Source organism: Ranitomeya imitator, chromosome 5 (genome assembly GCF_032444005.1).
Source record: "Ranitomeya imitator isolate aRanImi1 chromosome 5, aRanImi1.pri, whole genome shotgun sequence".
Lineage (NCBI taxonomy): Eukaryota > Metazoa > Chordata > Amphibia > Anura > Dendrobatidae > Ranitomeya > Ranitomeya imitator.
Window position 1 is genome coordinate 704,372,714 of NC_091286.1, and position 143,376 is coordinate 704,516,089.

Genomic DNA, 143,376 nt, shown 5'->3' on the forward strand with positions numbered 1-143,376 from the left:
TTGCCCAACTGTATTTGTAGGGCACCAATCACGTTGTAGACTCCTTAAATGTTCTTCCAGTATGCAAAAATGGAATCCACACTTAAAAAAAAAAAAAAAAAAAAGCTTGCAATGGCATGTGTGATTGTATATGAAAATTGTGACCTGGTGTGACGTGAAACTGACGATATGTTTGCCAGGTTTGGGGGATTAGCTCAAGTGGTAGAGCGCTCGCTTAGCATGCGAGAGGTAGCGGGATCGATGCCCGCATTCTCCAATACTACTGCTGAATTCCTTTTTCGCTGGGTTGAATGAATCATTTTTACCACCTGCTCGTGGCACCCATGGCCAAACCTAGTGGGCTTTCAACAATCCTTCGATAGCTCAGCTGGTAGAGCGGAGGACTGTAGCTCTAAATTAGCAATCCTTAGGTCGCTGGTTCAATTCCGGCTCGAAGGAAGTTTTGTTTATCCTATCTCATCCAGAAGGTTTTTCTCCAGTTTATCTCGTGAATTCAAAACATCGTCAGCAAAATGGCTTTTACTTGAGGGAGATGCTTAGCACAAATGCAAAAACTTCTTCAACTGTAGCTTACTACTGAAGCAAAAGGGTGCAACGTCCCTGGGTGGACTCGAACCACCAACCTTTCGGTTAACAGCCGAACGCGCTAACCGATTGCGCCACAGAGACATGATTTTCAACAAAAACAAACAAACATTTGCAAAGCACCAAGAATAATTTAGTTGCCAACAGATAAGAAATGGCTGATAAATTACATGACATAGACCAGAAGGCAGGCAGTAATTAGACTTCAACTCTGAGCATCCTCCACCATAAGCAGAGTGGCGCAGCGGAAGCGTGCTGGGCCCATAACCCAGAGGTCGATGGATCGAAACCATCCTCTGCTAAACGGTTGTGTTTTATACTCTTCATCATTACATTTCATCTAAATGCCCCTGTCTACAGCAAACCCTTTTGGCTCAAAAAAATACTGGTTAAAACCCTGAATCCCAGTTCAACTCGTGCCGCTAAAGGACCAGAAGGCCTTTACGACGTCTCAAAATTTTCTATAAACAAACCATAAAAGGTCAATGGTTCTCCTTGGGATTGTGCTACATCACAACTTTTTTCACTCTCCCCCAGTTTGATTCTCCATGTACTTAGAAAGGATTTGCTAGAACGTTTACTGTTATTGCAGAAAATGTAAAAAAAAAATGCGCGCTTACGTAAGCGTTGGTGGTATAGTGGTGAGCATAGCTGCCTTCCAAGCAGTTGACCCGGGTTCGATTCCCGGCCAACGCATGGCTTGCTTTTTCACCATTGGTGTTGCGTTTATTCTCTTTTAATGTTTTGTGTTCAAGCTCATGCTCTACTCTTTTCTTACAGTTTAGCAACCACAAAAAGGAGAAAAAAACGAAGAGAAGCGTTCTTAGCTTTTTCAACACTTCATCTAAACCATTTGCTGCTCATCAGTTATTGTTTGAAACTTAGTAGGGTTAGTCCGCAATACAAAAGCAATGCCAAGGTAAACATTGGTATTGTGCTGGTTGGTGTAGCTTCTGTCAAAAGCAAACGCGTTTTGGCTCAAAAATTACTGGTCAAAACCCTGAATCCTGGATCAACTTGTGCCAAAGGACCAGAAGGCCTTCACGACCTCTCAGCAGTTTCTATAAACAAACAAAGCCATAAAAGGTCAATGGTTCTCTTTTGGGATTGTGCTACATCGCAACTTTTTTCTTCAAACTATGCAAGTTTTTTTCACTGTCCCCAATTTGATTCTCCATGTACATAGAAAGGGGTTGCTAGAAAGTTGCCCAACTGTATTTGTAGGGCACCAATCACGTTGTAGACTCCTTAAATGTTCTTCCAGTATGCAAAAATGGAATCCACACTTAAAAAAAAAAAAAAAAAAAAAAAAAAAAAGCTTGCAATGGCATGTGTGATTGTATATGAAAATTGTGACCTGGTGTGACGTGAAACTGACGATATGTTTGCCAGGTTTGGGGGATTAGCTCAAGTGGTAGAGCGCTCGCTTAGCATGCGAGAGGTAGCGGGATCGATGCCCGCATTCTCCAATACTACTGCTGAATTCCTTTTTCGCTGGGTTGAATGAATCATTTTTACCACCTGCTCGTGGCACCCATGGCCAAACCTAGTGGGCTTTCAACAATCCTTCGATAGCTCAGCTGGTAGAGCGGAGGACTGTAGCTCTAAATTAGCAATCCTTAGGTCGCTGGTTCAATTCCGGCTCGAAGGAAGTTTTGTTTATCCTATCTCATCCAGAAGGTTTTTCTCCAGTTTATCTCGTGAATTCAAAACATCGTCAGCAAAATGGCTTTTACTTGAGGGAGATGCTTAGCACAAATGCAAAAACTTCTTCAACTGTAGCTTACTACTGAAGCAAAAGGGTGCAACGTCCCTGGGTGGACTCGAACCACCAACCTTTCGGTTAACAGCCGAACGCGCTAACCGATTGCGCCACAGAGACATGATTTTCAACAAAAACAAACAAACATTTGCAAAGCACCAAGAATAATTTAGTTGCCAACAGATAAGAAATGGCTGATAAATTACATGACATAGACCAGAAGGCAGGCAGTAATTAGACTTCAACTCTGAGCATCCTCCACCATAAGCAGAGTGGCGCAGCGGAAGCGTGCTGGGCCCATAACCCAGAGGTCGATGGATCGAAACCATCCTCTGCTAAACGGTTGTGTTTTATACTCTTCATCATTACATTTCATCTAAATGCCCCTGTCTACAGCAAACCCTTTTGGCTCAAAAAAACACTGGTTAAAACCCTGAATCCCAGTTCAACTCGTGCCGCTAAAGGACCAGAAGGCCTTTACGACGTCTCAAAATTTTCTATAAACAAACCATAAAAGGTCAATGGTTCTCCTTGGGATTGTGCTACATCACAACTTTTTTCACTCTCCCCCAGTTTGATTCTCCATGTACTTAGAAAGGATTTGCTAGAACGTTTACTGTTATTGCAGAAAATGTAAAAAAAAAATGCGCGCTTACGTAAGCGTTGGTGGTATAGTGGTGAGCATAGCTGCCTTCCAAGCAGTTGACCCGGGTTCGATTCCCGGCCAACGCATGGCTTGCTTTTTCACCATTGGTGTTGCGTTTATTCTCTTTTAATGTTTTGTGTTCAAGCTCATGCTCTACTCTTTTCTTACAGTTTAGCAACCACAAAAAGGAGAAAAAAACGAAGAGAAGCGTTCTTAGCTTTTTCAACACTTCATCTAAACCATTTGCTGCTCATCAGTTATTGTTTGAAACTTAGTAGGGTTAGTCCGCAATACAAAAGCAATGCCAAGGTAAACATTGGTATTGTGCTGGTTGGTGTAGCTTCTGTCAAAAGCAAACGCGTTTTGGCTCAAAAATTACTGGTCAAAACCCTGAATCCTGGATCAACTTGTGCCAAAGGACCAGAAGGCCTTCACGACCTCTCAGCAGTTTCTATAAACAAACAAAGCCATAAAAGGTCAATGGTTCTCTTTTGGGATTGTGCTACATCGCAACTTTTTTCTTCAAACTATGCAAGTTTTTTTCACTGTCCCCAATTTGATTCTCCATGTACATAGAAAGGGGTTGCTAGAAAGTTGCCCAACTGTATTTGTAGGGCACCAATCACGTTGTAGACTCCTTAAATGTTCTTCCAGTATGCAAAAATGGAATCCACACTTAAAAAAAAAAAAAAAAAAAAGCTTGCAATGGCATGTGTGATTGTATATGAAAATTGTGACCTGGTGTGACGTGAAACTGACGATATGTTTGCCAGGTTTGGGGGATTAGCTCAAGTGGTAGAGCGCTCGCTTAGCATGCGAGAGGTAGCGGGATCGATGCCCGCATTCTCCAATACTACTGCTGAATTCCTTTTTCGCTGGGTTGAATGAATCATTTTTACCACCTGCTCGTGGCACCCATGGCCAAACCTAGTGGGCTTTCAACAATCCTTCGATAGCTCAGCTGGTAGAGCGGAGGACTGTAGCTCTAAATTAGCAATCCTTAGGTCGCTGGTTCAATTCCGGCTCGAAGGAAGTTTTGTTTATCCTATCTCATCCAGAAGGTTTTTCTCCAGTTTATCTCGTGAATTCAAAACATCGTCAGCAAAATGGCTTTTACTTGAGGGAGATGCTTAGCACAAATGCAAAAACTTCTTCAACTGTAGCTTACTACTGAAGCAAAAGGGTGCAACGTCCCTGGGTGGACTCGAACCACCAACCTTTCGGTTAACAGCCGAACGCGCTAACCGATTGCGCCACAGAGACATGATTTTCAACAAAAACAAACAAACATTTGCAAAGCACCAAGAATAATTTAGTTGCCAACAGATAAGAAATGGCTGATAAATTACATGACATAGACCAGAAGGCAGGCAGTAATTAGACTTCAACTCTGAGCATCCTCCACCATAAGCAGAGTGGCGCAGCGGAAGCGTGCTGGGCCCATAACCCAGAGGTCGATGGATCGAAACCATCCTCTGCTAAACGGTTGTGTTTTATACTCTTCATCATTACATTTCATCTAAATGCCCCTGTCTACAGCAAACCCTTTTGGCTCAAAAAAACACTGGTTAAAACCCTGAATCCCAGTTCAACTCGTGCCGCTAAAGGACCAGAAGGCCTTTACGACGTCTCAAAATTTTCTATAAACAAACCATAAAAGGTCAATGGTTCTCCTTGGGATTGTGCTACATCACAACTTTTTTCACTCTCCCCCAGTTTGATTCTCCATGTACTTAGAAAGGATTTGCTAGAACGTTTACTGTTATTGCAGAAAATGTAAAAAAAAAATGCGCGCTTACGTAAGCGTTGGTGGTATAGTGGTGAGCATAGCTGCCTTCCAAGCAGTTGACCCGGGTTCGATTCCCGGCCAACGCATGGCTTGCTTTTTCACCATTGGTGTTGCGTTTATTCTCTTTTAATGTTTTGTGTTCAAGCTCATGCTCTACTCTTTTCTTACAGTTTAGCAACCACAAAAAGGAGAAAAAAACGAAGAGAAGCGTTCTTAGCTTTTTCAACACTTCATCTAAACCATTTGCTGCTCATCAGTTATTGTTTGAAACTTAGTAGGGTTAGTCCGCAATACAAAAGCAATGCCAAGGTAAACATTGGTATTGTGCTGGTTGGTGTAGCTTCTGTCAAAAGCAAACGCGTTTTGGCTCAAAAATTACTGGTCAAAACCCTGAATCCTGGATCAACTTGTGCCAAAGGACCAGAAGGCCTTCACGACCTCTCAGCAGTTTCTATAAACAAACAAAGCCATAAAAGGTCAATGGTTCTCTTTTGGGATTGTGCTACATCGCAACTTTTTTCTTCAAACTATGCAAGTTTTTTTCACTGTCCCCAATTTGATTCTCCATGTACATAGAAAGGGGTTGCTAGAAAGTTGCCCAACTGTATTTGTAGGGCACCAATCACGTTGTAGACTCCTTAAATGTTCTTCCAGTATGCAAAAATGGAATCCACACTTAAAAAAAAAAAAAAAAAAAAAAAAAAAAGCTTGCAATGGCATGTGTGATTGTATATGAAAATTGTGACCTGGTGTGACGTGAAACTGACGATATGTTTGCCAGGTTTGGGGGATTAGCTCAAGTGGTAGAGCGCTCGCTTAGCATGCGAGAGGTAGCGGGATCGATGCCCGCGTTCTCCAATACTACTGCTGAATTCCTTTTTCGCTGGGTTGAATGAATCATTTTTACCACCTGCTCGTGGCACCCATGGCCAAACCTAGTGGGCTTTCAACAATCCTTCGATAGCTCAGCTGGTAGAGCGGAGGACTGTAGCTCTAAATTAGCAATCCTTAGGTCGCTGGTTCAATTCCGGCTCGAAGGAAGTTTTGTTTATCCTATCTCATCCAGAAGGTTTTTCTCCAGTTTATCTCGTGAATTCAAAACATCGTCAGCAAAATGGCTTTTACTTGAGGGAGATGCTTAGCACAAATGCAAAAACTTCTTCAACTGTAGCTTACTACTGAAGCAAAAGGGTGCAACGTCCCTGGGTGGACTCGAACCACCAACCTTTCGGTTAACAGCCGAACGCGCTAACCGATTGCGCCACAGAGACATGATTTTCAACAAAAACAAACAAACATTTGCAAAGCACCAAGAATAATTTAGTTGCCAACAGATAAGAAATGGCTGATAAATTACATGACATAGACCAGAAGGCAGGCAGTAATTAGACTTCAACTCTGAGCATCCTCCACCATAAGCAGAGTGGCGCAGCGGAAGCGTGCTGGGCCCATAACCCAGAGGTCGATGGATCGAAACCATCCTCTGCTAAACGGTTGTGTTTTATACTCTTCATCATTACATTTCATCTAAATGCCCCTGTCTACAGCAAACCCTTTTGGCTCAAAAAAACACTGGTTAAAACCCTGAATCCCAGTTCAACTCGTGCCGCTAAAGGACCAGAAGGCCTTTACGACGTCTCAAAATTTTCTATAAACAAACCATAAAAGGTCAATGGTTCTCCTTGGGATTGTGCTACATCACAACTTTTTTCACTCTCCCCCAGTTTGATTCTCCATGTACTTAGAAAGGATTTGCTAGAACGTTTACTGTTATTGCAGAAAATGTAAAAAAAAAATGCGCGCTTACGTAAGCGTTGGTGGTATAGTGGTGAGCATAGCTGCCTTCCAAGCAGTTGACCCGGGTTCGATTCCCGGCCAACGCATGGCTTGCTTTTTCACCATTGGTGTTGCGTTTATTCTCTTTTAATGTTTTGTGTTCAAGCTCATGCTCTACTCTTTTCTTACAGTTTAGCAACCACAAAAAGGAGAAAAAAACGAAGAGAAGCGTTCTTAGCTTTTTCAACACTTCATCTAAACCATTTGCTGCTCATCAGTTATTGTTTGAAACTTAGTAGGGTTAGTCCGCAATACAAAAGCAATGCCAAGGTAAACATTGGTATTGTGCTGGTTGGTGTAGCTTCTGTCAAAAGCAAACGCGTTTTGGCTCAAAAATTACTGGTCAAAACCCTGAATCCTGGATCAACTTGTGCCAAAGGACCAGAAGGCCTTCACGACCTCTCAGCAGTTTCTATAAACAAACAAAGCCATAAAAGGTCAATGGTTCTCTTTTGGGATTGTGCTACATCGCAACTTTTTTCTTCAAACTATGCAAGTTTTTTTCACTGTCCCCAATTTGATTCTCCATGTACATAGAAAGGGGTTGCTAGAAAGTTGCCCAACTGTATTTGTAGGGCACCAATCACGTTGTAGACTCCTTAAATGTTCTTCCAGTATGCAAAAATGGAATCCACACTTAAAAAAAAAAAAAAAAAAAAAAAAAAAAAGCTTGCAATGGCATGTGTGATTGTATATGAAAATTGTGACCTGGTGTGACGTGAAACTGACGATATGTTTGCCAGGTTTGGGGGATTAGCTCAAGTGGTAGAGCGCTCGCTTAGCATGCGAGAGGTAGCGGGATCGATGCCCGCATTCTCCAATACTACTGCTGAATTCCTTTTTCGCTGGGTTGAATGAATCATTTTTACCACCTGCTCGTGGCACCCATGGCCAAACCTAGTGGGCTTTCAACAATCCTTCGATAGCTCAGCTGGTAGAGCGGAGGACTGTAGCTCTAAATTAGCAATCCTTAGGTCGCTGGTTCAATTCCGGCTCGAAGGAAGTTTTGTTTATCCTATCTCATCCAGAAGGTTTTTCTCCAGTTTATCTCGTGAATTCAAAACATCGTCAGCAAAATGGCTTTTACTTGAGGGAGATGCTTAGCACAAATGCAAAAACTTCTTCAACTGTAGCTTACTACTGAAGCAAAAGGGTGCAACGTCCCGGGGTGGACTCGAACCACCAACCTTTCGGTTAACAGCCGAACGCGCTAACCGATTGGGCCACAGAGACATGATTTTCAACAAAAACAAACAAACATTTGCAAAGCACCAAGAATAATTTAGTTGCCAACAGATAAGAAATGGCTGATAAATTACATGACATAGACCAGAAGGCAGGCAGTAATTAGACTTCAACTCTGAGCATCCTCCACCATAAGCAGAGTGGCGCAGCGGAAGCGTGCTGGGCCCATAACCCAGAGGTCGATGGATCGAAACCATCCTCTGCTAAACGGTTGTGTTTTATACTCTTCATCATTACATTTCATCTAAATGCCCCTGTCTACAGCAAACCCTTTTGGCTCAAAAAAACACTGGTTAAAACCCTGAATCCCAGTTCAACTCGTGCCGCTAAAGGACCAGAAGGCCTTTACGACGTCTCAAAATTTTCTATAAACAAACCATAAAAGGTCAATGGTTCTCCTTGGGATTGTGCTACATCACAACTTTTTTCACTCTCCCCCAGTTTGATTCTCCATGTACTTAGAAAGGATTTGCTAGAACGTTTACTGTTATTGCAGAAAATGTAAAAAAAAAATGCGCGCTTACGTAAGCGTTGGTGGTATAGTGGTGAGCATAGCTGCCTTCCAAGCAGTTGACCCGGGTTCGATTCCCGGCCAACGCATGGCTTGCTTTTTCACCATTGGTGTTGCGTTTATTCTCTTTTAATGTTTTGTGTTCAAGCTCATGCTCTACTCTTTTCTTACAGTTTAGCAACCACAAAAAGGAGAAAAAAACGAAGAGAAGCGTTCTTAGCTTTTTCAACACTTCATCTAAACCATTTGCTGCTCATCAGTTATTGTTTGAAACTTAGTAGGGTTAGTCCGCAATACAAAAGCAATGCCAAGGTAAACATTGGTATTGTGCTGGTTGGTGTAGCTTCTGTCAAAAGCAAACGCGTTTTGGCTCAAAAATTACTGGTCAAAACCCTGAATCCTGGATCAACTTGTGCCAAAGGACCAGAAGGCCTTCACGACCTCTCAGCAGTTTCTATAAACAAACAAAGCCATAAAAGGTCAATGGTTCTCTTTTGGGATTGTGCTACATCGCAACTTTTTTCTTCAAACTATGCAAGTTTTTTTCACTGTCCCCAATTTGATTCTCCATGTACATAGAAAGGGGTTGCTAGAAAGTTGCCCAACTGTATTTGTAGGGCACCAATCACGTTGTAGACTCCTTAAATGTTCTTCCAGTATGCAAAAATGGAATCCACACTTAAAAAAAAAAAAAAAAAAAAAAAAAAAAGCTTGCAATGGCATGTGTGATTGTATATGAAAATTGTGACCTGGTGTGACGTGAAACTGACGATATGTTTGCCAGGTTTGGGGGATTAGCTCAAGTGGTAGAGCGCTCGCTTAGCATGCGAGAGGTAGCGGGATCGATGCCCGCATTCTCCAATACTACTGCTGAATTCCTTTTTCGCTGGGTTGAATGAATCATTTTTACCACCTGCTCGTGGCACCCATGGCCAAACCTAGTGGGCTTTCAACAATCCTTCGATAGCTCAGCTGGTAGAGCGGAGGACTGTAGCTCTAAATTAGCAATCCTTAGGTCGCTGGTTCAATTCCGGCTCGAAGGAAGTTTTGTTTATCCTATCTCATCCAGAAGGTTTTTCTCCAGTTTATCTCGTGAATTCAAAACATCGTCAGCAAAATGGCTTTTACTTGAGGGAGATGCTTAGCACAAATGCAAAAACTTCTTCAACTGTAGCTTACTACTGAAGCAAAAGGGTGCAACGTCCCTGGGTGGACTCGAACCACCAACCTTTCGGTTAACAGCCGAACGCGCTAACCGATTGCGCCACAGAGACATGATTTTCAACAAAAACAAACAAACATTTGCAAAGCACCAAGAATAATTTAGTTGCCAACAGATAAGAAATGGCTGATAAATTACATGACATAGACCAGAAGGCAGGCAGTAATTAGACTTCAACTCTGAGCATCCTCCACCATAAGCAGAGTGGCGCAGCGGAAGCGTGCTGGGCCCATAACCCAGAGGTCGATGGATCGAAACCATCCTCTGCTAAACGGTTGTGTTTTATACTCTTCATCATTACATTTCATCTAAATGCCCCTGTCTACAGCAAACCCTTTTGGCTCAAAAAAACACTGGTTAAAACCCTGAATCCCAGTTCAACTCGTGCCGCTAAAGGACCAGAAGGCCTTTACGACGTCTCAAAATTTTCTATAAACAAACCATAAAAGGTCAATGGTTCTCCTTGGGATTGTGCTACATCACAACTTTTTTCACTCTCCCCCAGTTTGATTCTCCATGTACTTAGAAAGGATTTGCTAGAACGTTTACTGTTATTGCAGAAAATGTAAAAAAAAAATGCGCGCTTACGTAAGCGTTGGTGGTATAGTGGTGAGCATAGCTGCCTTCCAAGCAGTTGACCCGGGTTCGATTCCCGGCCAACGCATGGCTTGCTTTTTCACCATTGGTGTTGCGTTTATTCTCTTTTAATGTTTTGTGTTCAAGCTCATGCTCTACTCTTTTCTTACAGTTTAGCAACCACAAAAAGGAGAAAAAAACGAAGAGAAGCGTTCTTAGCTTTTTCAACACTTCATCTAAACCATTTGCTGCTCATCAGTTATTGTTTGAAACTTAGTAGGGTTAGTCCGCAATACAAAAGCAATGCCAAGGTAAACATTGGTATTGTGCTGGTTGGTGTAGCTTCTGTCAAAAGCAAACGCGTTTTGGCTCAAAAATTACTGGTCAAAACCCTGAATCCTGGATCAACTTGTGCCAAAGGACCAGAAGGCCTTCACGACCTCTCAGCAGTTTCTATAAACAAACAAAGCCATAAAAGGTCAATGGTTCTCTTTTGGGATTGTGCTACATCGCAACTTTTTTCTTCAAACTATGCAAGTTTTTTTCACTGTCCCCAATTTGATTCTCCATGTACATAGAAAGGGGTTGCTAGAAAGTTGCCCAACTGTATTTGTAGGGCACCAATCACGTTGTAGACTCCTTAAATGTTCTTCCAGTATGCAAAAATGGAATCCACACTTAAAAAAAAAAAAAAAAAAAAAAAAAAAAGCTTGCAATGGCATGTGTGATTGTATATGAAAATTGTGACCTGGTGTGACGTGAAACTGACGATATGTTTGCCAGGTTTGGGGGATTAGCTCAAGTGGTAGAGCGCTCGCTTAGCATGCGAGAGGTAGCGGGATCGATGCCCGCATTCTCCAATACTACTGCTGAATTCCTTTTTCGCTGGGTTGAATGAATCATTTTTACCACCTGCTCGTGGCACCCATGGCCAAACCTAGTGGGCTTTCAACAATCCTTCGATAGCTCAGCTGGTAGAGCGGAGGACTGTAGCTCTAAATTAGCAATCCTTAGGTCGCTGGTTCAATTCCGGCTCGAAGGAAGTTTTGTTTATCCTATCTCATCCAGAAGGTTTTTCTCCAGTTTATCTCGTGAATTCAAAACATCGTCAGCAAAATGGCTTTTACTTGAGGGAGATGCTTAGCACAAATGCAAAAACTTCTTCAACTGTAGCTTACTACTGAAGCAAAAGGGTGCAACGTCCCTGGGTGGACTCGAACCACCAACCTTTCGGTTAACAGCCGAACGCGCTAACCGATTGCGCCACAGAGACATGATTTTCAACAAAAACAAACAAACATTTGCAAAGCACCAAGAATAATTTAGTTGCCAACAGATAAGAAATGGCTGATAAATTACATGACATAGACCAGAAGGCAGGCAGTAATTAGACTTCAACTCTGAGCATCCTCCACCATAAGCAGAGTGGCGCAGCGGAAGCGTGCTGGGCCCATAACCCAGAGGTCGATGGATCGAAACCATCCTCTGCTAAACGGTTGTGTTTTATACTCTTCATCATTACATTTCATCTAAATGCCCCTGTCTACAGCAAACCCTTTTGGCTCAAAAAAACACTGGTTAAAACCCTGAATCCCAGTTCAACTCGTGCCGCTAAAGGACCAGAAGGCCTTTACGACGTCTCAAAATTTTCTATAAACAAACCATAAAAGGTCAATGGTTCTCCTTGGGATTGTGCTACATCACAACTTTTTTCACTCTCCCCCAGTTTGATTCTCCATGTACTTAGAAAGGATTTGCTAGAACGTTTACTGTTATTGCAGAAAATGTAAAAAAAAAATGCGCGCTTACGTAAGCGTTGGTGGTATAGTGGTGAGCATAGCTGCCTTCCAAGCAGTTGACCCGGGTTCGATTCCCGGCCAACGCATGGCTTGCTTTTTCACCATTGGTGTTGCGTTTATTCTCTTTTAATGTTTTGTGTTCAAGCTCATGCTCTACTCTTTTCTTACAGTTTAGCAACCACAAAAAGGAGAAAAAAACGAAGAGAAGCGTTCTTAGCTTTTTCAACACTTCATCTAAACCATTTGCTGCTCATCAGTTATTGTTTGAAACTTAGTAGGGTTAGTCCGCAATACAAAAGCAATGCCAAGGTAAACATTGGTATTGTGCTGGTTGGTGTAGCTTCTGTCAAAAGCAAACGCGTTTTGGCTCAAAAATTACTGGTCAAAACCCTGAATCCTGGATCAACTTGTGCCAAAGGACCAGAAGGCCTTCACGACCTCTCAGCAGTTTCTATAAACAAACAAAGCCATAAAAGGTCAATGGTTCTCTTTTGGGATTGTGCTACATCGCAACTTTTTTCTTCAAACTATGCAAGTTTTTTTCACTGTCCCCAATTTGATTCTCCATGTACATAGAAAGGGGTTGCTAGAAAGTTGCCCAACTGTATTTGTAGGGCACCAATCACGTTGTAGACTCCTTAAATGTTCTTCCAGTATGCAAAAATGGAATCCACACTTAAAAAAAAAAAAAAAAAAAAAAAAAAAAAGCTTGCAATGGCATGTGTGATTGTATATGAAAATTGTGACCTGGTGTGACGTGAAACTGACGATATGTTTGCCAGGTTTGGGGGATTAGCTCAAGTGGTAGAGCGCTCGCTTAGCATGCGAGAGGTAGCGGGATCGATGCCCGCATTCTCCAATACTACTGCTGAATTCCTTTTTCGCTGGGTTGAATGAATCATTTTTACCACCTGCTCGTGGCACCCATGGCCAAACCTAGTGGGCTTTCAACAATCCTTCGATAGCTCAGCTGGTAGAGCGGAGGACTGTAGCTCTAAATTAGCAATCCTTAGGTCGCTGGTTCAATTCCGGCTCGAAGGAAGTTTTGTTTATCCTATCTCATCCAGAAGGTTTTTCTCCAGTTTATCTCGTGAATTCAAAACATCGTCAGCAAAATGGCTTTTACTTGAGGGAGATGCTTAGCACAAATGCAAAAACTTCTTCAACTGTAGCTTACTACTGAAGCAAAAGGGTGCAACGTCCCGGGGTGGACTCGAACCACCAACCTTTCGGTTAACAGCCGAACGCGCTAACCGATTGGGCCACAGAGACATGATTTTCAACAAAAACAAACAAACATTTGCAAAGCACCAAGAATAATTTAGTTGCCAACAGATAAGAAATGGCTGATAAATTACATGACATAGACCAGAAGGCAGGCAGTAATTAGACTTCAACTCTGAGCATCCTCCACCATAAGCAGAGTGGCGCAGCGGAAGCGTGCTGGGCCCATAACCCAGAGGTCGATGGATCGAAACCATCCTCTGCTAAACGGTTGTGTTTTATACTCTTCATCATTACATTTCATCTAAATGCCCCTGTCTACAGCAAACCCTTTTGGCTCAAAAAAACACTGGTTAAAACCCTGAATCCCAGTTCAACTCGTGCCGCTAAAGGACCAGAAGGCCTTTACGACGTCTCAAAATTTTCTATAAACAAACCATAAAAGGTCAATGGTTCTCCTTGGGATTGTGCTACATCACAACTTTTTTCACTCTCCCCCAGTTTGATTCTCCATGTACTTAGAAAGGATTTGCTAGAACGTTTACTGTTATTGCAGAAAATGTAAAAAAAAAATGCGCGCTTACGTAAGCGTTGGTGGTATAGTGGTGAGCATAGCTGCCTTCCAAGCAGTTGACCCGGGTTCGATTCCCGGCCAACGCATGGCTTGCTTTTTCACCATTGGTGTTGCGTTTATTCTCTTTTAATGTTTTGTGTTCAAGCTCATGCTCTACTCTTTTCTTACAGTTTAGCAACCACAAAAAGGAGAAAAAAACGAAGAGAAGCGTTCTTAGCTTTTTCAACACTTCATCTAAACCATTTGCTGCTCATCAGTTATTGTTTGAAACTTAGTAGGGTTAGTCCGCAATACAAAAGCAATGCCAAGGTAAACATTGGTATTGTGCTGGTTGGTGTAGCTTCTGTCAAAAGCAAACGCGTTTTGGCTCAAAAATTACTGGTCAAAACCCTGAATCCTGGATCAACTTGTGCCAAAGGACCAGAAGGCCTTCACGACCTCTCAGCAGTTTCTATAAACAAACAAAGCCATAAAAGGTCAATGGTTCTCTTTTGGGATTGTGCTACATCGCAACTTTTTTCTTCAAACTATGCAAGTTTTTTTCACTGTCCCCAATTTGATTCTCCATGTACATAGAAAGGGGTTGCTAGAAAGTTGCCCAACTGTATTTGTAGGGCACCAATCACGTTGTAGACTCCTTAAATGTTCTTCCAGTATGCAAAAATGGAATCCACACTTAAAAAAAAAAAAAAAAAAAAAAAAAAAAGCTTGCAATGGCATGTGTGATTGTATATGAAAATTGTGACCTGGTGTGACGTGAAACTGACGATATGTTTGCCAGGTTTGGGGGATTAGCTCAAGTGGTAGAGCGCTCGCTTAGCATGCGAGAGGTAGCGGGATCGATGCCCGCATTCTCCAATACTACTGCTGAATTCCTTTTTCGCTGGGTTGAATGAATCATTTTTACCACCTGCTCGTGGCACCCATGGCCAAACCTAGTGGGCTTTCAACAATCCTTCGATAGCTCAGCTGGTAGAGCGGAGGACTGTAGCTCTAAATTAGCAATCCTTAGGTCGCTGGTTCAATTCCGGCTCGAAGGAAGTTTTGTTTATCCTATCTCATCCAGAAGGTTTTTCTCCAGTTTATCTCGTGAATTCAAAACATCGTCAGCAAAATGGCTTTTACTTGAGGGAGATGCTTAGCACAAATGCAAAAACTTCTTCAACTGTAGCTTACTACTGAAGCAAAAGGGTGCAACGTCCCGGGGTGGACTCGAACCACCAACCTTTCGGTTAACAGCCGAACGCGCTAACCGATTGGGCCACAGAGACATGATTTTCAACAAAAACAAACAAACATTTGCAAAGCACCAAGAATAATTTAGTTGCCAACAGATAAGAAATGGCTGATAAATTACATGACATAGACCAGAAGGCAGGCAGTAATTAGACTTCAACTCTGAGCATCCTCCACCATAAGCAGAGTGGCGCAGCGGAAGCGTGCTGGGCCCATAACCCAGAGGTCGATGGATCGAAACCATCCTCTGCTAAACGGTTGTGTTTTATACTCTTCATCATTACATTTCATCTAAATGCCCCTGTCTACAGCAAACCCTTTTGGCTCAAAAAAACACTGGTTAAAACCCTGAATCCCAGTTCAACTCATGCCGCTAAAGGACCAGAAGGCCTTTACGACGTCTCAAAATTTTCTATAAACAAACCATAAAAGGTCAATGGTTCTCCTTGGGATTGTGCTACATCACAACTTTTTTCACTCTCCCCCAGTTTGATTCTCCATGTACTTAGAAAGGATTTGCTAGAACGTTTACTGTTATTGCAGAAAATGTAAAAAAAAAATGCGCGCTTACGTAAGCGTTGGTGGTATAGTGGTGAGCATAGCTGCCTTCCAAGCAGTTGACCCGGGTTCGATTCCCGGCCAACGCATGGCTTGCTTTTTCACCATTGGTGTTGCGTTTATTCTCTTTTAATGTTTTGTGTTCAAGCTCATGCTCTACTCTTTTCTTACAGTTTAGCAACCACAAAAAGGAGAAAAAAACGAAGAGAAGCGTTCTTAGCTTTTTCAACACTTCATCTAAACCATTTGCTGCTCATCAGTTATTGTTTGAAACTTAGTAGGGTTAGTCCGCAATACAAAAGCAATGCCAAGGTAAACATTGGTATTGTGCTGGTTGGTGTAGCTTCTGTCAAAAGCAAACGCGTTTTGGCTCAAAAATTACTGGTCAAAACCCTGAATCCTGGATCAACTTGTGCCAAAGGACCAGAAGGCCTTCACGACCTCTCAGCAGTTTCTATAAACAAACAAAGCCATAAAAGGTCAATGGTTCTCTTTTGGGATTGTGCTACATCGCAACTTTTTTCTTCAAACTATGCAAGTTTTTTTCACTGTCCCCAATTTGATTCTCCATGTACATAGAAAGGGGTTGCTAGAAAGTTGCCCAACTGTATTTGTAGGGCACCAATCACGTTGTAGACTCCTTAAATGTTCTTCCAGTATGCAAAAATGGAATCCACACTTAAAAAAAAAAAAAAAAAAAAAAAAAAAAGCTTGCAATGGCATGTGTGATTGTATATGAAAATTGTGACCTGGTGTGACGTGAAACTGACGATATGTTTGCCAGGTTTGGGGGATTAGCTCAAGTGGTAGAGCGCTCGCTTAGCATGCGAGAGGTAGCGGGATCGATGCCCGCATTCTCCAATACTACTGCTGAATTCCTTTTTCGCTGGGTTGAATGAATCATTTTTACCACCTGCTCGTGGCACCCATGGCCAAACCTAGTGGGCTTTCAACAATCCTTCGATAGCTCAGCTGGTAGAGCGGAGGACTGTAGCTCTAAATTAGCAATCCTTAGGTCGCTGGTTCAATTCCGGCTCGAAGGAAGTTTTGTTTATCCTATCTCATCCAGAAGGTTTTTCTCCAGTTTATCTCGTGAATTCAAAACATCGTCAGCAAAATGGCTTTTACTTGAGGGAGATGCTTAGCACAAATGCAAAAACTTCTTCAACTGTAGCTTACTACTGAAGCAAAAGGGTGCAACGTCCCTGGGTGGACTCGAACCACCAACCTATCGGTTAACAGCCGAACGCGCTAACCGATTGCGCCACAGAGACATGATTTTCAACAAAAACAAACAAACATTTGCAAAGCACCAAGAATAATTTAGTTGCCAACAGATAAGAAATGGCTGATAAATTACATGACATAGACCAGAAGGCAGGCAGTAATTAGACTTCAACTCTGAGCATCCTCCACCATAAGCAGAGTGGCGCAGCGGAAGCGTGCTGGGCCCATAACCCAGAGGTCGATGGATCGAAACCATCCTCTGCTAAACGGTTGTGTTTTATACTCTTCATCATTACATTTCATCTAAATGCCCCTGTCTACAGCAAACCCTTTTGGCTCAAAAAAACACTGGTTAAAACCCTGAATCCCAGTTCAACTCGTGCCGCTAAAGGACCAGAAGGCCTTTACGACGTCTCAAAATTTTCTATAAACAAACCATAAAAGGTCAATGGTTCTCCTTGGGATTGTGCTACATCACAACTTTTTTCACTCTCCCCCAGTTTGATTCTCCATGTACTTAGAAAGGATTTGCTAGAACGTTTACTGTTATTGCAGAAAATGTAAAAAAAAAATGCGCGCTTACGTAAGCGTTGGTGGTATAGTGGTGAGCATAGCTGCCTTCCAAGCAGTTGACCCGGGTTCGATTCCCGGCCAACGCATGGCTTGCTTTTTCACCATTGGTGTTGCGTTTATTCTCTTTTAATGTTTTGTGTTCAAGCTCATGCTCTACTCTTTTCTTACAGTTTAGCAACCACAAAAAGGAGAAAAAAACGAAGAGAAGCGTTCTTAGCTTTTTCAACACTTCATCTAAACCATTTGCTGCTCATCAGTTATTGTTTGAAACTTAGTAGGGTTAGTCCGCAATACAAAAGCAATGCCAAGGTAAACATTGGTATTGTGCTGGTTGGTGTAGCTTCTGTCAAAAGCAAACGCGTTTTGGCTCAAAAATTACTGGTCAAAACCCTGAATCCTGGATCAACTTGTGCCAAAGGACCAGAAGGCCTTCACGACCTCTCAGCAGTTTCTATAAACAAACAAAGCCATAAAAGGTCAATGGTTCTCTTTTGGGATTGTGCTACATCGCAACTTTTTTCTTCAAACTATGCAAGTTTTTTTCACTGTCCCCAATTTGATTCTCCATGTACATAGAAAGGGGTTGCTAGAAAGTTGCCCAACTGTATTTGTAGGGCACCAATCACGTTGTAGACTCCTTAAATGTTCTTCCAGTATGCAAAAATGGAATCCACACTTAAAAAAAAAAAAAAAAAAAAAAAAAAAAGCTTGCAATGGCATGTGTGATTGTATATGAAAATTGTGACCTGGTGTGACGTGAAACTGACGATATGTTTGCCAGGTTTGGGGGATTAGCTCAAGTGGTAGAGCGCTCGCTTAGCATGCGAGAGGTAGCGGGATCGATGCCCGCATTCTCCAATACTACTGCTGAATTCCTTTTTCGCTGGGTTGAATGAATCATTTTTACCACCTGCTCGTGGCACCCATGGCCAAACCTAGTGGGCTTTCAACAATCCTTCGATAGCTCAGCTGGTAGAGCGGAGGACTGTAGCTCTAAATTAGCAATCCTTAGGTCGCTGGTTCAATTCCGGCTCGAAGGAAGTTTTGTTTATCCTATCTCATCCAGAAGGTTTTTCTCCAGTTTATCTCGTGAATTCAAAACATCGTCAGCAAAATGGCTTTTACTTGAGGGAGATGCTTAGCACAAATGCAAAAACTTCTTCAACTGTAGCTTACTACTGAAGCAAAAGGGTGCAACGTCCCTGGGTGGACTCGAACCACCAACCTATCGGTTAACAGCCGAACGCGCTAACCGATTGCGCCACAGAGACATGATTTTCAACAAAAACAAACAAACATTTGCAAAGCACCAAGAATAATTTAGTTGCCAACAGATAAGAAATGGCTGATAAATTACATGACATAGACCAGAAGGCAGGCAGTAATTAGACTTCAACTCTGAGCATCCTCCACCATAAGCAGAGTGGCGCAGCGGAAGCGTGCTGGGCCCATAACCCAGAGGTCGATGGATCGAAACCATCCTCTGCTAAACGGTTGTGTTTTATACTCTTCATCATTACATTTCATCTAAATGCCCCTGTCTACAGCAAACCCTTTTGGCTCAAAAAAACACTGGTTAAAACCCTGAATCCCAGTTCAACTCGTGCCGCTAAAGGACCAGAAGGCCTTTACGACGTCTCAAAATTTTCTATAAACAAACCATAAAAGGTCAATGGTTCTCCTTGGGATTGTGCTACATCACAACTTTTTTCACTCTCCCCCAGTTTGATTCTCCATGTACTTAGAAAGGATTTGCTAGAACGTTTACTGTTATTGCAGAAAATGTAAAAAAAAAATGCGCGCTTACGTAAGCGTTGGTGGTATAGTGGTGAGCATAGCTGCCTTCCAAGCAGTTGACCCGGGTTCGATTCCCGGCCAACGCATGGCTTGCTTTTTCACCATTGGTGTTGCGTTTATTCTCTTTTAATGTTTTGTGTTCAAGCTCATGCTCTACTCTTTTCTTACAGTTTAGCAACCACAAAAAGGAGAAAAAAACGAAGAGAAGCGTTCTTAGCTTTTTCAACACTTCATCTAAACCATTTGCTGCTCATCAGTTATTGTTTGAAACTTAGTAGGGTTAGTCCGCAATACAAAAGCAATGCCAAGGTAAACATTGGTATTGTGCTGGTTGGTGTAGCTTCTGTCAAAAGCAAACGCGTTTTGGCTCAAAAATTACTGGTCAAAACCCTGAATCCTGGATCAACTTGTGCCAAAGGACCAGAAGGCCTTCACGACCTCTCAGCAGTTTCTATAAACAAACAAAGCCATAAAAGGTCAATGGTTCTCTTTTGGGATTGTGCTACATCGCAACTTTTTTCTTCAAACTATGCAAGTTTTTTTCACTGTCCCCAATTTGATTCTCCATGTACATAGAAAGGGGTTGCTAGAAAGTTGCCCAACTGTATTTGTAGGGCACCAATCACGTTGTAGACTCCTTAAATGTTCTTCCAGTATGCAAAAATGGAATCCACACTTAAAAAAAAAAAAAAAAAAAAAAAAAAAAAGCTTGCAATGGCATGTGTGATTGTATATGAAAATTGTGACCTGGTGTGACGTGAAACTGACGATATGTTTGCCAGGTTTGGGGGATTAGCTCAAGTGGTAGAGCGCTCGCTTAGCATGCGAGAGGTAGCGGGATCGATGCCCGCGTTCTCCAATACTACTGCTGAATTCCTTTTTCGCTGGGTTGAATGAATCATTTTTACCACCTGCTCGTGGCACCCATGGCCAAACCTAGTGGGCTTTCAACAATCCTTCGATAGCTCAGCTGGTAGAGCGGAGGACTGTAGCTCTAAATTAGCAATCCTTAGGTCGCTGGTTCAATTCCGGCTCGAAGGAAGTTTTGTTTATCCTATCTCATCCAGAAGGTTTTTCTCCAGTTTATCTCGTGAATTCAAAACATCGTCAGCAAAATGGCTTTTACTTGAGGGAGATGCTTAGCACAAATGCAAAAACTTCTTCAACTGTAGCTTACTACTGAAGCAAAAGGGTGCAACGTCCCTGGGTGGACTCGAACCACCAACCTTTCGGTTAACAGCCGAACGCGCTAACCGATTGGGCCACAGAGACATGATTTTCAACAAAAACAAACAAACATTTGCAAAGCACCAAGAATAATTTAGTTGCCAACAGATAAGAAATGGCTGATAAATTACATGACATAGACCAGAAGGCAGGCAGTAATTAGACTTCAACTCTGAGCATCCTCCACCATAAGCAGAGTGGCGCAGCGGAAGCGTGCTGGGCCCATAACCCAGAGGTCGATGGATCGAAACCATCCTCTGCTAAACGGTTGTGTTTTATACTCTTCATCATTACATTTCATCTAAATGCCCCTGTCTACAGCAAACCCTTTTGGCTCAAAAAAACACTGGTTAAAACCCTGAATCCCAGTTCAACTCGTGCCGCTAAAGGACCAGAAGGCCTTTACGACGTCTCAAAATTTTCTATAAACAAACCATAAAAGGTCAATGGTTCTCCTTGGGATTGTGCTACATCACAACTTTTTTCACTCTCCCCCAGTTTGATTCTCCATGTACTTAGAAAGGATTTGCTAGAACGTTTACTGTTATTGCAGAAAATGTAAAAAAAAAATGCGCGCTTACGTAAGCGTTGGTGGTATAGTGGTGAGCATAGCTGCCTTCCAAGCAGTTGACCCGGGTTCGATTCCCGGCCAACGCATGGCTTGCTTTTTCACCATTGGTGTTGCGTTTATTCTCTTTTAATGTTTTGTGTTCAAGCTCATGCTCTACTCTTTTCTTACAGTTTAGCAACCACAAAAAGGAGAAAAAAACGAAGAGAAGCGTTCTTAGCTTTTTCAACACTTCATCTAAACCATTTGCTGCTCATCAGTTATTGTTTGAAACTTAGTAGGGTTAGTCCGCAATACAAAAGCAATGCCAAGGTAAACATTGGTATTGTGCTGGTTGGTGTAGCTTCTGTCAAAAGCAAACGCGTTTTGGCTCAAAAATTACTGGTCAAAACCCTGAATCCTGGATCAACTTGTGCCAAAGGACCAGAAGGCCTTCACGACCTCTCAGCAGTTTCTATAAACAAACAAAGCCATAAAAGGTCAATGGTTCTCTTTTGGGATTGTGCTACATCGCAACTTTTTTCTTCAAACTATGCAAGTTTTTTTCACTGTCCCCAATTTGATTCTCCATGTACATAGAAAGGGGTTGCTAGAAAGTTGCCCAACTGTATTTGTAGGGCACCAATCACGTTGTAGACTCCTTAAATGTTCTTCCAGTATGCAAAAATGGAATCCACACTTAAAAAAAAAAAAAAAAAAAAAAAAAAAAGCTTGCAATGGCATGTGTGATTGTATATGAAAATTGTGACCTGGTGTGACGTGAAACTGACGATATGTTTGCCAGGTTTGGGGGATTAGCTCAAGTGGTAGAGCGCTCGCTTAGCATGCGAGAGGTAGCGGGATCGATGCCCGCGTTCTCCAATACTACTGCTGAATTCCTTTTTCGCTGGGTTGAATGAATCATTTTTACCACCTGCTCGTGGCACCCATGGCCAAACCTAGTGGGCTTTCAACAATCCTTCGATAGCTCAGCTGGTAGAGCGGAGGACTGTAGCTCTAAATTAGCAATCCTTAGGTCGCTGGTTCAATTCCGGCTCGAAGGAAGTTTTGTTTATCCTATCTCATCCAGAAGGTTTTTCTCCAGTTTATCTCGTGAATTCAAAACATCGTCAGCAAAATGGCTTTTACTTGAGGGAGATGCTTAGCACAAATGCAAAAACTTCTTCAACTGTAGCTTACTACTGAAGCAAAAGGGTGCAACGTCCCTGGGTGGACTCGAACCACCAACCTTTCGGTTAACAGCCGAACGCGCTAACCGATTGGGCCACAGAGACATGATTTTCAACAAAAACAAACAAACATTTGCAAAGCACCAAGAATAATTTAGTTGCCAACAGATAAGAAATGGCTGATAAATTACATGACATAGACCAGAAGGCAGGCAGTAATTAGACTTCAACTCTGAGCATCCTCCACCATAAGCAGAGTGGCGCAGCGGAAGCGTGCTGGGCCCATAACCCAGAGGTCGATGGATCGAAACCATCCTCTGCTAAACGGTTGTGTTTTATACTCTTCATCATTACATTTCATCTAAATGCCCCTGTCTACAGCAAACCCTTTTGGCTCAAAAAAACACTGGTTAAAACCCTGAATCCCAGTTCAACTCGTGCCGCTAAAGGACCAGAAGGCCTTTACGACGTCTCAAAATTTTCTATAAACAAACCATAAAAGGTCAATGGTTCTCCTTGGGATTGTGCTACATCACAACTTTTTTCACTCTCCCCCAGTTTGATTCTCCATGTACTTAGAAAGGATTTGCTAGAACGTTTACTGTTATTGCAGAAAATGTAAAAAAAAAATGCGCGCTTACGTAAGCGTTGGTGGTATAGTGGTGAGCATAGCTGCCTTCCAAGCAGTTGACCCGGGTTCGATTCCCGGCCAACGCATGGCTTGCTTTTTCACCATTGGTGTTGCGTTTATTCTCTTTTAATGTTTTGTGTTCAAGCTCATGCTCTACTCTTTTCTTACAGTTTAGCAACCACAAAAAGGAGAAAAAAACGAAGAGAAGCGTTCTTAGCTTTTTCAACACTTCATCTAAACCATTTGCTGCTCATCAGTTATTGTTTGAAACTTAGTAGGGTTAGTCCGCAATACAAAAGCAATGCCAAGGTAAACATTGGTATTGTGCTGGTTGGTGTAGCTTCTGTCAAAAGCAAACGCGTTTTGGCTCAAAAATTACTGGTCAAAACCCTGAATCCTGGATCAACTTGTGCCAAAGGACCAGAAGGCCTTCACGACCTCTCAGCAGTTTCTATAAACAAACAAAGCCATAAAAGGTCAATGGTTCTCTTTTGGGATTGTGCTACATCGCAACTTTTTTCTTCAAACTATGCAAGTTTTTTTCACTGTCCCCAATTTGATTCTCCATGTACATAGAAAGGGGTTGCTAGAAAGTTGCCCAACTGTATTTGTAGGGCACCAATCACGTTGTAGACTCCTTAAATGTTCTTCCAGTATGCAAAAATGGAATCCACACTTAAAAAAAAAAAAAAAAAAAAAAAAAAAAAGCTTGCAATGGCATGTGTGATTGTATATGAAAATTGTGACCTGGTGTGACGTGAAACTGACGATATGTTTGCCAGGTTTGGGGGATTAGCTCAAGTGGTAGAGCGCTCGCTTAGCATGCGAGAGGTAGCGGGATCGATGCCCGCATTCTCCAATACTACCGCTGAATTCCTTTTTCGCTGGGTTGAATGAATCATTTTTACCACCTGCTCGTGGCACCCATGGCCAAACCTAGTGGGCTTTCAACAATCCTTCGATAGCTCAGCTGGTAGAGCGGAGGACTGTAGCTCTAAATTAGCAATCCTTAGGTCGCTGGTTCAATTCCGGCTCGAAGGAAGTTTTGTTTATCCTATCTCATCCAGAAGGTTTTTCTCCAGTTTATCTCGTGAATTCAAAACATCGTCAGCAAAATGGCTTTTACTTGAGGGAGATGCTTAGCACAAATGCAAAAACTTCTTCAACTGTAGCTTACTACTGAAGCAAAAGGGTGCAACGTCCCTGGGTGGACTCGAACCACCAACCTTTCGGTTAACAGCCGAACGCGCTAACCGATTGCGCCACAGAGACATGATTTTCAACAAAAACAAACAAACATTTGCAAAGCACCAAGAATAATTTAGTTGCCAACAGATAAGAAATGGCTGATAAATTACATGACATAGACCAGAAGGCAGGCAGTAATTAGACTTCAACTCTGAGCATCCTCCACCATAAGCAGAGTGGCGCAGCGGAAGCGTGCTGGGCCCATAACCCAGAGGTCGATGGATCGAAACCATCCTCTGCTAAACGGTTGTGTTTTATACTCTTCATCATTACATTTCATCTAAATGCCCCTGTCTACAGCAAACCCTTTTGGCTCAAAAAAACACTGGTTAAAACCCTGAATCCCAGTTCAACTCGTGCCGCTAAAGGACCAGAAGGCCTTTACGACGTCTCAAAATTTTCTATAAACAAACCATAAAAGGTCAATGGTTCTCCTTGGGATTGTGCTACATCACAACTTTTTTCACTCTCCCCCAGTTTGATTCTCCATGTACTTAGAAAGGATTTGCTAGAACGTTTACTGTTATTGCAGAAAATGTAAAAAAAAAATGCGCGCTTACGTAAGCGTTGGTGGTATAGTGGTGAGCATAGCTGCCTTCCAAGCAGTTGACCCGGGTTCGATTCCCGGCCAACGCATGGCTTGCTTTTTCACCATTGGTGTTGCGTTTATTCTCTTTTAATGTTTTGTGTTCAAGCTCATGCTCTACTCTTTTCTTACAGTTTAGCAACCACAAAAAGGAGAAAAAACGAAGAGAAGCGTTCTTAGCTTTTTCAACACTTCATCTAAACCATTTGCTGCTCATCAGTTATTGTTTGAAACTTAGTAGGGTTAGTCCGCAATACAAAAGCAATGCCAAGGTAAACATTGGTATTGTGCTGGTTGGTGTAGCTTCTGTCAAAAGCAAACGCGTTTTGGCTCAAAAATTACTGGTCAAAACCCTGAATCCTGGATCAACTTGTGCCAAAGGACCAGAAGGCCTTCACGACCTCTCAGCAGTTTCTATAAACAAACAAAGCCATAAAAGGTCAATGGTTCTCTTTTGGGATTGTGCTACATCGCAACTTTTTTCTTCAAACTATGCAAGTTTTTTTCACTGTCCCCAATTTGATTCTCCATGTACATAGAAAGGGGTTGCTAGAAAGTTGCCCAACTGTATTTGTAGGGCACCAATCACGTTGTAGACTCCTTAAATGTTCTTCCAGTATGCAAAAATGGAATCCACACTTAAAAAAAAAAAAAAAAAAAAAAAAAAAAGCTTGCAATGGCATGTGTGATTGTATATGAAAATTGTGACCTGGTGTGACGTGAAACTGACGATATGTTTGCCAGGTTTGGGGGATTAGCTCAAGTGGTAGAGCGCTCGCTTAGCATGCGAGAGGTAGCGGGATCGATGCCCGCGTTCTCCAATACTACTGCTGAATTCCTTTTTCGCTGGGTTGAATGAATCATTTTTACCACCTGCTCGTGGCACCCATGGCCAAACCTAGTGGGCTTTCAACAATCCTTCGATAGCTCAGCTGGTAGAGCGGAGGACTGTAGCTCTAAATTAGCAATCCTTAGGTCGCTGGTTCAATTCCGGCTCGAAGGAAGTTTTGTTTATCCTATCTCATCCAGAAGGTTTTTCTCCAGTTTATCTCGTGAATTCAAAACATCGTCAGCAAAATGGCTTTTACTTGAGGGAGATGCTTAGCACAAATGCAAAAACTTCTTCAACTGTAGCTTACTACTGAAGCAAAAGGGTGCAACGTCCCTGGGTGGACTCGAACCACCAACCTTTCGGTTAACAGCCGAACGCGCTAACCGATTGGGCCACAGAGACATGATTTTCAACAAAAACAAACAAACATTTGCAAAGCACCAAGAATAATTTAGTTGCCAACAGATAAGAAATGGCTGATAAATTACATGACATAGACCAGAAGGCAGGCAGTAATTAGACTTCAACTCTGAGCATCCTCCACCATAAGCAGAGTGGCGCAGCGGAAGCGTGCTGGGCCCATAACCCAGAGGTCGATGGATCGAAACCATCCTCTGCTAAACGGTTGTGTTTTATACTCTTCATCATTACATTTCATCTAAATGCCCCTGTCTACAGCAAACCCTTTTGGCTCAAAAAAACACTGGTTAAAACCCTGAATCCCAGTTCAACTCGTGCCGCTAAAGGACCAGAAGGCCTTTACGACGTCTCAAAATTTTCTATAAACAAACCATAAAAGGTCAATGGTTCTCCTTGGGATTGTGCTACATCACAACTTTTTTCACTCTCCCCCAGTTTGATTCTCCATGTACTTAGAAAGGATTTGCTAGAACGTTTACTGTTATTGCAGAAAATGTAAAAAAAAAATGCGCGCTTACGTAAGCGTTGGTGGTATAGTGGTGAGCATAGCTGCCTTCCAAGCAGTTGACCCGGGTTCGATTCCCGGCCAACGCATGGCTTGCTTTTTCACCATTGGTGTTGCGTTTATTCTCTTTTAATGTTTTGTGTTCAAGCTCATGCTCTACTCTTTTCTTACAGTTTAGCAACCACAAAAAGGAGAAAAAAACGAAGAGAAGCGTTCTTAGCTTTTTCAACACTTCATCTAAACCATTTGCTGCTCATCAGTTATTGTTTGAAACTTAGTAGGGTTAGTCCGCAATACAAAAGCAATGCCAAGGTAAACATTGGTATTGTGCTGGTTGGTGTAGCTTCTGTCAAAAGCAAACGCGTTTTGGCTCAAAAATTACTGGTCAAAACCCTGAATCCTGGATCAACTTGTGCCAAAGGACCAGAAGGCCTTCACGACCTCTCAGCAGTTTCTATAAACAAACAAAGCCATAAAAGGTCAATGGTTCTCTTTTGGGATTGTGCTACATCGCAACTTTTTTCTTCAAACTATGCAAGTTTTTTTCACTGTCCCCAATTTGATTCTCCATGTACATAGAAAGGGGTTGCTAGAAAGTTGCCCAACTGTATTTGTAGGGCACCAATCACGTTGTAGACTCCTTAAATGTTCTTCCAGTATGCAAAAATGGAATCCACACTTAAAAAAAAAAAAAAAAAAAAAAAAAAAAAGCTTGCAATGGCATGTGTGATTGTATATGAAAATTGTGACCTGGTGTGACGTGAAACTGACGATATGTTTGCCAGGTTTGGGGGATTAGCTCAAGTGGTAGAGCGCTCGCTTAGCATGCGAGAGGTAGCGGGATCGATGCCCGCATTCTCCAATACTACCGCTGAATTCCTTTTTCGCTGGGTTGAATGAATCATTTTTACCACCTGCTCGTGGCACCCATGGCCAAACCTAGTGGGCTTTCAACAATCCTTCGATAGCTCAGCTGGTAGAGCGGAGGACTGTAGCTCTAAATTAGCAATCCTTAGGTCGCTGGTTCAATTCCGGCTCGAAGGAAGTTTTGTTTATCCTATCTCATCCAGAAGGTTTTTCTCCAGTTTATCTCGTGAATTCAAAACATCGTCAGCAAAATGGCTTTTACTTGAGGGAGATGCTTAGCACAAATGCAAAAACTTCTTCAACTGTAGCTTACTACTGAAGCAAAAGGGTGCAACGTCCCTGGGTGGACTCGAACCACCAACCTTTCGGTTAACAGCCGAACGCGCTAACCGATTGCGCCACAGAGACATGATTTTCAACAAAAACAAACAAACATTTGCAAAGCACCAAGAATAATTTAGTTGCCAACAGATAAGAAATGGCTGATAAATTACATGACATAGACCAGAAGGCAGGCAGTAATTAGACTTCAACTCTGAGCATCCTCCACCATAAGCAGAGTGGCGCAGCGGAAGCGTGCTGGGCCCATAACCCAGAGGTCGATGGATCGAAACCATCCTCTGCTAAACGGTTGTGTTTTATACTCTTCATCATTACATTTCATCTAAATGCCCCTGTCTACAGCAAACCCTTTTGGCTCAAAAAAACACTGGTTAAAACCCTGAATCCCAGTTCAACTCGTGCCGCTAAAGGACCAGAAGGCCTTTACGACGTCTCAAAATTTTCTATAAACAAACCATAAAAGGTCAATGGTTCTCCTTGGGATTGTGCTACATCACAACTTTTTTCACTCTCCCCCAGTTTGATTCTCCATGTACTTAGAAAGGATTTGCTAGAACGTTTACTGTTATTGCAGAAAATGTAAAAAAAAAATGCGCGCTTACGTAAGCGTTGGTGGTATAGTGGTGAGCATAGCTGCCTTCCAAGCAGTTGACCCGGGTTCGATTCCCGGCCAACGCATGGCTTGCTTTTTCACCATTGGTGTTGCGTTTATTCTCTTTTAATGTTTTGTGTTCAAGCTCATGCTCTACTCTTTTCTTACAGTTTAGCAACCACAAAAAGGAGAAAAAACGAAGAGAAGCGTTCTTAGCTTTTTCAACACTTCATCTAAACCATTTGCTGCTCATCAGTTATTGTTTGAAACTTAGTAGGGTTAGTCCGCAATACAAAAGCAATGCCAAGGTAAACATTGGTATTGTGCTGGTTGGTGTAGCTTCTGTCAAAAGCAAACGCGTTTTGGCTCAAAAATTACTGGTCAAAACCCTGAATCCTGGATCAACTTGTGCCAAAGGACCAGAAGGCCTTCACGACCTCTCAGCAGTTTCTATAAACAAACAAAGCCATAAAAGGTCAATGGTTCTCTTTTGGGATTGTGCTACATCGCAACTTTTTTCTTCAAACTATGCAAGTTTTTTTCACTGTCCCCAATTTGATTCTCCATGTACATAGAAAGGGGTTGCTAGAAAGTTGCCCAACTGTATTTGTAGGGCACCAATCACGTTGTAGACTCCTTAAATGTTCTTCCAGTATGCAAAAATGGAATCCACACTTAAAAAAAAAAAAAAAAAAAAAAAAAAAAGCTTGCAATGGCATGTGTGATTGTATATGAAAATTGTGACCTGGTGTGACGTGAAACTGACGATATGTTTGCCAGGTTTGGGGGATTAGCTCAAGTGGTAGAGCGCTCGCTTAGCATGCGAGAGGTAGCGGGATCGATGCCCGCGTTCTCCAATACTACTGCTGAATTCCTTTTTCGCTGGGTTGAATGAATCATTTTTACCACCTGCTCGTGGCACCCATGGCCAAACCTAGTGGGCTTTCAACAATCCTTCGATAGCTCAGCTGGTAGAGCGGAGGACTGTAGCTCTAAATTAGCAATCCTTAGGTCGCTGGTTCAATTCCGGCTCGAAGGAAGTTTTGTTTATCCTATCTCATCCAGAAGGTTTTTCTCCAGTTTATCTCGTGAATTCAAAACATCGTCAGCAAAATGGCTTTTACTTGAGGGAGATGCTTAGCACAAATGCAAAAACTTCTTCAACTGTAGCTTACTACTGAAGCAAAAGGGTGCAACGTCCCTGGGTGGACTCGAACCACCAACCTTTCGGTTAACAGCCGAACGCGCTAACCGATTGGGCCACAGAGACATGATTTTCAACAAAAACAAACAAACATTTGCAAAGCACCAAGAATAATTTAGTTGCCAACAGATAAGAAATGGCTGATAAATTACATGACATAGACCAGAAGGCAGGCAGTAATTAGACTTCAACTCTGAGCATCCTCCACCATAAGCAGAGTGGCGCAGCGGAAGCGTGCTGGGCCCATAACCCAGAGGTCGATGGATCGAAACCATCCTCTGCTAAACGGTTGTGTTTTATACTCTTCATCATTACATTTCATCTAAATGCCCCTGTCTACAGCAAACCCTTTTGGCTCAAAAAAACACTGGTTAAAACCCTGAATCCCAGTTCAACTCGTGCCGCTAAAGGACCAGAAGGCCTTTACGACGTCTCAAAATTTTCTATAAACAAACCATAAAAGGTCAATGGTTCTCCTTGGGATTGTGCTACATCACAACTTTTTTCACTCTCCCCCAGTTTGATTCTCCATGTACTTAGAAAGGATTTGCTAGAACGTTTACTGTTATTGCAGAAAATGTAAAAAAAAAATGCGCGCTTACGTAAGCGTTGGTGGTATAGTGGTGAGCATAGCTGCCTTCCAAGCAGTTGACCCGGGTTCGATTCCCGGCCAACGCATGGCTTGCTTTTTCACCATTGGTGTTGCGTTTATTCTCTTTTAATGTTTTGTGTTCAAGCTCATGCTCTACTCTTTTCTTACAGTTTAGCAACCACAAAAAGGAGAAAAAAACGAAGAGAAGCGTTCTTAGCTTTTTCAACACTTCATCTAAACCATTTGCTGCTCATCAGTTATTGTTTGAAACTTAGTAGGGTTAGTCCGCAATACAAAAGCAATGCCAAGGTAAACATTGGTATTGTGCTGGTTGGTGTAGCTTCTGTCAAAAGCAAACGCGTTTTGGCTCAAAAATTACTGGTCAAAACCCTGAATCCTGGATCAACTTGTGCCAAAGGACCAGAAGGCCTTCACGACCTCTCAGCAGTTTCTATAAACAAACAAAGCCATAAAAGGTCAATGGTTCTCTTTTGGGATTGTGCTACATCGCAACTTTTTTCTTCAAACTATGCAAGTTTTTTTCACTGTCCCCAATTTGATTCTCCATGTACATAGAAAGGGGTTGCTAGAAAGTTGCCCAACTGTATTTGTAGGGCACCAATCACGTTGTAGACTCCTTAAATGTTCTTCCAGTATGCAAAAATGGAATCCACACTTAAAAAAAAAAAAAAAAAAAAAAAAAAAAAGCTTGCAATGGCATGTGTGATTGTATATGAAAATTGTGACCTGGTGTGACGTGAAACTGACGATATGTTTGCCAGGTTTGGGGGATTAGCTCAAGTGGTAGAGCGCTCGCTTAGCATGCGAGAGGTAGCGGGATCGATGCCCGCATTCTCCAATACTACCGCTGAATTCCTTTTTCGCTGGGTTGAATGAATCATTTTTACCACCTGCTCGTGGCACCCATGGCCAAACCTAGTGGGCTTTCAACAATCCTTCGATAGCTCAGCTGGTAGAGCGGAGGACTGTAGCTCTAAATTAGCAATCCTTAGGTCGCTGGTTCAATTCCGGCTCGAAGGAAGTTTTGTTTATCCTATCTCATCCAGAAGGTTTTTCTCCAGTTTATCTCGTGAATTCAAAACATCGTCAGCAAAATGGCTTTTACTTGAGGGAGATGCTTAGCACAAATGCAAAAACTTCTTCAACTGTAGCTTACTACTGAAGCAAAAGGGTGCAACGTCCCTGGGTGGACTCGAACCACCAACCTTTCGGTTAACAGCCGAACGCGCTAACCGATTGCGCCACAGAGACATGATTTTCAACAAAAACAAACAAACAAACATTTGCAAAGCACCAAGAATAATTTAGTTGCCAACAGATAAGAAATGGCTGATAAATTACATGACATAGACCAGAAGGCAGGCAGTAATTAGACTTCAACTCTGAGCATCCTCCACCATAAGCAGAGTGGCGCAGCGGAAGCGTGCTGGGCCCATAACCCAGAGGTCGATGGATCGAAACCATCCTCTGCTAAACGGTTGTGTTTTATACTCTTCATCATTACATTTCATCTAAATGCCCCTGTCTACAGCAAACCCTTTTGGCTCAAAAAAACACTGGTTAAAACCCTGAATCCCAGTTCAACTCGTGCCGCTAAAGGACCAGAAGGCCTTTACGACGTCTCAAAATTTTCTATAAACAAACCATAAAAGGTCAATGGTTCTCCTTGGGATTGTGCTACATCACAACTTTTTTCACTCTCCCCCAGTTTGATTCTCCATGTACTTAGAAAGGATTTGCTAGAACGTTTACTGTTATTGCAGAAAATGTAAAAAAAAAATGCGCGCTTACGTAAGCGTTGGTGGTATAGTGGTGAGCATAGCTGCCTTCCAAGCAGTTGACCCGGGTTCGATTCCCGGCCAACGCATGGCTTGCTTTTTCACCATTGGTGTTGCGTTTATTCTCTTTTAATGTTTTGTGTTCAAGCTCATGCTCTACTCTTTTCTTACAGTTTAGCAACCACAAAAAGGAGAAAAAACGAAGAGAAGCGTTCTTAGCTTTTTCAACACTTCATCTAAACCATTTGCTGCTCATCAGTTATTGTTTGAAACTTAGTAGGGTTAGTCCGCAATACAAAAGCAATGCCAAGGTAAACATTGGTATTGTGCTGGTTGGTGTAGCTTCTGTCAAAAGCAAACGCGTTTTGGCTCAAAAATTACTGGTCAAAACCCTGAATCCTGGATCAACTTGTGCCAAAGGACCAGAAGGCCTTCACGACCTCTCAGCAGTTTCTATAAACAAACAAAGCCATAAAAGGTCAATGGTTCTCTTTTGGGATTGTGCTACATCGCAACTTTTTTCTTCAAACTATGCAAGTTTTTTTCACTGTCCCCAATTTGATTCTCCATGTACATAGAAAGGGGTTGCTAGAAAGTTGCCCAACTGTATTTGTAGGGCACCAATCACGTTGTAGACTCCTTAAATGTTCTTCCAGTATGCAAAAATGGAATCCACACTTAAAAAAAAAAAAAAAAAAAAAAAAAAAAGCTTGCAATGGCATGTGTGATTGTATATGAAAATTGTGACCTGGTGTGACGTGAAACTGACGATATGTTTGCCAGGTTTGGGGGATTAGCTCAAGTGGTAGAGCGCTCGCTTAGCATGCGAGAGGTAGCGGGATCGATGCCCGCGTTCTCCAATACTACTGCTGAATTCCTTTTTCGCTGGGTTGAATGAATCATTTTTACCACCTGCTCGTGGCACCCATGGCCAAACCTAGTGGGCTTTCAACAATCCTTCGATAGCTCAGCTGGTAGAGCGGAGGACTGTAGCTCTAAATTAGCAATCCTTAGGTCGCTGGTTCAATTCCGGCTCGAAGGAAGTTTTGTTTATCCTATCTCATCCAGAAGGTTTTTCTCCAGTTTATCTCGTGAATTCAAAACATCGTCAGCAAAATGGCTTTTACTTGAGGGAGATGCTTAGCACAAATGCAAAAACTTCTTCAACTGTAGCTTACTACTGAAGCAAAAGGGTGCAACGTCCCTGGGTGGACTCGAACCACCAACCTTTCGGTTAACAGCCGAACGCGCTAACCGATTGGGCCACAGAGACATGATTTTCAACAAAAACAAACAAACATTTGCAAAGCACCAAGAATAATTTAGTTGCCAACAGATAAGAAATGGCTGATAAATTACATGACATAGACCAGAAGGCAGGCAGTAATTAGACTTCAACTCTGAGCATCCTCCACCATAAGCAGAGTGGCGCAGCGGAAGCGTGCTGGGCCCATAACCCAGAGGTCGATGGATCGAAACCATCCTCTGCTAAACGGTTGTGTTTTATACTCTTCATCATTACATTTCATCTAAATGCCCCTGTCTACAGCAAACCCTTTTGGCTCAAAAAAACACTGGTTAAAACCCTGAATCCCAGTTCAACTCGTGCCGCTAAAGGACCAGAAGGCCTTTACGACGTCTCAAAATTTTCTATAAACAAACCATAAAAGGTCAATGGTTCTCCTTGGGATTGTGCTACATCACAACTTTTTTCACTCTCCCCCAGTTTGATTCTCCATGTACTTAGAAAGGATTTGCTAGAACGTTTACTGTTATTGCAGAAAATGTAAAAAAAAAATGCGCGCTTACGTAAGCGTTGGTGGTATAGTGGTGAGCATAGCTGCCTTCCAAGCAGTTGACCCGGGTTCGATTCCCGGCCAACGCATGGCTTGCTTTTTCACCATTGGTGTTGCGTTTATTCTCTTTTAATGTTTTGTGTTCAAGCTCATGCTCTACTCTTTTCTTACAGTTTAGCAACCACAAAAAGGAGAAAAAAACGAAGAGAAGCGTTCTTAGCTTTTTCAACACTTCATCTAAACCATTTGCTGCTCATCAGTTATTGTTTGAAACTTAGTAGGGTTAGTCCGCAATACAAAAGCAATGCCAAGGTAAACATTGGTATTGTGCTGGTTGGTGTAGCTTCTGTCAAAAGCAAACGCGTTTTGGCTCAAAAATTACTGGTCAAAACCCTGAATCCTGGATCAACTTGTGCCAAAGGACCAGAAGGCCTTCACGACCTCTCAGCAGTTTCTATAAACAAACAAAGCCATAAAAGGTCAATGGTTCTCTTTTGGGATTGTGCTACATCGCAACTTTTTTCTTCAAACTATGCAAGTTTTTTTCACTGTCCCCAATTTGATTCTCCATGTACATAGAAAGGGGTTGCTAGAAAGTTGCCCAACTGTATTTGTAGGGCACCAATCACGTTGTAGACTCCTTAAATGTTCTTCCAGTATGCAAAAATGGAATCCACACTTAAAAAAAAAAAAAAAAAAAAAAAAAAAAAGCTTGCAATGGCATGTGTGATTGTATATGAAAATTGTGACCTGGTGTGACGTGAAACTGACGATATGTTTGCCAGGTTTGGGGGATTAGCTCAAGTGGTAGAGCGCTCGCTTAGCATGCGAGAGGTAGCGGGATCGATGCCCGCATTCTCCAATACTACCGCTGAATTCCTTTTTCGCTGGGTTGAATGAATCATTTTTACCACCTGCTCGTGGCACCCATGGCCAAACCTAGTGGGCTTTCAACAATCCTTCGATAGCTCAGCTGGTAGAGCGGAGGACTGTAGCTCTAAATTAGCAATCCTTAGGTCGCTGGTTCAATTCCGGCTCGAAGGAAGTTTTGTTTATCCTATCTCATCCAGAAGGTTTTTCTCCAGTTTATCTCGTGAATTCAAAACATCGTCAGCAAAATGGCTTTTACTTGAGGGAGATGCTTAGCACAAATGCAAAAACTTCTTCAACTGTAGCTTACTACTGAAGCAAAAGGGTGCAACGTCCCTGGGTGGACTCGAACCACCAACCTTTCGGTTAACAGCCGAACGCGCTAACCGATTGCGCCACAGAGACATGATTTTCAACAAAAACAAACAAACATTTGCAAAGCACCAAGAATAATTTAGTTGCCAACAGATAAGAAATGGCTGATAAATTACATGACATAGACCAGAAGGCAGGCAGTAATTAGACTTCAACTCTGAGCATCCTCCACCATAAGCAGAGTGGCGCAGCGGAAGCGTGCTGGGCCCATAACCCAGAGGTCGATGGATCGAAACCATCCTCTGCTAAACGGTTGTGTTTTATACTCTTCATCATTACATTTCATCTAAATGCCCCTGTCTACAGCAAACCCTTTTGGCTCAAAAAAACACTGGTTAAAACCCTGAATCCCAGTTCAACTCGTGCCGCTAAAGGACCAGAAGGCCTTTACGACGTCTCAAAATTTTCTATAAACAAACCATAAAAGGTCAATGGTTCTCCTTGGGATTGTGCTACATCACAACTTTTTTCACTCTCCCCCAGTTTGATTCTCCATGTACTTAGAAAGGATTTGCTAGAACGTTTACTGTTATTGCAGAAAATGTAAAAAAAAAATGCGCGCTTACGTAAGCGTTGGTGGTATAGTGGTGAGCATAGCTGCCTTCCAAGCAGTTGACCCGGGTTCGATTCCCGGCCAACGCATGGCTTGCTTTTTCACCATTGGTGTTGCGTTTATTCTCTTTTAATGTTTTGTGTTCAAGCTCATGCTCTACTCTTTTCTTACAGTTTAGCAACCACAAAAAGGAGAAAAAACGAAGAGAAGCGTTCTTAGCTTTTTCAACACTTCATCTAAACCATTTGCTGCTCATCAGTTATTGTTTGAAACTTAGTAGGGTTAGTCCGCAATACAAAAGCAATGCCAAGGTAAACATTGGTATTGTGCTGGTTGGTGTAGCTTCTGTCAAAAGCAAACGCGTTTTGGCTCAAAAATTACTGGTCAAAACCCTGAATCCTGGATCAACTTGTGCCAAAGGACCAGAAGGCCTTCACGACCTCTCAGCAGTTTCTATAAACAAACAAAGCCATAAAAGGTCAATGGTTCTCTTTTGGGATTGTGCTACATCGCAACTTTTTTCTTCAAACTATGCAAGTTTTTTTCACTGTCCCCAATTTGATTCTCCATGTACATAGAAAGGGGTTGCTAGAAAGTTGCCCAACTGTATTTGTAGGGCACCAATCACGTTGTAGACTCCTTAAATGTTCTTCCAGTATGCAAAAATGGAATCCACACTTAAAAAAAAAAAAAAAAAAAAAAAAAAAAGCTTGCAATGGCATGTGTGATTGTATATGAAAATTGTGACCTGGTGTGACGTGAAACTGACGATATGTTTGCCAGGTTTGGGGGATTAGCTCAAGTGGTAGAGCGCTCGCTTAGCATGCGAGAGGTAGCGGGATCGATGCCCGCGTTCTCCAATACTACTGCTGAATTCCTTTTTCGCTGGGTTGAATGAATCATTTTTACCACCTGCTCGTGGCACCCATGGCCAAACCTAGTGGGCTTTCAACAATCCTTCGATAGCTCAGCTGGTAGAGCGGAGGACTGTAGCTCTAAATTAGCAATCCTTAGGTCGCTGGTTCAATTCCGGCTCGAAGGAAGTTTTGTTTATCCTATCTCATCCAGAAGGTTTTTCTCCAGTTTATCTCGTGAATTCAAAACATCGTCAGCAAAATGGCTTTTACTTGAGGGAGATGCTTAGCACAAATGCAAAAACTTCTTCAACTGTAGCTTACTACTGAAGCAAAAGGGTGCAACGTCCCTGGGTGGACTCGAACCACCAACCTTTCGGTTAACAGCCGAACGCGCTAACCGATTGGGCCACAGAGACATGATTTTCAACAAAAACAAACAAACATTTGCAAAGCACCAAGAATAATTTAGTTGCCAACAGATAAGAAATGGCTGATAAATTACATGACATAGACCAGAAGGCAGGCAGTAATTAGACTTCAACTCTGAGCATCCTCCACCATAAGCAGAGTGGCGCAGCGGAAGCGTGCTGGGCCCATAACCCAGAGGTCGATGGATCGAAACCATCCTCTGCTAAACGGTTGTGTTTTATACTCTTCATCATTACATTTCATCTAAATGCCCCTGTCTACAGCAAACCCTTTTGGCTCAAAAAAACACTGGTTAAAACCCTGAATCCCAGTTCAACTCGTGCCGCTAAAGGACCAGAAGGCCTTTACGACGTCTCAAAATTTTCTATAAACAAACCATAAAAGGTCAATGGTTCTCCTTGGGATTGTGCTACATCACAACTTTTTTCACTCTCCCCCAGTTTGATTCTCCATGTACTTAGAAAGGATTTGCTAGAACGTTTACTGTTATTGCAGAAAATGTAAAAAAAAAATGCGCGCTTACGTAAGCGTTGGTGGTATAGTGGTGAGCATAGCTGCCTTCCAAGCAGTTGACCCGGGTTCGATTCCCGGCCAACGCATGGCTTGCTTTTTCACCATTGGTGTTGCGTTTATTCTCTTTTAATGTTTTGTGTTCAAGCTCATGCTCTACTCTTTTCTTACAGTTTAGCAACCACAAAAAGGAGAAAAAAACGAAGAGAAGCGTTCTTAGCTTTTTCAACACTTCATCTAAACCATTTGCTGCTCATCAGTTATTGTTTGAAACTTAGTAGGGTTAGTCCGCAATACAAAAGCAATGCCAAGGTAAACATTGGTATTGTGCTGGTTGGTGTAGCTTCTGTCAAAAGCAAACGCGTTTTGGCTCAAAAATTACTGGTCAAAACCCTGAATCCTGGATCAACTTGTGCCAAAGGACCAGAAGGCCTTCACGACCTCTCAGCAGTTTCTATAAACAAACAAAGCCATAAAAGGTCAATGGTTCTCTTTTGGGATTGTGCTACATCGCAACTTTTTTCTTCAAACTATGCAAGTTTTTTTCACTGTCCCCAATTTGATTCTCCATGTACATAGAAAGGGGTTGCTAGAAAGTTGCCCAACTGTATTTGTAGGGCACCAATCACGTTGTAGACTCCTTAAATGTTCTTCCAGTATGCAAAAATGGAATCCACACTTAAAAAAAAAAAAAAAAAAAAAAAAAAAAAGCTTGCAATGGCATGTGTGATTGTATATGAAAATTGTGACCTGGTGTGACGTGAAACTGACGATATGTTTGCCAGGTTTGGGGGATTAGCTCAAGTGGTAGAGCGCTCGCTTAGCATGCGAGAGGTAGCGGGATCGATGCCCGCATTCTCCAATACTACCGCTGAATTCCTTTTTCGCTGGGTTGAATGAATCATTTTTACCACCTGCTCGTGGCACCCATGGCCAAACCTAGTGGGCTTTCAACAATCCTTCGATAGCTCAGCTGGTAGAGCGGAGGACTGTAGCTCTAAATTAGCAATCCTTAGGTCGCTGGTTCAATTCCGGCTCGAAGGAAGTTTTGTTTATCCTATCTCATCCAGAAGGTTTTTCTCCAGTTTATCTCGTGAATTCAAAACATCGTCAGCAAAATGGCTTTTACTTGAGGGAGATGCTTAGCACAAATGCAAAAACTTCTTCAACTGTAGCTTACTACTGAAGCAAAAGGGTGCAACGTCCCTGGGTGGACTCGAACCACCAACCTTTCGGTTAACAGCCGAACGCGCTAACCGATTGGGCCACAGAGACATGATTTTCAACAAAAACAAACAAACATTTGCAAAGCACCAAGAATAATTTAGTTGCCAACAGATAAGAAATGGCTGATAAATTACATGACATAGACCAGAAGGCAGGCAGTAATTAGACTTCAACTCTGAGCATCCTCCACCATAAGCAGAGTGGCGCAGCGGAAGCGTGCTGGGCCCATAACCCAGAGGTCGATGGATCGAAACCATCCTCTGCTAAACGGTTGTGTTTTATACTCTTCATCATTACATTTCATCTAAATGCCCCTGTCTACAGCAAACCCTTTTGGCTCAAAAAAACACTGGTTAAAACCCTGAATCCCAGTTCAACTCGTGCCGCTAAAGGACCAGAAGGCCTTTACGACGTCTCAAAATTTTCTATAAACAAACCATAAAAGGTCAATGGTTCTCCTTGGGATTGTGCTACATCACAACTTTTTTCACTCTCCCCCAGTTTGATTCTCCATGTACTTAGAAAGGATTTGCTAGAACGTTTACTGTTATTGCAGAAAATGTAAAAAAAAAATGCGCGCTTACGTAAGCGTTGGTGGTATAGTGGTGAGCATAGCTGCCTTCCAAGCAGTTGACCCGGGTTCGATTCCCGGCCAACGCATGGCTTGCTTTTTCACCATTGGTGTTGCGTTTATTCTCTTTTAATGTTTTGTGTTCAAGCTCATGCTCTACTCTTTTCTTACAGTTTAGCAACCACAAAAAGGAGAAAAAAACGAAGAGAAGCGTTCTTAGCTTTTTCAACACTTCATCTAAACCATTTGCTGCTCATCAGTTATTGTTTGAAACTTAGTAGGGTTAGTCCGCAATACAAAAGCAATGCCAAGGTAAACATTGGTATTGTGCTGGTTGGTGTAGCTTCTGTCAAAAGCAAACGCGTTTTGGCTCAAAAATTACTGGTCAAAACCCTGAATCCTGGATCAACTTGTGCCAAAGGACCAGAAGGCCTTCACGACCTCTCAGCAGTTTCTATAAACAAACAAAGCCATAAAAGGTCAATGGTTCTCTTTTGGGATTGTGCTACATCGCAACTTTTTTCTTCAAACTATGCAAGTTTTTTTCACTGTCCCCAATTTGATTCTCCATGTACATAGAAAGGGGTTGCTAGAAAGTTGCCCAACTGTATTTGTAGGGCACCAATCACGTTGTAGACTCCTTAAATGTTCTTCCAGTATGCAAAAATGGAATCCACACTTAAAAAAAAAAAAAAAAAAAAAAAAAAAAAGCTTGCAATGGCATGTGTGATTGTATATGAAAATTGTGACCTGGTGTGACGTGAAACTGACGATATGTTTGCCAGGTTTGGGGGATTAGCTCAAGTGGTAGAGCGCTCGCTTAGCATGCGAGAGGTAGCGGGATCGATGCCCGCATTCTCCAATACTACCGCTGAATTCCTTTTTCGCTGGGTTGAATGAATCATTTTTACCACCTGCTCGTGGCACCCATGGCCAAACCTAGTGGGCTTTCAACAATCCTTCGATAGCTCAGCTGGTAGAGCGGAGGACTGTAGCTCTAAATTAGCAATCCTTAGGTCGCTGGTTCAATTCCGGCTCGAAGGAAGTTTTGTTTATCCTATCTCATCCAGAAGGTTTTTCTCCAGTTTATCTCGTGAATTCAAAACATCGTCAGCAAAATGGCTTTTACTTGAGGGAGATGCTTAGCACAAATGCAAAAACTTCTTCAACTGTAGCTTACTACTGAAGCAAAAGGGTGCAACGTCCCTGGGTGGACTCGAACCACCAACCTTTCGGTTAACAGCCGAACGCGCTAACCGATTGCGCCACAGAGACATGATTTTCAACAAAAACAAACAAACATTTGCAAAGCACCAAGAATAATTTAGTTGCCAACAGATAAGAAATGGCTGATAAATTACATGACATAGACCAGAAGGCAGGCAGTAATTAGACTTCAACTCTGAGCATCCTCCACCATAAGCAGAGTGGCGCAGCGGAAGCGTGCTGGGCCCATAACCCAGAGGTCGATGGATCGAAACCATCCTCTGCTAAACGGTTGTGTTTTATACTCTTCATCATTACATTTCATCTAAATGCCCCTGTCTACAGCAAACCCTTTTGGCTCAAAAAAACACTGGTTAAAACCCTGAATCCCAGTTCAACTCGTGCCGCTAAAGGACCAGAAGGCCTTTACGACGTCTCAAAATTTTCTATAAACAAACCATAAAAGGTCAATGGTTCTCCTTGGGATTGTGCTACATCACAACTTTTTTCACTCTCCCCCAGTTTGATTCTCCATGTACTTAGAAAGGATTTGCTAGAACGTTTACTGTTATTGCAGAAAATGTAAAAAAAAAATGCGCGCTTACGTAAGCGTTGGTGGTATAGTGGTGAGCATAGCTGCCTTCCAAGCAGTTGACCCGGGTTCGATTCCCGGCCAACGCATGGCTTGCTTTTTCACCATTGGTGTTGCGTTTATTCTCTTTTAATGTTTTGTGTTCAAGCTCATGCTCTACTCTTTTCTTACAGTTTAGCAACCACAAAAAGGAGAAAAAACGAAGAGAAGCGTTCTTAGCTTTTTCAACACTTCATCTAAACCATTTGCTGCTCATCAGTTATTGTTTGAAACTTAGTAGGGTTAGTCCGCAATACAAAAGCAATGCCAAGGTAAACATTGGTATTGTGCTGGTTGGTGTAGCTTCTGTCAAAAGCAAACGCGTTTTGGCTCAAAAATTACTGGTCAAAACCCTGAATCCTGGATCAACTTGTGCCAAAGGACCAGAAGGCCTTCACGACCTCTCAGCAGTTTCTATAAACAAACAAAGCCATAAAAGGTCAATGGTTCTCTTTTGGGATTGTGCTACATCGCAACTTTTTTCTTCAAACTATGCAAGTTTTTTTCACTGTCCCCAATTTGATTCTCCATGTACATAGAAAGGGGTTGCTAGAAAGTTGCCCAACTGTATTTGTAGGGCACCAATCACGTTGTAGACTCCTTAAATGTTCTTCCAGTATGCAAAAATGGAATCCACACTTAAAAAAAAAAAAAAAAAAAAAAAAAAAAGCTTGCAATGGCATGTGTGATTGTATATGAAAATTGTGACCTGGTGTGACGTGAAACTGACGATATGTTTGCCAGGTTTGGGGGATTAGCTCAAGTGGTAGAGCGCTCGCTTAGCATGCGAGAGGTAGCGGGATCGATGCCCGCGTTCTCCAATACTACTGCTGAATTCCTTTTTCGCTGGGTTGAATGAATCATTTTTACCACCTGCTCGTGGCACCCATGGCCAAACCTAGTGGGCTTTCAACAATCCTTCGATAGCTCAGCTGGTAGAGCGGAGGACTGTAGCTCTAAATTAGCAATCCTTAGGTCGCTGGTTCAATTCCGGCTCGAAGGAAGTTTTGTTTATCCTATCTCATCCAGAAGGTTTTTCTCCAGTTTATCTCGTGAATTCAAAACATCGTCAGCAAAATGGCTTTTACTTGAGGGAGATGCTTAGCACAAATGCAAAAACTTCTTCAACTGTAGCTTACTACTGAAGCAAAAGGGTGCAACGTCCCTGGGTGGACTCGAACCACCAACCTTTCGGTTAACAGCCGAACGCGCTAACCGATTGGGCCACAGAGACATGATTTTCAACAAAAACAAACAAACATTTGCAAAGCACCAAGAATAATTTAGTTGCCAACAGATAAGAAATGGCTGATAAATTACATGACATAGACCAGAAGGCAGGCAGTAATTAGACTTCAACTCTGAGCATCCTCCACCATAAGCAGAGTGGCGCAGCGGAAGCGTGCTGGGCCCATAACCCAGAGGTCGATGGATCGAAACCATCCTCTGCTAAACGGTTGTGTTTTATACTCTTCATCATTACATTTCATCTAAATGCCCCTGTCTACAGCAAACCCTTTTGGCTCAAAAAAACACTGGTTAAAACCCTGAATCCCAGTTCAACTCGTGCCGCTAAAGGACCAGAAGGCCTTTACGACGTCTCAAAATTTTCTATAAACAAACCATAAAAGGTCAATGGTTCTCCTTGGGATTGTGCTACATCACAACTTTTTTCACTCTCCCCCAGTTTGATTCTCCATGTACTTAGAAAGGATTTGCTAGAACGTTTACTGTTATTGCAGAAAATGTAAAAAAAAAATGCGCGCTTACGTAAGCGTTGGTGGTATAGTGGTGAGCATAGCTGCCTTCCAAGCAGTTGACCCGGGTTCGATTCCCGGCCAACGCATGGCTTGCTTTTTCACCATTGGTGTTGCGTTTATTCTCTTTTAATGTTTTGTGTTCAAGCTCATGCTCTACTCTTTTCTTACAGTTTAGCAACCACAAAAAGGAGAAAAAACGAAGAGAAGCGTTCTTAGCTTTTTCAACACTTCATCTAAACCATTTGCTGCTCATCAGTTATTGTTTGAAACTTAGTAGGGTTAGTCCGCAATACAAAAGCAATGCCAAGGTAAACATTGGTATTGTGCTGGTTGGTGTAGCTTCTGTCAAAAGCAAACGCGTTTTGGCTCAAAAATTACTGGTCAAAACCCTGAATCCTGGATCAACTTGTGCCAAAGGACCAGAAGGCCTTCACGACCTCTCAGCAGTTTCTATAAACAAACAAAGCCATAAAAGGTCAATGGTTCTCTTTTGGGATTGTGCTACATCGCAACTTTTTTCTTCAAACTATGCAAGTTTTTTTCACTGTCCCCAATTTGATTCTCCATGTACATAGAAAGGGGTTGCTAGAAAGTTGCCCAACTGTATTTGTAGGGCACCAATCACGTTGTAGACTCCTTAAATGTTCTTCCAGTATGCAAAAATGGAATCCACACTTAAAAAAAAAAAAAAAAAAAAAAAAAAAAGCTTGCAATGGCATGTGTGATTGTATATGAAAATTGTGACCTGGTGTGACGTGAAACTGACGATATGTTTGCCAGGTTTGGGGGATTAGCTCAAGTGGTAGAGCGCTCGCTTAGCATGCGAGAGGTAGCGGGATCGATGCCCGCATTCTCCAATACTACCGCTGAATTCCTTTTTCGCTGGGTTGAATGAATCATTTTTACCACCTGCTCGTGGCACCCATGGCCAAACCTAGTGGGCTTTCAACAATCCTTCGATAGCTCAGCTGGTAGAGCGGAGGACTGTAGCTCTAAATTAGCAATCCTTAGGTCGCTGGTTCAATTCCGGCTCGAAGGAAGTTTTGTTTATCCTATCTCATCCAGAAGGTTTTTCTCCAGTTTATCTCGTGAATTCAAAACATCGTCAGCAAAATGGCTTTTACTTGAGGGAGATGCTTAGCACAAATGCAAAAACTTCTTCAACTGTAGCTTACTACTGAAGCAAAAGGGTGCAACGTCCCTGGGTGGACTCGAACCACCAACCTTTCGGTTAACAGCCGAACGCGCTAACCGATTGCGCCACAGAGACATGATTTTCAACAAAAACAAACAAACATTTGCAAAGCACCAAGAATAATTTAGTTGCCAACAGATAAGAAATGGCTGATAAATTACATGACATAGACCAGAAGGCAGGCAGTAATTAGACTTCAACTCTGAGCATCCTCCACCATAAGCAGAGTGGCGCAGCGGAAGCGTGCTGGGCCCATAACCCAGAGGTCGATGGATCGAAACCATCCTCTGCTAAACGGTTGTGTTTTATACTCTTCATCATTACATTTCATCTAAATGCCCCTGTCTACAGCAAACCCTTTTGGCTCAAAAAAACACTGGTTAAAACCCTGAATCCCAGTTCAACTCGTGCCGCTAAAGGACCAGAAGGCCTTTACGACGTCTCAAAATTTTCTATAAACAAACCATAAAAGGTCAATGGTTCTCCTTGGGATTGTGCTACATCACAACTTTTTTCACTCTCCCCCAGTTTGATTCTCCATGTACTTAGAAAGGATTTGCTAGAACGTTTACTGTTATTGCAGAAAATGTAAAAAAAAAATGCGCGCTTACGTAAGCGTTGGTGGTATAGTGGTGAGCATAGCTGCCTTCCAAGCAGTTGACCCGGGTTCGATTCCCGGCCAACGCATGGCTTGCTTTTTCACCATTGGTGTTGCGTTTATTCTCTTTTAATGTTTTGTGTTCAAGCTCATGCTCTACTCTTTTCTTACAGTTTAGCAACCACAAAAAGGAGAAAAAACGAAGAGAAGCGTTCTTAGCTTTTTCAACACTTCATCTAAACCATTTGCTGCTCATCAGTTATTGTTTGAAACTTAGTAGGGTTAGTCCGCAATACAAAAGCAATGCCAAGGTAAACATTGGTATTGTGCTGGTTGGTGTAGCTTCTGTCAAAAGCAAACGCGTTTTGGCTCAAAAATTACTGGTCAAAACCCTGAATCCTGGATCAACTTGTGCCAAAGGACCAGAAGGCCTTCACGACCTCTCAGCAGTTTCTATAAACAAACAAAGCCATAAAAGGTCAATGGTTCTCTTTTGGGATTGTGCTACATCGCAACTTTTTTCTTCAAACTATGCAAGTTTTTTTCACTGTCCCCAATTTGATTCTCCATGTACATAGAAAGGGGTTGCTAGAAAGTTGCCCAACTGTATTTGTAGGGCACCAATCACGTTGTAGACTCCTTAAATGTTCTTCCAGTATGCAAAAATGGAATCCACACTTAAAAAAAAAAAAAAAAAAAAAAAAAAAAGCTTGCAATGGCATGTGTGATTGTATATGAAAATTGTGACCTGGTGTGACGTGAAACTGACGATATGTTTGCCAGGTTTGGGGGATTAGCTCAAGTGGTAGAGCGCTCGCTTAGCATGCGAGAGGTAGCGGGATCGATGCCCGCGTTCTCCAATACTACTGCTGAATTCCTTTTTCGCTGGGTTGAATGAATCATTTTTACCACCTGCTCGTGGCACCCATGGCCAAACCTAGTGGGCTTTCAACAATCCTTCGATAGCTCAGCTGGTAGAGCGGAGGACTGTAGCTCTAAATTAGCAATCCTTAGGTCGCTGGTTCAATTCCGGCTCGAAGGAAGTTTTGTTTATCCTATCTCATCCAGAAGGTTTTTCTCCAGTTTATCTCGTGAATTCAAAACATCGTCAGCAAAATGGCTTTTACTTGAGGGAGATGCTTAGCACAAATGCAAAAACTTCTTCAACTGTAGCTTACTACTGAAGCAAAAGGGTGCAACGTCCCTGGGTGGACTCGAACCACCAACCTTTCGGTTAACAGCCGAACGCGCTAACCGATTGGGCCACAGAGACATGATTTTCAACAAAAACAAACAAACATTTGCAAAGCACCAAGAATAATTTAGTTGCCAACAGATAAGAAATGGCTGATAAATTACATGACATAGACCAGAAGGCAGGCAGTAATTAGACTTCAACTCTGAGCATCCTCCACCATAAGCAGAGTGGCGCAGCGGAAGCGTGCTGGGCCCATAACCCAGAGGTCGATGGATCGAAACCATCCTCTGCTAAACGGTTGTGTTTTATACTCTTCATCATTACATTTCATCTAAATGCCCCTGTCTACAGCAAACCCTTTTGGCTCAAAAAAACACTGGTTAAAACCCTGAATCCCAGTTCAACTCGTGCCGCTAAAGGACCAGAAGGCCTTTACGACGTCTCAAAATTTTCTATAAACAAACCATAAAAGGTCAATGGTTCTCCTTGGGATTGTGCTACATCACAACTTTTTTCACTCTCCCCCAGTTTGATTCTCCATGTACTTAGAAAGGATTTGCTAGAACGTTTACTGTTATTGCAGAAAATGTAAAAAAAAAATGCGCGCTTACGTAAGCGTTGGTGGTATAGTGGTGAGCATAGCTGCCTTCCAAGCAGTTGACCCGGGTTCGATTCCCGGCCAACGCATGGCTTGCTTTTTCACCATTGGTGTTGCGTTTATTCTCTTTTAATGTTTTGTGTTCAAGCTCATGCTCTACTCTTTTCTTACAGTTTAGCAACCACAAAAAGGAGAAAAAAACGAAGAGAAGCGTTCTTAGCTTTTTCAACACTTCATCTAAACCATTTGCTGCTCATCAGTTATTGTTTGAAACTTAGTAGGGTTAGTCCGCAATACAAAAGCAATGCCAAGGTAAACATTGGTATTGTGCTGGTTGGTGTAGCTTCTGTCAAAAGCAAACGCGTTTTGGCTCAAAAATTACTGGTCAAAACCCTGAATCCTGGATCAACTTGTGCCAAAGGACCAGAAGGCCTTCACGACCTCTCAGCAGTTTCTATAAACAAACAAAGCCATAAAAGGTCAATGGTTCTCTTTTGGGATTGTGCTACATCGCAACTTTTTTCTTCAAACTATGCAAGTTTTTTTCACTGTCCCCAATTTGATTCTCCATGTACATAGAAAGGGGTTGCTAGAAAGTTGCCCAACTGTATTTGTAGGGCACCAATCACGTTGTAGACTCCTTAAATGTTCTTCCAGTATGCAAAAATGGAATCCACACTTAAAAAAAAAAAAAAAAAAAAAAAAAAAAAGCTTGCAATGGCATGTGTGATTGTATATGAAAATTGTGACCTGGTGTGACGTGAAACTGACGATATGTTTGCCAGGTTTGGGGGATTAGCTCAAGTGGTAGAGCGCTCGCTTAGCATGCGAGAGGTAGCGGGATCGATGCCCGCATTCTCCAATACTACCGCTGAATTCCTTTTTCGCTGGGTTGAATGAATCATTTTTACCACCTGCTCGTGGCACCCATGGCCAAACCTAGTGGGCTTTCAACAATCCTTCGATAGCTCAGCTGGTAGAGCGGAGGACTGTAGCTCTAAATTAGCAATCCTTAGGTCGCTGGTTCAATTCCGGCTCGAAGGAAGTTTTGTTTATCCTATCTCATCCAGAAGGTTTTTCTCCAGTTTATCTCGTGAATTCAAAACATCGTCAGCAAAATGGCTTTTACTTGAGGGAGATGCTTAGCACAAATGCAAAAACTTCTTCAACTGTAGCTTACTACTGAAGCAAAAGGGTGCAACGTCCCTGGGTGGACTCGAACCACCAACCTTTCGGTTAACAGCCGAACGCGCTAACCGATTGGGCCACAGAGACATGATTTTCAACAAAAACAAACAAACATTTGCAAAGCACCAAGAATAATTTAGTTGCCAACAGATAAGAAATGGCTGATAAATTACATGACATAGACCAGAAGGCAGGCAGTAATTAGACTTCAACTCTGAGCATCCTCCACCATAAGCAGAGTGGCGCAGCGGAAGCGTGCTGGGCCCATAACCCAGAGGTCGATGGATCGAAACCATCCTCTGCTAAACGGTTGTGTTTTATACTCTTCATCATTACATTTCATCTAAATGCCCCTGTCTACAGCAAACCCTTTTGGCTCAAAAAAACACTGGTTAAAACCCTGAATCCCAGTTCAACTCGTGCCGCTAAAGGACCAGAAGGCCTTTACGACGTCTCAAAATTTTCTATAAACAAACCATAAAAGGTCAATGGTTCTCCTTGGGATTGTGCTACATCACAACTTTTTTCACTCTCCCCCAGTTTGATTCTCCATGTACTTAGAAAGGATTTGCTAGAACGTTTACTGTTATTGCAGAAAATGTAAAAAAAAAATGCGCGCTTACGTAAGCGTTGGTGGTATAGTGGTGAGCATAGCTGCCTTCCAAGCAGTTGACCCGGGTTCGATTCCCGGCCAACGCATGGCTTGCTTTTTCACCATTGGTGTTGCGTTTATTCTCTTTTAATGTTTTGTGTTCAAGCTCATGCTCTACTCTTTTCTTACAGTTTAGCAACCACAAAAAGGAGAAAAAAACGAAGAGAAGCGTTCTTAGCTTTTTCAACACTTCATCTAAACCATTTGCTGCTCATCAGTTATTGTTTGAAACTTAGTAGGGTTAGTCCGCAATACAAAAGCAATGCCAAGGTAAACATTGGTATTGTGCTGGTTGGTGTAGCTTCTGTCAAAAGCAAACGCGTTTTGGCTCAAAAATTACTGGTCAAAACCCTGAATCCTGGATCAACTTGTGCCAAAGGACCAGAAGGCCTTCACGACCTCTCAGCAGTTTCTATAAACAAACAAAGCCATAAAAGGTCAATGGTTCTCTTTTGGGATTGTGCTACATCGCAACTTTTTTCTTCAAACTATGCAAGTTTTTTTCACTGTCCCCAATTTGATTCTCCATGTACATAGAAAGGGGTTGCTAGAAAGTTGCCCAACTGTATTTGTAGGGCACCAATCACGTTGTAGACTCCTTAAATGTTCTTCCAGTATGCAAAAATGGAATCCACACTTAAAAAAAAAAAAAAAAAAAAAAAAAAAAAGCTTGCAATGGCATGTGTGATTGTATATGAAAATTGTGACCTGGTGTGACGTGAAACTGACGATATGTTTGCCAGGTTTGGGGGATTAGCTCAAGTGGTAGAGCGCTCGCTTAGCATGCGAGAGGTAGCGGGATCGATGCCCGCATTCTCCAATACTACCGCTGAATTCCTTTTTCGCTGGGTTGAATGAATCATTTTTACCACCTGCTCGTGGCACCCATGGCCAAACCTAGTGGGCTTTCAACAATCCTTCGATAGCTCAGCTGGTAGAGCGGAGGACTGTAGCTCTAAATTAGCAATCCTTAGGTCGCTGGTTCAATTCCGGCTCGAAGGAAGTTTTGTTTATCCTATCTCATCCAGAAGGTTTTTCTCCAGTTTATCTCGTGAATTCAAAACATCGTCAGCAAAATGGCTTTTACTTGAGGGAGATGCTTAGCACAAATGCAAAAACTTCTTCAACTGTAGCTTACTACTGAAGCAAAAGGGTGCAACGTCCCTGGGTGGACTCGAACCACCAACCTTTCGGTTAACAGCCGAACGCGCTAACCGATTGCGCCACAGAGACATGATTTTCAACAAAAACAAACAAACATTTGCAAAGCACCAAGAATAATTTAGTTGCCAACAGATAAGAAATGGCTGATAAATTACATGACATAGACCAGAAGGCAGGCAGTAATTAGACTTCAACTCTGAGCATCCTCCATCATAAGCAGAGTGGCGCAGCGGAAGCGTGCTGGGCCCATAACCCAGAGGTCGATGGATCGAAACCATCCTCTGCTAAACGGTTGTGTTTTATACTCTTCATCATTACATTTCATCTAAATGCCCCTGTCTACAGCAAACCCTTTTGGCTCAAAAAAACACTGGTTAAAACCCTGAATCCCAGTTCAACTCGTGCCGCTAAAGGACCAGAAGGCCTTTACGACGTCTCAAAATTTTCTATAAACAAACCATAAAAGGTCAATGGTTCTCCTTGGGATTGTGCTACATCACAACTTTTTTCACTCTCCCCCAGTTTGATTCTCCATGTACTTAGAAAGGATTTGCTAGAACGTTTACTGTTATTGCAGAAAATGTAAAAAAAAAATGCGCGCTTACGTAAGCGTTGGTGGTATAGTGGTGAGCATAGCTGCCTTCCAAGCAGTTGACCCGGGTTCGATTCCCGGCCAACGCATGGCTTGCTTTTTCACCATTGGTGTTGCGTTTATTCTCTTTTAATGTTTTGTGTTCAAGCTCATGCTCTACTCTTTTCTTACAGTTTAGCAACCACAAAAAGGAGAAAAAAACGAAGAGAAGCGTTCTTAGCTTTTTCAACACTTCATCTAAACCATTTGCTGCTCATCAGTTATTGTTTGAAACTTAGTAGGGTTAGTCCGCAATACAAAAGCAATGCCAAGGTAAACATTGGTATTGTGCTGGTTGGTGTAGCTTCTGTCAAAAGCAAACGCGTTTTGGCTCAAAAATTACTGGTCAAAACCCTGAATCCTGGATCAACTTGTGCCAAAGGACCAGAAGGCCTTCACGACCTCTCAGCAGTTTCTATAAACAAACAAAGCCATAAAAGGTCAATGGTTCTCTTTTGGGATTGTGCTACATCGCAACTTTTTTCTTCAAACTATGCAAGTTTTTTTCACTGTCCCCAATTTGATTCTCCATGTACATAGAAAGGGGTTGCTAGAAAGTTGCCCAACTGTATTTGTAGGGCACCAATCACGTTGTAGACTCCTTAAATGTTCTTCCAGTATGCAAAAATGGAATCCACACTTAAAAAAAAAAAAAAAAAAAAAAAAAAAAGCTTGCAATGGCATGTGTGATTGTATATGAAAATTGTGACCTGGTGTGACGTGAAACTGACGATATGTTTGCCAGGTTTGGGGGATTAGCTCAAGTGGTAGAGCGCTCGCTTAGCATGCGAGAGGTAGCGGGATCGATGCCCGCGTTCTCCAATACTACTGCTGAATTCCTTTTTCGCTGGGTTGAATGAATCATTTTTACCACCTGCTCGTGGCACCCATGGCCAAACCTAGTGGGCTTTCAACAATCCTTCGATAGCTCAGCTGGTAGAGCGGAGGACTGTAGCTCTAAATTAGCAATCCTTAGGTCGCTGGTTCAATTCCGGCTCGAAGGAAGTTTTGTTTATCCTATCTCATCCAGAATGTTTTTCTCCAGTTTATCTCGTGAATTCAAAACATCGTCAGCAAAATGGCTTTTACTTGAGGGAGATGCTTAGCACAAATGCAAAAACTTCTTCAACTGTAGCTTACTACTGAAGCAAAAGGGTGCAACGTCCCTGGGTGGACTCGAACCACCAACCTTTCGGTTAACAGCCGAACGCGCTAACCGATTGGGCCACAGAGACATGATTTTCAACAAAAACAAACAAACATTTGCAAAGCACCAAGAATAATTTAGTTGCCAACAGATAAGAAATGGCTGATAAATTACATGACATAGACCAGAAGGCAGGCAGTAATTAGACTTCAACTCTGAGCATCCTCCACCATAAGCAGAGTGGCGCAGCGGAAGCGTGCTGGGCCCATAACCCAGAGGTCGATGGATCGAAACCATCCTCTGCTAAACGGTTGTGTTTTATACTCTTCATCATTACATTTCATCTAAATGCCCCTGTCTACAGCAAACCCTTTTGGCTCAAAAAAACACTGGTTAAAACCCTGAATCCCAGTTCAACTCGTGCCGCTAAAGGACCAGAAGGCCTTTACGACGTCTCAAAATTTTCTATAAACAAACCATAAAAGGTCAATGGTTCTCCTTGGGATTGTGCTACATCACAACTTTTTTCACTCTCCCCCAGTTTGATTCTCCATGTACTTAGAAAGGATTTGCTAGAACGTTTACTGTTATTGCAGAAAATGTAAAAAAAAAATGCGCGCTTACGTAAGCGTTGGTGGTATAGTGGTGAGCATAGCTGCCTTCCAAGCAGTTGACCCGGGTTCGATTCCCGGCCAACGCATGGCTTGCTTTTTCACCATTGGTGTTGCGTTTATTCTCTTTTAATGTTTTGTGTTCAAGCTCATGCTCTACTCTTTTCTTACAGTTTAGCAACCACAAAAAGGAGAAAAAAACGAAGAGAAGCGTTCTTAGCTTTTTCAACACTTCATCTAAACCATTTGCTGCTCATCAGTTATTGTTTGAAACTTAGTAGGGTTAGTCCGCAATACAAAAGCAATGCCAAGGTAAACATTGGTATTGTGCTGGTTGGTGTAGCTTCTGTCAAAAGCAAACGCGTTTTGGCTCAAAAATTACTGGTCAAAACCCTGAATCCTGGATCAACTTGTGCCAAAGGACCAGAAGGCCTTCACGACCTCTCAGCAGTTTCTATAAACAAACAAAGCCATAAAAGGTCAATGGTTCTCTTTTGGGATTGTGCTACATCGCAACTTTTTTCTTCAAACTATGCAAGTTTTTTTCACTGTCCCCAATTTGATTCTCCATGTACATAGAAAGGGGTTGCTAGAAAGTTGCCCAACTGTATTTGTAGGGCACCAATCACGTTGTAGACTCCTTAAATGTTCTTCCAGTATGCAAAAATGGAATCCACACTTAAAAAAAAAAAAAAAAAAAAAAAAAAAAAGCTTGCAATGGCATGTGTGATTGTATATGAAAATTGTGACCTGGTGTGACGTGAAACTGACGATATGTTTGCCAGGTTTGGGGGATTAGCTCAAGTGGTAGAGCGCTCGCTTAGCATGCGAGAGGTAGCGGGATCGATGCCCGCATTCTCCAATACTACTGCTGAATTCCTTTTTCGCTGGGTTGAATGAATCATTTTTACCACCTGCTCGTGGCACCCATGGCCAAACCTAGTGGGCTTTCAACAATCCTTCGATAGCTCAGCTGGTAGAGCGGAGGACTGTAGCTCTAAATTAGCAATCCTTAGGTCGCTGGTTCAATTCCGGCTCGAAGGAAGTTTTGTTTATCCTATCTCATCCAGAAGGTTTTTCTCCAGTTTGTCTCGTGAATTCAAAACATCGTCAGCAAAATGGCTTTTACTTGAGGGAGATGCTTAGCACAAATGCAAAAACTTCTTCAACTGTAGCTTACTACTGAAGCAAAAGGGTGCAACGTCCCTGGGTGGACTCGAACCACCAACCTTTCGGTTAACAGCCAAACGCACTAACCGATTGCGCCACAGAGACATGATTTTCAACAAAAACAAACAAACATTTGCAAAGCACCAAGAATAATTTAGTTGCCAACAGATAAGAAATGGCTGATAAATTACATGACATAGACCAGAAGGCAGGCAGTAATTAGACTTCAACTCTGAGCATCCTCCACCATAAGCAGAGTGGCGCAGCGGAAGCGTGCTGGGCCCATAACCCAGAGGTCGATGGATCGAAACCATCCTCTGCTAAACGGTTGTGTTTTATACTCTTCATCATTACATTTCATCTAAATGCCCCTGTCTACAGCAAACCCTTTTGGCTCAAAAAAACACTGGTTAAAACCCTGAATCCCAGTTCAACTCGTGCCGCTAAAGGACCAGAAGGCCTTTACGACGTCTCAAAATTTTCTATAAACAAACCATAAAAGGTCAATGGTTCTCCTTGGGATTGTGCTACATCACAACTTTTTTCACTCTCCCCCAGTTTGATTCTCCATGTACTTAGAAAGGATTTGCTAGAACGTTTACTGTTATTGCAGAAAATGTAAAAAAAAAATGCGCGCTTACGTAAGCGTTGGTGGTATAGTGGTGAGCATAGCTGCCTTCCAAGCAGTTGACCCGGGTTCGATTCCCGGCCAACGCATGGCTTGCTTTTTCACCATTGGTGTTGCGTTTATTCTCTTTTAATGTTTTGTGTTCAAGCTCATGCTCTACTCTTTTCTTACAGTTTAGCAACCACAAAAAGGAGAAAAAAACGAAGAGAAGCGTTCTTAGCTTTTTCAACACTTCATCTAAACCATTTGCTGCTCATCAGTTATTGTTTGAAACTTAGTAGGGTTAGTCCGCAATACAAAAGCAATGCCAAGGTAAACATTGGTATTGTGCTGGTTGGTGTAGCTTCTGTCAAAAGCAAACGCGTTTTGGCTCAAAAATTACTGGTCAAAACCCTGAATCCTGGATCAACTTGTGCCAAAGGACCAGAAGGCCTTCACGACCTCTCAGCAGTTTCTATAAACAAACAAAGCCATAAAAGGTCAATGGTTCTCTTTTGGGATTGTGCTACATCGCAACTTTTTTCTTCAAACTATGCAAGTTTTTTTCACTGTCCCCAATTTGATTCTCCATGTACATAGAAAGGGGTTGCTAGAAAGTTGCCCAACTGTATTTGTAGGGCACCAATCACGTTGTAGACTCCTTAAATGTTCTTCCAGTATGCAAAAATGGAATCCACACTTAAAAAAAAAAAAAAAAAAAAGCTTGCAATGGCATGTGTGATTGTATATGAAAATTGTGACCTGGTGTGACGTGAAACTGACGATATGTTTGCCAGGTTTGGGGGATTAGCTCAAGTGGTAGAGCGCTCGCTTAGCATGCGAGAGGTAGCGGGATCGATGCCCGCATTCTCCAATACTACTGCTGAATTCCTTTTTCGCTGGGTTGAATGAATCATTTTTACCACCTGCTCGTGGCACCCATGGCCAAACCTAGTGGGCTTTCAACAATCCTTCGATAGCTCAGCTGGTAGAGCGGAGGACTGTAGCTCTAAATTAGCAATCCTTAGGTCGCTGGTTCAATTCCGGCTCGAAGGAAGTTTTGTTTATCCTATCTCATCCAGAAGGTTTTTCTCCAGTTTGTCTCGTGAATTCAAAACATCGTCAGCAAAATGGCTTTTACTTGAGGGAGATGCTTAGCACAAATGCAAAAACTTCTTCAACTGTAGCTTACTACTGAAGCAAAAGGGTGCAACGTCCCTGGGTGGACTCGAACCACCAACCTTTCGGTTAACAGCCAAACGCACTAACCGATTGCGCCACAGAGACATGATTTTCAACAAAAACAAACAAACATTTGCAAAGCACCAAGAATAATTTAGTTGCCAACAGATAAGAAATGGCTGATAAATTACATGACATAGACCAGAAGGCAGGCAGTAATTAGACTTCAACTCTGAGCATCCTCCACCATAAGCAGAGTGGCGCAGCGGAAGCGTGCTGGGCCCATAACCCAGAGGTCGATGGATCGAAACCATCCTCTGCTAAACGGTTGTGTTTTATACTCTTCATCATTACATTTCATCTAAATGCCCCTGTCTACAGCAAACCCTTTTGGCTCAAAAAAACACTGGTTAAAACCCTGAATCCCAGTTCAACTCGTGCCGCTAAAGGACCAGAAGGCCTTTACGACGTCTCAAAATTTTCTATAAACAAACCATAAAAGGTCAATGGTTCTCCTTGGGATTGTGCTACATCACAACTTTTTTCACTCTCCCCCAGTTTGATTCTCCATGTACTTAGAAAGGATTTGCTAGAACGTTTACTGTTATTGCAGAAAATGTAAAAAAAAAATGCGCGCTTACGTAAGCGTTGGTGGTATAGTGGTGAGCATAGCTGCCTTCCAAGCAGTTGACCCGGGTTCGATTCCCGGCCAACGCATGGCTTGCTTTTTCACCATTGGTGTTGCGTTTATTCTCTTTTAATGTTTTGTGTTCAAGCTCATGCTCTACTCTTTTCTTACAGTTTAGCAACCACAAAAAGGAGAAAAAAACGAAGAGAAGCGTTCTTAGCTTTTTCAACACTTCATCTAAACCATTTGCTGCTCATCAGTTATTGTTTGAAACTTAGTAGGGTTAGTCCGCAATACAAAAGCAATGCCAAGGTAAACATTGGTATTGTGCTGGTTGGTGTAGCTTCTGTCAAAAGCAAACGCGTTTTGGCTCAAAAATTACTGGTCAAAACCCTGAATCCTGGATCAACTTGTGCCAAAGGACCAGAAGGCCTTCACGACCTCTCAGCAGTTTCTATAAACAAACAAAGCCATAAAAGGTCAATGGTTCTCTTTTGGGATTGTGCTACATCGCAACTTTTTTCTTCAAACTATGCAAGTTTTTTTCACTGTCCCCAATTTGATTCTCCATGTACATAGAAAGGGGTTGCTAGAAAGTTGCCCAACTGTATTTGTAGGGCACCAATCACGTTGTAGACTCCTTAAATGTTCTTCCAGTATGCAAAAATGGAATCCACACTTAAAAAAAAAAAAAAAAAAAAAAAAAAAAGCTTGCAATGGCATGTGTGATTGTATATGAAAATTGTGACCTGGTGTGACGTGAAACTGACGATATGTTTGCCAGGTTTGGGGGATTAGCTCAAGTGGTAGAGCGCTCGCTTAGCATGCGAGAGGTAGCGGGATCGATGCCCGCGTTCTCCAATACTACTGCTGAATTCCTTTTTCGCTGGGTTGAATGAATCATTTTTACCACCTGCTCGTGGCACCCATGGCCAAACCTAGTGGGCTTTCAACAATCCTTCGATAGCTCAGCTGGTAGAGCGGAGGACTGTAGCTCTAAATTAGCAATCCTTAGGTCGCTGGTTCAATTCCGGCTCGAAGGAAGTTTTGTTTATCCTATCTCATCCAGAAGGTTTTTCTCCAGTTTATCTCGTGAATTCAAAACATCGTCAGCAAAATGGCTTTTACTTGAGGGAGATGCTTAGCACAAATGCAAAAACTTCTTCAACTGTAGCTTACTACTGAAGCAAAAGGGTGCAACGTCCCTGGGTGGACTCGAACCACCAACCTTTCGGTTAACAGCCGAACGCGCTAACCGATTGGGCCACAGAGACATGATTTTCAACAAAAACAAACAAACATTTGCAAAGCACCAAGAATAATTTAGTTGCCAACAGATAAGAAATGGCTGATAAATTACATGACATAGACCAGAAGGCAGGCAGTAATTAGACTTCAACTCTGAGCATCCTCCACCATAAGCAGAGTGGCGCAGCGGAAGCGTGCTGGGCCCATAACCCAGAGGTCGATGGATCGAAACCATCCTCTGCTAAACGGTTGTGTTTTATACTCTTCATCATTACATTTCATCTAAATGCCCCTGTCTACAGCAAACCCTTTTGGCTCAAAAAAACACTGGTTAAAACCCTGAATCCCAGTTCAACTCGTGCCGCTAAAGGACCAGAAGGCCTTTACGACGTCTCAAAATTTTCTATAAACAAACCATAAAAGGTCAATGGTTCTCCTTGGGATTGTGCTACATCACAACTTTTTTCACTCTCCCCCAGTTTGATTCTCCATGTACTTAGAAAGGATTTGCTAGAACGTTTACTGTTATTGCAGAAAATGTAAAAAAAAAATGCGCGCTTACGTAAGCGTTGGTGGTATAGTGGTGAGCATAGCTGCCTTCCAAGCAGTTGACCCGGGTTCGATTCCCGGCCAACGCATGGCTTGCTTTTTCACCATTGGTGTTGCGTTTATTCTCTTTTAATGTTTTGTGTTCAAGCTCATGCTCTACTCTTTTCTTACAGTTTAGCAACCACAAAAAGGAGAAAAAAACGAAGAGAAGCGTTCTTAGCTTTTTCAACACTTCATCTAAACCATTTGCTGCTCATCAGTTATTGTTTGAAACTTAGTAGGGTTAGTCCGCAATACAAAAGCAATGCCAAGGTAAACATTGGTATTGTGCTGGTTGGTGTAGCTTCTGTCAAAAGCAAACGCGTTTTGGCTCAAAAATTACTGGTCAAAACCCTGAATCCTGGATCAACTTGTGCCAAAGGACCAGAAGGCCTTCACGACCTCTCAGCAGTTTCTATAAACAAACAAAGCCATAAAAGGTCAATGGTTCTCTTTTGGGATTGTGCTACATCGCAACTTTTTTCTTCAAACTATGCAAGTTTTTTTCACTGTCCCCAATTTGATTCTCCATGTACATAGAAAGGGGTTGCTAGAAAGTTGCCCAACTGTATTTGTAGGGCACCAATCACGTTGTAGACTCCTTAAATGTTCTTCCAGTATGCAAAAATGGAATCCACACTTAAAAAAAAAAAAAAAAAAAAGCTTGCAATGGCATGTGTGATTGTATATGAAAATTGTGACCTGGTGTGACGTGAAACTGACGATATGTTTGCCAGGTTTGGGGGATTAGCTCAAGTGGTAGAGCGCTCGCTTAGCATGCGAGAGGTAGCGGGATCGATGCCCGCATTCTCCAATACTACTGCTGAATTCCTTTTTCGCTGGGTTGAATGAATCATTTTTACCACCTGCTCGTGGCACCCATGGCCAAACCTAGTGGGCTTTCAACAATCCTTCGATAGCTCAGCTGGTAGAGCGGAGGACTGTAGCTCTAAATTAGCAATCCTTAGGTCGCTGGTTCAATTCCGGCTCGAAGGAAGTTTTGTTTATCCTATCTCATCCAGAAGGTTTTTCTCCAGTTTGTCTCGTGAATTCAAAACATCGTCAGCAAAATGGCTTTTACTTGAGGGAGATGCTTAGCACAAATGCAAAAACTTCTTCAACTGTAGCTTACTACTGAAGCAAAAGGGTGCAACGTCCCTGGGTGGACTCGAACCACCAACCTTTCGGTTAACAGCCAAACGCACTAACCGATTGCGCCACAGAGACATGATTTTCAACAAAAACAAACAAACATTTGCAAAGCACCAAGAATAATTTAGTTGCCAACAGATAAGAAATGGCTGATAAATTACATGACATAGACCAGAAGGCAGGCAGTAATTAGACTTCAACTCTGAGCATCCTCCACCATAAGCAGAGTGGCGCAGCGGAAGCGTGCTGGGCCCATAACCCAGAGGTCGATGGATCGAAACCATCCTCTGCTAAACGGTTGTGTTTTATACTCTTCATCATTACATTTCATCTAAATGCCCCTGTCTACAGCAAACCCTTTTGGCTCAAAAAAACACTGGTTAAAACCCTGAATCCCAGTTCAACTCGTGCCGCTAAAGGACCAGAAGGCCTTTACGACGTCTCAAAATTTTCTATAAACAAACCATAAAAGGTCAATGGTTCTCCTTGGGATTGTGCTACATCACAACTTTTTTCACTCTCCCCCAGTTTGATTCTCCATGTACTTAGAAAGGATTTGCTAGAACGTTTACTGTTATTGCAGAAAATGTAAAAAAAAAATGCGCGCTTACGTAAGCGTTGGTGGTATAGTGGTGAGCATAGCTGCCTTCCAAGCAGTTGACCCGGGTTCGATTCCCGGCCAACGCATGGCTTGCTTTTTCACCATTGGTGTTGCGTTTATTCTCTTTTAATGTTTTGTGTTCAAGCTCATGCTCTACTCTTTTCTTACAGTTTAGCAACCACAAAAAGGAGAAAAAAACGAAGAGAAGCGTTCTTAGCTTTTTCAACACTTCATCTAAACCATTTGCTGCTCATCAGTTATTGTTTGAAACTTAGTAGGGTTAGTCCGCAATACAAAAGCAATGCCAAGGTAAACATTGGTATTGTGCTGGTTGGTGTAGCTTCTGTCAAAAGCAAACGCGTTTTGGCTCAAAAATTACTGGTCAAAACCCTGAATCCTGGATCAACTTGTGCCAAAGGACCAGAAGGCCTTCACGACCTCTCAGCAGTTTCTATAAACAAACAAAGCCATAAAAGGTCAATGGTTCTCTTTTGGGATTGTGCTACATCGCAACTTTTTTCTTCAAACTATGCAAGTTTTTTTCACTGTCCCCAATTTGATTCTCCATGTACATAGAAAGGGGTTGCTAGAAAGTTGCCCAACTGTATTTGTAGGGCACCAATCACGTTGTAGACTCCTTAAATGTTCTTCCAGTATGCAAAAATGGAATCCACACTTAAAAAAAAAAAAAAAAAAAAAAAAAAAAGCTTGCAATGGCATGTGTGATTGTATATGAAAATTGTGACCTGGTGTGACGTGAAACTGACGATATGTTTGCCAGGTTTGGGGGATTAGCTCAAGTGGTAGAGCGCTCGCTTAGCATGCGAGAGGTAGCGGGATCGATGCCCGCGTTCTCCAATACTACTGCTGAATTCCTTTTTCGCTGGGTTGAATGAATCATTTTTACCACCTGCTCGTGGCACCCATGGCCAAACCTAGTGGGCTTTCAACAATCCTTCGATAGCTCAGCTGGTAGAGCGGAGGACTGTAGCTCTAAATTAGCAATCCTTAGGTCGCTGGTTCAATTCCGGCTCGAAGGAAGTTTTGTTTATCCTATCTCATCCAGAAGGTTTTTCTCCAGTTTATCTCGTGAATTCAAAACATCGTCAGCAAAATGGCTTTTACTTGAGGGAGATGCTTAGCACAAATGCAAAAACTTCTTCAACTGTAGCTTACTACTGAAGCAAAAGGGTGCAACGTCCCTGGGTGGACTCGAACCACCAACCTTTCGGTTAACAGCCGAACGCGCTAACCGATTGGGCCACAGAGACATGATTTTCAACAAAAACAAACAAACATTTGCAAAGCACCAAGAATAATTTAGTTGCCAACAGATAAGAAATGGCTGATAAATTACATGACATAGACCAGAAGGCAGGCAGTAATTAGACTTCAACTCTGAGCATCCTCCACCATAAGCAGAGTGGCGCAGCGGAAGCGTGCTGGGCCCATAACCCAGAGGTCGATGGATCGAAACCATCCTCTGCTAAACGGTTGTGTTTTATACTCTTCATCATTACATTTCATCTAAATGCCCCTGTCTACAGCAAACCCTTTTGGCTCAAAAAAACACTGGTTAAAACCCTGAATCCCAGTTCAACTCGTGCCGCTAAAGGACCAGAAGGCCTTTACGACGTCTCAAAATTTTCTATAAACAAACCATAAAAGGTCAATGGTTCTCCTTGGGATTGTGCTACATCACAACTTTTTTCACTCTCCCCCAGTTTGATTCTCCATGTACTTAGAAAGGATTTGCTAGAACGTTTACTGTTATTGCAGAAAATGTAAAAAAAAAATGCGCGCTTACGTAAGCGTTGGTGGTATAGTGGTGAGCATAGCTGCCTTCCAAGCAGTTGACCCGGGTTCGATTCCCGGCCAACGCATGGCTTGCTTTTTCACCATTGGTGTTGCGTTTATTCTCTTTTAATGTTTTGTGTTCAAGCTCATGCTCTACTCTTTTCTTACAGTTTAGCAACCACAAAAAGGAGAAAAAAACGAAGAGAAGCGTTCTTAGCTTTTTCAACACTTCATCTAAACCATTTGCTGCTCATCAGTTATTGTTTGAAACTTAGTAGGGTTAGTCCGCAATACAAAAGCAATGCCAAGGTAAACATTGGTATTGTGCTGGTTGGTGTAGCTTCTGTCAAAAGCAAACGCGTTTTGGCTCAAAAATTACTGGTCAAAACCCTGAATCCTGGATCAACTTGTGCCAAAGGACCAGAAGGCCTTCACGACCTCTCAGCAGTTTCTATAAACAAACAAAGCCATAAAAGGTCAATGGTTCTCTTTTGGGATTGTGCTACATCGCAACTTTTTTCTTCAAACTATGCAAGTTTTTTTCACTGTCCCCAATTTGATTCTCCATGTACATAGAAAGGGGTTGCTAGAAAGTTGCCCAACTGTATTTGTAGGGCACCAATCACGTTGTAGACTCCTTAAATGTTCTTCCAGTATGCAAAAATGGAATCCACACTTAAAAAAAAAAAAAAAAAAAGCTTGCAATGGCATGTGTGATTGTATATGAAAATTGTGACCTGGTGTGACGTGAAACTGACGATATGTTTGCCAGGTTTGGGGGATTAGCTCAAGTGGTAGAGCGCTCGCTTAGCATGCGAGAGGTAGCGGGATCGATGCCCGCATTCTCCAATACTACTGCTGAATTCCTTTTTCGCTGGGTTGAATGAATCATTTTTACCACCTGCTCGTGGCACCCATGGCCAAACCTAGTGGGCTTTCAACAATCCTTCGATAGCTCAGCTGGTAGAGCGGAGGACTGTAGCTCTAAATTAGCAATCCTTAGGTCGCTGGTTCAATTCCGGCTCGAAGGAAGTTTTGTTTATCCTATCTCATCCAGAAGGTTTTTCTCCAGTTTGTCTCGTGAATTCAAAACATCGTCAGCAAAATGGCTTTTACTTGAGGGAGATGCTTAGCACAAATGCAAAAACTTCTTCAACTGTAGCTTACTACTGAAGCAAAAGGGTGCAACGTCCCTGGGTGGACTCGAACCACCAACCTTTCGGTTAACAGCCAAACGCACTAACCGATTGCGCCACAGAGACATGATTTTCAACAAAAACAAACAAACATTTGCAAAGCACCAAGAATAATTTAGTTGCCAACAGATAAGAAATGGCTGATAAATTACATGACATAGACCAGAAGGCAGGCAGTAATTAGACTTCAACTCTGAGCATCCTCCACCATAAGCAGAGTGGCGCAGCGGAAGCGTGCTGGGCCCATAACCCAGAGGTCGATGGATCGAAACCATCCTCTGCTAAACGGTTGTGTTTTATACTCTTCATCATTACATTTCATCTAAATGCCCCTGTCTACAGCAAACCCTTTTGGCTCAAAAAAACACTGGTTAAAACCCTGAATCCCAGTTCAACTCGTGCCGCTAAAGGACCAGAAGGCCTTTACGACGTCTCAAAATTTTCTATAAACAAACCATAAAAGGTCAATGGTTCTCCTTGGGATTGTGCTACATCACAACTTTTTTCACTCTCCCCCAGTTTGATTCTCCATGTACTTAGAAAGGATTTGCTAGAACGTTTACTGTTATTGCAGAAAATGTAAAAAAAAAATGCGCGCTTACGTAAGCGTTGGTGGTATAGTGGTGAGCATAGCTGCCTTCCAAGCAGTTGACCCGGGTTCGATTCCCGGCCAACGCATGGCTTGCTTTTTCACCATTGGTGTTGCGTTTATTCTCTTTTAATGTTTTGTGTTCAAGCTCATGCTCTACTCTTTTCTTACAGTTTAGCAACCACAAAAAGGAGAAAAAAACGAAGAGAAGCGTTCTTAGCTTTTTCAACACTTCATCTAAACCATTTGCTGCTCATCAGTTATTGTTTGAAACTTAGTAGGGTTAGTCCGCAATACAAAAGCAATGCCAAGGTAAACATTGGTATTGTGCTGGTTGGTGTAGCTTCTGTCAAAAGCAAACGCGTTTTGGCTCAAAAATTACTGGTCAAAACCCTGAATCCTGGATCAACTTGTGCCAAAGGACCAGAAGGCCTTCACGACCTCTCAGCAGTTTCTATAAACAAACAAAGCCATAAAAGGTCAATGGTTCTCTTTTGGGATTGTGCTACATCGCAACTTTTTTCTTCAAACTATGCAAGTTTTTTTCACTGTCCCCAATTTGATTCTCCATGTACATAGAAAGGGGTTGCTAGAAAGTTGCCCAACTGTATTTGTAGGGCACCAATCACGTTGTAGACTCCTTAAATGTTCTTCCAGTATGCAAAAATGGAATCCACACTTAAAAAAAAAAAAAAAAAAAAAAAAAAAAAGCTTGCAATGGCATGTGTGATTGTATATGAAAATTGTGACCTGGTGTGACGTGAAACTGACGATATGTTTGCCAGGTTTGGGGGATTAGCTCAAGTGGTAGAGCGCTCGCTTAGCATGCGAGAGGTAGCGGGATCGATGCCCGCGTTCTCCAATACTACTGCTGAATTCCTTTTTCGCTGGGTTGAATGAATCATTTTTACCACCTGCTCGTGGCACCCATGGCCAAACCTAGTGGGCTTTCAACAATCCTTCGATAGCTCAGCTGGTAGAGCGGAGGACTGTAGCTCTAAATTAGCAATCCTTAGGTCGCTGGTTCAATTCCGGCTCGAAGGAAGTTTTGTTTATCCTATCTCATCCAGAAGGTTTTTCTCCAGTTTATCTCGTGAATTCAAAACATCGTCAGCAAAATGGCTTTTACTTGAGGGAGATGCTTAGCACAAATGCAAAAACTTCTTCAACTGTAGCTTACTACTGAAGCAAAAGGGTGCAACGTCCCTGGGTGGACTCGAACCACCAACCTTTCGGTTAACAGCCGAACGCGCTAACCGATTGGGCCACAGAGACATGATTTTCAACAAAAACAAACAAACATTTGCAAAGCACCAAGAATAATTTAGTTGCCAACAGATAAGAAATGGCTGATAAATTACATGACATAGACCAGAAGGCAGGCAGTAATTAGACTTCAACTCTGAGCATCCTCCACCATAAGCAGAGTGGCGCAGCGGAAGCGTGCTGGGCCCATAACCCAGAGGTCGATGGATCGAAACCATCCTCTGCTAAACGGTTGTGTTTTATACTCTTCATCATTACATTTCATCTAAATGCCCCTGTCTACAGCAAACCCTTTTGGCTCAAAAAAACACTGGTTAAAACCCTGAATCCCAGTTCAACTCGTGCCGCTAAAGGACCAGAAGGCCTTTACGACGTCTCAAAATTTTCTATAAACAAACCATAAAAGGTCAATGGTTCTCCTTGGGATTGTGCTACATCACAACTTTTTTCACTCTCCCCCAGTTTGATTCTCCATGTACTTAGAAAGGATTTGCTAGAACGTTTACTGTTATTGCAGAAAATGTAAAAAAAAAATGCGCGCTTACGTAAGCGTTGGTGGTATAGTGGTGAGCATAGCTGCCTTCCAAGCAGTTGACCCGGGTTCGATTCCCGGCCAACGCATGGCTTGCTTTTTCACCATTGGTGTTGCGTTTATTCTCTTTTAATGTTTTGTGTTCAAGCTCATGCTCTACTCTTTTCTTACAGTTTAGCAACCACAAAAAGGAGAAAAAAACGAAGAGAAGCGTTCTTAGCTTTTTCAACACTTCATCTAAACCATTTGCTGCTCATCAGTTATTGTTTGAAACTTAGTAGGGTTAGTCCGCAATACAAAAGCAATGCCAAGGTAAACATTGGTATTGTGCTGGTTGGTGTAGCTTCTGTCAAAAGCAAACGCGTTTTGGCTCAAAAATTACTGGTCAAAACCCTGAATCCTGGATCAACTTGTGCCAAAGGACCAGAAGGCCTTCACGACCTCTCAGCAGTTTCTATAAACAAACAAAGCCATAAAAGGTCAATGGTTCTCTTTTGGGATTGTGCTACATCGCAACTTTTTTCTTCAAACTATGCAAGTTTTTTTCACTGTCCCCAATTTGATTCTCCATGTACATAGAAAGGGGTTGCTAGAAAGTTGCCCAACTGTATTTGTAGGGCACCAATCACGTTGTAGACTCCTTAAATGTTCTTCCAGTATGCAAAAATGGAATCCACACTTAAAAAAAAAAAAAAAAAAAGCTTGCAATGGCATGTGTGATTGTATATGAAAATTGTGACCTGGTGTGACGTGAAACTGACGATATGTTTGCCAGGTTTGGGGGATTAGCTCAAGTGGTAGAGCGCTCGCTTAGCATGCGAGAGGTAGCGGGATCGATGCCCGCATTCTCCAATACTACCGCTGAATTCCTTTTTCGCTGGGTTGAATGAATCATTTTTACCACCTGCTCGTGGCACCCATGGCCAAACCTAGTGGGCTTTCAATAATCCTTCGATAGCTCAGCTGGTAGAGCGGAGGACTGTAGCTCTAAATTAGCAATCCTTAGGTCGCTGGTTCAATTCCGGCTCGAAGGAAGTTTTGTTTATCCTATCTCATCCAGAAGGTTTTTCTCCAGTTTGTCTCGTGAATTCAAAACATCGTCAGCAAAATGGCTTTTACTTGAGGGAGATGCTTAGCACAAATGCAAAAACTTCTTCAACTGTAGCTTACTACTGAAGCAAAAGGGTGCAACGTCCCTGGGTGGACTCGAACCACCAACCTTTCGGTTAACAGCCAAACGCACTAACCGATTGCGCCACAGAGACATGATTTTCAACAAAAACAAACAAACATTTGCAAAGCACCAAGAATAATTTAGTTGCCAACAGATAAGAAATGGCTGATAAATTACATGACATAGACCAGAAGGCAGGCAGTAATTAGACTTCAACTCTGAGCATCCTCCACCATAAGCAGAGTGGCGCAGCGGAAGCGTGCTGGGCCCATAACCCAGAGGTCGATGGATCGAAACCATCCTCTGCTAAACGGTTGTGTTTTATACTCTTCATCATTACATTTCATCTAAATGCCCCTGTCTACAGCAAACCCTTTTGGCTCAAAAAAACACTGGTTAAAACCCTGAATCCCAGTTCAACTCGTGCCGCTAAAGGACCAGAAGGCCTTTACGACGTCTCAAAATTTTCTATAAACAAACCATAAAAGGTCAATGGTTCTCCTTGGGATTGTGCTACATCACAACTTTTTTCACTCTCCCCCAGTTTGATTCTCCATGTACTTAGAAAGGATTTGCTAGAACGTTTACTGTTATTGCAGAAAATGTAAAAAAAAAATGCGCGCTTACGTAAGCGTTGGTGGTATAGTGGTGAGCATAGCTGCCTTCCAAGCAGTTGACCCGGGTTCGATTCCCGGCCAACGCATGGCTTGCTTTTTCACCATTGGTGTTGCGTTTATTCTCTTTTAATGTTTTGTGTTCAAGCTCATGCTCTACTCTTTTCTTACAGTTTAGCAACCACAAAAAGGAGAAAAAAACGAAGAGAAGCGTTCTTAGCTTTTTCAACACTTCATCTAAACCATTTGCTGCTCATCAGTTATTGTTTGAAACTTAGTAGGGTTAGTCCGCAATACAAAAGCAATGCCAAGGTAAACATTGGTATTGTGCTGGTTGGTGTAGCTTCTGTCAAAAGCAAACGCGTTTTGGCTCAAAAATTACTGGTCAAAACCCTGAATCCTGGATCAACTTGTGCCAAAGGACCAGAAGGCCTTCACGACCTCTCAGCAGTTTCTATAAACAAACAAAGCCATAAAAGGTCAATGGTTCTCTTTTGGGATTGTGCTACATCGCAACTTTTTTCTTCAAACTATGCAAGTTTTTTTCACTGTCCCCAATTTGATTCTCCATGTACATAGAAAGGGGTTGCTAGAAAGTTGCCCAACTGTATTTGTAGGGCACCAATCACGTTGTAGACTCCTTAAATGTTCTTCCAGTATGCAAAAATGGAATCCACACTTAAAAAAAAAAAAAAAAAAAGCTTGCAATGGCATGTGTGATTGTATATGAAAATTGTGACCTGGTGTGACGTGAAACTGACGATATGTTTGCCAGGTTTGGGGGATTAGCTCAAGTGGTAGAGCGCTCGCTTAGCATGCGAGAGGTAGCGGGATCGATGCCCGCATTCTCCAATACTACCGCTGAATTCCTTTTTCGCTGGGTTGAATGAATCATTTTTACCACCTGCTCGTGGCACCCATGGCCAAACCTAGTGGGCTTTCAACAATCCTTCGATAGCTCAGCTGGTAGAGCGGAGGACTGTAGCTCTAAATTAGCAATCCTTAGGTCGCTGGTTCAATTCCGGCTCGAAGGAAGTTTTGTTTATCCTATCTCATCCAGAAGGTTTTTCTCCAGTTTGTCTCGTGAATTCAAAACATCGTCAGCAAAATGGCTTTTACTTGAGGGAGATGCTTAGCACAAATGCAAAAACTTCTTCAACTGTAGCTTACTACTGAAGCAAAAGGGTGCAACGTCCCTGGGTGGACTCGAACCACCAACCTTTCGGTTAACAGCCAAACGCACTAACCGATTGCGCCACAGAGACATGATTTTCAACAAAAACAAACAAACATTTGCAAAGCACCAAGAATAATTTAGTTGCCAACAGATAAGAAATGGCTGATAAATTACATGACATAGACCAGAAGGCAGGCAGTAATTAGACTTCAACTCTGAGCATCCTCCACCATAAGCAGAGTGGCGCAGCGGAAGCGTGCTGGGCCCATAACCCAGAGGTCGATGGATCGAAACCATCCTCTGCTAAACGGTTGTGTTTTATACTCTTCATCATTATATTTCATCTAAATGCCCCTGTCTACAGCAAACCCTTTTGGCTCAAAAAAACACTGGTTAAAACCCTGAATCCCAGTTCAACTCGTGCCGCTAAAGGACCAGAAGGCCTTTACGACGTCTCAAAATTTTCTATAAACAAACCATAAAAGGTCAATGGTTCTCCTTGGGATTGTGCTACATCACAACTTTTTTCACTCTCCCCCAGTTTGATTCTCCATGTACTTAGAAAGGATTTGCTAGAACGTTTACTGTTATTGCAGAAAATGTAAAAAAAAAATGCGCGCTTACGTAAGCGTTGGTGGTATAGTGGTGAGCATAGCTGCCTTCCAAGCAGTTGACCCGGGTTCGATTCCCGGCCAACGCATGGCTTGCTTTTTCACCATTGGTGTTGCGTTTATTCTCTTTTAATGTTTTGTGTTCAAGCTCATGCTCTACTCTTTTCTTACAGTTTAGCAACCACAAAAAGGAGAAAAAAACGAAGAGAAGCGTTCTTAGCTTTTTCAACACTTCATCTAAACCATTTGCTGCTCATCAGTTATTGTTTGAAACTTAGTAGGGTTAGTCCGCAATACAAAAGCAATGCAAAGGTAAACATTGGTATTGTGCTGGTTGGTGTAGCTTCTGTCAAAAGCAAACGCGTTTTGGCTCAAAAATTACTGGTCAAAACCCTGAATCCTGGATCAACTTGTGCCAAAGGACCAGAAGGCCTTCACGACCTCTCAGCAGTTTCTATAAACAAACAAAGCCATAAAAGGTCAATGGTTCTCTTTTGGGATTGTGCTACATCGCAACTTTTTTCTTCAAACTATGCAAGTTTTTTTCACTGTCCCCAATTTGATTCTCCATGTACATAGAAAGGGGTTGCTAGAAAGTTGCCCAACTGTATTTGTAGGGCACCAATCACGTTGTAGACTCCTTAAATGTTCTTCCAGTATGCAAAAATGGAATCCACACTTTAAAAAAAAAAAAAAAAAAAGCTTGCAATGGCATGTGTGATTGTATATGAAAATTGTGACCTGGTGTGACGTGAAACTGACGATATGTTTGCCAGGTTTGGGGGATTAGCTCAAGTGGTAGAGCGCTCGCTTAGCATGCGAGAGGTAGCGGGATCGATGCCCGCATTCTCCAATACTACTGCTGAATTCCTTTTTCGCTGGGTTGAATGAATCATTTTTACCACCTGCTCGTGGCACCCATGGCCAAACCTAGTGGGCTTTCAACAATCCTTCGATAGCTCAGCTGGTAGAGCGGAGGACTGTAGCTCTAAATTAGTCAATCCTTAGGTCGCTGGTTCAATTCCGGCTCGAAGGAAGTTTTGTTTATCCTATCTCATCCAGAAGGTTTTTCTCCAGTTTGTCTCGTGAATTCAAAACATCGTCAGCAAAATGGCTTTTACTTGAGGGAGATGCTTAGCACAAATGCAAAAACTTCTTCAACTGTAGCTTACTACTGAAGCAAAAGGGTGCAACGTCCCTGGGTGGACTCGAACCACCAACCTTTCGGTTAACAGCCGAACGCGCTAACCGATTGCGCCACAGAGACATGATTTTCAACAAAAACAAACAAACATTTGCAAAGCACCAAGAATAATTTAGTTGCCAACAGATAAGAAATGGCTGATAAATTACATGACATAGACCAGAAGGCAGGCAGTAATTAGACTTCAACTCTGAGCATCCTCCACCATAAGCAGAGTGGCGCAGCGGAAGCGTGCTGGGCCCATAACCCAGAGGTCGATGGATCGAAACCATCCTCTGCTAAACGGTTGTGTTTTATACTCTTCATCATTACATTTCATCTAAATGCCCCTGTCTACAGCAAACCCTTTTGGCTCAAAAAAACACTGGTTAAAACCCTGAATCCCAGTTCAACTCGTGCCGCTAAAGGACCAGAAGGCCTTTACGACGTCTCAAAATTTTCTATAAACAAACCATAAAAGGTCAATGGTTCTCCTTGGGATTGTGCTACATCACAACTTTTTTCACTCTCCCCCAGTTTGATTCTCCATGTACTTAGAAAGGATTTGCTAGAACGTTTACTGTTATTGCAGAAAATGTAAAAAAAAAATGCGCGCTTACGTAAGCGTTGGTGGTATAGTGGTGAGCATAGCTGCCTTCCAAGCAGTTGACCCGGGTTCGATTCCCGGCCAACGCATGGCTTGCTTTTTCACCATTGGTGTTGCGTTTATTCTCTTTTAATGTTTTGTGTTCAAGCTCATGCTCTACTCTTTTCTTACAGTTTAGCAACCACAAAAAGGAGAAAAAAACGAAGAGAAGCGTTCTTAGCTTTTTCAACACTTCATCTAAACCATTTGCTGCTCATCAGTTATTGTTTGAAACTTAGTAGGGTTAGTCCGCAATACAAAAGCAATGCCAAGGTAAACATTGGTATTGTGCTGGTTGGTGTAGCTTCTGTCAAAAGCAAACGCGTTTTGGCTCAAAAATTACTGGTCAAAACCCTGAATCCTGGATCAACTTGTGCCAAAGGACCAGAAGGCCTTCACGACCTCTCAGCAGTTTCTATAAACAAACAAAGCCATAAAAGGTCAATGGTTCTCTTTTGGGATTGTGCTACATCGCAACTTTTTTCTTCAAACTATGCAAGTTTTTTTCACTGTCCCCAATTTGATTCTCCATGTACATAGAAAGGGGTTGCTAGAAAGTTGCCCAACTGTATTTGTAGGGCACCAATCACGTTGTAGACTCCTTAAATGTTCTTCCAGTATGCAAAAATGGAATCCACACTTAAAAAAAAAAAAAAAAAAAAAAAAAAAAAAGCTTGCAATGGCATGTGTGATTGTATATGAAAATTGTGACCTGGTGTGACGTGAAACTGACGATATGTTTGCCAGGTTTGGGGGATTAGCTAAAGTGGTAGAGCGCTCGCTTAGCATGCGAGAGGTAGCGGGATCGATGCCCGCATTCTCCAATACTACTGCTGAATTCCTTTTTCGCTGGGTTGAATGAATCATTTTTACCACCTGCTCGTGGCACCCATGGCCAAACCTAGTGGGCTTTCAACAATCCTTCGATAGCTCAGCTGGTAGAGCGGAGGACTGTAGCTCTAAATTAGCAATCCTTAGGTCGCTGGTTCAATTCCGGCTCGAAGGAAGTTTTGTTTATCCTATCTCATCCAGAAGGTTTTTCTCCAGTTTATCTCGTGAATTCAAAACATCGTCAGCAAAATGGCTTTTACTTGAGGGAGATGCTTAGCACAAATGCAAAAACTTCTTCAACTGTAGCTTACTACTGAAGCAAAAGGGTGCAACGTCCCTGGGTGGACTCGAACCACCAACCTTTCGGTTAACAGCCGAACGCGCTAACCGATTGCGCCACAGAGACATGATTTTCAACAAAAACAAACAAACATTTGCAAAGCACCAAGAATAATTTAGTTGCCAACAGATAAGAAATGGCTGATAAATTACATGACATAGACCAGAAGGCAGGCAGTAATTAGACTTCAACTCTGAGCATCCTCCACCATAAGCAGAGTGGCGCAGCGGAAGCGTGCTGGGCCCATAACCCAGAGGTCGATGGATCGAAACCATCCTCTGCTAAACGGTTGTGTTTTATACTCTTCATCATTACATTTCATCTAAATGCCCCTGTCTACAGCAAACCCTTTTGGCTCAAAAAAACACTGGTTAAAACCCTGAATCCCAGTTCAACTCGTGCCGCTAAAGGACCAGAAGGCCTTTACGACGTCTCAAAATTTTCTATAAACAAACCATAAAAGGTCAATGGTTCTCCTTGGGATTGTGCTACATCACAACTTTTTTCACTCTCCCCCAGTTTGATTCTCCATGTACTTAGAAAGGATTTGCTAGAACGTTTACTGTTATTGCAGAAAATGTAAAAAAAAAATGCGCGCTTACGTAAGCGTTGGTGGTATAGTGGTGAGCATAGCTGCCTTCCAAGCAGTTGACCCGGGCTCGATTCCCGGCCAACGCATGGCTTGCTTTTTCACCATTGGTGTTGCGTTTATTCTCTTTTAATGTTTTGTGTTCAAGCTCATGCTCTACTCTTTTCTTACAGTTTAGCAACCACAAAAAGGAGAAAAAAACGAAGAGAAGCGTTCTTAGCTTTTTCAACACTTCATCTAAACCATTTGCTGCTCATCAGTTATTGTTTGAAACTTAGTAGGGTTAGTCCGCAATACAAAAGCAATGCCAAGGTAAACATTGGTATTGTGCTGGTTGGTGTAGCTTCTGTCAAAAGCAAACGCGTTTTGGCTCAAAAATTACTGGTCAAAACCCTGAATCCTGGATCAACTTGTGCCAAAGGACCAGAAGGCCTTCACGACCTCTCAGCAGTTTCTATAAACAAACAAAGCCATAAAAGGTCAATGGTTCTCTTTTGGGATTGTGCTACATCGCAACTTTTTTCTTCAAACTATGCAAGTTTTTTTCACTGTCCCCAATTTGATTCTCCATGTACATAGAAAGGGGTTGCTAGAAAGTTGCCCAACTGTATTTGTAGGGCACCAATCACGTTGTAGACTCCTTAAATGTTCTTCCAGTATGCAAAAATGGAATCCACACTTAAAAAAAAAAAAAAAAAAAAGCTTGCAATGGCATGTGTGATTGTATATGAAAATTGTGACCTGGTGTGACGTGAAACTGACGATATGTTTGCCAGGTTTGGGGGATTAGCTAAAGTGGTAGAGCGCTCGCTTAGCATGCGAGAGGTAGCGGGATCGATGCCCGCATTCTCCAATACTACTGCTGAATTCCTTTTTCGCTGGGTTGAATGAATCATTTTTACCACCTGCTCGTGGCACCCATGGCCAAACCTAGTGGGCTTTCAACAATCCTTCGATAGCTCAGCTGGTAGAGCGGAGGACTGTAGCTCTAAATTAGCAATCCTTAGGTCGCTGGTTCAATTCCGGCTCGAAGGAAGTTTTGTTTATCCTATCTCATCCAGAAGGTTTTTCTCCAGTTTATCTCGTGAATTCAAAACATCGTCAGCAAAATGGCTTTTACTTGAGGGAGATGCTTAGCACAAATGCAAAAACTTCTTCAACTGTAGCTTACTACTGAAGCAAAAGGGTGCAACGTCCCTGGGTGGACTCGAACCACCAACCTTTCGGTTAACAGCCGAACGCGCTAACCGATTGCGCCACAGAGACATGATTTTCAACAAAAACAAACAAACATTTGCAAAGCACCAAGAATAATTTAGTTGCCAACAGATAAGAAATGGCTGATAAATTACATGACATAGACCAGAAGGCAGGCAGTAATTAGACTTCAACTCTGAGCATCCTCCACCATAAGCAGAGTGGCGCAGCGGAAGCGTGCTGGGCCCATAACCCAGAGGTCGATGGATCGAAACCATCCTCTGCTAAACGGTTGTGTTTTATACTCTTCATCATTACATTTCATCTAAATGCCCCTGTCTACAGCAAACCCTTTTGGCTCAAAAAAACACTGGTTAAAACCCTGAATCCCAGTTCAACTCGTGCCGCTAAAGGACCAGAAGGCCTTTACGACGTCTCAAAATTTTCTATAAACAAACCATAAAAGGTCAATGGTTCTCCTTGGGATTGTGCTACATCACAACTTTTTTCACTCTCCCCCAGTTTGATTCTCCATGTACTTAGAAAGGATTTGCTAGAACGTTTACTGTTATTGCAGAAAATGTAAAAAAAAAATGCGCGCTTACGTAAGCGTTGGTGGTATAGTGGTGAGCATAGCTGCCTTCCAAGCAGTTGACCCGGGCTCGATTCCCGGCCAACGCATGGCTTGCTTTTTCACCATTGGTGTTGCGTTTATTCTCTTTTAATGTTTTGTGTTCAAGCTCATGCTCTACTCTTTTCTTACAGTTTAGCAACCACAAAAAGGAGAAAAAAACGAAGAGAAGCGTTCTTAGCTTTTTCAACACTTCATCTAAACCATTTGCTGCTCATCAGTTATTGTTTGAAACTTAGTAGGGTTAGTCCGCAATACAAAAGCAATGCCAAGGTAAACATTGGTATTGTGCTGGTTGGTGTAGCTTCTGTCAAAAGCAAACGCGTTTTGGCTCAAAAATTACTGGTCAAAACCCTGAATCCTGGATCAACTTGTGCCAAAGGACCAGAAGGCCTTCACGACCTCTCAGCAGTTTCTATAAACAAACAAAGCCATAAAAGGTCAATGGTTCTCTTTTGGGATTGTGCTACATCGCAACTTTTTTCTTCAAACTATGCAAGTTTTTTTCACTGTCCCCAATTTGATTCTCCATGTACATAGAAAGGGGTTGCTAGAAAGTTGCCCAACTGTATTTGTAGGGCACCAATCACGTTGTAGACTCCTTAAATGTTCTTCCAGTATGCAAAAATGGAATCCACACTTAAAAAAAAAAAAAAAAAAAAGCTTGCAATGGCATGTGTGATTGTATATGAAAATTGTGACCTGGTGTGACGTGAAACTGACGATATGTTTGCCAGGTTTGGGGGATTAGCTCAAGTGGTAGAGCGCTCGCTTAGCATGCGAGAGGTAGCGGGATCGATGCCCGCATTCTCCAATACTACTGCTGAATTCCTTTTTCGCTGGGTTGAATGAATCATTTTTACCACCTGCTCGTGGCACCCATGGCCAAACCTAGTGGGCTTTCAACAATCCTTCGATAGCTCAGCTGGTAGAGCGGAGGACTGTAGCTCTAAATTAGCAATCCTTAGGTCGCTGGTTCAATTCCGGCTCGAAGGAAGTTTTGTTTATCCTATCTCATCCAGAAGGTTTTTCTCCAGTTTATCTCGTGAATTCAAAACATCGTCAGCAAAATGGCTTTTACTTGAGGGAGATGCTTAGCACAAATGCAAAAACTTCTTCAACTGTAGCTTACTACTGAAGCAAAAGGGTGCAACGTCCCTGGGTGGACTCGAACCACCAACCTTTCGGTTAACAGCCGAACGCGCTAACCGATTGCGCCACAGAGACATGATTTTCAACAAAAACAAACAAACATTTGCAAAGCACCAAGAATAATTTAGTTGCCAACAGATAAGAAATGGCTGATAAATTACATGACATAGACCAGAAGGCAGGCAGTAATTAGACTTCAACTCTGAGCATCCTCCACCATAAGCAGAGTGGCGCAGCGGAAGCGTGCTGGGCCCATAACCCAGAGGTCGATGGATCGAAACCATCCTCTGCTAAACGGTTGTGTTTTATACTCTTCATCATTACATTTCATCTAAATGCCCCTGTCTACAGCAAACCCTTTTGGCTCAAAAAAACACTGGTTAAAACCCTGAATCCCAGTTCAACTCGTGCCGCTAAAGGACCAGAAGGCCTTTACGACGTCTCAAAATTTTCTATAAACAAACCATAAAAGGTCAATGGTTCTCCTTGGGATTGTGCTACATCACAACTTTTTTCACTCTCCCCCAGTTTGATTCTCCATGTACTTAGAAAGGATTTGCTAGAACGTTTACTGTTATTGCAGAAAATGTAAAAAAAAAATGCGCGCTTACGTAAGCGTTGGTGGTATAGTGGTGAGCATAGCTGCCTTCCAAGCAGTTGACCCGGGCTCGATTCCCGGCCAACGCATGGCTTGCTTTTTCACCATTGGTGTTGCGTTTATTCTCTTTTAATGTTTTGTGTTCAAGCTCATGCTCTACTCTTTTCTTACAGTTTAGCAACCACAAAAAGGAGAAAAAAACGAAGAGAAGCGTTCTTAGCTTTTTCAACACTTCATCTAAACCATTTGCTGCTCATCAGTTATTGTTTGAAACTTAGTAGGGTTAGTCCGCAATACAAAAGCAATGCCAAGGTAAACATTGGTATTGTGCTGGTTGGTGTAGCTTCTGTCAAAAGCAAACGCGTTTTGGCTCAAAAATTACTGGTCAAAACCCTGAATCCTGGATCAACTTGTGCCAAAGGACCAGAAGGCCTTCACGACCTCTCAGCAGTTTCTATAAACAAACAAAGCCATAAAAGGTCAATGGTTCTCTTTTGGGATTGTGCTACATCGCAACTTTTTTCTTCAAACTATGCAAGTTTTTTTCACTGTCCCCAATTTGATTCTCCATGTACATAGAAAGGGGTTGCTAGAAAGTTGCCCAACTGTATTTGTAGGGCACCAATCACGTTGTAGACTCCTTAAATGTTCTTCCAGTATGCAAAAATGGAATCCACACTTAAAAAAAAAAAAAAAAAAAAGCTTGCAATGGCATGTGTGATTGTATATGAAAATTGTGACCTGGTGTGACGTGAAACTGACGATATGTTTGCCAGGTTTGGGGGATTAGCTCAAGTGGTAGAGCGCTCGCTTAGCATGCGAGAGGTAGCGGGATCGATGCCCGCATTCTCCAATACTACTGCTGAATTCCTTTTTCGCTGGGTTGAATGAATCATTTTTACCACCTGCTCGTGGCACCCATGGCCAAACCTAGTGGGCTTTCAACAATCCTTCGATAGCTCAGCTGGTAGAGCGGAGGACTGTAGCTCTAAATTAGCAATCCTTAGGTCGCTGGTTCAATTCCGGCTCGAAGGAAGTTTTGTTTATCCTATCTCATCCAGAAGGTTTTTCTCCAGTTTATCTCGTGAATTCAAAACATCGTCAGCAAAATGGCTTTTACTTGAGGGAGATGCTTAGCACAAATGCAAAAACTTCTTCAACTGTAGCTTACTACTGAAGCAAAAGGGTGCAACGTCCCTGGGTGGACTCGAACCACCAACCTTTCGGTTAACAGCCGAACGCGCTAACCGATTGCGCCACAGAGACATGATTTTCAACAAAAACAAACAAACATTTGCAAAGCACCAAGAATAATTTAGTTGCCAACAGATAAGAAATGGCTGATAAATTACATGACATAGACCAGAAGGCAGGCAGTAATTAGACTTCAACTCTGAGCATCCTCCACCATAAGCAGAGTGGCGCAGCGGAAGCGTGCTGGGCCCATAACCCAGAGGTCGATGGATCGAAACCATCCTCTGCTAAACGGTTGTGTTTTATACTCTTCATCATTACATTTCATCTAAATGCCCCTGTCTACAGCAAACCCTTTTGGCTCAAAAAAACACTGGTTAAAACCCTGAATCCCAGTTCAACTCGTGCCGCTAAAGGACCAGAAGGCCTTTACGACGTCTCAAAATTTTCTATAAACAAACCATAAAAGGTCAATGGTTCTCCTTGGGATTGTGCTACATCACAACTTTTTTCACTCTCCCCCAGTTTGATTCTCCATGTACTTAGAAAGGATTTGCTAGAACGTTTACTGTTATTGCAGAAAATGTAAAAAAAAAATGCGCGCTTACGTAAGCGTTGGTGGTATAGTGGTGAGCATAGCTGCCTTCCAAGCAGTTGACCCGGGCTCGATTCCCGGCCAACGCATGGCTTGCTTTTTCACCATTGGTGTTGCGTTTATTCTCTTTTAATGTTTTGTGTTCAAGCTCATGCTCTACTCTTTTCTTACAGTTTAGCAACCACAAAAAGGAGAAAAAAACGAAGAGAAGCGTTCTTAGCTTTTTCAACACTTCATCTAAACCATTTGCTGCTCATCAGTTATTGTTTGAAACTTAGTAGGGTTAGTCCGCAATACAAAAGCAATGCCAAGGTAAACATTGGTATTGTGCTGGTTGGTGTAGCTTCTGTCAAAAGCAAACGCGTTTTGGCTCAAAAATTACTGGTCAAAACCCTGAATCCTGGATCAACTTGTGCCAAAGGACCAGAAGGCCTTCACGACCTCTCAGCAGTTTCTATAAACAAACAAAGCCATAAAAGGTCAATGGTTCTCTTTTGGGATTGTGCTACATCGCAACTTTTTTCTTCAAACTATGCAAGTTTTTTTCACTGTCCCCAATTTGATTCTCCATGTACATAGAAAGGGGTTGCTAGAAAGTTGCCCAACTGTATTTGTAGGGCACCAATCACGTTGTAGACTCCTTAAATGTTCTTCCAGTATGCAAAAATGGAATCCACACTTAAAAAAAAAAAAAAAAAAAAGCTTGCAATGGCATGTGTGATTGTATATGAAAATTGTGACCTGGTGTGACGTGAAACTGACGATATGTTTGCCAGGTTTGGGGGATTAGCTCAAGTGGTAGAGCGCTCGCTTAGCATGCGAGAGGTAGCGGGATCGATGCCCGCATTCTCCAATACTACTGCTGAATTCCTTTTTCGCTGGGTTGAATGAATCATTTTTACCACCTGCTCGTGGCACCCATGGCCAAACCTAGTGGGCTTTCAACAATCCTTCGATAGCTCAGCTGGTAGAGCGGAGGACTGTAGCTCTAAATTAGCAATCCTTAGGTCGCTGGTTCAATTCCGGCTCGAAGGAAGTTTTGTTTATCCTATCTCATCCAGAAGGTTTTTCTCCAGTTTATCTCGTGAATTCAAAACATCGTCAGCAAAATGGCTTTTACTTGAGGGAGATGCTTAGCACAAATGCAAAAACTTCTTCAACTGTAGCTTACTACTGAAGCAAAAGGGTGCAACGTCCCTGGGTGGACTCGAACCACCAACCTTTCGGTTAACAGCCGAACGCGCTAACCGATTGCGCCACAGAGACATGATTTTCAACAAAAACAAACAAACATTTGCAAAGCACCAAGAATAATTTAGTTGCCAACAGATAAGAAATGGCTGATAAATTACATGACATAGACCAGAAGGCAGGCAGTAATTAGACTTCAACTCTGAGCATCCTCCACCATAAGCAGAGTGGCGCAGCGGAAGCGTGCTGGGCCCATAACCCAGAGGTCGATGGATCGAAACCATCCTCTGCTAAACGGTTGTGTTTTATACTCTTCATCATTACATTTCATCTAAATGCCCCTGTCTACAGCAAACCCTTTTGGCTCAAAAAAACACTGGTTAAAACCCTGAATCCCAGTTCAACTCGTGCCGCTAAAGGACCAGAAGGCCTTTACGACGTCTCAAAATTTTCTATAAACAAACCATAAAAGGTCAATGGTTCTCCTTGGGATTGTGCTACATCACAACTTTTTTCACTCTCCCCCAGTTTGATTCTCCATGTACTTAGAAAGGATTTGCTAGAACGTTTACTGTTATTGCAGAAAATGTAAAAAAAAAATGCGCGCTTACGTAAGCGTTGGTGGTATAGTGGTGAGCATAGCTGCCTTCCAAGCAGTTGACCCGGGCTCGATTCCCGGCCAACGCATGGCTTGCTTTTTCACCATTGGTGTTGCGTTTATTCTCTTTTAATGTTTTGTGTTCAAGCTCATGCTCTACTCTTTTCTTACAGTTTAGCAACCACAAAAAGGAGAAAAAAACGAAGAGAAGCGTTCTTAGCTTTTTCAACACTTCATCTAAACCATTTGCTGCTCATCAGTTATTGTTTGAAACTTAGTAGGGTTAGTCCGCAATACAAAAGCAATGCCAAGGTAAACATTGGTATTGTGCTGGTTGGTGTAGCTTCTGTCAAAAGCAAACGCGTTTTGGCTCAAAAATTACTGGTCAAAACCCTGAATCCTGGATCAACTTGTGCCAAAGGACCAGAAGGCCTTCACGACCTCTCAGCAGTTTCTATAAACAAACAAAGCCATAAAAGGTCAATGGTTCTCTTTTGGGATTGTGCTACATCGCAACTTTTTTCTTCAAACTATGCAAGTTTTTTTCACTGTCCCCAATTTGATTCTCCATGTACATAGAAAGGGGTTGCTAGAAAGTTGCCCAACTGTATTTGTAGGGCACCAATCACGTTGTAGACTCCTTAAATGTTCTTCCAGTATGCAAAAATGGAATCCACACTTAAAAAAAAAAAAAAAAAAAAGCTTGCAATGGCATGTGTGATTGTATATGAAAATTGTGACCTGGTGTGACGTGAAACTGACGATATGTTTGCCAGGTTTGGGGGATTAGCTCAAGTGGTAGAGCGCTCGCTTAGCATGCGAGAGGTAGCGGGATCGATGCCCGCATTCTCCAATACTACTGCTGAATTCCTTTTTCGCTGGGTTGAATGAATCATTTTTACCACCTGCTCGTGGCACCCATGGCCAAACCTAGTGGGCTTTCAACAATCCTTCGATAGCTCAGCTGGTAGAGCGGAGGACTGTAGCTCTAAATTAGCAATCCTTAGGTCGCTGGTTCAATTCCGGCTCGAAGGAAGTTTTGTTTATCCTATCTCATCCAGAAGGTTTTTCTCCAGTTTATCTCGTGAATTCAAAACATCGTCAGCAAAATGGCTTTTACTTGAGGGAGATGCTTAGCACAAATGCAAAAACTTCTTCAACTGTAGCTTACTACTGAAGCAAAAGGGTGCAACGTCCCTGGGTGGACTCGAACCACCAACCTTTCGGTTAACAGCCGAACGCGCTAACCGATTGCGCCACAGAGACATGATTTTCAACAAAAACAAACAAACATTTGCAAAGCACCAAGAATAATTTAGTTGCCAACAGATAAGAAATGGCTGATAAATTACATGACATAGACCAGAAGGCAGGCAGTAATTAGACTTCAACTCTGAGCATCCTCCACCATAAGCAGAGTGGCGCAGCGGAAGCGTGCTGGGCCCATAACCCAGAGGTCGATGGATCGAAACCATCCTCTGCTAAACGGTTGTGTTTTATACTCTTCATCATTACATTTCATCTAAATGCCCCTGTCTACAGCAAACCCTTTTGGCTCAAAAAAACACTGGTTAAAACCCTGAATCCCAGTTCAACTCGTGCCGCTAAAGGACCAGAAGGCCTTTACGACGTCTCAAAATTTTCTATAAACAAACCATAAAAGGTCAATGGTTCTCCTTGGGATTGTGCTACATCACAACTTTTTTCACTCTCCCCCAGTTTGATTCTCCATGTACTTAGAAAGGATTTGCTAGAACGTTTACTGTTATTGCAGAAAATGTAAAAAAAAAATGCGCGCTTACGTAAGCGTTGGTGGTATAGTGGTGAGCATAGCTGCCTTCCAAGCAGTTGACCCGGGTTCGATTCCCGGCCAACGCATGGCTTGCTTTTTCACCATTGGTGTTGCGTTTATTCTCTTTTAATGTTTTGTGTTCAAGCTCATGCTCTACTCTTTTCTTACAGTTTAGCAACCACAAAAAGGAGAAAAAAACGAAGAGAAGCGTTCTTAGCTTTTTCAACACTTCATCTAAACCATTTGCTGCTCATCAGTTATTGTTTGAAACTTAGTAGGGTTAGTCCGCAATACAAAAGCAATGCCAAGGTAAACATTGGTATTGTGCTGGTTGGTGTAGCTTCTGTCAAAAGCAAACGCGTTTTGGCTCAAAAATTACTGGTCAAAACCCTGAATCCTGGATCAACTTGTGCCAAAGGACCAGAAGGCCTTCACGACCTCTCAGCAGTTTCTATAAACAAACAAAGCCATAAAAGGTCAATGGTTCTCTTTTGGGATTGTGCTACATCGCAACTTTTTTCTTCAAACTATGCAAGTTTTTTTCACTGTCCCCAATTTGATTCTCCATGTACATAGAAAGGGGTTGCTAGAAAGTTGCCCAACTGTATTTGTAGGGCACCAATCACGTTGTAGACTCCTTAAATGTTCTTCCAGTATGCAAAAATGGAATCCACACTTAAAAAAAAAAAAAAAAAAAAGCTTGCAATGGCATGTGTGATTGTATATGAAAATTGTGACCTGGTGTGACGTGAAACTGACGATATGTTTGCCAGGTTTGGGGGATTAGCTCAAGTGGTAGAGCGCTCGCTTAGCATGCGAGAGGTAGCGGGATCGATGCCCGCATTCTCCAATACTACTGCTGAATTCCTTTTTCGCTGGGTTGAATGAATCATTTTTACCACCTGCTCGTGGCACCCATGGCCAAACCTAGTGGGCTTTCAACAATCCTTCGATAGCTCAGCTGGTAGAGCGGAGGACTGTAGTTCTAAATTAGCAATCCTTAGGTCGCTGGTTCAATTCCGGCTCGAAGGAAGTTTTGTTTATCCTATCTCATCCAGAAGGTTTTTCTCCAGTTTATCTCGTGAATTCAAAACATCGTCAGCAAAATGGCTTTTACTTGAGGGAGATGCTTAGCACAAATGCAAAAACTTCTTCAACTGTAGCTTACTACTGAAGCAAAAGGGTGCAACGTCCCTGGGTGGACTCGAACCACCAACCTTTCGGTTAACAGCCGAACGCGCTAACCGATTGCGCCACAGAGACATGATTTTCAACAAAAACAAACAAACATTTGCAAAGCACCAAGAATAATTTAGTTGCCAACAGATAAGAAATGGCTGATAAATTACATGACATAGACCAGAAGGCAGGCAGTAATTAGACTTCAACTCTGAGCATCCTCCACCATAAGCAGAGTGGCGCAGCGGAAGCGTGCTGGGCCCATAACCCAGAGGTCGATGGATCGAAACCATCCTCTGCTAAACGGTTGTGTTTTATACTCTTCATCATTACATTTCATCTAAATGCCCCTGTCTACAGCAAACCCTTTTGGCTCAAAAAAACACTGGTTAAAACCCTGAATCCCAGTTCAACTCGTGCCGCTAAAGGACCAGAAGGCCTTTACGACGTCTCAAAATTTTCTATAAACAAACCATAAAAGGTCAATGGTTCTCCTTGGGATTGTGCTACATCACAACTTTTTTCACTCTCCCCCAGTTTGATTCTCCATGTACTTAGAAAGGATTTGCTAGAACGTTTACTGTTATTGCAGAAAATGTAAAAAAAAAATGCGCGCTTACGTAAGCGTTGGTGGTATAGTGGTGAGCATAGCTGCCTTCCAAGCAGTTGACCCGGGTTCGATTCCCGGCCAACGCATGGCTTGCTTTTTCACCATTGGTGTTGCGTTTATTCTCTTTTAATGTTTTGTGTTCAAGCTCATGCTCTACTCTTTTCTTACAGTTTAGCAACCACAAAAAGGAGAAAAAAACGAAGAGAAGCGTTCTTAGCTTTTTCAACACTTCATCTAAACCATTTGCTGCTCATCAGTTATTGTTTGAAACTTAGTAGGGTTAGTCCGCAATACAAAAGCAATGCCAAGGTAAACATTGGTATTGTGCTGGTTGGTGTAGCTTCTGTCAAAAGCAAACGCGTTTTGGCTCAAAAATTACTGGTCAAAACCCTGAATCCTGGATCAACTTGTGCCAAAGGACCAGAAGGCCTTCACGACCTCTCAGCAGTTTCTATAAACAAACAAAGCCATAAAAGGTCAATGGTTCTCTTTTGGGATTGTGCTACATCGCAACTTTTTTCTTCAAACTATGCAAGTTTTTTTCACTGTCCCCAATTTGATTCTCCATGTACATAGAAAGGGGTTGCTAGAAAGTTGCCCAACTGTATTTGTAGGGCACCAATCACGTTGTAGACTCCTTAAATGTTCTTCCAGTATGCAAAAATGGAATCCACACTTAAAAAAAAAAAAAAAAAAAAGCTTGCAATGGCATGTGTGATTGTATATGAAAATTGTGACCTGGTGTGACGTGAAACTGACGATATGTTTGCCAGGTTTGGGGGATTAGCTCAAGTGGTAGAGCGCTCGCTTAGCATGCGAGAGGTAGCGGGATCGATGCCCGCATTCTCCAATACTACTGCTGAATTCCTTTTTCGCTGGGTTGAATGAATCATTTTTACCACCTGCTCGTGGCACCCATGGCCAAACCTAGTGGGCTTTCAACAATCCTTCGATAGCTCAGCTGGTAGAGCGGAGGACTGTAGCTCTAAATTAGCAATCCTTAGGTCGCTGGTTCAATTCCGGCTCGAAGGAAGTTTTGTTTATCCTATCTCATCCAGAAGGTTTTTCTCCAGTTTATCTCGTGAATTCAAAACATCGTCAGCAAAATGGCTTTTACTTGAGGGAGATGCTTAGCACAAATGCAAAAACTTCTTCAACTGTAGCTTACTACTGAAGCAAAAGGGTGCAACGTCCCTGGGTGGACTCGAACCACCAACCTTTCGGTTAACAGCCGAACGCGCTAACCGATTGCGCCACAGAGACATGATTTTCAACAAAAACAAACAAACATTTGCAAAGCACCAAGAATAATTTAGTTGCCAACAGATAAGAAATGGCTGATAAATTACATGACATAGACCAGAAGGCAGGCAGTAATTAGACTTCAACTCTGAGCATCCTCCACCATAAGCAGAGTGGCGCAGCGGAAGCGTGCTGGGCCCATAACCCAGAGGTCGATGGATCGAAACCATCCTCTGCTAAACGGTTGTGTTTTATACTCTTCATCATTACATTTCATCTAAATGCCCCTGTCTACAGCAAACCCTTTTGGCTCAAAAAAACACTGGTTAAAACCCTGAATCCCAGTTCAACTCGTGCCGCTAAAGGACCAGAAGGCCTTTACGACGTCTCAAAATTTTCTATAAACAAACCATAAAAGGTCAATGGTTCTCCTTGGGATTGTGCTACATCACAACTTTTTTCACTCTCCCCCAGTTTGATTCTCCATGTACTTAGAAAGGATTTGCTAGAACGTTTACTGTTATTGCAGAAAATGTAAAAAAAAAATGCGCGCTTACGTAAGCGTTGGTGGTATAGTGGTGAGCATAGCTGCCTTCCAAGCAGTTGACCCGGGTTCGATTCCCGGCCAACGCATGGCTTGCTTTTTCACCATTGGTGTTGCGTTTATTCTCTTTTAATGTTTTGTGTTCAAGCTCATGCTCTACTCTTTTCTTACAGTTTAGCAACCACAAAAAGGAGAAAAAAACGAAGAGAAGCGTTCTTAGCTTTTTCAACACTTCATCTAAACCATTTGCTGCTCATCAGTTATTGTTTGAAACTTAGTAGGGTTAGTCCGCAATACAAAAGCAATGCAAAGGTAAACATTGGTATTGTGCTGGTTGGTGTAGCTTCTGTCAAAAGCAAACGCGTTTTGGCTCAAAAATTACTGGTCAAAACCCTGAATCCTGGATCAACTTGTGCCAAAGGACCAGAAGGCCTTCACGACCTCTCAGCAGTTTCTATAAACAAACAAAGCCATAAAAGGTCAATGGTTCTCTTTTGGGATTGTGCTACATCGCAACTTTTTTCTTCAAACTATGCAAGTTTTTTTCACTGTCCCCAATTTGATTCTCCATGTACATAGAAAGGGGTTGCTAGAAAGTTGCCCAACTGTATTTGTAGGGCACCAATCACGTTGTAGACTCCTTAAATGTTCTTCCAGTATGCAAAAATGGAATCCACACTTTAAAAAAAAAAAAAAAAAAAAAAGCTTGCAATGGCATGTGTGATTGTATATGAAAATTGTGACCTGGTGTGACGTGAAACTGACGATATGTTTGCCAGGTTTGGGGGATTAGCTCAAGTGGTAGAGCGCTCGCTTAGCATGCGAGAGGTAGCGGGATCGATGCCCGCATTCTCCAATACTACTGCTGAATTCCTTTTTCGCTGGGTTGAATGAATCATTTTTACCACCTGCTCGTGGCACCCATGGCCAAACCTAGTGGGCTTTCAACAATCCTTCGATAGCTCAGCTGGTAGAGCGGAGGACTGTAGCTCTAAATTAGTCAATCCTTAGGTCGCTGGTTCAATTCCGGCTCGAAGGAAGTTTTGTTTATCCTATCTCATCCAGAAGGTTTTTCTCCAGTTTGTCTCGTGAATTCAAAACATCGTCAGCAAAATGGCTTTTACTTGAGGGAGATGCTTAGCACAAATGCAAAAACTTCTTCAACTGTAGCTTACTACTGAAGCAAAAGGGTGCAACGTCCCTGGGTGGACTCGAACCACCAACCTTTCGGTTAACAGCCGAACGCGCTAACCGATTGCGCCACAGAGACATGATTTTCAACAAAAACAAACAAACATTTGCAAAGCACCAAGAATAATTTAGTTGCCAACAGATAAGAAATGGCTGATAAATTACATGACATAGACCAGAAGGCAGGCAGTAATTAGACTTCAACTCTGAGCATCCTCCACCATAAGCAGAGTGGCGCAGCGGAAGCGTGCTGGGCCCATAACCCAGAGGTCGATGGATCGAAACCATCCTCTGCTAAACGGTTGTGTTTTATACTCTTCATCATTACATTTCATCTAAATGCCCCTGTCTACAGCAAACCCTATTGGCTCAAAAAAACACTGGTTAAAACCCTGAATCCCAGTTCAACTCGTGCCGCTAAAGGACCAGAAGGCCTTTACGACGTCTCAAAATTTTCTATAAACAAACCATAAAAGGTCAATGGTTCTCCTTGGGATTGTGCTACATCACAACTTTTTTCACTCTCCCCCAGTTTGATTCTCCATGTACTTAGAAAGGATTTGCTAGAACGTTTACTGTTATTGCAGAAAATGTAAAAAAAAAATGCGCGCTTACGTAAGCGTTGGTGGTATAGTGGTGAGCATAGCTGCCTTCCAAGCAGTTGACCCGGGTTCGATTCCCGGCCAACGCATGGCTTGCTTTTTCACCATTGGTGTTGCGTTTATTCTCTTTTAATGTTTTGTGTTCAAGCTCATGCTCTTACAGTTTAGCAACCACAAAAAGGAGAAAAAAACGAAGAGAAGCGTTCTTAGCTTTTTCAACACTTCATCTAAACCATTTGCTGCTCATCAGTTATTGTTTGAAACTTAGTAGGGTTAGTCCGCAATACAAAAGCAATGCCAAGGTAAACATTGGTATTGTGCTGGTTGGTGTAGCTTCTGTCAAAAGCAAACGCGTTTTGGCTCAAAAATTACTGGTCAAAACCCTGAATCCTGGATCAACTTGTGCCAAAGGACCAGAAGGCCTTCACGACCTCTCAGCAGTTTCTATAAACAAACAAAGCCATAAAAGGTCAATGGTTCTCTTTTGGGATTGTGCTACATCGCAACTTTTTTCTTCAAACTATGCAAGTTTTTTTCACTGTCCCCAATTTGATTCTCCATGTACATAGAAAGGGGTTGCTAGAAAGTTGCCCAACTGTATTTGTAGGGCACCAATCACGTTGTAGACTCCTTAAATGTTCTTCCAGTATGCAAAAATGGAATCCACACTTAAAAAAAAAAAAAAAAAAGCTTGCAATGGCATGTGTGATTGTATATGAAAATTGTGACCTGGTGTGACGTGAAACTGACGATATGTTTGCCAGGTTTGGGGGATTAGCTCAAGTGGTAGAGCGCTCGCTTAGCATGCGAGAGGTAGCGGGATCGATGCCCGCATTCTCCAATACTACTGCTGAATTCCTTTTTCGCTGGGTTGAATGAATCATTTTTACCACCTGCTCGTGGCACCCATGGCCAAACCTAGTGGGCTTTCAACAATCCTTCGATAGCTCAGCTGGTAGAGCGGAGGACTGTAGCTCTAAATTAGCAATCCTTAGGTCGCTGGTTCAATTCCGGCTCGAAGGAAGTTTTGTTTATCCTATCTCATCCAGAAGGTTTTTCTCCAGTTTGTCTCGTGAATTCAAAACATCGTCAGCAAAATGGCTTTTACTTGAGGGAGATGCTTAGCACAAATGCAAAAACTTCTTCAACTGTAGCTTACTACTGAAGCAAAAGGGTGCAACGTCCCTGGGTGGACTCGAACCACCAACCTTTCGGTTAACAGCCGAACGCGCTAACCGATTGCGCCACAGAGACATGATTTTCAACAAAAACAAACAAACATTTGCAAAGCACCAAGAATAATTTAGTTGCCAACAGATAAGAAATGGCTGATAAATTACATGACATAGACCAGAAGGCAGGCAGTAATTAGACTTCAACTCTGAGCATCCTCCACCATAAGCAGAGTGGCGCAGCGGAAGCGTGCTGGGCCCATAACCCAGAGGTCGATGGATCGAAACCATCCTCTGCTAAACGGTTGTGTTTTATACTCTTCATCATTACATTTCATCTAAATGCCCCTGTCTACAGCAAACCCTTTTGGCTCAAAAAAACACTGGTTAAAACCCTGAATCCCAGTTCAACTCGTGCCGCTAAAGGACCAGAAGGCCTTTACGACGTCTCAAAATTTTCTATAAACAAACCATAAAAGGTCAATGGTTCTCCTTGGGATTGTGCTACATCACAACTTTTTTCACTCTCCCCCAGTTTGATTCTCCATGTACTTAGAAAGGATTTGCTAGAACGTTTACTGTTATTGCAGAAAATGTAAAAAAAAAATGCACGCTTACGTAAGCGTTGGTGGTATAGTGGTGAGCATAGCTGCCTTCCAAGCAGTTGACCCGGGTTCGATTCCCGGCCAACGCATGGCTTGCTTTTTCACCATTGGTGTTGCGTTTATTCTCTTTTAATGTTTTGTGTTCAAGCTCATGCTCTACTCTTTTCTTACAGTTTAGCAACCACAAAAAGGAGAAAAAAACGAAGAGAAGCGTTCTTAGCTTTTTCAACACTTCATCTAAACCATTTGCTGCTCATCAGTTATTGTTTGAAACTTAGTAGGGTTAGTCCGCAATACAAAAGCAATGCAAAGGTAAACATTGGTATTGTGCTGGTTGGTGTAGCTTCTGTCAAAAGCAAACGCGTTTTGGCTCAAAAATTACTGGTCAAAACCCTGAATCCTGGATCAACTTGTGCCAAAGGACCAGAAGGCCTTCACGACCTCTCAGCAGTTTCTATAAACAAACAAAGCCATAAAAGGTCAATGGTTCTCTTTTGGGATTGTGCTACATCGCAACTTTTTTCTTCAAACTATGCAAGTTTTTTTCACTGTCCCCAATTTGATTCTCCATGTACATAGAAAGGGGTTGCTAGAAAGTTGCCCAACTGTATTTGTAGGGCACCAATCACGTTGTAGACTCCTTAAATGTTCTTCCAGTATGCAAAAATGGAATCCACACTTTAAAAAAAAAAAAAAAAAAAAAAGCTTGCAATGGCATGTGTGATTGTATATGAAAATTGTGACCTGGTGTGACGTGAAACTGACGATATGTTTGCCAGGTTTGGGGGATTAGCTCAAGTGGTAGAGCGCTCGCTTAGCATGCGAGAGGTAGCGGGATCGATGCCCGCATTCTCCAATACTACTGCTGAATTCCTTTTTCGCTGGGTTGAATGAATCATTTTTACCACCTGCTCGTGGCACCCATGGCCAAACCTAGTGGGCTTTCAACAATCCTTCGATAGCTCAGCTGGTAGAGCGGAGGACTGTAGCTCTAAATTAGTCAATCCTTAGGTCGCTGGTTCAATTCCGGCTCGAAGGAAGTTTTGTTTATCCTATCTCATCCAGAAGGTTTTTCTCCAGTTTGTCTCGTGAATTCAAAACATCGTCAGCAAAATGGCTTTTACTTGAGGGAGATGCTTAGCACAAATGCAAAAACTTCTTCAACTGTAGCTTACTACTGAAGCAAAAGGGTGCAACGTCCCTGGGTGGACTCGAACCACCAACCTTTCGGTTAACAGCCGAACGCGCTAACCGATTGCGCCACAGAGACATGATTTTCAACAAAAACAAACAAACATTTGCAAAGCACCAAGAATAATTTAGTTGCCAACAGATAAGAAATGGCTGATAAATTACATGACATAGACCAGAAGGCAGGCAGTAATTAGACTTCAACTCTGAGCATCCTCCACCATAAGCAGAGTGGCGCAGCGGAAGCGTGCTGGGCCCATAACCCAGAGGTCGATGGATCGAAACCATCCTCTGCTAAACGGTTGTGTTTTATACTCTTCATCATTACATTTCATCTAAATGCCCCTGTCTACAGCAAACCCTATTGGCTCAAAAAAACACTGGTTAAAACCCTGAATCCCAGTTCAACTCGTGCCGCTAAAGGACCAGAAGGCCTTTACGACGTCTCAAAATTTTCTATAAACAAACCATAAAAGGTCAATGGTTCTCCTTGGGATTGTGCTACATCACAACTTTTTTCACTCTCCCCCAGTTTGATTCTCCATGTACTTAGAAAGGATTTGCTAGAACGTTTACTGTTATTGCAGAAAATGTAAAAAAAAAATGCGCGCTTACGTAAGCGTTGGTGGTATAGTGGTGAGCATAGCTGCCTTCCAAGCAGTTGACCCGGGTTCGATTCCCGGCCAACGCATGGCTTGCTTTTTCACCATTGGTGTTGCGTTTATTCTCTTTTAATGTTTTGTGTTCAAGCTCATGCTCTTACAGTTTAGCAACCACAAAAAGGAGAAAAAAACGAAGAGAAGCGTTCTTAGCTTTTTCAACACTTCATCTAAACCATTTGCTGCTCATCAGTTATTGTTTGAAACTTAGTAGGGTTAGTCCGCAATACAAAAGCAATGCCAAGGTAAACATTGGTATTGTGCTGGTTGGTGTAGCTTCTGTCAAAAGCAAACGCGTTTTGGCTCAAAAATTACTGGTCAAAACCCTGAATCCTGGATCAACTTGTGCCAAAGGACCAGAAGGCCTTCACGACCTCTCAGCAGTTTCTATAAACAAACAAAGCCATAAAAGGTCAATGGTTCTCTTTTGGGATTGTGCTACATCGCAACTTTTTTCTTCAAACTATGCAAGTTTTTTTCACTGTCCCCAATTTGATTCTCCATGTACATAGAAAGGGGTTGCTAGAAAGTTGCCCAACTGTATTTGTAGGGCACCAATCACGTTGTAGACTCCTTAAATGTTCTTCCAGTATGCAAAAATGGAATCCACACTTAAAAAAAAAAAAAAAAAAGCTTGCAATGGCATGTGTGATTGTATATGAAAATTGTGACCTGGTGTGACGTGAAACTGACGATATGTTTGCCAGGTTTGGGGGATTAGCTCAAGTGGTAGAGCGCTCGCTTAGCATGCGAGAGGTAGCGGGATCGATGCCCGCATTCTCCAATACTACTGCTGAATTCCTTTTTCGCTGGGTTGAATGAATCATTTTTACCACCTGCTCGTGGCACCCATGGCCAAACCTAGTGGGCTTTCAACAATCCTTCGATAGCTCAGCTGGTAGAGCGGAGGACTGTAGCTCTAAATTAGCAATCCTTAGGTCGCTGGTTCAATTCCGGCTCGAAGGAAGTTTTGTTTATCCTATCTCATCCAGAAGGTTTTTCTCCAGTTTGTCTCGTGAATTCAAAACATCGTCAGCAAAATGGCTTTTACTTGAGGGAGATGCTTAGCACAAATGCAAAAACTTCTTCAACTGTAGCTTACTACTGAAGCAAAAGGGTGCAACGTCCCTGGGTGGACTCGAACCACCAACCTTTCGGTTAACAGCCGAACGCGCTAACCGATTGCGCCACAGAGACATGATTTTCAACAAAAACAAACAAACATTTGCAAAGCACCAAGAATAATTTAGTTGCCAACAGATAAGAAATGGCTGATAAATTACATGACATAGACCAGAAGGCAGGCAGTAATTAGACTTCAACTCTGAGCATCCTCCACCATAAGCAGAGTGGCGCAGCGGAAGCGTGCTGGGCCCATAACCCAGAGGTCGATGGATCGAAACCATCCTCTGCTAAACGGTTGTGTTTTATACTCTTCATCATTACATTTCATCTAAATGCCCCTGTCTACAGCAAACCCTTTTGGCTCAAAAAAACACTGGTTAAAACCCTGAATCCCAGTTCAACTCGTGCCGCTAAAGGACCAGAAGGCCTTTACGACGTCTCAAAATTTTCTATAAACAAACCATAAAAGGTCAATGGTTCTCCTTGGGATTGTGCTACATCACAACTTTTTTCACTCTCCCCCAGTTTGATTCTCCATGTACTTAGAAAGGATTTGCTAGAACGTTTACTGTTATTGCAGAAAATGTAAAAAAAAATGCGCGCTTACGTAAGCGTTGGTGGTATAGTGGTGAGCATAGCTGCCTTCCAAGCAGTTGACCCGGGTTCGATTCCCGGCCAACGCATGGCTTGCTTTTTCACCATTGGTGTTGCGTTTATTCTCTTTTAATGTTTTGTGTTCAAGCTCATGCTCTACTCTTTTCTTACAGTTTAGCAACCACAAAAAGGAGAAAAAAACGAAGAGAAGCGTTCTTAGCTTTTTCAACACTTCATCTAAACCATTTGCTGCTCATCAGTTATTGTTTGAAACTTAGTAGGGTTAGTCCGCAATACAAAAGCAATGCCAAGGTAAACATTGGTATTGTGCTGGTTGGTGTAGCTTCTGTCAAAAGCAAACGCGTTTTGGCTCAAAAATTACTGGTCAAAACCCTGAATCCTGGATCAACTTGTGCCAAAGGACCAGAAGGCCTTCACGACCTCTCAGCAGTTTCTATAAACAAACAAAGCCATAAAAGGTCAATGGTTCTCTTTTGGGATTGTGCTACATCGCAACTTTTTTCTTCAAACTATGCAAGTTTTTTTCACTGTCCCCAATTTGATTCTCCATGTACATAGAAAGGGGTTGCTAGAAAGTTGCCCAACTGTATTTGTAGGGCACCAATCACGTTGTAGACTCCTTAAATGTTCTTCCAGTATGCAAAAATGGAATCCACACTTAAAAAAAAAAAAAAAAAAGCTTGCAATGGCATGTGTGATTGTATATGAAAATTGTGACCTGGTGTGACGTGAAACTGACGATATGTTTGCCAGGTTTGGGGGATTAGCTCAAGTGGTAGAGCGCTCGCTTAGCATGCGAGAGGTAGCGGGATCGATGCCCGCATTCTCCAATACTACTGCTGAATTCCTTTTTCGCTGGGTTGAATGAATCATTTTTACCACCTGCTCGTGGCACCCATGGCCAAACCTAGTGGGCTTTCAACAATCCTTCGATAGCTCAGCTGGTAGAGCGGAGGACTGTAGCTCTAAATTAGCAATCCTTAGGTCGCTGGTTCAATTCCGGCTCGAAGGAAGTTTTGTTTATCCTATCTCATCCAGAAGGTTTTTCTCCAGTTTGTCTCGTGAATTCAAAACATCGTCAGCAAAATGGCTTTTACTTGAGGGAGATGCTTAGCACAAATGCAAAAACTTCTTCAACTGTAGCTTACTACTGAAGCAAAAGGGTGCAACGTCCCTGGGTGGACTCGAACCACCAACCTTTCGGTTAACAGCCGAACGCGCTAACCGATTGCGCCACAGAGACATGATTTTCAACAAAAACAAACAAACATTTGCAAAGCACCAAGAATAATTTAGTTGCCAACAGATAAGAAATGGCTGATAAATTACATGACATAGACCAGAAGGCAGGCAGTAATTAGACTTCAACTCTGAGCATCCTCCACCATAAGCAGAGTGGCGCAGCGGAAGCGTGCTGGGCCCATAACCCAGAGGTCGATGGATCGAAACCATCCTCTGCTAAACGGTTGTGTTTTATACTCTTCATCATTACATTTCATCTAAATGCCCCTGTCTACAGCAAACCCTATTGGCTCAAAAAAACACTGGTTAAAACCCTGAATCCCAGTTCAACTCGTGCCGCTAAAGGACCAGAAGGCCTTTACGACGTCTCAAAATTTTCTATAAACAAACCATAAAAGGTCAATGGTTCTCCTTGGGATTGTGCTACATCACAACTTTTTTCACTCTCCCCCAGTCCATGTACTTAGAAAGGATTTGCTAGAACGTTTACTGTTATTGCAGAAAATGTAAAAAAAAAATGCGCGCTTACGTAAGCGTTGGTGGTATAGTGGTGAGCATAGCTGCCTTCCAAGCAGTTGACCCGGGTTCGATTCCCGGCCAACGCATGGCTTGCTTTTTCACCATTGGTGTTGCGTTTATTCTCTTTTAATGTTTTGTGTTCAAGCTCATGCTCTACTCTTTTCTTACAGTTTAGCAACCACAAAAAGGAGAAAAAAACGAAGAGAAGCGTTCTTAGCTTTTTCAACACTTCATCTAAACCATTTGCTGCTCATCAGTTATTGTTTGAAACTTAGTAGGGTTAGTCCGCAATACAAAAGCAATGCAAAGGTAAACATTGGTATTGTGCTGGTTGGTGTAGCTTCTGTCAAAAGCAAACGCGTTTTGGCTCAAAAATTACTGGTCAAAACCCTGAATCCTGGATCAACTTGTGCCAAAGGACCAGAAGGCCTTCACGACCTCTCAGCAGTTTCTATAAACAAACAAAGCCATAAAAGGTCAATGGTTCTCTTTTGGGATTGTGCTACATCGCAACTTTTTTCTTCAAACTATGCAAGTTTTTTTCACTGTCCCCAATTTGATTCTCCATGTACATAGAAAGGGGTTGCTAGAAAGTTGCCCAACTGTATTTGTAGGGCACCAATCACGTTGTAGACTTCTTAAATGTTCTTCCAGTATGCAAAAATGGAATCCACACTTAAAAAAAAAAAAAAAAAAGCTTGCAATGGCATGTGTGATTGTATATGAAAATTGTGACCTGGTGTGACGTGAAACTGACGATATGTTTGCCAGGTTTGGGGGATTAGCTCAAGTGGTAGAGCGCTCGCTTAGCATGCGAGAGGTAGCGGGATCGATGCCCGCATTCTCCAATACTACTGCTGAATTCCTTTTTCGCTGGGTTGAATGAATCATTTTTACCACCTGCTCGTGGCACCCATGGCCAAACCTAGTGGGCTTTCAACAATCCTTCGATAGCTCAGCTGGTAGAGCGGAGGACTGTAGCTCTAAATTAGCAATCCTTAGGTCGCTGGTTCAATTCCGGCTCGAAGGAAGTTTTGTTTATCCTATCTCATCCAGAAGGTTTTTCTCCAGTTTGTCTCGTGAATTCAAAACATCGTCAGCAAAATGGCTTTTACTTGAGGGAGATGCTTAGCACAAATGCAAAAACTTCTTCAACTGTAGCTTACTACTGAAGCAAAAGGGTGCAACGTCCCTGGGTGGACTCGAACCACCAACCTTTCGGTTAACAGCCGAACGCGCTAACCGATTGCGCCACAGAGACATGATTTTCAACAAAAACAAACAAACATTTGCAAAGCACCAAGAATAATTTAGTTGCCAACAGATAAGAAATGGCTGATAAATTACATGACATAGACCAGAAGGCAGGCAGTAATTAGACTTCAACTCTGAGCATCCTCCAACATAAGCAGAGTGGCGCAGCGGAAGCGTGCTGGGCCCATAACCCAGAGGTCGATGGATCGAAACCATCCTCTGCTAAACGGTTGTGTTTTATACTCTTCATCATTACATTTCATCTAAATGCCCCTGTCTACAGCAAACCCTATTGGCTCAAAAAAACACTGGTTAAAACCCTGAATCCCAGTTCAACTCGTGCCGCTAAAGGACCAGAAGGCCTTTACGACGTCTCAAAATTTTCTATAAACAAACCATAAAAGGTCAATGGTTCTCCTTGGGATTGTGCTACATCACAACTTTTTTCACTCTCCCCCAGTTTGATTCTCCATGTACTTAGAAAGGATTTGCTAGAACGTTTACTGTTATTGCAGAAAATGTAAAAAAAAAATGCGCGCTTACGTAAGCGTTGGTGGTATAGTGGTGAGCATAGCTGCCTTCCAAGCAGTTGACCCGGGTTCGATTCCCGGCCAACGCATGGCTTGCTTTTTCACCATTGGTGTTGCGTTTATTCTCTTTTAATGTTCTCTTTTGTGTTCAAGCTCATGCTCTTACAGTTTAGCAACCACAAAAAGGAGAAAAAAACGAAGAGAAGCGTTCTTAGCTTTTTCAACACTTCATCTAAACCATTTGCTGCTCATCAGTTATTGTTTGAAACTTAGTAGGGTTAGTCCGCAATACAAAAGCAATGCCAAGGTAAACATTGGTATTGTGCTGGTTGGTGTAGCTTCTGTCAAAAGCAAACGCGTTTTGGCTCAAAAATTACTGGTCAAAACCCTGAATCCTGGATCAACTTGTGCCAAAGGACCAGAAGGCCTTCACGACCTCTCAGCAGTTTCTATAAACAAACAAAGCCATAAAAGGTCAATGGTTCTCTTTTGGGATTGTGCTACATCGCAACTTTTTTCTTCAAACTATGCAAGTTTTTTTCACTGTCCCCAATTTGATTCTCCATGTACATAGAAAGGGGTTGCTAGAAAGTTGCCCAACTGTATTTGTAGGGCACCAATCACGTTGTAGACTCCTTAAATGTTCTTCCAGTATGCAAAAATGGAATCCACACTTAAAAAAAAAAAAAAAAAAGCTTGCAATGGCATGTGTGATTGTATATGAAAATTGTGACCTGGTGTGACGTGAAACTGACGATATGTTTGCCAGGTTTGGGGGATTAGCTCAAGTGGTAGAGCGCTCGCTTAGCATGCGAGAGGTAGCGGGATCGATGCCCGCATTCTCCAATACTACTGCTGAATTCCTTTTTCGCTGGGTTGAATGAATCATTTTTACCACCTGCTCGTGGCACCCATGGCCAAACCTAGTGGGCTTTCAACAATCCTTCGATAGCTCAGCTGGTAGAGCGGAGGACTGTAGCTCTAAATTAGCAATCCTTAGGTCGCTGGTTCAATTCCGGCTCGAAGGAAGTTTTGTTTATCCTATCTCATCCAGAAGGTTTTTCTCCAGTTTGTCTCGTGAATTCAAAACATCGTCAGCAAAATGGCTTTTACTTGAGGGAGATGCTTAGCACAAATGCAAAAACTTCTTCAACTGTAGCTTACTACTGAAGCAAAAGGGTGCAACGTCCCTGGGTGGACTCGAACCACCAACCTTTCGGTTAACAGCCGAACGCGCTAACCGATTGCGCCACAGAGACATGATTTTCAACAAAAACAAACAAACATTTGCAAAGCACCAAGAATAATTTAGTTGCCAACAGATAAGAAATGGCTGATAAATTACATGACATAGACCAGAAGGCAGGCAGTAATTAGACTTCAACTCTGAGCATCCTCCACCATAAGCAGAGTGGCGCAGCTGAAGCGTGCTGGGCCCATAACCCAGAGGTCGATGGATCGAAACCATCCTCTGCTAAACGGTTGTGTTTTATACTCTTCATCATTACATTTCATCTAAATGCCCCTGTCTACAGCAAACCCTATTGGCTCAAAAAAACACTGGTTAAAACCCTGAATCCCAGTTCAACTCGTGCCGCTAAAGGACCAGAAGGCCTTTACGACGTCTCAAAATTTTCTATAAACAAACCATAAAAGGTCAATGGTTCTCCTTGGGATTGTGCTACATCACAACTTTTTTCACTCTCCCCCAGTCCATGTACTTAGAAAGGATTTGCTAGAACGTTTACTGTTATTGCAGAAAATGTAAAAAAAAAATGCGCGCTTACGTAAGCGTTGGTGGTATAGTGGTGAGCATAGCTGCCTTCCAAGCAGTTGACCCGGGTTCGATTCCCGGCCAACGCATGGCTTGCTTTTTCACCATTGGTGTTGCGTTTATTCTCTTTTAATGTTTTGTGTTCAAGCTCATGCTCTACTCTTTTCTTACAGTTTAGCAACCACAAAAAGGAGAAAAAAACGAAGAGAAGCGTTCTTAGCTTTTTCAACACTTCATCTAAACCATTTGCTGCTCATCAGTTATTGTTTGAAACTTAGTAGGGTTAGTCCGCAATACAAAAGCAATGCAAAGGTAAACATTGGTATTGTGCTGGTTGGTGTAGCTTCTGTCAAAAGCAAACGCGTTTTGGCTCAAAAATTACTGGTCAAAACCCTGAATCCTGGATCAACTTGTGCCAAAGGACCAGAAGGCCTTCACGACCTCTCAGCAGTTTCTATAAACAAACAAAGCCATAAAAGGTCAATGGTTCTCTTTTGGGATTGTGCTACATCGCAACTTTTTTCTTCAAACTATGCAAGTTTTTTTCACTGTCCCCAATTTGATTCTCCATGTACATAGAAAGGGGTTGCTAGAAAGTTGCCCAACTGTATTTGTAGGGCACCAATCACGTTGTAGACTTCTTAAATGTTCTTCCAGTATGCAAAAATGGAATCCACACTTAAAAAAAAAAAAAAAAAAGCTTGCAATGGCATGTGTGATTGTATATGAAAATTGTGACCTGGTGTGACGTGAAACTGACGATATGTTTGCCAGGTTTGGGGGATTAGCTCAAGTGGTAGAGCGCTCGCTTAGCATGCGAGAGGTAGCGGGATCGATGCCCGCATTCTCCAATACTACTGCTGAATTCCTTTTTCGCTGGGTTGAATGAATCATTTTTACCACCTGCTCGTGGCACCCATGGCCAAACCTAGTGGGCTTTCAACAATCCTTCGATAGCTCAGCTGGTAGAGCGGAGGACTGTAGCTCTAAATTAGCAATCCTTAGGTCGCTGGTTCAATTCCGGCTCGAAGGAAGTTTTGTTTATCCTATCTCATCCAGAAGGTTTTTCTCCAGTTTGTCTCGTGAATTCAAAACATCGTCAGCAAAATGGCTTTTACTTGAGGGAGATGCTTAGCACAAATGCAAAAACTTCTTCAACTGTAGCTTACTACTGAAGCAAAAGGGTGCAACGTCCCTGGGTGGACTCGAACCACCAACCTTTCGGTTAACAGCCGAACGCGCTAACCGATTGCGCCACAGAGACATGATTTTCAACAAAAACAAACAAACATTTGCAAAGCACCAAGAATAATTTAGTTGCCAACAGATAAGAAATGGCTGATAAATTACATGACATAGACCAGAAGGCAGGCAGTAATTAGACTTCAACTCTGAGCATCCTCCAACATAAGCAGAGTGGCGCAGCGGAAGCGTGCTGGGCCCATAACCCAGAGGTCGATGGATCGAAACCATCCTCTGCTAAACGGTTGTGTTTTATACTCTTCATCATTACATTTCATCTAAATGCCCCTGTCTACAGCAAACCCTATTGGCTCAAAAAAACACTGGTTAAAACCCTGAATCCCAGTTCAACTCGTGCCGCTAAAGGACCAGAAGGCCTTTACGACGTCTCAAAATTTTCTATAAACAAACCATAAAAGGTCAATGGTTCTCCTTGGGATTGTGCTACATCACAACTTTTTTCACTCTCCCCCAGTTTGATTCTCCATGTACTTAGAAAGGATTTGCTAGAACGTTTACTGTTATTGCAGAAAATGTAAAAAAAAAATGCGCGCTTACGTAAGCGTTGGTGGTATAGTGGTGAGCATAGCTGCCTTCCAAGCAGTTGACCCGGGTTCGATTCCCGGCCAACGCATGGCTTGCTTTTTCACCATTGGTGTTGCGTTTATTCTCTTTTAATGTTCTCTTTTGTGTTCAAGCTCATGCTCTTACAGTTTAGCAACCACAAAAAGGAGAAAAAAACGAAGAGAAGCGTTCTTAGCTTTTTCAACACTTCATCTAAACCATTTGCTGCTCATCAGTTATTGTTTGAAACTTAGTAGGGTTAGTCCGCAATACAAAAGCAATGCCAAGGTAAACATTGGTATTGTGCTGGTTGGTGTAGCTTCTGTCAAAAGCAAACGCGTTTTGGCTCAAAAATTACTGGTCAAAACCCTGAATCCTGGATCAACTTGTGCCAAAGGACCAGAAGGCCTTCACGACCTCTCAGCAGTTTCTATAAACAAACAAAGCCATAAAAGGTCAATGGTTCTCTTTTGGGATTGTGCTACATCGCAACTTTTTTCTTCAAACTATGCAAGTTTTTTTCACTGTCCCCAATTTGATTCTCCATGTACATAGAAAGGGGTTGCTAGAAAGTTGCCCAACTGTATTTGTAGGGCACCAATCACGTTGTAGACTTCTTAAATGTTCTTCCAGTATGCAAAAATGGAATCCACACTTAAAAAAAAAAAAAAAAAAGCTTGCAATGGCATGTGTGATTGTATATGAAAATTGTGACCTGGTGTGACGTGAAACTGACGATATGTTTGCCAGGTTTGGGGGATTAGCTCAAGTGGTAGAGCGCTCGCTTAGCATGCGAGAGGTAGCGGGATCGATGCCCGCATTCTCCAATACTACTGCTGAATTCCTTTTTCGCTGGGTTGAATGAATCATTTTTACCACCTGCTCGTGGCACCCATGGCCAAACCTAGTGGGCTTTCAACAATCCTTCGATAGCTCAGCTGGTAGAGCGGAGGACTGTAGCTCTAAATTAGCAATCCTTAGGTCGCTGGTTCAATTCCGGCTCGAAGGAAGTTTTGTTTATCCTATCTCATCCAGAAGGTTTTTCTCCAGTTTGTCTCGTGAATTCAAAACATCGTCAGCAAAATGGCTTTTACTTGAGGGAGATGCTTAGCACAAATGCAAAAACTTCTTCAACTGTAGCTTACTACTGAAGCAAAAGGGTGCAACGTCCCTGGGTGGACTCGAACCACCAACCTTTCGGTTAACAGCCGAACGCGCTAACCGATTGCGCCACAGAGACATGATTTTCAACAAAAACAAACAAACATTTGCAAAGCACCAAGAATAATTTAGTTGCCAACAGATAAGAAATGGCTGATAAATTACATGACATAGACCAGAAGGCAGGCAGTAATTAGACTTCAACTCTGAGCATCCTCCACCATAAGCAGAGTGGCGCAGCGGAAGCGTGCTGGGCCCATAACCCAGAGGTCGATGGATCGAAACCATCCTCTGCTAAACGGTTGTGTTTTATACTCTTCATCATTACATTTCATCTAAATGCCCCTGTCTACAGCAAACCCTTTTGGCTCAAAAAAACACTGGTTAAAACCCTGAATCCCAGTTCAACTCGTGCCGCTAAAGGACCAGAAGGCCTTTACGACGTCTCAAAATTTTCTATAAACAAACCATAAAAGGTCAATGGTTCTCCTTGGGATTGTGCTACATCACAACTTTTTTCACTCTCCCCCAGTTTGATTCTCCATGTACTTAGAAAGGATTTGCTAGAACGTTTACTGTTATTGCAGAAAATGTAAAAAAAAATGCGCGCTTACGTAAGCGTTGGTGGTATAGTGGTGAGCATAGCTGCCTTCCAAGCAGTTGACCCGGGTTCGATTCCCGGCCAACGCATGGCTTGCTTTTTCACCATTGGTGTTGCGTTTATTCTCTTTTAATGTTTTGTGTTCAAGCTCATGCTCTACTCTTTTCTTACAGTTTAGCAACCACAAAAAGGAGAAAAAAACGAAGAGAAGCGTTCTTAGCTTTTTCAACACTTCATCTAAACCATTTGCTGCTCATCAGTTATTGTTTGAAACTTAGTAGGGTTAGTCCGCAATACAAAAGCAATGCCAAGGTAAACATTGGTATTGTGCTGGTTGGTGTAGCTTCTGTCAAAAGCAAACGCGTTTTGGCTCAAAAATTACTGGTCAAAACCCTGAATCCTGGATCAACTTGTGCCAAAGGACCAGAAGGCCTTCACGACCTCTCAGCAGTTTCTATAAACAAACAAAGCCATAAAAGGTCAATGGTTCTCTTTTGGGATTGTGCTACATCGCAACTTTTTTCTTCAAACTATGCAAGTTTTTTTCACTGTCCCCAATTTGATTCTCCATGTACATAGAAAGGGGTTGCTAGAAAGTTGCCCAACTGTATTTGTAGGGCACCAATCACGTTGTAGACTCCTTAAATGTTCTTCCAGTATGCAAAAATGGAATCCACACTTAAAAAAAAAAAAAAAAAAAAAAAAAAGCTTGCAATGGCATGTGTGATTGTATATGAAAATTGTGACCTGGTGTGACGTGAAACTGACGATATGTTTGCCAGGTTTGGGGGATTAGCTCAAGTGGTAGAGCGCTCGCTTAGCATGCGAGAGGTAGCGGGATCGATGCCCGCATTCTCCAATACTACTGCTGAATTCCTTTTTCGCTGGGTTGAATGAATCATTTTTACCACCTGCTCGTGGCACCCATGGCCAAACCTAGTGGGCTTTCAACAATCCTTCGATAGCTCAGCTGGTAGAGCGGAGGACTGTAGCTCTAAATTAGCAATCCTTAGGTCGCTGGTTCAATTCCGGCTCGAAGGAAGTTTTGTTTATCCTATCTCATCCAGAAGGTTTTTCTCCAGTTTGTCTCGTGAATTCAAAACATCGTCAGCAAAATGGCTTTTACTTGAGGGAGATGCTTAGCACAAATGCAAAAACTTCTTCAACTGTAGCTTACTACTGAAGCAAAAGGGTGCAACGTCCCTGGGTGGACTCGAACCACCAACCTTTCGGTTAACAGCCGAACGCGCTAACCGATTGCGCCACAGAGACATGATTTTCAACAAAAACAAACAAACATTTGCAAAGCACCAAGAATAATTTAGTTGCCAACAGATAAGAAATGGCTGATAAATTACATGACATAGACCAGAAGGCAGGCAGTAATTAGACTTCAACTCTGAGCATCCTCCACCATAAGCAGAGTGGCGCAGCGGAAGCGTGCTGGGCCCATAACCCAGAGGTCGATGGATCGAAACCATCCTCTGCTAAACGGTTGTGTTTTATACTCTTCATCATTACATTTCATCTAAATGCCCCTGTCTACAGCAAACCCTTTTGGCTCAAAAAAACACTGGTTAAAACCCTGAATCCCAGTTCAACTCGTGCCGCTAAAGGACCAGAAGGCCTTTACGACGTCTCAAAATTTTCTATAAACAAACCATAAAAGGTCAATGGTTCTCCTTGGGATTGTGCTACATCACAACTTTTTTCACTCTCCCCCAGTTTGATTCTCCATGTACTTAGAAAGGATATTTGCTAGAACGTTTACTGTTATTGCAGAAAATGTAAAAAAAAAATACGCGCTTACGTAAGCGTTGGTGGTATAGTGGTGAGCATAGCTGCCTTCCAAGCAGTTGACCCGGGTTCGATTCCCGGCCAACGCATGGCTTGCTTTTTCACCATTGGTGTTGCGTTTATTCTCTTTTAATGTTTTGTGTTCAAGCTCATGCTCTACTCTTTTCTTACAGTTTAGCAACCACAAAAAGGAGAAAAAAACGAAGAGAAGCGTTCTTAGCTTTTTCAACACTTCATCTAAACCATTTGCTGCTCATCAGTTATTGTTTGAAACTTAGTAGGGTTAGTCCGCAATACAAAAGCAATGCCAAGGTAAACATTGGTATTGTGCTGGTTGGTGTAGCTTCTGTCAAAAGCAAACGCGTTTTGGCTCAAAAATTACTGGTCAAAACCCTGAATCCTGGATCAACTTGTGCCAAAGGACCAGAAGGCCTTCACGACCTCTCAGCAGTTTCTATAAACAAACAAAGCCATAAAAGGTCAATGGTTCTCTTTTGGGATTGTGCTACATCGCAACTTTTTTCTTCAAACTATGCAAGTTTTTTTCACTGTCCCCAATTTGATTCTCCATGTACATAGAAAGGGGTTGCTAGAAAGTTGCCCAACTGTATTTGTAGGGCACCAATCACGTTGTAGACTCCTTAAATGTTCTTCCAGTATGCAAAAATGGAATCCACACTTAAAAAAAAAAAAAAAAAAAGCTTGCAATGGCATGTGTGATTGTATATGAAAATTGTGACCTGGTGTGACGTGAAACTGACGATATGTTTGCCAGGTTTGGGGGATTAGCTCAAGTGGTAGAGCGCTCGCTTAGCATGCGAGAGGTAGCGGGATCGATGCCCGCATTCTCCAATACTACTGCTGAATTCCTTTTTCGCTGGGTTGAATGAATCATTTTTACCACCTGCTCGTGGCACCCATGGCCAAACCTAGTGGGCTTTCAACAATCCTTCGATAGCTCAGCTGGTAGAGCGGAGGACTGTAGCTCTAAATTAGCAATCCTTAGGTCGCTGGTTCAATTCCGGCTCGAAGGAAGTTTTGTTTATCCTATCTCATCCAGAAGGTTTTTCTCCAGTTTGTCTCGTGAATTCAAAACATCGTCAGCAAAATGGCTTTTACTTGAGGGAGATGCTTAGCACAAATGCAAAAACTTCTTCAACTGTAGCTTACTACTGAAGCAAAAGGGTGCAACGTCCCTGGGTGGACTCGAACCACCAACCTTTCGGTTAACAGCCGAACGCGCTAACCGATTGCGCCACAGAGACATGATTTTCAACAGAGACATGATTTTCAACAAAAACAAACAAACATTTGCAAAGCACCAAGAATAATTTAGTTGCCAACAGATAAGAAATGGCTGATAAATTACATGACATAGACCAGAAGGCAGGCAGTAATTAGACTTCAACTCTGAGCATCCTCCACCATAAGCAGAGTGGCGCAGCGGAAGCGTGCTGGGCCCATAACCCAGAGGTCGATGGATCGAAACCATCCTCTGCTAAACGGTTGTGTTTTATACTCTTCATCATTACATTTCATCTAAATGCCCCTGTCTACAGCAAACCCTATTGGCTCAAAAAAACACTGGTTAAAACCCTGAATCCCAGTTCAACTCGTGCCGCTAAAGGACCAGAAGGCCTTTACGACGTCTCAAAATTTTCTATAAACAAACCATAAAAGGTCAATGGTTCTCCTTGGGATTGTGCTACATCACAACTTTTTTCACTCTCCCCGTTTGATTCTCCATGTACTTAGAAAGGATTTGCTAGAACGTTTACTGTTATTGCAGAAAATGTAAAAAAAAAATGCGCGCTTACGTAAGCGTTGGTGGTATAGTGGTGAGCATAGCTGCCTTCCAAGCAGTTGACCCGGGTTCGATTCCCGGCCAACGCATGGCTTGCTTTTTCACCATTGGTGTTGCGTTTATTCTCTTTTAATGTTTTGTGTTCAAGCTCATGCTCTTACAGTTTAGCAACCACAAAAAGGAGAAAAAAACGAAGAGAAGCGTTCTTAGCTTTTTCAACACTTCATCTAAACCATTTGCTGCTCATCAGTTATTGTTTGAAACTTAGTAGGGTTAGTCCGCAATACAAAAGCAATGCCAAGGTAAACATTGGTATTGTGCTGGTTGGTGTAGCTTCTGTCAAAAGCAAACGCGTTTTGGCTCAAAAATTACTGGTCAAAACCCTGAATCCTGGATCAACTTGTGCCAAAGGACCAGAAGGCCTTCACGACCTCTCAGCAGTTTCTATAAACAAACAAAGCCATAAAAGGTCAATGGTACTCTTTTGGGATTGTGCTACATCGCAACTTTTTTCTTCAAACTATGCAAGTTTTTTTCACTGTCCCCAATTTGATTCTCCATGTACATAGAAAGGGGTTGCTAGAAAGTTGCCCAACTGTATTTGTAGGGCACCAATCACGTTGTAGACTCCTTAAATGTTCTTCCAGTATGCAAAAATGGAATCCACACTTAAAAAAAAAAAAAAAAAAAAAAAAAAAGCTTGCAATGGCATGTGTGATTGTATATGAAAATTGTGACCTGGTGTGACGTGAAACTGACGATATGTTTGCCAGGTTTGGGGGATTAGCTCAAGTGGTAGAGCGCTCGCTTAGCATGCGAGAGGTAGCGGGATCGATGCCCGCATTCTCCAATACTACTGCTGAATTCCTTTTTCGCTGGGTTGAATGAATCATTTTTACCACCTGCTCGTGGCACCCATGGCCAAACCTAGTGGGCTTTCAACAATCCTTCGATAGCTCAGCTGGTAGAGCGGAGGACTGTAGCTCTAAATTAGCAATCCTTAGGTCGCTGGTTCAATTCCGGCTCGAAGGAAGTTTTGTTTATCCTATCTCATCCAGAAGGTTTTTCTCCAGTTTGTCTCGTGAATTCAAAACATCGTCAGCAAAATGGCTTTTACTTGAGGGAGATGCTTAGCACAAATGCAAAAACTTCTTCAACTGTAGCTTACTACTGAAGCAAAAGGGTGCAACGTCCCTGGGTGGACTCGAACCACCAACCTTTCGGTTAACAGCCGAACGCGCTAACCGATTGCGCCACAGAGACATGATTTTCAACAAAAACAAACAAACATTTGCAAAGCACCAAGAATAATTTAGTTGCCAACAGATAAGAAATGGCTGATAAATTACATGACATAGACCAGAAGGCAGGCAGTAATTAGACTTCAACTCTGAGCATCCTCCACCATAAGCAGAGTGGCGCAGCGGAAGCGTGCTGGGCCCATAACCCAGAGGTCGATGGATCGAAACCATCCTCTGCTAAACGGTTGTGTTTTATACTCTTCATCATTACATTTCATCTAAATGCCCCTGTCTACAGCAAACCCTTTTGGCTCAAAAAAACACTGGTTAAAACCCTGAATCCCAGTTCAACTCGTGCCGCTAAAGGACCAGAAGGCCTTTACGACGTCTCAAAATTTTCTATAAACAAACCATAAAAGGTCAATGGTTCTCCTTGGGATTGTGCTACATCACAACTTTTTTCACTCTCCCCCAGTTTGATTCTCCATGTACTTAGAAAGGATTTGCTAGAACGTTTACTGTTATTGCAGAAAATGTAAAAAAAAATGCGCGCTTACGTAAGCGTTGGTGGTATAGTGGTGAGCATAGCTGCCTTCCAAGCAGTTGACCCGGGTTCGATTCCCGGCCAACGCATGGCTTGCTTTTTCACCATTGGTGTTGCGTTTATTCTCTTTTAATGTTTTGTGTTCAAGCTCATGCTCTACTCTTTTCTTACAGTTTAGCAACCACAAAAAGGAGAAAAAAACGAAGAGAAGCGTTCTTAGCTTTTTCAACACTTCATCTAAACCATTTGCTGCTCATCAGTTATTGTTTGAAACTTAGTAGGGTTAGTCCGCAATACAAAAGCAATGCCAAGGTAAACATTGGTATTGTGCTGGTTGGTGTAGCTTCTGTCAAAAGCAAACGCGTTTTGGCTCAAAAATTACTGGTCAAAACCCTGAATCCTGGATCAACTTGTGCCAAAGGACCAGAAGGCCTTCACGACCTCTCAGCAGTTTCTATAAACAAACAAAGCCATAAAAGGTCAATGGTTCTCTTTTGGGATTGTGCTACATCGCAACTTTTTTCTTCAAACTATGCAAGTTTTTTTCACTGTCCCCAATTTGATTCTCCATGTACATAGAAAGGGGTTGCTAGAAAGTTGCCCAACTGTATTTGTAGGGCACCAATCACGTTGTAGACTCCTTAAATGTTCTTCCAGTATGCAAAAATGGAATCCACACTTAAAAAAAAAAAAAAAAAAGCTTGCAATGGCATGTGTGATTGTATATGAAAATTGTGACCTGGTGTGACGTGAAACTGACGATATGTTTGCCAGGTTTGGGGGATTAGCTCAAGTGGTAGAGCGCTCGCTTAGCATGCGAGAGGTAGCGGGATCGATGCCCGCATTCTCCAATACTACTGCTGAATTCCTTTTTCGCTGGGTTGAATGAATCATTTTTACCACCTGCTCGTGGCACCCATGGCCAAACCTAGTGGGCTTTCAACAATCCTTCGATAGCTCAGCTGGTAGAGCGGAGGACTGTAGCTCTAAATTAGCAATCCTTAGGTCGCTGGTTCAATTCCGGCTCGAAGGAAGTTTTGTTTATCCTATCTCATCCAGAAGGTTTTTCTCCAGTTTGTCTCGTGAATTCAAAACATCGTCAGCAAAATGGCTTTTACTTGAGGGAGATGCTTAGCACAAATGCAAAAACTTCTTCAACTGTAGCTTACTACTGAAGCAAAAGGGTGCAACGTCCCTGGGTGGACTCGAACCACCAACCTTTCGGTTAACAGCCGAACGCGCTAACCGATTGCGCCACAGAGACATGATTTTCAACAAAAACAAACAAACATTTGCAAAGCACCAAGAATAATTTAGTTGCCAACAGATAAGAAATGGCTGATAAATTACATGACATAGACCAGAAGGCAGGCAGTAATTAGACTTCAACTCTGAGCATCCTCCACCATAAGCAGAGTGGCGCAGCGGAAGCGTGCTGGGCCCATAACCCAGAGGTCGATGGATCGAAACCATCCTCTGCTAAACGGTTGTGTTTTATACTCTTCATCATTACATTTCATCTAAATGCCCCTGTCTACAGCAAACCCTTTTGGCTCAAAAAAACACTGGTTAAAACCCTGAATCCCAGTTCAACTCGTGCCGCTAAAGGACCAGAAGGCCTTTACGACGTCTCAAAATTTTCTATAAACAAACCATAAAAGGTCAATGGTTCTCCTTGGGATTGTGCTACATCACAACTTTTTTCACTCTCCCCCAGTTTGATTCTCCATGTACTTAGAAAGGATTTGCTAGAACGTTTACTGTTATTGCAGAAAATGTAAAAAAAAATGCGCGCTTACGTAAGCGTTGGTGGTATAGTGGTGAGCATAGCTGCCTTCCAAGCAGTTGACCCGGGTTCGATTCCCGGCCAACGCATGGCTTGCTTTTTCACCATTGGTGTTGCGTTTATTCTCTTTTAATGTTTTGTGTTCAAGCTCATGCTCTACTCTTTTCTTACAGTTTAGCAACCACAAAAAGGAGAAAAAAACGAAGAGAAGCGTTCTTAGCTTTTTCAACACTTCATCTAAACCATTTGCTGCTCATCAGTTATTGTTTGAAACTTAGTAGGGTTAGTCCGCAATACAAAAGCAATGCCAAGGTAAACATTGGTATTGTGCTGGTTGGTGTAGCTTCTGTCAAAAGCAAACGCGTTTTGGCTCAAAAATTACTGGTCAAAACCCTGAATCCTGGATCAACTTGTGCCAAAGGACCAGAAGGCCTTCACGACCTCTCAGCAGTTTCTATAAACAAACAAAGCCATAAAAGGTCAATGGTTCTCTTTTGGGATTGTGCTACATCGCAACTTTTTTCTTCAAACTATGCAAGTTTTTTTCACTGTCCCCAATTTGATTCTCCATGTACATAGAAAGGGGTTGCTAGAAAGTTGCCCAACTGTATTTGTAGGGCACCAATCACGTTGTAGACTCCTTAAATGTTCTTCCAGTATGCAAAAATGGAATCCACACTTAAAAAAAAAAAAAAAAAAGCTTGCAATGGCATGTGTGATTGTATATGAAAATTGTGACCTGGTGTGACGTGAAACTGACGATATGTTTGCCAGGTTTGGGGGATTAGCTCAAGTGGTAGAGCGCTCGCTTAGCATGCGAGAGGTAGCGGGATCGATGCCCGCATTCTCCAATACTACTGCTGAATTCCTTTTTCGCTGGGTTGAATGAATCATTTTTACCACCTGCTCGTGGCACCCATGGCCAAACCTAGTGGGCTTTCAACAATCCTTCGATAGCTCAGCTGGTAGAGCGGAGGACTGTAGCTCTAAATTAGCAATCCTTAGGTCGCTGGTTCAATTCCGGCTCGAAGGAAGTTTTGTTTATCCTATCTCATCCAGAAGGTTTTTCTCCAGTTTGTCTCGTGAATTCAAAACATCGTCAGCAAAATGGCTTTTACTTGAGGGAGATGCTTAGCACAAATGCAAAAACTTCTTCAACTGTAGCTTACTACTGAAGCAAAAGGGTGCAACGTCCCTGGGTGGACTCGAACCACCAACCTTTCGGTTAACAGCCGAACGCGCTAACCGATTGCGCCACAGAGACATGATTTTCAACAAAAACAAACAAACATTTGCAAAGCACCAAGAATAATTTAGTTGCCAACAGATAAGAAATGGCTGATAAATTACATGACATAGACCAGAAGGCAGGCAGTAATTAGACTTCAACTCTGAGCATCCTCCACCATAAGCAGAGTGGCGCAGCGGAAGCGTGCTGGGCCCATAACCCAGAGGTCGATGGATCGAAACCATCCTCTGCTAAACGGTTGTGTTTTATACTCTTCATCATTACATTTCATCTAAATGCCCCTGTCTACAGCAAACCCTATTGGCTCAAAAAAACACTGGTTAAAACCCTGAATCCCAGTTCAACTCGTGCCGCTAAAGGACCAGAAGGCCTTTACGACGTCTCAAAATTTTCTATAAACAAACCATAAAAGGTCAATGGTTCTCCTTGGGATTGTGCTACATCACAACTTTTTTCACTCTCCCCCAGTTTGATTCTCCATGTACTTAGAAAGGATTTGCTAGAACGTTTACTGTTATTGCAGAAAATGTAAAAAAAAAATGCGCGCTTACGTAAGCGTTGGTGGTATAGTGGTGAGCATAGCTGCCTTCCAAGCAGTTGACCCGGGTTCGATTCCCGGCCAACGCATGGCTTGCTTTTTCACCATTGGTGTTGCGTTTATTCTCTTTTAATGTTTTGTGTTCAAGCTCATGCTCTACTCTTTTCTTACAGTTTAGCAACCACAAAAAGGAGAAAAAAACGAAGAGAAGCGTTCTTAGCTTTTTCAACACTTCATCTAAACCATTTGCTGCTCATCAGTTATTGTTTGAAACTTAGTAGGGTTAGTCCGCAATACAAAAGCAATGCCAAGGTAAACATTGGTATTGTGCTGGTTGGTGTAGCTTCTGTCAAAAGCAAACGCGTTTTGGCTCAAAAATTACTGGTCAAAACCCTGAATCCTGGATCAACTTGTGCCAAAGGACCAGAAGGCCTTCACGACCTCTCAGCAGTTTCTATAAACAAACAAAGCCATAAAAGGTCAATGGTTCTCTTTTGGGATTGTGCTACATCGCAACTTTTTTCTTCAAACTATGCAAGTTTTTTTCACTGTCCCCAATTTGATTCTCCATGTACATAGAAAGGGGTTGCTAGAAAGTTGCCCAACTGTATTTGTAGGGCACCAATCACGTTGTAGACTCCTTAAATGTTCTTCCAGTATGCAAAAATGGAATCCACACTTAAAAAAAAAAAAAAAAAAGCTTGCAATGGCATGTGTGATTGTATATGAAAATTGTGACCTGGTGTGACGTGAAACTGACGATATGTTTGCCAGGTTAGGGGGATTAGCTCAAGTGGTAGAGCGCTCGCTTAGCATGCGAGAGGTAGCGGGATCGATGCCCGCATTCTCCAATACTACTGCTGAATTCCTTTTTCGCTGGGTTGAATGAATCATTTTTACCACCTGCTCGTGGCACCCATGGCCAAACCTAGTGGGCTTTCAACAATCCTTCGATAGCTCAGCTGGTAGAGCGGAGGACTGTAGCTCTAAATTAGCAATCCTTAGGTCGCTGGTTCAATTCCGGCTCGAAGGAAGTTTTGTTTATCCTATCTCATCCAGAAGGTTTTTCTCCAGTTTGTCTCGTGAATTCAAAACATCGTCAGCAAAATGGCTTTTACTTGAGGGAGATGCTTAGCACAAATGCAAAAACTTCTTCAACTGTAGCTTACTACTGAAGCAAAAGGGTGCAACGTCCCTGGGTGGACTCGAACCACCAACCTTTCGGTTAACAGCCGAACGCGCTAACCGATTGCGCCACAGAGACATGATTTTCAACAAAAACAAACAAACATTTGCAAAGCACCAAGAATAATTTAGTTGCCAACAGATAAGAAATGGCTGATAAATTACATGACATAGACCAGAAGGCAGGCAGTAATTAGACTTCAACTCTGAGCATCCTCCACCATAAGCAGAGTGGCGCAGCGGAAGCGTGCTGGGCCCATAACCCAGAGGTCGATGGATCGAAACCATCCTCTGCTAAACGGTTGTGTTTTATACTCTTCATCATTACATTTCATCTAAATGCCCCTGTCTACAGCAAACCCTATTGGCTCAAAAAAACACTGGTTAAAACCCTGAATCCCAGTTCAACTCGTGCCGCTAAAGGACCAGAAGGCCTTTACGACGTCTCAAAATTTTCTATAAACAAACCATAAAAGGTCAATGGTTCTCCTTGGGATTGTGCTACATCACAACTTTTTTCACTCTCCCCCAGTTTGATTCTCCATGTACTTAGAAAGGATTTGCTAGAACGTTTACTGTTATTGCAGAAAATGTAAAAAAAAAATGCGCGCTTACGTAAGCGTTGGTGGTATAGTGGTGAGCATAGCTGCCTTCCAAGCAGTTGACCCGGGTTCGATTCCCGGCCAACGCATGGCTTGCTTTTTCACCATTGGTGTTGCGTTTATTCTCTTTTAATGTTCTCTTTTGTGTTCAAGCTCATGCTCTTACAGTTTAGCAACCACAAAAAGGAGAAAAAAACGAAGAGAAGCGTTCTTAGCTTTTTCAACACTTCATCTAAACCATTTGCTGCTCATCAGTTATTGTTTGAAACTTAGTAGGGTTAGTCCGCAATACAAAAGCAATGCCAAGGTAAACATTGGTATTGTGCTGGTTGGTGTAGCTTCTGTCAAAAGCAAACGCGTTTTGGCTCAAAAATTACTGGTCAAAACCCTGAATCCTGGATCAACTTGTGCCAAAGGACCAGAAGGCCTTCACGACCTCTCAGCAGTTTCTATAAACAAACAAAGCCATAAAAGGTCAATGGTTCTCTTTTGGGATTGTGCTACATCGCAACTTTTTTCTTCAAACTATGCAAGTTTTTTTCACTGTCCCCAATTTGATTCTCCATGTACATAGAAAGGGGTTGCTAGAAAGTTGCCCAACTGTATTTGTAGGGCACCAATCACGTTGTAGACTCCTTAAATGTTCTTCCAGTATGCAAAAATGGAATCCACACTTAAAAAAAAAAAAAAAAAAAAGCTTGCAATGGCATGTGTGATTGTATATGAAAATTGTGACCTGGTGTGACGTGAAACTGACGATATGTTTGCCAGGTTTGGGGGATTAGCTCAAGTGGTAGAGCGCTCGCTTAGCATGCGAGAGGTAGCGGGATCGATGCCCGCATTCTCCAATACTACCGCTGAATTCCTTTTTCGCTGGGTTGAATGAATCATTTTTACCACCTGCTCGTGGCACCCATGGCCAAACCTAGTGGGCTTTCAACAATCCTTCGATAGCTCAGCTGGTAGAGCGGAGGACTGTAGCTCTAAATTAGCAATCCTTAGGTCGCTGGTTCAATTCCGGCTCGAAGGAAGTTTTGTTTATCCTATCTCATCCAGAAGGTTTTTCTCCAGTTTGTCTCGTGAATTCAAAACATCGTCAGCAAAATGGCTTTTACTTGAGGGAGATGCTTAGCACAAATGCAAAAACTTCTTCAACTGTAGCTTACTACTGAAGCAAAAGGGTGCAACGTCCCTGGGTGGACTCGAACCACCAACCTTTCGGTTAACAGCCGAACGCGCTAACCGATTGCGCCACAGAGACATGATTTTCAACAAAAACAAACAAACATTTGCAAAGCACCAAGAATAATTTAGTTGCCAACAGATAAGAAATGGCTGATAAATTACATGACATAGACCAGAAGGCAGGCAGTAATTAGACTTCAACTCTGAGCATCCTCCACCATAAGCAGAGTGGCGCAGCGGAAGCGTGCTGGGCCCATAACCCAGAGGTCGATGGATCGAAACCATCCTCTGCTAAACGGTTGTGTTTTATACTCTTCATCATTACATTTCATCTAAATGCCCCTGTCTACAGCAAACCCTTTTGGCTCAAAAAAACACTGGTTAAAACCCTGAATCCCAGTTCAACTCGTGCCGCTAAAGGACCAGAAGGCCTTTACGACGTCTCAAAATTTTCTATAAACAAACCATAAAAGGTCAATGGTTCTCCTTGGGATTGTGCTACATCACAACTTTTTTCACTCTCCCCCAGTTTGATTCTCCATGTACTTAGAAAGGATTTGCTAGAACGTTTACTGTTATTGCAGAAAATGTAAAAAAAAATGCGCGCTTACGTAAGCGTTGGTGGTATAGTGGTGAGCATAGCTGCCTTCCAAGCAGTTGACCCGGGTTCGATTCCCGGCCAACGCATGGCTTGCTTTTTCACCATTGGTGTTGCGTTTATTCTCTTTTAATGTTTTGTGTTCAAGCTCATGCTCTACTCTTTTCTTACAGTTTAGCAACCACAAAAAGGAGAAAAAAACGAAGAGAAGCGTTCTTAGCTTTTTCAACACTTCATCTAAACCATTTGCTGCTCATCAGTTATTGTTTGAAACTTAGTAGGGTTAGTCCGCAATACAAAAGCAATGCCAAGGTAAACATTGGTATTGTGCTGGTTGGTGTAGCTTCTGTCAAAAGCAAACGCGTTTTGGCTCAAAAATTACTGGTCAAAACCCTGAATCCTGGATCAACTTGTGCCAAAGGACCAGAAGGCCTTCACGACCTCTCAGCAGTTTCTATAAACAAACAAAGCCATAAAAGGTCAATGGTTCTCTTTTGGGATTGTGCTACATCGCAACTTTTTTCTTCAAACTATGCAAGTTTTTTTCACTGTCCCCAATTTGATTCTCCATGTACATAGAAAGGGGTTGCTAGAAAGTTGCCCAACTGTATTTGTAGGGCACCAATCACGTTGTAGACTCCTTAAATGTTCTTCCAGTATGCAAAAATGGAATCCACACTTAAAAAAAAAAAAAAAAGCTTGCAATGGCATGTGTGATTGTATATGAAAATTGTGACCTGGTGTGACGTGAAACTGACGATATGTTTGCCAGGTTTGGGGGATTAGCTCAAGTGGTAGAGCGCTCGCTTAGCATGCGAGAGGTAGCGGGATCGATGCCCGCATTCTCCAATACTACCGCTGAATTCCTTTTTCGCTGGGTTGAATGAATCATTTTTACCACCTGCTCGTGGCACCCATGGCCAAACCTAGTGGGCTTTCAACAATCCTTCGATAGCTCAGCTGGTAGAGCGGAGGACTGTAGCTCTAAATTAGCAATCCTTAGGTCGCTGGTTCAATTCCGGCTCGAAGGAAGTTTTGTTTATCCTATCTCATCCAGAAGGTTTTTCTCCAGTTTGTCTCGTGAATTCAAAACATCGTCAGCAAAATGGCTTTTACTTGAGGGAGATGCTTAGCACAAATGCAAAAACTTCTTCAACTGTAGCTTACTACTGAAGCAAAAGGGTGCAACGTCCCTGGGTGGACTCGAACCACCAACCTTTCGGTTAACAGCCGAACGCGCTAACCGATTGCGCCACAGAGACATGATTTTCAACAAAAACAAACAAACATTTGCAAAGCACCAAGAATAATTTAGTTGCCAACAGATAAGAAATGGCTGATAAATTACATGACATAGACCAGAAGGCAGGCAGTAATTAGACTTCAACTCTGAGCATCCTCCACCATAAGCAGAGTGGCGCAGCGGAAGCGTGCTGGGCCCATAACCCAGAGGTCGATGGATCGAAACCATCCTCTGCTAAACGGTTGTGTTTTATACTCTTCATCATTACATTTCATCTAAATGCCCCTGTCTACAGCAAACCCTATTGGCTCAAAAAAACACTGGTTAAAACCCTGAATCCCAGTTCAACTCGTGCCGCTAAAGGACCAGAAGGCCTTTACGACGTCTCAAAATTTTCTATAAACAAACCATAAAAGGTCAATGGTTCTCCTTGGGATTGTGCTACATCACAACTTTTTTCACTCTCCCCCAGTTTGATTCTCCATGTACTTAGAAAGGATTTGCTAGAACGTTTACTGTTATTGCAGAAAATGTAAAAAAAAAATGCGCGCTTACGTAAGCGTTGGTGGTATAGTGGTGAGCATAGCTGCCTTCCAAGCAGTTGACCCGGGTTCGATTCCCGGCCAACGCATGGCTTGCTTTTTCACCATTGGTGTTGCGTTTATTCTCTTTTAATGTTTTGTGTTCAAGCTCATGCTCTACTCTTTTCTTACAGTTTAGCAACCACAAAAAGGAGAAAAAAACGAAGAGAAGCGTTCTTAGCTTTTTCAACACTTCATCTAAACCATTTGCTGCTCATCAGTTATTGTTTGAAACTTAGTAGGGTTAGTCCGCAATACAAAAGCAATGCCAAGGTAAACATTGGTATTGTGCTGGTTGGTGTAGCTTCTGTCAAAAGCAAACGCGTTTTGGCTCAAAAATTACTGGTCAAAACCCTGAATCCTGGATCAACTTGTGCCAAAGGACCAGAAGGCCTTCACGACCTCTCAGCAGTTTCTATAAACAAACAAAGCCATAAAAGGTCAATGGTTCTCTTTTGGGATTGTGCTACATCGCAACTTTTTTCTTCAAACTATGCAAGTTTTTTTCACTGTCCCCAATTTGATTCTCCATGTACATAGAAAGGGGTTGCTAGAAAGTTGCCCAACTGTATTTGTAGGGCACCAATCACGTTGTAGACTCCTTAAATGTTCTTCCAGTATGCAAAAATGGAATCCACACTTAAAAAAAAAAAAAAAAAAGCTTGCAATGGCATGTGTGATTGTATATGAAAATTGTGACCTGGTGTGACGTGAAACTGACGATATGTTTGCCAGGTTAGGGGGATTAGCTCAAGTGGTAGAGCGCTCGCTTAGCATGCGAGAGGTAGCGGGATCGATGCCCGCATTCTCCAATACTACTGCTGAATTCCTTTTTCGCTGGGTTGAATGAATCATTTTTACCACCTGCTCGTGGCACCCATGGCCAAACCTAGTGGGCTTTCAACAATCCTTCGATAGCTCAGCTGGTAGAGCGGAGGACTGTAGCTCTAAATTAGCAATCCTTAGGTCGCTGGTTCAATTCCGGCTCGAAGGAAGTTTTGTTTATCCTATCTCATCCAGAAGGTTTTTCTCCAGTTTGTCTCGTGAATTCAAAACATCGTCAGCAAAATGGCTTTTACTTGAGGGAGATGCTTAGCACAAATGCAAAAACTTCTTCAACTGTAGCTTACTACTGAAGCAAAAGGGTGCAACGTCCCTGGGTGGACTCGAACCACCAACCTTTCGGTTAACAGCCGAACGCGCTAACCGATTGCGCCACAGAGACATGATTTTCAACAAAAACAAACAAACATTTGCAAAGCACCAAGAATAATTTAGTTGCCAACAGATAAGAAATGGCTGATAAATTACATGACATAGACCAGAAGGCAGGCAGTAATTAGACTTCAACTCTGAGCATCCTCCACCATAAGCAGAGTGGCGCAGCGGAAGCGTGCTGGGCCCATAACCCAGAGGTCGATGGATCGAAACCATCCTCTGCTAAACGGTTGTGTTTTATACTCTTCATCATTACATTTCATCTAAATGCCCCTGTCTACAGCAAACCCTATTGGCTCAAAAAAACACTGGTTAAAACCCTGAATCCCAGTTCAACTCGTGCCGCTAAAGGACCAGAAGGCCTTTACGACGTCTCAAAATTTTCTATAAACAAACCATAAAAGGTCAATGGTTCTCCTTGGGATTGTGCTACATCACAACTTTTTTCACTCTCCCCCAGTTTGATTCTCCATGTACTTAGAAAGGATTTGCTAGAACGTTTACTGTTATTGCAGAAAATGTAAAAAAAAAATGCGCGCTTACGTAAGCGTTGGTGGTATAGTGGTGAGCATAGCTGCCTTCCAAGCAGTTGACCCGGGTTCGATTCCCGGCCAACGCATGGCTTGCTTTTTCACCATTGGTGTTGCGTTTATTCTCTTTTAATGTTCTCTTTTGTGTTCAAGCTCATGCTCTTACAGTTTAGCAACCACAAAAAGGAGAAAAAAACGAAGAGAAGCGTTCTTAGCTTTTTCAACACTTCATCTAAACCATTTGCTGCTCATCAGTTATTGTTTGAAACTTAGTAGGGTTAGTCCGCAATACAAAAGCAATGCCAAGGTAAACATTGGTATTGTGCTGGTTGGTGTAGCTTCTGTCAAAAGCAAACGCGTTTTGGCTCAAAAATTACTGGTCAAAACCCTGAATCCTGGATCAACTTGTGCCAAAGGACCAGAAGGCCTTCACGACCTCTCAGCAGTTTCTATAAACAAACAAAGCCATAAAAGGTCAATGGTTCTCTTTTGGGATTGTGCTACATCGCAACTTTTTTCTTCAAACTATGCAAGTTTTTTTCACTGTCCCCAATTTGATTCTCCATGTACATAGAAAGGGGTTGCTAGAAAGTTGCCCAACTGTATTTGTAGGGCACCAATCACGTTGTAGACTCCTTAAATGTTCTTCCAGTATGCAAAAATGGAATCCACACTTAAAAAAAAAAAAAAAAAAAAGCTTGCAATGGCATGTGTGATTGTATATGAAAATTGTGACCTGGTGTGACGTGAAACTGACGATATGTTTGCCAGGTTTGGGGGATTAGCTCAAGTGGTAGAGCGCTCGCTTAGCATGCGAGAGGTAGCGGGATCGATGCCCGCATTCTCCAATACTACCGCTGAATTCCTTTTTCGCTGGGTTGAATGAATCATTTTTACCACCTGCTCGTGGCACCCATGGCCAAACCTAGTGGGCTTTCAACAATCCTTCGATAGCTCAGCTGGTAGAGCGGAGGACTGTAGCTCTAAATTAGCAATCCTTAGGTCGCTGGTTCAATTCCGGCTCGAAGGAAGTTTTGTTTATCCTATCTCATCCAGAAGGTTTTTCTCCAGTTTGTCTCGTGAATTCAAAACATCGTCAGCAAAATGGCTTTTACTTGAGGGAGATGCTTAGCACAAATGCAAAAACTTCTTCAACTGTAGCTTACTACTGAAGCAAAAGGGTGCAACGTCCCTGGGTGGACTCGAACCACCAACCTTTCGGTTAACAGCCGAACGCGCTAACCGATTGCGCCACAGAGACATGATTTTCAACAAAAACAAACAAACATTTGCAAAGCACCAAGAATAATTTAGTTGCCAACAGATAAGAAATGGCTGATAAATTACATGACATAGACCAGAAGGCAGGCAGTAATTAGACTTCAACTCTGAGCATCCTCCACCATAAGCAGAGTGGCGCAGCGGAAGCGTGCTGGGCCCATAACCCAGAGGTCGATGGATCGAAACCATCCTCTGCTAAACGGTTGTGTTTTATACTCTTCATCATTACATTTCATCTAAATGCCCCTGTCTACAGCAAACCCTTTTGGCTCAAAAAAACACTGGTTAAAACCCTGAATCCCAGTTCAACTCGTGCCGCTAAAGGACCAGAAGGCCTTTACGACGTCTCAAAATTTTCTATAAACAAACCATAAAAGGTCAATGGTTCTCCTTGGGATTGTGCTACATCACAACTTTTTTCACTCTCCCCCAGTTTGATTCTCCATGTACTTAGAAAGGATTTGCTAGAACGTTTACTGTTATTGCAGAAAATGTAAAAAAAAATGCGCGCTTACGTAAGCGTTGGTGGTATAGTGGTGAGCATAGCTGCCTTCCAAGCAGTTGACCCGGGTTCGATTCCCGGCCAACGCATGGCTTGCTTTTTCACCATTGGTGTTGCGTTTATTCTCTTTTAATGTTTTGTGTTCAAGCTCATGCTCTACTCTTTTCTTACAGTTTAGCAACCACAAAAAGGAGAAAAAAACGAAGAGAAGCGTTCTTAGCTTTTTCAACACTTCATCTAAACCATTTGCTGCTCATCAGTTATTGTTTGAAACTTAGTAGGGTTAGTCCGCAATACAAAAGCAATGCCAAGGTAAACATTGGTATTGTGCTGGTTGGTGTAGCTTCTGTCAAAAGCAAACGCGTTTTGGCTCAAAAATTACTGGTCAAAACCCTGAATCCTGGATCAACTTGTGCCAAAGGACCAGAAGGCCTTCACGACCTCTCAGCAGTTTCTATAAACAAACAAAGCCATAAAAGGTCAATGGTTCTCTTTTGGGATTGTGCTACATCGCAACTTTTTTCTTCAAACTATGCAAGTTTTTTTCACTGTCCCCAATTTGATTCTCCATGTACATAGAAAGGGGTTGCTAGAAAGTTGCCCAACTGTATTTGTAGGGCACCAATCACGTTGTAGACTCCTTAAATGTTCTTCCAGTATGCAAAAATGGAATCCACACTTAAAAAAAAAAAAAAAAGCTTGCAATGGCATGTGTGATTGTATATGAAAATTGTGACCTGGTGTGACGTGAAACTGACGATATGTTTGCCAGGTTTGGGGGATTAGCTCAAGTGGTAGAGCGCTCGCTTAGCATGCGAGAGGTAGCGGGATCGATGCCCGCATTCTCCAATACTACCGCTGAATTCCTTTTTCGCTGGGTTGAATGAATCATTTTTACCACCTGCTCGTGGCACCCATGGCCAAACCTAGTGGGCTTTCAACAATCCTTCGATAGCTCAGCTGGTAGAGCGGAGGACTGTAGCTCTAAATTAGCAATCCTTAGGTCGCTGGTTCAATTCCGGCTCGAAGGAAGTTTTGTTTATCCTATCTCATCCAGAAGGTTTTTCTCCAGTTTGTCTCGTGAATTCAAAACATCGTCAGCAAAATGGCTTTTACTTGAGGGAGATGCTTAGCACAAATGCAAAAACTTCTTCAACTGTAGCTTACTACTGAAGCAAAAGGGTGCAACGTCCCTGGGTGGACTCGAACCACCAACCTTTCGGTTAACAGCCGAACGCGCTAACCGATTGCGCCACAGAGACATGATTTTCAACAAAAACAAACAAACATTTGCAAAGCACCAAGAATAATTTAGTTGCCAACAGATAAGAAATGGCTGATAAATTACATGACATAGACCAGAAGGCAGGCAGTAATTAGACTTCAACTCTGAGCATCCTCCACCATAAGCAGAGTGGCGCAGCGGAAGCGTGCTGGGCCCATAACCCAGAGGTCGATGGATCGAAACCATCCTCTGCTAAACGGTTGTGTTTTATACTCTTCATCATTACATTTCATCTAAATGCCCCTGTCTACAGCAAACCCTTTTGGCTCAAAAAAACACTGGTTAAAACCCTGAATCCCAGTTCAACTCGTGCCGCTAAAGGACCAGAAGGCCTTTACGACGTCTCAAAATTTTCTATAAACAAACCATAAAAGGTCAATGGTTCTCCTTGGGATTGTGCTACATCACAACTTTTTTCACTCTCCCCCAGTTTGATTCTCCATGTACTTAGAAAGGATTTGCTAGAACGTTTACTGTTATTGCAGAAAATGTAAAAAAAAATGCGCGCTTACGTAAGCGTTGGTGGTATAGTGGTGAGCATAGCTGCCTTCCAAGCAGTTGACCCGGGTTCGATTCCCGGCCAACGCATGGCTTGCTTTTTCACCATTGGTGTTGCGTTTATTCTCTTTTAATGTTTTGTGTTCAAGCTCATGCTCTACTCTTTTCTTACAGTTTAGCAACCACAAAAAGGAGAAAAAAACGAAGAGAAGCGTTCTTAGCTTTTTCAACACTTCATCTAAACCATTTGCTGCTCATCAGTTATTGTTTGAAACTTAGTAGGGTTAGTCCGCAATACAAAAGCAATGCCAAGGTAAACATTGGTATTGTGCTGGTTGGTGTAGCTTCTGTCAAAAGCAAACGCGTTTTGGCTCAAAAATTACTGGTCAAAACCCTGAATCCTGGATCAACTTGTGCCAAAGGACCAGAAGGCCTTCACGACCTCTCAGCAGTTTCTATAAACAAACAAAGCCATAAAAGGTCAATGGTTCTCTTTTGGGATTGTGCTACATCGCAACTTTTTTCTTCAAACTATGCAAGTTTTTTTCACTGTCCCCAATTTGATTCTCCATGTACATAGAAAGGGGTTGCTAGAAAGTTGCCCAACTGTATTTGTAGGGCACCAATCACGTTGTAGACTCCTTAAATGTTCTTCCAGTATGCAAAAATGGAATCCACACTTAAAAAAAAAAAAAAAAAAGCTTGCAATGGCATGTGTGATTGTATATGAAAATTGTGACCTGGTGTGACGTGAAACTGACGATATGTTTGCCAGGTTTGGGGGATTAGCTCAAGTGGTAGAGCGCTCGCTTAGCATGCGAGAGGTAGCGGGATCGATGCCCGCATTCTCCAATACTACTGCTGAATTTCTTTTTCGCTGGGTTGAATGAATCATTTTTACCACCTGCTCGTGGCACCCATGGCCAAACCTAGTGGGCTTTCAACAATCCTTCGATAGCTCAGCTGGTAGAGCGGAGGACTGTAGCTCTAAATTAGCAATCCTTAGGTCGCTGGTTCAATTCCGGCTCGAAGGAAGTTTTGTTTATCCTATCTCATCCAGAAGGTTTTTCTCCAGTTTGTCTCGTGAATTCAAAACATCGTCAGCAAAATGGCTTTTACTTGAGGGAGATGCTTAGCACAAATGCAAAAACTTCTTCAACTGTAGCTTACTACTGAAGCAAAAGGGTGCAACGTCCCTGGGTGGACTCGAACCACCAACCTTTCGGTTAACAGCCGAACGCGCTAACCGATTGCGCCACAGAGACATGATTTTCAACAAAAACAAACAAACATTTGCAAAGCACCAAGAATAATTTAGTTGCCAACAGATAAGAAATGGCTGATAAATTACATGACATAGACCAGAAGGCAGGCAGTAATTAGACTTCAACTCTGAGCATCCTCCACCATAAGCAGAGTGGCGCAGCGGAAGCGTGCTGGGCCCATAACCCAGAGGTCGATGGATCGAAACCATCCTCTGCTAAACGGTTGTGTTTTATACTCTTCATCATTACATTTCATCTAAATGCCCCTGTCTACAGCAAACCCTATTGGCTCAAAAAAACACTGGTTAAAACCCTGAATCCCAGTTCAACTCGTGCCGCTAAAGGACCAGAAGGCCTTTACGACGTCTCAAAATTTTCTATAAACAAACCATAAAAGGTCAATGGTTCTCCTTGGGATTGTGCTACATCACAACTTTTTTCACTCTCCCCCAGTTTGATTCTCCATGTACTTAGAAAGGATTTGCTAGAACGTTTACTGTTATTGCAGAAAATGTAAAAAAAAAATGCGCGCTTACGTAAGCGTTGGTGGTATAGTGGTGAGCATAGCTGCCTTCCAAGCAGTTGACCCGGGTTCGATTCCCGGCCAACGCATGGCTTGCTTTTTCACCATTGGTGTTGCGTTTATTCTCTTTTAATGTTCTCTTTTGTGTTCAAGCTCATGCTCTTACAGTTTAGCAACCACAAAAAGGAGAAAAAAACGAAGAGAAGCGTTCTTAGCTTTTTCAACACTTCATCTAAACCATTTGCTGCTCATCAGTTATTGTTTGAAACTTAGTAGGGTTAGTCCGCAATACAAAAGCAATGCCAAGGTAAACATTGGTATTGTGCTGGTTGGTGTAGCTTCTGTCAAAAGCAAACGCGTTTTGGCTCAAAAATTACTGGTCAAAACCCTGAATCCTGGATCAACTTGTGCCAAAGGACCAGAAGGCCTTCACGACCTCTCAGCAGTTTCTATAAACAAACAAAGCCATAAAAGGTCAATGGTTCTCTTTTGGGATTGTGCTACATCGCAACTTTTTTCTTCAAACTATGCAAGTTTTTTTCACTGTCCCCAATTTGATTCTCCATGTACATAGAAAGGGGTTGCTAGAAAGTTGCCCAACTGTATTTGTAGGGCACCAATCACGTTGTAGACTCCTTAAATGTTCTTCCAGTATGCAAAAATGGAATCCACACTTAAAAAAAAAAAAAAAAAAAAAAAAAAGCTTGCAATGGCATGTGTGATTGTATATGAAAATTGTGACCTGGTGTGACGTGAAACTGACGATATGTTTGCCAGGTTTGGGGGATTAGCTCAAGTGGTAGAGCGCTCGCTTAGCATGCGAGAGGTAGCGGGATCGATGCCCGCATTCTCCAATACTACTGCTGAATTCCTTTTTCGCTGGGTTGAATGAATCATTTTTACCACCTGCTCGTGGCACCCATGGCCAAACCTAGTGGGCTTTCAACAATCCTTCGATAGCTCAGCTGGTAGAGCGGAGGACTGTAGCTCTAAATTAGCAATCCTTAGGTCGCTGGTTCAATTCCGGCTCGAAGGAAGTTTTGTTTATCCTATCTCATCCAGAAGGTTTTTCTCCAGTTTGTCTCGTGAATTCAAAACATCGTCAGCAAAATGGCTTTTACTTGAGGGAGATGCTTAGCACAAATGCAAAAACTTCTTCAACTGTAGCTTACTACTGAAGCAAAAGGGTGCAACGTCCCTGGGTGGACTCGAACCACCAACCTTTCGGTTAACAGCCGAACGCGCTAACCGATTGCGCCACAGAGACATGATTTTCAACAAAAACAAACAAACATTTGCAAAGCACCAAGAATAATTTAGTTGCCAACAGATAAGAAATGGCTGATAAATTACATGACATAGACCAGAAGGCAGGCAGTAATTAGACTTCAACTCTGAGCATCCTCCACCATAAGCAGAGTGGCGCAGCGGAAGCGTGCTGGGCCCATAACCCAGAGGTCGATGGATCGAAACCATCCTCTGCTAAACGGTTGTGTTTTATACTCTTCATCATTACATTTCATCTAAATGCCCCTGTCTACAGCAAACCCTTTTGGCTCAAAAAAACACTGGTTAAAACCCTGAATCCCAGTTCAACTCGTGCCGCTAAAGGACCAGAAGGCCTTTACGACGTCTCAAAATTTTCTATAAACAAACCATAAAAGGTCAATGGTTCTCCTTGGGATTGTGCTACATCACAACTTTTTTCACTCTCCCCCAGTTTGATTCTCCATGTACTTAGAAAGGATTTGCTAGAACGTTTACTGTTATTGCAGAAAATGTAAAAAAAAAATACGCGCTTACGTTAGTGTTGGTGGTATAGTGGTGAGCATAGCTGCCTTCCAAGCAGTTGACCCGGGTTCGATTCCCGGCCAACGCATGGCTTGCTTTTTCACCATTGGTGTTGCGTTTATTCTCTTTTAATGTTTTGTGTTCAAGCTCATGCTCTACTCTTTTCTTACAGTTTAGCAACCACAAAAAGGAGAAAAAAACGAAGAGAAGCGTTCTTAGCTTTTTCAACACTTCATCTAAACCATTTGCTGCTCATCAGTTATTGTTTGAAACTTAGTAGGGTTAGTCTGCAATACAAAAGCAATGCCAAGGTAAACATTGGTATTGTGCTGGTTGGTGTAGCTTCTGTCAAAAGCAAACGCGTTTTGGCTCAAAAATTACTGGTCAAAACCCTGAATCCTGGATCAACTTGTGCCAAAGGACCAGAAGGCCTTCACGACCTCTCAGCAGTTTCTATAAACAAACAAAGCCATAAAAGGTCAATGGTTCTCTTTTGGGATTGTGCTACATCGCAACTTTTTTCTTCAAACTATGCAAGTTTTTTTCACTGTCCCCAATTTGATTCTCCATGTACATAGAAAGGGGTTGCTAGAAAGTTGCCCAACTGTATTTGTAGGGCACCAATCACGTTGTAGACTCCTTAAATGTTCTTCCAGTATGCAAAAATGGAATCCACACTTAAAAAAAAAAAAAAAAAAGCTTGCAATGGCATGTGTGATTGTATATGAAAATTGTGACCTGGTGTGACGTGAAACTGACGATATGTTTGCCAGGTTTGGGGGATTAGCTCAAGTGGTAGAGCGCTCGCTTAGCATGCGAGAGGTAGCGGGATCGATGCCCGCATTCTCCAATACTACTGCTGAATTCCTTTTTCGCTGGGTTGAATGAATCATTTTTACCACCTGCTCGTGGCACCCATGGCCAAACCTAGTGGGCTTTCAACAATCCTTCGATAGCTCAGCTGGTAGAGCGGAGGACTGTAGCTCTAAATTAGCAATCCTTAGGTCGCTGGTTCAATTCCGGCTCGAAGGAAGTTTTGTTTATCCTATCTCATCCAGAAGGTTTTTCTCCAGTTTGTCTCGTGAATTCAAAACATCGTCAGCAAAATGGCTTTTACTTGAGGGAGATGCTTAGCACAAATGCAAAAACTTCTTCAACTGTAGCTTACTACTGAAGCAAAAGGGTGCAACGTCCCTGGGTGGACTCGAACCACCAACCTTTCGGTTAACAGCCGAACGCGCTAACCGATTGCGCCACAGAGACATGATTTTCAACAAAAACAAACAAACATTTGCAAAGCACCAAGAATAATTTAGTTGCCAACAGATAAGAAATGGCTGATAAATTACATGACATAGACCAGAAGGCAGGCAGTAATTAGACTTCAACTCTGAGCATCCTCCACCATAAGCAGAGTGGCGCAGCGGAAGCGTGCTGGGCCCATAACCCAGAGGTCGATGGATCGAAACCATCCTCTGCTAAACGGTTGTGTTTTATACTCTTCATCATTACATTTCATCTAAATGCCCCTGTCTACAGCAAACCCTTTTGGCTCAAAAAAACACTGGTTAAAACCCTGAATCCCAGTTCAACTCGTGCCGCTAAAGGACCAGAAGGCCTTTACGACGTCTCAAAATTTTCTATAAACAAACCATAAAAGGTCAATGGTTCTCCTTGGGATTGTGCTACATCACAACTTTTTTCACTCTCCCCCAGTTTGATTCTCCATGTACTTAGAAAGGATTTGCTAGAACGTTTACTGTTATTGCAGAAAATGTAAAAAAAAAATACGCGCTTACGTTAGTGTTGGTGGTATAGTGGTGAGCATAGCTGCCTTCCAAGCAGTTGACCCGGGTTCGATTCCCGGCCAACGCATGGCTTGCTTTTTCACCATTGGTGTTGCGTTTATTCTCTTTTAATGTTTTGTGTTCAAGCTCATGCTCTACTCTTTTCTTACAGTTTAGCAACCACAAAAAGGAGAAAAAAACGAAGAGAAGCGTTCTTAGCTTTTTCAACACTTCATCTAAACCATTTGCTGCTCATCAGTTATTGTTTGAAACTTAGTAGGGTTAGTCTGCAATACAAAAGCAATGCCAAGGTAAACATTGGTATTGTGCTGGTTGGTGTAGCTTCTGTCAAAAGCAAACGCGTTTTGGCTCAAAAATTACTGGTCAAAACCCTGAATCCTGGATCAACTTGTGCCAAAGGACCAGAAGGCCTTCACGACCTCTCAGCAGTTTCTATAAACAAACAAAGCCATAAAAGGTCAATGGTTCTCTTTTGGGATTGTGCTACATCGCAACTTTTTTCTTCAAACTATGCAAGTTTTTTTCACTGTCCCCAATTTGATTCTCCATGTACATAGAAAGGGGTTGCTAGAAAGTTGCCCAACTGTATTTGTAGGGCACCAATCACGTTGTAGACTCCTTAAATGTTCTTCCAGTATGCAAAAATGGAATCCACACTTAAAAAAAAAAAAAAAAAAGCTTGCAATGGCATGTGTGATTGTATATGAAAATTGTGACCTGGTGTGACGTGAAACTGACGATATGTTTGCCAGGTTTGGGGGATTAGCTCAAGTGGTAGAGCGCTCGCTTAGCATGCGAGAGGTAGCGGGATCGATGCCCGCATTCTCCAATACTACTGCTGAATTCCTTTTTCGCTGGGTTGAATGAATCATTTTTACCACCTGCTCGTGGCACCCATGGCCAAACCTAGTGGGCTTTCAACAATCCTTCGATAGCTCAGCTGGTAGAGCGGAGGACTGTAGCTCTAAATTAGCAATCCTTAGGTCGCTGGTTCAATTCCGGCTCGAAGGAAGTTTTGTTTATCCTATCTCATCCAGAAGGTTTTTCTCCAGTTTGTCTCGTGAATTCAAAACATCGTCAGCAAAATGGCTTTTACTTGAGGGAGATGCTTAGCACAAATGCAAAAACTTCTTCAACTGTAGCTTACTACTGAAGCAAAAGGGTGCAACGTCCCTGGGTGGACTCGAACCACCAACCTTTCGGTTAACAGCCGAACGCGCTAACCGATTGCGCCACAGAGACATGATTTTCAACAAAAACAAACAAACATTTGCAAAGCACCAAGAATAATTTAGTTGCCAACAGATAAGAAATGGCTGATAAATTACATGACATAGACCAGAAGGCAGGCAGTAATTAGACTTCAACTCTGAGCATCCTCCACCATAAGCAGAGTGGCGCAGCGGAAGCGTGCTGGGCCCATAACCCAGAGGTCGATGGATCGAAACCATCCTCTGCTAAACGGTTGTGTTTTATACTCTTCATCATTACATTTCATCTAAATGCCCCTGTCTACAGCAAACCCTATTGGCTCAAAAAAACACTGGTTAAAACCCTGAATCCCAGTTCAACTCGTGCCGCTAAAGGACCAGAAGGCCTTTACGACGTCTCAAAATTTTCTATAAACAAACCATAAAAGGTCAATGGTTCTCCTTGGGATTGTGCTACATCACAACTTTTTTCACTCTCCCCCAGTTTGATTCTCCATGTACTTAGAAAGGATTTGCTAGAACGTTTACTGTTATTGCAGAAAATGTAAAAAAAAAATGCGCGCTTACGTAAGCGTTGGTGGTATAGTGGTGAGCATAGCTGCCTTCCAAGCAGTTGACCCGGGTTCGATTCCCGGCCAACGCATGGCTTGCTTTTTCACCATTGGTGTTGCGTTTATTCTCTTTTAATGTTCTCTTTTGTGTTCAAGCTCATGCTCTTACAGTTTAGCAACCACAAAAAGGAGAAAAAAACGAAGAGAAGCGTTCTTAGCTTTTTCAACACTTCATCTAAACCATTTGCTGCTCATCAGTTATTGTTTGAAACTTAGTAGGGTTAGTCCGCAATACAAAAGCAATGCCAAGGTAAACATTGGTATTGTGCTGGTTGGTGTAGCTTCTGTCAAAAGCAAACGCGTTTTGGCTCAAAAATTACTGGTCAAAACCCTGAATCCTGGATCAACTTGTGCCAAAGGACCAGAAGGCCTTCACGACCTCTCAGCAGTTTCTATAAACAAACAAAGCCATAAAAGGTCAATGGTTCTCTTTTGGGATTGTGCTACATCGCAACTTTTTTCTTCAAACTATGCAAGTTTTTTTCACTGTCCCCAATTTGATTCTCCATGTACATAGAAAGGGGTTGCTAGAAAGTTGCCCAACTGTATTTGTAGGGCACCAATCACGTTGTAGACTCCTTAAATGTTCTTCCAGTATGCAAAAATGGAATCCACACTTAAAAAAAAAAAAAAAAGCTTGCAATGGCATGTGTGATTGTATATGAAAATTGTGACCTGGTGTGACGTGAAACTCACGATATGTTTGCCAGGTTTGGGGGATTAGCTCAAGTGGTAGAGCGCTCGCTTAGCATGCGAGAGGTAGCGGGATCGATGCCCGCATTCTCCAATACTACTGCTGAATTCCTTTTTCGCTGGGTTGAATGAATCATTTTTACCACCTGCTCGTGGCACCCATGGCCAAACCTAGTGGGCTTTCAACAATCCTTCGATAGCTCAGCTGGTAGAGCGGAGGACTGTAGCTCTAAATTAGCAATCCTTAGGTCGCTGGTTCAATTCCGGCTCGAAGGAAGTTTTGTTTATCCTATCTCATCCAGAAGGTTTTTCTCCAGTTTGTCTCGTGAATTCAAAACATCGTCAGCAAAATGGCTTTTACTTGAGGGAGATGCTTAGCACAAATGCAAAAACTTCTTCAACTGTAGCTTACTACTGAAGCAAAAGGGTGCAACGTCCCTGGGTGGACTCGAACCACCAACCTTTCGGTTAACAGCCGAACGCGCTAACCGATTGCGCCACAGAGACATGATTTTCAACAAAAACAAACAAACATTTGCAAAGCACCAAGAATAATTTAGTTGCCAACAGATAAGAAATGGCTGATAAATTACATGACATAGACCAGAAGGCAGGCAGTAATTAGACTTCAACTCTGAGCATCCTCCACCATAAGCAGAGTGGCGCAGCGGAAGCGTGCTGGGCCCATAACCCAGAGGTCGATGGATCGAAACCATCCTCTGCTAAACGGTTGTGTTTTATACTCTTCATCATTACATTTCATCTAAATGCCCCTGTCTACAGCAAACCCTTTTGGCTCAAAAAAACACTGGTTAAAACCCTGAATCCCAGTTCAACTCGTGCCGCTAAAGGACCAGAAGGCCTTTACGACGTCTCAAAATTTTCTATAAACAAACCATAAAAGGTCAATGGTTCTCCTTGGGATTGTGCTACATCACAACTTTTTTCACTCTCCCCCAGTTTGATTCTCCATGTACTTAGAAAGGATTTGCTAGAACGTTTACTGTTATTGCAGAAAATGTAAAAAAAAATGCGCGCTTACGTAAGCGTTGGTGGTATAGTGGTGAGCATAGCTGCCTTCCAAGCAGTTGACCCGGGTTCGATTCCCGGCCAACGCATGGCTTGCTTTTTCACCATTGGTGTTGCGTTTATTCTCTTTTAATGTTTTGTGTTCAAGCTCATGCTCTACTCTTTTCTTACAGTTTAGCAACCACAAAAAGGAGAAAAAAACGAAGAGAAGCGTTCTTAGCTTTTTCAACACTTCATCTAAACCATTTGCTGCTCATCAGTTATTGTTTGAAACTTAGTAGGGTTAGTCCGCAATACAAAAGCAATGCCAAGGTAAACATTGGTATTGTGCTGGTTGGTGTAGCTTCTGTCAAAAGCAAACGCGTTTTGGCTCAAAAATTACTGGTCAAAACCCTGAATCCTGGATCAACTTGTGCCAAAGGACCAGAAGGCCTTCACGACCTCTCAGCAGTTTCTATAAACAAACAAAGCCATAAAAGGTCAATGGTTCTCTTTTTTCTTCAAACTATGCAAGTTTTTTTCACTGTCCCCAATTTGATTCTCCATGTACATAGAAAGGGGTTGCTAGAAAGTTGCCCAACTGTATTTGTAGGGCACCAATCACGTTGTAGACTCCTTAAATGTTCTTCCAGTATGCAAAAATGGAATCCACACTTAAAAAAAAAAAAAAAAAAAAAAAAAAGCTTGCAATGGCATGTGTGATTGTATATGAAAATTGTGACCTGGTGTGACGTGAAACTGACGATATGTTTGCCAGGTTTGGGGGATTAGCTCAAGTGGTAGAGCGCTCGCTTAGCATGCGAGAGGTAGCGGGATCGATGCCCGCATTCTCCAATACTACTGCTGAATTCCTTTTTCGCTGGGTTGAATGAATCATTTTTACCACCTGCTCGTGGCACCCATGGCCAAACCTAGTGGGCTTTCAACAATCCTTCGATAGCTCAGCTGGTAGAGCAGAGGACTGTAGCTCTAAATTAGCAATCCTTAGGTCGCTGGTTCAATTCCGGCTCGAAGGAAGTTTTGTTTATCCTATCTCATCCAGAAGGTTTTTCTCCAGTTTGTCTCGTGAATTCAAAACATCGTCAGCAAAATGGCTTTTACTTGAGGGAGATGCTTAGCACAAATGCAAAAACTTCTTCAACTGTAGCTTACTACTGAAGCAAAAGGGTGCAACGTCCCTGGGTGGACTCGAACCACCAACCTTTCGGTTAACAGCCGAACGCGCTAACCGATTGCGCCACAGAGACATGATTTTCAACAAAAACAAACAAACATTTGCAAAGCACCAAGAATAATTTAGTTGCCAACAGATAAGAAATGGCTGATAAATTACATGACATAGACCAGAAGGCAGGCAGTAATTAGACTTCAACTCTGAGCATCCTCCACCATAAGCAGAGTGGCGCAGCGGAAGCGTGCTGGGCCCATAACCCAGAGGTCGATGGATCGAAACCATCCTCTGCTAAACGGTTGTGTTTTATACTCTTCATCATTACATTTCATCTAAATGCCCCTGTCTACAGCAAACCCTTTTGGCTCAAAAAAACACTGGTTAAAACCCTGAATCCCAGTTCAACTCGTGCCGCTAAAGGACCAGAAGGCCTTTACGACGTCTCAAAATTTTCTATAAACAAACCATAAAAGGTCAATGGTTCTCCTTGGGATTGTGCTACATCACAACTTTTTTCACTCTCCCCCAGTTTGATTCTCCATGTACTTAGAAAGGATTTCCTAGAACGTTTACTGTTATTGCAGAAAATGTAAAAAAAAAATGCGTGCTTACGTAAGCGTTGGTGGTATAGTGGTGAGCATAGCTGCCTTCCAAGCAGTTGACCCGGGTTCGATTCCCGGCCAACGCATGGCTTGCTTTTTCACCATTGGTGTTGCGTTTATTCTCTTTTAATGTTCTCTTTTGTGTTCAAGCTCATGCTCTACTCTCTTCTTACAGTTTAGCAACCACAAAAAGGAGAAAAAAACGAAGAGAAGCGTTCTTAGCTTTTTCAACACTTCATCTAAACCATTTGCTGCTCATCAGTTATTGTTTGAAACTTAGTAGGGTTAGTCCGCAATACAAAAGCAATGCCAAGGTAAACATTGGTATTGTGCTGGTTGGTGTAGCTTCTGTCAAAAGCAAACGCGTTTTGGCTCAAAAATTACTGGTCAAAACCCTGAATCCTGGATCAACTTGTGCCAAAGGACCAGAAGGCCTTCACGACCTCTCAGCAGTTTCTATAAACAAACAAAGCCATAAAAGGTCAATGGTTCTCTTTTGGGATTGTGCTACATCGCAACTTTTTTCTTCAAACTATGCAAGTTTTTTTCACTGTCCCCAATTTGATTCTCCATGTACATAGAAAGGGGTTGCTAGAAAGTTGCCCAACTGTATTTGTAGGGCACCAATCACGTTGTAGACTCCTTAAATGTTCTTCCAGTATGCAAAAATGGAATCCACACTTAAAAAAAAAAAAAAAAAAGCTTGCAATGGCATGTGTGATTGTATATGAAAATTGTGACCTGGTGTGACGTGAAACTGACGATATGTTTGCCAGGTTTGGGGGATTAGCTCAAGTGGTAGAGCGCTCGCTTAGCATGCGAGAGGTAGCGGGATCGATGCCCGCATTCTCCAATACTACTGCTGAATTCCTTTTTCGCTGGGTTGAATGAATCATTTTTACCACCTGCTCGTGGCACCCATGGCCAAACCTAGTGGGCTTTCAACAATCCTTCGATAGCTCAGCTGGTAGAGCGGAGGACTGTAGCTCTAAATTAGCAATCCTTAGGTCGCTGGTTCAATTCCGGCTCGAAGGAAGTTTTGTTTATCCTATCTCATCCAGAAGGTTTTTCTCCAGTTTATCTCGTGAATTCAAAACATCGTCAGCAAAATGGCTTTTACTTGAGGGAGATGCTTAGCACAAATGCAAAAACTTCTTCAACTGTAGCTTACTACTGAAGCAAAAGGGTGCAACGTCCCTGGGTGGACTCGAACCACCAACCTTTCGGTTAACAGCCGAACGCGCTAACCGATTGCGCCACAGAGACATGATTTTCAACAAAAACAAACAAACATTTGCAAAGCACCAAGAATAATTTAGTTGCCAACAGATAAGAAATGGCTGATAAATTACATGACATAGACCAGAAGGCAGGCAGTAATTAGACTTCAACTCTGAGCATCCTCCACCATAAGCAGAGTGGCGCAGCGGAAGCGTGCTGGGCCCATAACCCAGAGGTCGATGGATCGAAACCATCCTCTGCTAAACGGTTGTGTTTTATACTCTTCATCATTACATTTCATCTAAAAGCCCCTGTCTACAGCAAACCCTTTTGGCTCAAAAAAACACTGGTTAAAACCCTGAATCCCAGTTCAACTCGTGCCGCTAAAGGACCAGAAGGCCTTTACGACGTCTCAAAATTTTCTATAAACAAACCATAAAAGGTCAATGGTTCTCCTTGGGATTGTGCTACATCACAACTTTTTTCACTCTCCCCCAGTTTGATTCTCCATGTACTTAGAAAGGATTTGCTAGAACGTTTACTGTTATTGCAGAAAATGTAAAAAAAAAATGCGCGCTTACGTAAGCATTGGTGGTATAGTGGTGAGCATAGCTGCCTTCCAAGCAGTTGACCCGGGTTCGATTCCCGGCCAACGCATGGCTTGCTTTTTCACCATTGGTGTTGCGTTTATTCTCTTTTAATGTTTTGTGTTCAAGCTCATGCTCTACTCTCTTCTTACAGTTTAGCAACCACAAAAAGGAGAAAAAAACGAAGAGAAGCGTTCTTAGCTTTTTCAACACTTCATCTAAACCATTTGCTGCTCATCAGTTATTGTTTGAAACTTAGTAGGGTTAGTCCGCAATACAAAAGCAATGCCAAGGTAAACATTGGTATTGTGCTGGTTGGTGTAGCTTCTGTCAAAAGCAAACGCGTTTTGGCTCAAAAATTACTGGTCAAAACCCTGAATCCTGGATCAACTTGTGCCAAAGGACCAGAAGGCCTTCACGACCTCTCAGCAGTTTCTATAAACAAACAAAGCCATAAAAGGTCAATGGTTCTCTTTTGGGATTGTGCTACATCGCAACTTTTTTCTTCAAACTATGCAAGTTTTTTTCACTGTCCCCAATTTGATTCTCCATGTACATAGAAAGGGGTTGCTAGAAAGTTGCCCAACTGTATTTGTAGGGCACCAATCACGTTGTAGACTCCTTAAATGTTCTTCCAGTATGCAAAAATGGAATCCACACTTAAAAAAAAAAAAAAAAAAAAGCTTGCAATGGCATGTGTGATTGTATATGAAAATTGTGACCTGGTGTGACGTGAAACTGACGATACGTTTGCCAGGTTTGGGGGATTAGCTCAAGTGGTAGAGCGCTCGCTTAGCATGCGAGAGGTAGCGGGATCGATGCCCGCATTCTCCAATACTACTGCTGAATTCCTTTTTCGCTGGGTTGAATGAATCATTTTTACCACCTGCTCGTGGCACCCATGGCCAAACCTAGTGGGCTTTCAACAATCCTTCGATAGCTCAGCTGGTAGAGCGGAGGACTGTAGCTCTAAATTAGCAATCCTTAGGTCGCTGGTTCAATTCCGGCTCGAAGGAAGTTTTGTTTATCCTATCTCATCCAGAAGGTTTTTCTCCAGTTTATCTCGTGAATTCAAAACATCGTCAGCAAAATGGCTTTTACTTGAGGGAGATGCTTAGCACAAATGCAAAAACTTCTTCAACTGTAGCTTACTACTGAAGCAAAAGGGTGCAACGTCCCTGGGTGGACTCGAACCACCAACCTTTCGGTTAACAGCCGAACGCGCTAACCGATTGCGCCACAGAGACATGATTTTCAACAAAAACAAACAAACATTTGCAAAGCACCAAGAATAATTTAGTTGCCAACAGATAAGAAATGGCTGATAAATTACATGACATAGACCAGAAGGCAGGCAGTAATTAGACTTCAACTCTGAGCATCCTCCACCATAAGCAGAGTGGCGCAGCGGAAGCGTGCTGGGCCCATAACCCAGAGGTCGATGGATCGAAACCATCCTCTGCTAAACGGTTGTGTTTTATACTCTTCATCATTACATTTCATCTAAATGCCCCTGTCTACAGCAAACCCTTTTGGCTCAAAAAAACACTGGTTAAAACCCTGAATCCCAGTTCAACTCGTGCCGCTAAAGGACCAGAAGGCCTTTACGACGTCTCAAAATTTTCTATAAACAAACCATAAAAGGTCAATGGTTCTCCTTGGGATTGTGCTACATCACAACTTTTTTCACTCTCCCCCAGTTTGATTCTCCATGTACTTAGAAAGGATTTGCTAGAACGTTTACTGTTATTGCAGAAAATGTAAAAAAAAAATGCGCGCTTACGTAAGCGTTGGTGGTATAGTGGTGAGCATAGCTGCCTTCCAAGCAGTTGACCCGGGTTCGATTCCCGGCCAACGCATGGCTTGCTTTTTCACCATTGGTGTTGCGTTTATTCTCTTTTAATGTTTTGTGTTCAAGCTCATGCTCTACTCTTTTCTTACAGTTTAGCAACCACAAAAAGGAGAAAAAAACGAAGAGAAGCGTTCTTAGCTTTTTCAACACTTCATCTAAACCATTTGCTGCTCATCAGTTATTGTTTGAAACTTAGTAGGGTTAGTCCGCAATACAAAAGCAATGCCAAGGTAAACATTGGTATTGTGCTGGTTGGTGTAGCTTCTGTCAAAAGCAAACGCGTTTTGGCTCAAAAATTACTGGTCAAAACCCTGAATCCTGGATCAACTTGTGCCAAAGGACCAGAAGGCCTTCACGACCTCTCAGCAGTTTCTATAAACAAACAAAGCCATAAAAGGTCAATGGTTCTCTTTTGGGATTGTGCTACATCGCAACTTTTTTCTTCAAACTATGCAAGTTTTTTTCACTGTCCCCAATTTGATTCTCCATGTACATAGAAAGGGGTTGCTAGAAAGTTGCCCAACTGTATTTGTAGGGCACCAATCACGTTGTAGACTCCTTAAATGTTCTTCCAGTATGCAAAAATGGAATCCACACTTAAAAAAAAAAAAAAAAAAAAGCTTGCAATGGCATGTGTGATTGTATATGAAAATTGTGACCTGGTGTGACGTGAAACTGACGATATGTTTGCCAGGTTTGGGGGATTAGCTCAAGTGGTAGAGCGCTCGCTTAGCATGCGAGAGGTAGCGGGATCGATGCCCGCATTCTCCAATACTACTGCTGAATTCCTTTTTCGCTGGGTTGAATGAATCATTTTTACCACCTGCTCGTGGCACCCATGGCCAAACCTAGTGGGCTTTCAACAATCCTTCGATAGCTCAGCTGGTAGAGCGGAGGACTGTAGCTCTAAATTAGCAATCCTTAGGTCGCTGGTTCAATTCCGGCTCGAAGGAAGTTTTGTTTATCCTATCTCATCCAGAAGGTTTTTCTCCAGTTTATCTCGTGAATTCAAAACATCGTCAGCAAAATGGCTTTTACTTGAGGGAGATGCTTAGCACAAATGCAAAAACTTCTTCAACTGTAGCTTACTACTGAAGCAAAAGGGTGCAACGTCCCTGGGTGGACTCGAACCACCAACCTTTCGGTTAACAGCCGAACGCGCTAACCGATTGCGCCACAGAGACATGATTTTCAACAAAAACAAACAAACATTTGCAAAGCACCAAGAATAATTTAGTTGCCAACAGATAAGAAATGGCTGATAAATTACATGACATAGACCAGAAGGCAGGCAGTAATTAGACTTCAACTCTGAGCATCCTCCACCATAAGCAGAGTGGCGCAGCGGAAGCGTGCTGGGCCCATAACCCAGAGGTCGATGGATCGAAACCATCCTCTGCTAAACGGTTGTGTTTTATACTCTTCATCATTACATTTCATCTAAATGCCCCTGTCTACAGCAAACCCTTTTGGCTCAAAAAAACACTGGTTAAAACCCTGAATCCCAGTTCAACTCGTGCCGCTAAAGGACCAGAAGGCCTTTACGACGTCTCAAAATTTTCTATAAACAAACCATAAAAGGTCAATGGTTCTCCTTGGGATTGTGCTACATCACAACTTTTTTCACTCTCCCCCAGTTTGATTCTCCATGTACTTAGAAAGGATTTGCTAGAACGTTTACTGTTATTGCAGAAAATGTAAAAAAAAAATGCGCGCTTACGTAAGCGTTGGTGGTATAGTGGTGAGCATAGCTGCCTTCCAAGCAGTTGACCCGGGTTCGATTCCCGGCCAACGCATGGCTTGCTTTTTCACCATTGGTGTTGCGTTTATTCTCTTTTAATGTTTTGTGTTCAAGCTCATGCTCTACTCTTTTCTTACAGTTTAGCAACCACAAAAAGGAGAAAAAAACGAAGAGAAGCGTTCTTAGCTTTTTCAACACTTCATCTAAACCATTTGCTGCTCATCAGTTATTGTTTGAAACTTAGTAGGGTTAGTCCGCAATACAAAAGCAATGCCAAGGTAAACATTGGTATTGTGCTGGTTGGTGTAGCTTCTGTCAAAAGCAAACGCGTTTTGGCTCAAAAATTACTGGTCAAAACCCTGAATCCTGGATCAACTTGTGCCAAAGGACCAGAAGGCCTTCACGACCTCTCAGCAGTTTCTATAAACAAACAAAGCCATAAAAGGTCAATGGTTCTCTTTTGGGATTGTGCTACATCGCAACTTTTTTCTTCAAACTATGCAAGTTTTTTTCACTGTCCCCAATTTGATTCTCCATGTACATAGAAAGGGGTTGCTAGAAAGTTGCCCAACTGTATTTGTAGGGCACCAATCACGTTGTAGACTCCTTAAATGTTCTTCCAGTATGCAAAAATGGAATCCACACTTAAAAAAAAAAAAAAAAAAAAAAAAAAAAAAAAGCTTGCAATGGCATGTGTGATTGTATATGAAAATTGTGACCTGGTGTGACGTGAAACTGACGATATGTTTGCCAGGTTTGGGGGATTAGCTCAAGTGGTAGAGCGCTCGCTTAGCATGCGAGAGGTAGCGGGATCGATGCCCGCATTCTCCAATACTACTGCTGAATTCCTTTTTCGCTGGGTTGAATGAATCATTTTTACCACCTGCTCGTGGCACCCATGGCCAAACCTAGTGGGCTTTCAACAATCCTTCGATAGCTCAGCTGGTAGAGCGGAGGACTGTAGCTCTAAATTAGCAATCCTTAGGTCGCTGGTTCAATTCCGGCTCGAAGGAAGTTTTGTTTATCCTATCTCATCCAGAAGGTTTTTCTCCAGTTTATCTCGTGAATTCAAAACATCGTCAGCAAAATGGCTTTTACTTGAGGGAGATGCTTAGCACAAATGCAAAAACTTCTTCAACTGTAGCTTACTACTGAAGCAAAAGGGTGCAACGTCCCTGGGTGGACTCGAACCACCAACCTTTCGGTTAACAGCCGAACGCGCTAACCGATTGCGCCACAGAGACATGATTTTCAACAAAAACAAACAAACATTTGCAAAGCACCAAGAATAATTTAGTTGCCAACAGATAAGAAATGGCTGATAAATTACATGACATAGACCAGAAGGCAGGCAGTAATTAGACTTCAACTCTGAGCATCCTCCACCATAAGCAGAGTGGCGCAGCGGAAGCGTGCTGGGCCCATAACCCAGAGGTCGATGGATCGAAACCATCCTCTGCTAAACGGTTGTGTTTTATACTCTTCATCATTACATTTCATCTAAATGCCCCTGTCTACAGCAAACCCTTTTGGCTCAAAAAAACACTGGTTAAAACCCTGAATCCCAGTTCAACTCGTGCCGCTAAAGGACCAGAAGGCCTTTACGACGTCTCAAAATTTTCTATAAACAAACCATAAAAGGTCAATGGTTCTCCTTGGGATTGTGCTACATCACAACTTTTTTCACTCTCCCCCAGTTTGATTCTCCATGTACTTAGAAAGGATTTGCTAGAACGTTTACTGTTATTGCAGAAAATGTAAAAAAAAAATGCGCGCTTACGTAAGCGTTGGTGGTATAGTGGTGAGCATAGCTGCCTTCCAAGCAGTTGACCCGGGTTCGATTCCCGGCCAACGCATGGCTTGCTTTTTCACCATTGGTGTTGCGTTTATTCTCTTTTAATGTTTTGTGTTCAAGCTCATGCTCTACTCTTTTCTTACAGTTTAGCAACCACAAAAAGGAGAAAAAAACGAAGAGAAGCGTTCTTAGCTTTTTCAACACTTCATCTAAACCATTTGCTGCTCATCAGTTATTGTTTGAAACTTAGTAGGGTTAGTCCGCAATACAAAAGCAATGCCAAGGTAAACATTGGTATTGTGCTGGTTGGTGTAGCTTCTGTCAAAAGCAAACGCGTTTTGGCTCAAAAATTACTGGTCAAAACCCTGAATCCTGGATCAACTTGTGCCAAAGGACCAGAAGGCCTTCACGACCTCTCAGCAGTTTCTATAAACAAACAAAGCCATAAAAGGTCAATGGTTCTCTTTTGGGATTGTGCTACATCGCAACTTTTTTCTTCAAACTATGCAAGTTTTTTTCACTGTCCCCAATTTGATTCTCCATGTACATAGAAAGGGGTTGCTAGAAAGTTGCCCAACTGTATTTGTAGGGCACCAATCACGTTGTAGACTCCTTAAATGTTCTTCCAGTATGCAAAAATGGAATCCACACTTAAAAAAAAAAAAAAAAAAAAGCTTGCAATGGCATGTGTGATTGTATATGAAAATTGTGACCTGGTGTGACGTGAAACTGACGATATGTTTGCCAGGTTTGGGGGATTAGCTCAAGTGGTAGAGCGCTCGCTTAGCATGCGAGAGGTAGCGGGATCGATGCCCGCATTCTCCAATACTACTGCTGAATTCCTTTTTCGCTGGGTTGAATGAATCATTTTTACCACCTGCTCGTGGCACCCATGGCCAAACCTAGTGGGCTTTCAACAATCCTTCGATAGCTCAGCTGGTAGAGCGGAGGACTGTAGCTCTAAATTAGCAATCCTTAGGTCGCTGGTTCAATTCCGGCTCGAAGGAAGTTTTGTTTATCCTATCTCATCCAGAAGGTTTTTCTCCAGTTTATCTCGTGAATTCAAAACATCGTCAGCAAAATGGCTTTTACTTGAGGGAGATGCTTAGCACAAATGCAAAAACTTCTTCAACTGTAGCTTACTACTGAAGCAAAAGGGTGCAACGTCCCTGGGTGGACTCGAACCACCAACCTTTCGGTTAACAGCCGAACGCGCTAACCGATTGCGCCACAGAGACATGATTTTCAACAAAAACAAACAAACATTTGCAAAGCACCAAGAATAATTTAGTTGCCAACAGATAAGAAATGGCTGATAAATTACATGACATAGACCAGAAGGCAGGCAGTAATTAGACTTCAACTCTGAGCATCCTCCACCATAAGCAGAGTGGCGCAGCGGAAGCGTGCTGGGCCCATAACCCAGAGGTCGATGGATCGAAACCATCCTCTGCTAAACGGTTGTGTTTTATACTCTTCATCATTACATTTCATCTAAATGCCCCTGTCTACAGCAAACCCTTTTGGCTCAAAAAAACACTGGTTAAAACCCTGAATCCCAGTTCAACTCGTGCCGCTAAAGGACCAGAAGGCCTTTACGACGTCTCAAAATTTTCTATAAACAAACCATAAAAGGTCAATGGTTCTCCTTGGGATTGTGCTACATCACAACTTTTTTCACTCTCCCCCAGTTTGATTCTCCATGTACTTAGAAAGGATTTGCTAGAACGTTTACTGTTATTGCAGAAAATGTAAAAAAAAAATGCGCGCTTACGTAAGCGTTGGTGGTATAGTGGTGAGCATAGCTGCCTTCCAAGCAGTTGACCCGGGTTCGATTCCCGGCCAACGCATGGCTTGCTTTTTCACCATTGGTGTTGCGTTTATTCTCTTTTAATGTTTTGTGTTCAAGCTCATGCTCTACTCTTTTCTTACAGTTTAGCAACCACAAAAAGGAGAAAAAAACGAAGAGAAGCGTTCTTAGCTTTTTCAACACTTCATCTAAACCATTTGCTGCTCATCAGTTATTGTTTGAAACTTAGTAGGGTTAGTCCGCAATACAAAAGCAATGCCAAGGTAAACATTGGTATTGTGCTGGTTGGTGTAGCTTCTGTCAAAAGCAAACGCGTTTTGGCTCAAAAATTACTGGTCAAAACCCTGAATCCTGGATCAACTTGTGCCAAAGGACCAGAAGGCCTTCACGACCTCTCAGCAGTTTCTATAAACAAACAAAGCCATAAAAGGTCAATGGTTCTCTTTTGGGATTGTGCTACATCGCAACTTTTTTCTTCAAACTATGCAAGTTTTTTTCACTGTCCCCAATTTGATTCTCCATGTACATAGAAAGGGGTTGCTAGAAAGTTGCCCAACTGTATTTGTAGGGCACCAATCACGTTGTAGACTCCTTAAATGTTCTTCCAGTATGCAAAAATGGAATCCACACTTAAAAAAAAAAAAAAAAAAAAGCTTGCAATGGCATGTGTGATTGTATATGAAAATTGTGACCTGGTGTGACGTGAAACTGACGATATGTTTGCCAGGTTTGGGGGATTAGCTCAAGTGGTAGAGCGCTCGCTTAGCATGCGAGAGGTAGCGGGATCGATGCCCGCATTCTCCAATACTACTGCTGAATTCCTTTTTCGCTGGGTTGAATGAATCATTTTTACCACCTGCTCGTGGCACCCATGGCCAAACCTAGTGGGCTTTCAACAATCCTTCGATAGCTCAGCTGGTAGAGCGGAGGACTGTAGCTCTAAATTAGCAATCCTTAGGTCGCTGGTTCAATTCCGGCTCGAAGGAAGTTTTGTTTATCCTATCTCATCCAGAAGGTTTTTCTCCAGTTTATCTCGTGAATTCAAAACATCGTCAGCAAAATGGCTTTTACTTGAGGGAGATGCTTAGCACAAATGCAAAAACTTCTTCAACTGTAGCTTACTACTGAAGCAAAAGGGTGCAACGTCCCTGGGTGGACTCGAACCACCAACCTTTCGGTTAACAGCCGAACGCGCTAACCGATTGCGCCACAGAGACATGATTTTCAACAAAAACAAACAAACATTTGCAAAGCACCAAGAATAATTTAGTTGCCAACAGATAAGAAATGGCTGATAAATTACATGACATAGACCAGAAGGCAGGCAGTAATTAGACTTCAACTCTGAGCATCCTCCACCATAAGCAGAGTGGCGCAGCGGAAGCGTGCTGGGCCCATAACCCAGAGGTCGATGGATCGAAACCATCCTCTGCTAAACGGTTGTGTTTTATACTCTTCATCATTACATTTCATCTAAATGCCCCTGTCTACAGCAAACCCTTTTGGCTCAAAAAAACACTGGTTAAAACCCTGAATCCCAGTTCAACTCGTGCCGCTAAAGGACCAGAAGGCCTTTACGACGTCTCAAAATTTTCTATAAACAAACCATAAAAGGTCAATGGTTCTCCTTGGGATTGTGCTACATCACAACTTTTTTCACTCTCCCCCAGTTTGATTCTCCATGTACTTAGAAAGGATTTGCTAGAACGTTTACTGTTATTGCAGAAAATGTAAAAAAAAAATGCGCGCTTACGTAAGCGTTGGTGGTATAGTGGTGAGCATAGCTGCCTTCCAAGCAGTTGACCCGGGTTCGATTCCCGGCCAACGCATGGCTTGCTTTTTCACCATTGGTGTTGCGTTTATTCTCTTTTAATGTTTTGTGTTCAAGCTCATGCTCTACTCTTTTCTTACAGTTTAGCAACCACAAAAAGGAGAAAAAAACGAAGAGAAGCGTTCTTAGCTTTTTCAACACTTCATCTAAACCATTTGCTGCTCATCAGTTATTGTTTGAAACTTAGTAGGGTTAGTCCGCAATACAAAAGCAATGCCAAGGTAAACATTGGTATTGTGCTGGTTGGTGTAGCTTCTGTCAAAAGCAAACGCGTTTTGGCTCAAAAATTACTGGTCAAAACCCTGAATCCTGGATCAACTTGTGCCAAAGGACCAGAAGGCCTTCACGACCTCTCAGCAGTTTCTATAAACAAACAAAGCCATAAAAGGTCAATGGTTCTCTTTTGGGATTGTGCTACATCGCAACTTTTTTCTTCAAACTATGCAAGTTTTTTTCACTGTCCCCAATTTGATTCTCCATGTACATAGAAAGGGGTTGCTAGAAAGTTGCCCAACTGTATTTGTAGGGCACCAATCACGTTGTAGACTCCTTAAATGTTCTTCCAGTATGCAAAAATGGAATCCACACTTAAAAAAAAAAAAAAAAAAAAGCTTGCAATGGCATGTGTGATTGTATATGAAAATTGTGACCTGGTGTGACGTGAAACTGACGATATGTTTGCCAGGTTTGGGGGATTAGCTCAAGTGGTAGAGCGCTCGCTTAGCATGCGAGAGGTAGCGGGATCGATGCCCGCATTCTCCAATACTACTGCTGAATTCCTTTTTCGCTGGGTTGAATGAATCATTTTTACCACCTGCTCGTGGCACCCATGGCCAAACCTAGTGGGCTTTCAACAATCCTTCGATAGCTCAGCTGGTAGAGCGGAGGACTGTAGCTCTAAATTAGCAATCCTTAGGTCGCTGGTTCAATTCCGGCTCGAAGGAAGTTTTGTTTATCCTATCTCATCCAGAAGGTTTTTCTCCAGTTTATCTCGTGAATTCAAAACATCGTCAGCAAAATGGCTTTTACTTGAGGGAGATGCTTAGCACAAATGCAAAAACTTCTTCAACTGTAGCTTACTACTGAAGCAAAAGGGTGCAACGTCCCTGGGTGGACTCGAACCACCAACCTTTCGGTTAACAGCCGAACGCGCTAACCGATTGCGCCACAGAGACATGATTTTCAACAAAAACAAACAAACATTTGCAAAGCACCAAGAATAATTTAGTTGCCAACAGATAAGAAATGGCTGATAAATTACATGACATAGACCAGAAGGCAGGCAGTAATTAGACTTCAACTCTGAGCATCCTCCACCATAAGCAGAGTGGCGCAGCGGAAGCGTGCTGGGCCCATAACCCAGAGGTCGATGGATCGAAACCATCCTCTGCTAAACGGTTGTGTTTTATACTCTTCATCATTACATTTCATCTAAATGCCCCTGTCTACAGCAAACCCTTTTGGCTCAAAAAAACACTGGTTAAAACCCTGAATCCCAGTTCAACTCGTGCCGCTAAAGGACCAGAAGGCCTTTACGACGTCTCAAAATTTTCTATAAACAAACCATAAAAGGTCAATGGTTCTCCTTGGGATTGTGCTACATCACAACTTTTTTCACTCTCCCCCAGTTTGATTCTCCATGTACTTAGAAAGGATTTGCTAGAACGTTTACTGTTATTGCAGAAAATGTAAAAAAAAAATGCGCGCTTACGTAAGCGTTGGTGGTATAGTGGTGAGCATAGCTGCCTTCCAAGCAGTTGACCCGGGTTCGATTCCCGGCCAACGCATGGCTTGCTTTTTCACCATTGGTGTTGCGTTTATTCTCTTTTAATGTTTTGTGTTCAAGCTCATGCTCTACTCTTTTCTTACAGTTTAGCAACCACAAAAAGGAGAAAAAAACGAAGAGAAGCGTTCTTAGCTTTTTCAACACTTCATCTAAACCATTTGCTGCTCATCAGTTATTGTTTGAAACTTAGTAGGGTTAGTCCGCAATACAAAAGCAATGCCAAGGTAAACATTGGTATTGTGCTGGTTGGTGTAGCTTCTGTCAAAAGCAAACGCGTTTTGGCTCAAAAATTACTGGTCAAAACCCTGAATCCTGGATCAACTTGTGCCAAAGGACCAGAAGGCCTTCACGACCTCTCAGCAGTTTCTATAAACAAACAAAGCCATAAAAGGTCAATGGTTCTCTTTTGGGATTGTGCTACATCGCAACTTTTTTCTTCAAACTATGCAAGTTTTTTTCACTGTCCCCAATTTGATTCTCCATGTACATAGAAAGGGGTTGCTAGAAAGTTGCCCAACTGTATTTGTAGGGCACCAATCACGTTGTAGACTCCTTAAATGTTCTTCCAGTATGCAAAAATGG

At 42.4% G+C, this 143,376-nt stretch overlaps 18 non-coding genes across 18 annotated transcripts; all 18 read right to left on the bottom strand.

Annotated features, from left to right (window-relative positions):
- Positions 1 to 68,834: 68,834 nt before the first annotated feature.
- Positions 68,835 to 68,908, bottom strand: TRNAN-GUU (transfer RNA asparagine (anticodon GUU)). Its single transcript has one exon. It is a non-coding gene; the product is annotated as a tRNA-Asn (tRNA).
- Positions 68,909 to 70,633: 1,725 nt separating this feature from the next.
- Positions 70,634 to 70,707, bottom strand: TRNAN-GUU (transfer RNA asparagine (anticodon GUU)). Its single transcript has one exon. It is a non-coding gene; the product is annotated as a tRNA-Asn (tRNA).
- Positions 70,708 to 72,422: 1,715 nt separating this feature from the next.
- TRNAN-GUU (transfer RNA asparagine (anticodon GUU)) lies at positions 72,423 to 72,496 on the bottom strand. The gene has a single exon. It is a non-coding gene; the product is annotated as a tRNA-Asn (tRNA).
- Positions 72,497 to 74,211: 1,715 nt separating this feature from the next.
- Positions 74,212 to 74,285, bottom strand: TRNAN-GUU (transfer RNA asparagine (anticodon GUU)). The gene has a single exon. It is a non-coding gene; the product is annotated as a tRNA-Asn (tRNA).
- Positions 74,286 to 76,000: 1,715 nt separating this feature from the next.
- TRNAN-GUU (transfer RNA asparagine (anticodon GUU)) lies at positions 76,001 to 76,074 on the bottom strand. The gene has a single exon. It is a non-coding gene; the product is annotated as a tRNA-Asn (tRNA).
- Positions 76,075 to 77,789: 1,715 nt separating this feature from the next.
- Positions 77,790 to 77,863, bottom strand: TRNAN-GUU (transfer RNA asparagine (anticodon GUU)). The gene has a single exon. It is a non-coding gene; the product is annotated as a tRNA-Asn (tRNA).
- Positions 77,864 to 79,578: 1,715 nt separating this feature from the next.
- TRNAN-GUU (transfer RNA asparagine (anticodon GUU)) lies at positions 79,579 to 79,652 on the bottom strand. The gene has a single exon. It is a non-coding gene; the product is annotated as a tRNA-Asn (tRNA).
- A 1,715-nt stretch (positions 79,653 to 81,367) lies between these two features.
- Positions 81,368 to 81,441, bottom strand: TRNAN-GUU (transfer RNA asparagine (anticodon GUU)). Its single transcript has one exon. It is a non-coding gene; the product is annotated as a tRNA-Asn (tRNA).
- A 1,715-nt stretch (positions 81,442 to 83,156) lies between these two features.
- Positions 83,157 to 83,230, bottom strand: TRNAN-GUU (transfer RNA asparagine (anticodon GUU)). Its single transcript has one exon. It is a non-coding gene; the product is annotated as a tRNA-Asn (tRNA).
- Positions 83,231 to 84,949: 1,719 nt separating this feature from the next.
- TRNAN-GUU (transfer RNA asparagine (anticodon GUU)) lies at positions 84,950 to 85,023 on the bottom strand. Its single transcript has one exon. It is a non-coding gene; the product is annotated as a tRNA-Asn (tRNA).
- A 1,703-nt stretch (positions 85,024 to 86,726) lies between these two features.
- TRNAN-GUU (transfer RNA asparagine (anticodon GUU)) lies at positions 86,727 to 86,800 on the bottom strand. The gene has a single exon. It is a non-coding gene; the product is annotated as a tRNA-Asn (tRNA).
- Positions 86,801 to 88,519: 1,719 nt separating this feature from the next.
- TRNAN-GUU (transfer RNA asparagine (anticodon GUU)) lies at positions 88,520 to 88,593 on the bottom strand. Its single transcript has one exon. It is a non-coding gene; the product is annotated as a tRNA-Asn (tRNA).
- A 1,703-nt stretch (positions 88,594 to 90,296) lies between these two features.
- Positions 90,297 to 90,370, bottom strand: TRNAN-GUU (transfer RNA asparagine (anticodon GUU)). Its single transcript has one exon. It is a non-coding gene; the product is annotated as a tRNA-Asn (tRNA).
- A 1,712-nt stretch (positions 90,371 to 92,082) lies between these two features.
- On the bottom strand, positions 92,083 to 92,156 carry TRNAN-GUU (transfer RNA asparagine (anticodon GUU)). Its single transcript has one exon. It is a non-coding gene; the product is annotated as a tRNA-Asn (tRNA).
- Positions 92,157 to 93,861: 1,705 nt separating this feature from the next.
- On the bottom strand, positions 93,862 to 93,935 carry TRNAN-GUU (transfer RNA asparagine (anticodon GUU)). Its single transcript has one exon. It is a non-coding gene; the product is annotated as a tRNA-Asn (tRNA).
- Positions 93,936 to 95,643: 1,708 nt separating this feature from the next.
- On the bottom strand, positions 95,644 to 95,717 carry TRNAN-GUU (transfer RNA asparagine (anticodon GUU)). The gene has a single exon. It is a non-coding gene; the product is annotated as a tRNA-Asn (tRNA).
- A 1,705-nt stretch (positions 95,718 to 97,422) lies between these two features.
- On the bottom strand, positions 97,423 to 97,496 carry TRNAN-GUU (transfer RNA asparagine (anticodon GUU)). The gene has a single exon. It is a non-coding gene; the product is annotated as a tRNA-Asn (tRNA).
- Positions 97,497 to 99,204: 1,708 nt separating this feature from the next.
- TRNAN-GUU (transfer RNA asparagine (anticodon GUU)) lies at positions 99,205 to 99,278 on the bottom strand. The gene has a single exon. It is a non-coding gene; the product is annotated as a tRNA-Asn (tRNA).
- Between the last annotated feature and the right edge of the window lie 44,098 nt (positions 99,279 to 143,376).